At 50.2% G+C, this 129,078-nt stretch overlaps 12 protein-coding genes across 28 annotated transcripts; 9 read left to right on the top strand and 3 right to left on the bottom strand.

Moving 5' to 3' along the window:
* The first annotated feature begins 819 nt into the window (after positions 1-819).
* Positions 820-8,294, top strand: RBM42 (RNA binding motif protein 42). 5 transcript variants are annotated; one of them, XM_020871794.2, is made up of 10 exons: positions 820-1,054; positions 1,294-1,438; positions 2,723-2,807; positions 2,913-2,987; positions 4,531-4,596; positions 4,696-4,850; positions 5,313-5,645; positions 5,958-6,075; positions 7,776-7,970; positions 8,051-8,294. In XM_020871794.2, exons 1-10 carry the CDS (start codon positions 927-929, stop codon positions 8,161-8,163), a joined length of 1,413 nt encoding a protein of 470 aa, XP_020727453.1. In that variant the 5' UTR covers positions 820-926; the 3' UTR covers positions 8,164-8,294. The 5 variants fall into 5 exon arrangements, with proteins under 5 accessions (XP_020727453.1, XP_020727452.1, XP_020727454.1 ...); XM_020871793.2 differs by having other exon boundaries at positions 4,675-4,850; XM_020871795.2 differs by lacking the exon at positions 4,531-4,596 and having other exon boundaries at positions 821-1,054.
* A 3,764-nt stretch (positions 8,295-12,058) lies between these two features.
* On the top strand, positions 12,059-14,393 carry ETV2 (ETS variant transcription factor 2). Its single transcript, XM_020871799.2, has 6 exons — positions 12,059-12,128; positions 12,227-12,304; positions 12,579-12,656; positions 12,914-13,372; positions 13,821-13,933; positions 14,179-14,393. Exons 1-6 carry the CDS (start codon positions 12,059-12,061, stop codon positions 14,377-14,379), a joined length of 999 nt encoding a protein of 332 aa, XP_020727458.1. The 3' UTR covers positions 14,380-14,393.
* Positions 14,394-21,216: 6,823 nt separating this feature from the next.
* Positions 21,217-28,540, top strand: COX6B1 (cytochrome c oxidase subunit 6B1). Its single transcript, XM_020871807.2, has 4 exons — positions 21,217-21,345; positions 22,920-23,036; positions 24,313-24,413; positions 28,351-28,540. The coding sequence occupies exons 2-4, from the start codon at positions 22,931-22,933 to the stop codon at positions 28,402-28,404; spliced, it is 261 nt and encodes an 86-aa protein (XP_020727466.1). The 5' UTR covers positions 21,217-21,345; positions 22,920-22,930; the 3' UTR covers positions 28,405-28,540.
* Positions 28,541-36,791: 8,251 nt separating this feature from the next.
* On the top strand, positions 36,792-46,125 carry UPK1A (uroplakin 1A). 2 transcript variants are annotated; one of them, XM_020871810.2, is made up of 8 exons: positions 36,792-37,145; positions 38,222-38,313; positions 39,788-39,988; positions 42,589-42,663; positions 42,796-42,903; positions 43,884-44,063; positions 45,376-45,459; positions 45,538-46,125. In XM_020871810.2, the coding sequence occupies exons 1-8, from the start codon at positions 37,109-37,111 to the stop codon at positions 45,580-45,582; spliced, it is 822 nt and encodes a 273-aa protein (XP_020727469.2). In that variant the 5' UTR covers positions 36,792-37,108; the 3' UTR covers positions 45,583-46,125. The 2 variants fall into 2 exon arrangements, with proteins under 2 accessions (XP_020727469.2, XP_070307950.1); XM_070451849.1 differs by having other exon boundaries at positions 36,792-37,160.
* Positions 46,126-64,606: 18,481 nt separating this feature from the next.
* Positions 64,607-73,974, top strand: ZBTB32 (zinc finger and BTB domain containing 32). 3 transcript variants are annotated; one of them, XM_070451793.1, is made up of 7 exons: positions 65,006-65,123; positions 69,443-70,374; positions 71,437-72,420; positions 72,678-72,751; positions 72,867-72,935; positions 73,044-73,208; positions 73,388-73,974. In XM_070451793.1, the coding sequence occupies exons 2-7, from the start codon at positions 70,271-70,273 to the stop codon at positions 73,663-73,665; spliced, it is 1,674 nt and encodes a 557-aa protein (XP_070307894.1). In that variant the 5' UTR covers positions 65,006-65,123; positions 69,443-70,270; the 3' UTR covers positions 73,666-73,974. The 3 variants fall into 3 exon arrangements, with proteins under 3 accessions (XP_070307893.1, XP_070307894.1, XP_020727497.1); XM_070451792.1 differs by lacking the exon at positions 65,006-65,123 and adding an exon at positions 64,607-64,820 and having other exon boundaries at positions 69,443-72,420; XM_020871838.2 differs by having other exon boundaries at positions 69,443-72,420.
* Positions 73,975-74,912: 938 nt separating this feature from the next.
* Positions 74,913-95,054, top strand: KMT2B (lysine methyltransferase 2B). Of its 4 annotated transcripts, XM_070451741.1 has the most exons (38): positions 74,915-75,292; positions 76,423-76,495; positions 76,731-76,925; positions 77,070-78,730; positions 78,942-79,055; positions 79,149-79,299; positions 79,577-79,856; positions 80,018-80,073; positions 80,321-80,599; positions 80,893-80,987; positions 81,261-81,359; positions 81,478-81,591; positions 81,721-81,867; positions 81,965-82,060; positions 82,508-82,625; positions 83,147-83,260; positions 83,417-83,601; positions 83,675-83,764; positions 83,848-83,952; positions 84,075-84,148; positions 84,755-84,870; positions 84,966-85,057; positions 85,137-85,274; positions 85,903-86,061; positions 86,273-86,420; positions 86,504-86,582; positions 86,700-86,860; positions 87,878-88,105; positions 88,187-89,486; positions 89,571-89,660; positions 89,738-89,847; positions 92,975-93,112; positions 93,196-93,270; positions 93,376-93,553; positions 93,837-93,944; positions 94,061-94,144; positions 94,256-94,385; positions 94,476-95,054. In XM_070451741.1, exons 1-38 carry the CDS (start codon positions 74,930-74,932, stop codon positions 94,749-94,751), a joined length of 8,019 nt encoding a protein of 2,672 aa, XP_070307842.1. In that variant the 5' UTR covers positions 74,915-74,929; the 3' UTR covers positions 94,752-95,054. The 4 variants fall into 4 exon arrangements, with proteins under 4 accessions (XP_070307843.1, XP_070307842.1, XP_020727356.2 ...); XM_020871697.2 differs by having other exon boundaries at positions 76,731-78,730; positions 86,300-86,420; XM_070451740.1 differs by having other exon boundaries at positions 76,731-78,730.
* A 533-nt stretch (positions 95,055-95,587) lies between these two features.
* IGFLR1 (IGF like family receptor 1) lies at positions 95,588-98,219 on the bottom strand. Of its 2 annotated transcripts, XM_020871850.2 has the most exons (5): positions 98,036-98,219; positions 97,390-97,612; positions 96,746-96,930; positions 96,043-96,430; positions 95,588-95,961 (listed from the first exon to the last, which is right to left on the bottom strand). In XM_020871850.2, exons 2-5 carry the CDS (start codon positions 97,544-97,546, stop codon positions 95,636-95,638), a joined length of 1,056 nt encoding a protein of 351 aa, XP_020727509.2. In that variant the 5' UTR covers positions 97,547-97,612; positions 98,036-98,219; the 3' UTR covers positions 95,588-95,635. The 2 variants fall into 2 exon arrangements, with proteins under 2 accessions (XP_020727509.2, XP_070307946.1); XM_070451845.1 differs by having other exon boundaries at positions 97,390-98,219.
* Positions 98,220-98,322: 103 nt separating this feature from the next.
* On the bottom strand, positions 98,323-100,649 carry U2AF1L4 (U2 small nuclear RNA auxiliary factor 1 like 4). Of its 2 annotated transcripts, none has more exons than XM_020871854.2 (8): positions 100,557-100,649; positions 100,246-100,333; positions 99,774-99,840; positions 99,642-99,691; positions 99,469-99,567; positions 99,162-99,295; positions 98,945-99,040; positions 98,323-98,591 (listed from the first exon to the last, which is right to left on the bottom strand). In XM_020871854.2, the coding sequence occupies exons 1-8, from the start codon at positions 100,559-100,561 to the stop codon at positions 98,507-98,509; spliced, it is 624 nt and encodes a 207-aa protein (XP_020727513.1). In that variant the 5' UTR covers positions 100,562-100,649; the 3' UTR covers positions 98,323-98,506. The 2 variants fall into 2 exon arrangements, with proteins under 2 accessions (XP_020727513.1, XP_020727510.1); XM_020871851.2 differs by having other exon boundaries at positions 100,478-100,568.
* A 76-nt stretch (positions 100,650-100,725) lies between these two features.
* Positions 100,726-102,074, top strand: PSENEN (presenilin enhancer, gamma-secretase subunit). 2 transcript variants are annotated; one of them, XM_020871856.2, is made up of 4 exons: positions 100,726-100,812; positions 100,946-101,098; positions 101,515-101,619; positions 101,806-102,074. In XM_020871856.2, exons 2-4 carry the CDS (start codon positions 101,038-101,040, stop codon positions 101,943-101,945), a joined length of 306 nt encoding a protein of 101 aa, XP_020727515.1. In that variant the 5' UTR covers positions 100,726-100,812; positions 100,946-101,037; the 3' UTR covers positions 101,946-102,074. The 2 variants fall into 2 exon arrangements, with proteins under 2 accessions (XP_020727515.1, XP_020727518.1); XM_020871859.2 differs by having other exon boundaries at positions 100,728-100,812; positions 100,984-101,098.
* A 1,231-nt stretch (positions 102,075-103,305) lies between these two features.
* On the top strand, positions 103,306-108,229 carry LIN37 (lin-37 DREAM MuvB core complex component). 2 transcript variants are annotated; one of them, XM_020871860.2, is made up of 9 exons: positions 103,306-103,531; positions 106,093-106,168; positions 106,353-106,403; positions 106,720-106,749; positions 106,830-106,915; positions 107,003-107,169; positions 107,709-107,849; positions 107,937-108,010; positions 108,098-108,229. In XM_020871860.2, the coding sequence occupies exons 1-9, from the start codon at positions 103,498-103,500 to the stop codon at positions 108,177-108,179; spliced, it is 741 nt and encodes a 246-aa protein (XP_020727519.1). In that variant the 5' UTR covers positions 103,306-103,497; the 3' UTR covers positions 108,180-108,229. The 2 variants fall into 2 exon arrangements, with proteins under 2 accessions (XP_020727519.1, XP_070307954.1); XM_070451853.1 differs by lacking the exon at positions 103,306-103,531 and adding an exon at positions 103,534-103,556.
* A 54-nt stretch (positions 108,230-108,283) lies between these two features.
* HSPB6 (heat shock protein family B (small) member 6) lies at positions 108,284-111,100 on the bottom strand. The gene is made up of 3 exons (XM_020871792.2): positions 110,607-111,100; positions 109,481-109,603; positions 108,284-109,369 (listed from the first exon to the last, which is right to left on the bottom strand). Exons 1-3 carry the CDS (start codon positions 110,904-110,906, stop codon positions 109,196-109,198), a joined length of 597 nt encoding a protein of 198 aa, XP_020727451.1. The 5' UTR covers positions 110,907-111,100; the 3' UTR covers positions 108,284-109,195.
* Positions 111,101-112,108: 1,008 nt separating this feature from the next.
* On the top strand, positions 112,109-123,712 carry PROSER3 (proline and serine rich 3). 3 transcript variants are annotated; one of them, XM_070451763.1, is made up of 10 exons: positions 112,109-112,890; positions 113,106-113,308; positions 114,120-114,247; positions 114,335-114,444; positions 115,262-115,344; positions 115,446-115,588; positions 121,946-122,121; positions 122,242-123,195; positions 123,287-123,368; positions 123,525-123,712. In XM_070451763.1, the coding sequence occupies exons 1-9, from the start codon at positions 112,885-112,887 to the stop codon at positions 123,332-123,334; spliced, it is 1,851 nt and encodes a 616-aa protein (XP_070307864.1). In that variant the 5' UTR covers positions 112,109-112,884; the 3' UTR covers positions 123,335-123,368; positions 123,525-123,712. The 3 variants fall into 3 exon arrangements, with proteins under 3 accessions (XP_070307864.1, XP_020727446.2, XP_070307863.1); XM_020871787.2 differs by having other exon boundaries at positions 112,110-112,890; positions 114,338-114,444; positions 122,242-123,187; XM_070451762.1 differs by having other exon boundaries at positions 112,110-112,890; positions 122,242-123,187.
* The last annotated feature ends 5,366 nt before the right edge of the window (positions 123,713-129,078 follow it).

The raw sequence follows: 129,078 nt of genomic DNA, 5'->3' as shown, positions 1-129,078 counted from the left end.
TTTAAATACTCCTTATTTAATAGGCATCTTATCTGTTAACACATTATGAAGCAAGTACAGGCGAACTGACAGATGTCTTCAATTTGCTATAATGTAAAGCGAAAAAATGTATAGACAAAACAAGAAGGATAAAATTTTAGTAAATTCTTGAGAGGCACGTGGATGTTCGTTGTATTATTCTCTCTACTACTGTGTAGTTTTGAAAATATTCATAAAACATCTTGAGGACTAAAAAAAAAAAAAGCTGTGTCTCAAGCACAAACACCAAAAGTCTACACGTGACCTTCTGAGTTGACATATTTGACTACTGTCCCTTGGCCTTTGCATGAACTATTCATCCTACCCAGAGTCTCTATACTCTTCAGGTGTCACCTCCTCCAGGAAGCCTGGGTCAGGCGCCTCCTCTGAAATTCCCACATCATGGTCCTGGTTTTTCTGGAACTCACTGGTAGCGTGTACGAAAGTGGGCGACCATGGCTTCCAGCTGTCTCCAGCCCCATCCTGCCCTGGGGTGACTGGGATGTCGCTGTGTTTTTAAAACTTCCGGAACGGGTCTCGCGGTGGCACAGGAGGAACCTCCGAACTTCCCGGAGTTCTCAAAGGTCAAGTTTTCACTTTAGGGTCGGGCCGTCTGTCTGGGTTGCACGCCCCTAAACGCAGTTTCTTCCATTGACTCGTTTCTCCGGCACTCTGACTGGCCTATATTTCTCCTTGGGGGCGGGCCCTCTGGGTGTGGCCAGGTTCTCATTGGCCCTCACTTCAAAGGCCAACCCTGTTGACGTAAGGTGTCATGTATCAGCGCCCGTCGCTTTCGCTGATACGTCATCCGCGGGCGCCAACCCTGACGTAGCCAGAGAGTATACAGCGGAACCGGCGGAGGCGTCTGAGCTGAGGCGGTAATACCGGCGACAGCGACGGTAGCAGCGATGGCCGGAGCGGGGCCAGCCCCGGGCCTCCCGGGTGCAGGAGGACCTGTGGTTCCGGGCCCTGGTGCCGGCATCCCGGGAAAGAGCGGCGAGGAACGCTTGAAGGAGATGGAGGCGGAGATGGCCCTGTAAGGCCCGCGATAGGGAGCGATTAAAGCCATCCTAGAGTCAGAGTCCACGAGCCCTGGAGCCTCCAGGCCCCGATAGACTCGATATATAGTTCTGTCTTGGGGATATGGGACTTTCGGGATTGTGGGGACGAGAGTTAAGGAGGAGAGGTTGGCAGGGGTGAAGGCGCTGTCGCGATATACCCACCGTTTCAGAATTGGTGCAAGGTCCTGAGCTGTGGTGTGTCCTGCCTTCCCAGGTTTGAGCAGGAAGTTCTGGGGGCTCCCGTAACAGGAATCCCAACTGCCGTGCCTGCGGTGCCTACAGTCCCCACGGTTGAAGCGATGCAAGTCCCAGCAGCTCCTGTGATCCGCCCAATTATCGCGACCAACACATACCAGCAGGTACGGCTGACATAAGGCATAGAAGAGAGCACAATGCCTCAGACACACGTTTGTATACAGAGAGCTGTTGACATGCTGGCTTGTTGATTAATTAGCAAGACAAATATTTTAGGTGTCAGGCAGTGAAGACTCAGTAAGGACTGAGACAATAATTCTGCCCTTTGCAAGCTTTTATTCTAGATCATGGTGGCCAGTAGAACTTTTTGCAATGATGGAAATGTCCTGTATTTATTTAAAATTCGTATTAGAGTTACATAGTTCCTCAGTCTCATTAATGACATTCAAGTTCTCCATATTTAACTATATGTGACTAGTGGATAAAGAGATTACCAAAAGTGAACAAGTAAATGAAATTTGTTCATTCTCTCGACAAATAATTTTCAGGTGCCTCTTCTGTGCCAGGTGCTAATCTTGACCCTAGACATATAGCAGAGAATAAAACAGAGAAACAGTCACTACCTTTTTGGAGTTTCTATTTTACTGTGGAGAGACAGATTAAAGTAGATTAAAAAGGCAGAATTTTATCAGCATGGTCAGGGAAGACCTTTCTGGGAGGTGATATCTAAGCAAAGATATAAAGAGCATGATGGAGGGAACTATGCAGATATCTTGGGAAAGAGTATTCCCAGACAGCTGTTGATCAGCAAAGACCATGAGGTAGGTGCATACCTGACGTGTTCAAAGACCATCAGGGAGAGCAGGATGGCTGGAATGGAGTGAGCAAGGGAGAGGATAGGAGGAGATATGGATAGAGAGGTGATAGAGACAGATCTAGTAGGACCTTGTGGATCACCATAAGGACCTTGGTTTTTACTCTAGGATAAGAAGCAGTTGAAGGACTTTGAGCAGTGGGGTGATATGGTCCAACTTAGATGTCACCAGGGTCACTTTGGCTGTGTTTAGAAGACAGATTGTAGGGGGCCAGGGCAGAATCAAGCAGTCGAGGAAGAGGCTACCGTCATACTCTAGGCAGGAGATATTGGTGGCTTGGAGCAGGGTGGTGGCATGGGAGATGAGGAGGACAAGCTGGACATAATTTCAGGTAGTGCTGAGTGCTTTGGGGAAGATGAAGCAGAATGATGAAGTTGCACCAGGGAGGGACTAAGGACACCTTGAGCTAGTGTGATCCCAGAAGCCTCTCTGAAAAGTGATGTTTTAGCTGAGACCTAAAGTTTGAGAGATAGCCACACAGTGCAAAGAACAAAACCCTTGGTTCCCAGGTGAGCCTGCCAGGCAGCTTGGGGGCACTGAGTCAGACTCCTCACCCCAACCCCCATCCAACAGGTCCAACAGACTCTGGAGGCCCGAGCAGCCGCTGCAGCCACAGTGGTTCCTCCCATGGTGGGGGGCCCACCTTTTGTGGGTCCAGGTAAGTAAGGAGTGATGGGACGAGGGAAGCAGGGTGGTAAAAAGGGAAGCCTGGGACTCTCCCCTTCCCCCCTCCCCCCCATCCTCATCACTCCCCTCCCAACAGTTGGCTTTGGCCCTGGTGATCGGAGTCACCTGGACAGTCCAGAGGCTCGAGAAGCCATGTTCCTGCGGCGAGCAGGTAGGTCTGAGGCCAGAGAATCCCACATTTCACCAAGCACTCTTGTTTTGACTACTTCACCCTCTCCATTTCATCCCCAAGATATCATTGTCTTTCTGAAGCATAAACCTAATCATGTACTTCGTTGATTTTGCCTTAGTAAGGCTTTATTGAGTCATTGCAAACCAGCCCCTTTATTGTGACTCCTAATCTGTATTCTTTGCTGTTTCTTCATAGCACTTCATGTGCTATAAAGCTGTATAGCCTTATAACAAGTTATACTACTTACTTGTTTATTATGATTATCATCTTTTGCTTCCTCTAAAATATAACATCTGTGAGGGTGCCTGCCATCTTGTAAGCATTACATGCTCTCTGTTGATGGGATGAACAAACCAGACCATTAAACAAGCACCTGTGGTCCTCACCTGACAGTCAAGACCTTACATCAGCCAGCCCCTTGCAGAGAGAGACCCCCATTTCCTTCCCTGGAGCCCCAGACATTGCTGGGATGTGCTAGCAAGGCTCTTGTTGAGGTCCCTTTCCTCTCGTGCTCATTGTCACCCAACTTTTAACCTTCCATACCTATCAACTAAACCAAAATCTAGCTAACCAAAATCAACTAAAATATATTGTCTCCACAGGACACTCTTACTTCGTGTTGTTGAGATGACTTTTATACACACAGTCAATTTTTGTGACATTAACTTCCTTACATGCAGGAAAAGGATATGTATTCTGTAATGGTATGGTGTCATCCCATTAGATCATACTTGTTAATTGTGTCACTTAAATCCTGATAGACTCTTTTACCTGATATCTGAGGTTTAATATCGCCTATAATTTAGTATGGTTTTGATGAAAGTGTAAATCTGACCTAGTCACCCTGCCCAGCTTCCAGCTCTGCTGTGGCACCCTAGTACTCTCCAGAGAACAACCACTGAAACAGTCTTTCAGCCACCAAGACTATGCTTGGATGCCTGCTGACCTCTTGACCATCCTCTTATGATGCTCTCCAACTCCTGACTTCCCCTATTGGAATTACACTAAACTAAAGAGGGGAAGTGTTTGGTTTATAAAGAGAACTTGCCAGTAATATTTCCAAACTTACCCTTTGCATTACCAGCTCTTCATTATCCTTTGGGTCTCACCTCACAGGTTACTTTCTGCCAGAAGCCTTCTCTAGTCCCACTGGTGTCCCTCTTCTGAGTTCCCTCGGTGCCAGCCTCGGTCACCCTGCCTGGGCTTCCCCCGTCCCAGCCCTGATCAGTCTGGCTGTCACTCTGGTGATGACTGTGTTCTTTCCTGCTTTGGACCAGGAGCTCCCCTGGGGCCTGTGGTCTTTAGGTGTGCCCCTAGCATTGCCCAGGACAGGGCCGGGCCCAGAGGAGATCATCAGTGGTACGTGTTTTGCTGAATGAACAAATGAAAAGGACTCTGCATCTCCCAGAGGGTTCCCCAGTCTCTTCAGCAGAATTTCCTGGGTGCTCAGAGCACCCACAGGCACATACCTTGCCCTGAGTGCCCCAGTCCCCCTTGACGCACACCCTCATCTCTCCCACAGCTGTGGCCCCCCAGAGTGCCACTATTCTGCGTCCAGCCTTCGTCCCTCACGTGCTGCAGAGAGCAGGTGAGGGGGCCAAGGTCATCATCCCTGCCACATAACTCCTCCCCAAGTCCTCCAGCTCCCCCACTAACACCCTGACAGATTCTGCTCTTACCTCTGCAGCGGCTGGGCCCCGCCCTATGGCCCTGCGGCCCCCTCACCAGGCCCTCGTGGGCCCCCCCCTGCCTGGGCCCCCTGGACCACCTATGATGCTGCCACCGATGGCTCGGGCCCCCGGCCCGCCCTTGGGCTCCATGGCTGCTCTGAGGCCTCCTCTGGTAAGTTGGTCAGGGAACTGAGGGTCAGGCGCGGTGGACAGAGACCCTCATCCTGGCCTGATGAGCTGTGTCCACCACGTCTGCCTTTCCCCGGCTTTACGTGTCTCTGCCTCTGTCTTCCCCTGTTTCTTCCTGTGGCCATATCATTCTGTTTTTTGCTTTTTTTGAGGGATGTTTAGAGAGAAAACACAAATTATAGGTGTATTTCTCTTTGTGTATCTCTATTTTTCCTTTGATTGTCCCTCTCTTTTCCTGTTTTTATTTTTTTTAGTCCCTGTGTTTGTGTCTCTCTGCCTGTTTCTCCCTGTGTTGGTCTGACAGGAACAGAGACACTGTTCCCTGTCTTGGTGTCTCTTGCCTGCTCTCTGGCCCCGGTGCCCTTGGTCTGTTGTACAGGATAAGGATGAGAGGGAGGTCTGAACCTGTGATCTGGCCCCCCTCATGCCCTCCTTTTGCCCACAGGAAGAGCCAGCAACACCCCGAGAGCTGGGCCTAGGCCTGGGGTTGGGCCTGAAAGAGAAGGAAGAGGCTGTGGTGGCAGCAGCAGCCGGGCTGGAGGAGGCTAGTGCAGCGGTGGCGGTGGGAGCCGGGGGCGCCCCAGCTGGCCCTGCAGTCATTGGGCCCAGCCTGCCACTGGCCCTGGCCATGCCTCTGCCTGAACCTGAACCCCTGCCCCTCCCGCTGGAAGTTGTGCGAGGCCTACTGCCCCCACTGCGCATTCCTGAGCTCCTGTCCCTGCGTCCGAGACCCCGGCCACCTCGGCCTGAGCCACCCCCTGGCCTCATGGCTCTTGAGGTAAGCAGAGAGCAGAGTAGTAGGGGACAGAATGGGTTGGATGGGCAGACAGCAGCCCCTGGGCTTCCCCACACAGAAACACATGTCATCTTCTGTCCATGGAGGTAGGAGGGACCCAGGAAATTGGAAGGTTTGGGAGAATATGGGGAAGAGGGAGGCAGACACACACATACACCTGACACCCAGAAGCATATCCTGTGCTTTAACTATGGAGACAGGAGAACTAGGGGGACCAAATGGGAGAGCCTGAAGAGGGCAGATGGGCCCAAGAGACTCAGATCTAGCCCTTTGTACCCTTCCTTTTCTCTGTAGGTGCCAGAACCTCTGAGTGAGGACAAGAAGAAAGGGAAACCAGAGAAACTGAAGCGCTGCATTCGCACAGCAGCTGGGAGCAGCTGGGAGGACCCCAGCCTGCTAGAGTGGGATGCAGGTGAGTGGGCGCGAGTGCAGGGTCTGTGCTGCTCAGCCAAGGGAGGTGAACTGGGTAGCTCCACACCTCACTGTAGGCAGCCTGTTAGCCCACCTCCTGGAGAGCCAGACTGTGGCTCAGGGGGCAGGCCCGCACCCAGCCACCGAACAGAACTGGGTAAAGGGGATTGGTGCGTAGGACCTCTGGCCCATTTCGTTCATGAGGTGCCTGGCTTGTTAAAGGAGAAAGACCATTCTTTTTTTTTCCCTAACTTTGTGTGAGAAATTTTAAATTTCTCACAGTTGCAGTTAACTATATATCAACCACCTAGATTCAGCAATTAACATTTTGCTATCTTCACTGTAACCCTCCATGTGTATCTTTTTTTGGTTTTTGCTCAATCGTGTGAAGTAAATTATAAATAAGGTTATCACTTCACTCCTAAATACCTTAATATTCACCTCCTAAGAAAAGTAATATTTTCTTTCATATCATTACATGGTTAACACATCTAAGAAAATTACAAGTAACTCTGTGTTATCTCATATTGTTTATATTGTGATTTTCCCAGTTGTCTCCAAACTATCTTCTTATAGCTGTTTTTCCCCTAAACCAGGAGGCATGCAGTTTTGTGTCACTAGATTATCTTTTAAAGGGAATTGTCTCCCTCCCGCTGCTTTGTCTTAGGTATAATAGTTTTTTGAAGTGTTCAGATCAGTTAGTTTATGGACGGTCCTACCCTCTTAAGTTTGTCAGATTACTTCTGCCTGGGGTAAGCTAGCTTGTTCAAGAGTGCCCTCAGTCACCACGGAAGCTGTGAGGCAACCACAGTGGTAGCCAAGGGAAGGGGCCTAAGTCCCAGCCCACCCCTTTACTTCTGCCTCTTTTCCTGGGACCATCTGCCCACCCCAGGCCAGAGCCATACAGCACTGGCCTAGAGGTGGCTAGGTGGTAGACCCTAATTCTGTGACCTTGGACAAGTCACTCAGCCTTTCAAGCCTCATTTTCCAGTAAGGGGATAATAATAGTATATGCTCATGGGGGAAGGGATCCTTTGAGCTTGAGCACATTTGGTCAAGACCAGGCTCAGCCCAGGAGGTATATCCAAAAATGGCAGCTGAAGTTGACCTTGGAGAAGAATCAGGCAGTGTGTTCAAGTTTCAGGGACTCAAAGGGGATCGGAGTGGGCTTTGCAGAGGAGGCAGAGCTGAGGAATGATGAAGTCTGCGGTCCTGGGGTGACATTATGGCAACCAGTGGGTGTCAGGGGCCCAGGGAGTGTCCATGGAGAGGTGTTCAGGAGACCAAAGGGTGCTGGGGGCTCAGAGGACAGGCCAGGGCTGTGATGACAAAGGTAGGGGCTTCATCACTGGAGTGGGTGAGGTGGGGCAGGGCAGTGCCATTAATTGAAAGTGAAGGCCCTGGAGCCAGATAGATGCCTGAGTTCTTGTCCCAGCTCTGCTGCTTGCTGATTAACTTTGGGCAGGTGACTTGACTTCTCTGTGCATTGGTGTAAAGGGCTGTTGGGAATGCCAGGTGTGTGAAAACCTTATGGGTGCTTTGCAGAGAGTCTAGCACAGGGTAAATACTATCCAAGTGTTGGCTGTTATAACTAAGAGGACAGAGGGAAGAGGGCTTGGGGGATGCTCCCAGAGAAGGTGGGATCATTTCAGTAACTGGGCCACACATGTGTATCCTCTAATCTTCCCTCTCCCAACCCAGATGACTTCCGGATCTTCTGTGGAGACCTGGGCAACGAGGTGAACGATGACATCTTGGCCCGAGCCTTCAGCCGCTTCCCATCCTTCCTTAAGGCTAAGGTGATCCGCGACAAGCGCACGGGCAAGACCAAGGGTTATGGCTTCGTCAGCTTTAAGGACCCCAGTGACTATGTGCGTGCCATGCGTGAGATGAATGGTGAGTGCGGTCTCCCGTAGGGTCAGTGGGCATGGCAGGCCTCTGGTCTGAGCCTGACCTTGAACCCTCTCTTCCCACAGGGAAGTATGTGGGCTCACGCCCCATCAAGCTGCGCAAGAGCATGTGGAAGGACCGGAACCTGGACGTGGTGCGCAAGAAGCAGAAGGAGAAGAAGAAATTGGGCCTGAGATAGGGTCTGTGGCCAGGCACCCGCTCCCATCCGGCCGGGCGCTGGTTCCTCCCCACAGTTCTTTGGAAAACCCTCAACTGTCTACCCACCCATCCTCCCCAACACCAGTTTCAATAAATTTACGTTCATTTCCATCTTTGGCTAGGCTTGGAAGTACTCTTTGGAGAGCAGGGCTTAGCATCCCCAACTCTGGAGATAGTGGGGAGCCTTGAAAGTTTACATAAACTTGCAGATGGGCGTTTTCAACACTGCTACATGCCCATTAGATCTTCTTGAAACCTCTTAAGTGTACACTGAGCGCAGCCCATTCCTCAGAGGAGGAAGTAGAGGCTTAGCGCAAGGTCAAAGCCAAGGGGAGGCTCACACCAGTGGTCCTCTGACTGCCTTGTGTTCTCAGCACCAGGGTAGTGGGTCTTCTGGACCCGGCCCTTCTGGAGCTCAGAGCTTTCCAGGCTTTCATTCATTCATCCACTGTCATCAAGGACCTGGACAGTGTGTGGTACAGTGGTAACAGTGTTCCTAGCTAATGGTTCAGTGGCAGAGATCGGGCCATTGCCAGACAATGACAGCCCAGAGTTATCAGGGTTGGGATGGGGAACCATCCCTAGGAGTCCAGGAAGGCTTCCTGAAGGCACTGGCCATTTCTGAAACTTTCATTCTCTTCCTATTAATATCATTCTCTCTCCTTGTCTCTGCCGTCCTCACCCTTTAGGTCTCTGAGACTGTTTTCCAGTTTCTTCACTCTGCCAAAACCTAGTCGACTTCTGCTGTCTCTTTGAATGTTTATGCCTCCTTCTGTTTCTCTTGAGTCCCCCTCTGCTGCTTTTCTCTTTCTAATGTCTCTGAGTCTCTCCTCTTTTTCCATCTGTAAGTCTCTTCACAGCTCCAAGCTTGTCTCTGCCTTTCAGAAGTAAGTGTGCATGCAGGATCTTGAATGCCAGACTGAGAGCTTAGATTTTACCCTGAAGGCAGCAGCCAGCGTGAGAAGCTGGGGACTGTCATCACAGATTTGCACTTTAGAGAAAACTGGGGTTCAGGAAGGAGATTGGAGCAGCGACCAGCCAAAGGAGGGAGATGGCATGGGGAGGGGACAAGGGTCTCCCAGGGGCATAGCCATCAGAACCCCAGATTGGGAGGGGAGAAACAATACCGAGGCTTCTCAGGAAACCAGTCACCCAGGAGAGGTGTCAGATTTCCTCTGTTCCGGTCTTCCTCCCTTACTGCCCACTCTGACGTCACATTTTCCAGTCTGGTTAGAGGGGTGAGGGCCTCCTTTCAATGACAGGAAGTGCCCTTCAGCCCCCTGCCACCTGGCTGGACCACCCAGCTCCAGAACCCTCAAACCCCATCCCCACATCACTGGCCCTTCCCTTCTAAATCCCTTCTATTCACTGCAAGCAAGGGAGGAGGTGCGAATGATTCCAGAAAGGAGGGTTTTAAACATGTATTTTAGTCCCAAGGAGAGAGAAGATCAATGGGAGTGAGAGACAGATGGAGAGAGATGGAGGGAATGTAGTGAGCAGAGACTGAGGGGTGGGGAGGAAGACAAAAAGAGGAAGAAATGAGAGTGGTGGGTCAGAGGCAGTACACAGGAAAGGGAGTTGGGGGAAAAGTCCAGTGAGGGAAAGAGATGGAAACAGATAGGGAGGTAGGGAGAGAGAGAGGAACACTTAGAGACAGATGGAGAGGGACTGCGGTCCAGTGGTTAGCATTCCACACTTTTAACTTGTCAAGGGCAAGGGTTCAATCCCTGATCGGGGAGCTAAGATGCCACAACCAAGAGTCAGGCCTGATACAACACAGGACACCAAGCCAGGGCAGGAAGACATGGAGAGAGACCAGCTTCAGGGAGAGGAGGCCCCAGGCCTGATGGGGCACAGCAGATACAAGATTCCTCTCAGACCCCCGGGTTAGATGGATGGAGGGACCAATGACTCCTGAGGGCTCTGTGGTTCAACCAACACAGGGTCCAATCCCAGCACCAGCCACCCTCTGTGTGACCTGGTGAGTGGCTCTTCCTCTTGAGGCCGTTTCCTTTGTGTAACACAGAAGGGCAGTGCCCACACCCCCCAGAATGGCAAGTGGGTAATGATCAAACTGGGTGAATGTTGGAAAAGGTCCATATTAAAGAGGTTTTTTTTTTTTTAATTTTTAACACACAAATTTTTGTATTGGAGTATAGTCGACAAACAATTCGTAGTTTCGGATGAACAGCAAAGGGACTCGGCCATACATATACATATATCCATTCTCCCCCAAACCCCCTTCCCATCCAGGCTGGCACATAACATTGAGCAAAGTTCCATGTGCTATACAATAGGCCTTTGTTGGTTATCCATTTTAAATATAGCAGTGTGTACATGACCTTCTCAAAGTCCCTAACTATCTCTTTCCCCCCAGCAACCATAAGTTCGTTTTCTAAGTCTGTGAGTCTTAAAGGAGTTATTTTTAATGATACATATCTACTTATCAATATTGCAGGATGGAAACAAGCATAGGTTCTGATGTCAAGCAACCAGGGTGTAGGGTTGCCAGATTTAGAAAATAAAAATACAATACACTTAGCTAAATTTGAACTTAAGATAAACAACAAATAATTTTCTAATTGTATGTCCCAAATATTGCATGTGTGTATGTATATGTTGCAAGTATACATGGTTTGGTTTTGCTGAATCATTGGAAAAGTTACAGACATAACACTTCACCCCTAAATAGCTGCATTCCTTAGAAATAGCATTTCATATTATAATAGCATTATCACATCAAAGAAAATGATTCATTCTATATCTCATATTCAGTTCCTACTCAAATTTTCCCCATTTGTCCTGAACATGAAAGGGCACAGATTCTGGAGATGAGGAAAGTGGGAGTAATCCTCAATTTTCCCTTTCATAAAATCAGGATAAGACTAATACCTACCTCGTAAGGGGATTAAACAAAGGCCCACAGTTTGGTGGTATGCAATGAGCCCCCAGTAAATGTCAGCTATTACTATCACTGTTGTTATTGTTTACGTTGTTGTTACTGTCCTTGGAAGCATCCAGAATGTCCTCCTTAAAGCCCTCGGAAGGGGAGAACTGGGCCTGGTGGAGGATCCCAGGTCGATCTACCCCCACCTATCCCCCACAGGTCCCCTGCCGATTGTGACGTCTGTCGACCGGGGGTCTGGCCGGAAATCCCCCTTCCTGTTGCAGATAAGCCTGGCACAGCCCAGCTGACCCCTGGCCCGCTTCCCCCACCACCTCCCATGTCGCAGGATCAAGTCCCCAATCCCCAACCCCCGCCCGGCTCTTGTCACCCCGGAAACACCCCTTGCACCCTGGTCTCAACCCAGCCTGCTGTTTCCCAAGCTCCCGTTCAAGTCCAGGCCAGCCATGCAGCGGGACAACCAAAGCTGCCTCCCAAAGCTACCTGGGAGGCGGCGGTCATCCCCGGGGCCAGAGGGGAGTGGGGCGGGGGTGACACGGCTTGGCCACGCCTCAGCCCCTGCAACTCGACCCCTACTGCGACCCCCAGCTCTGACGTCTTGGAAAATCCGCTCCCCCTGCTCAGGCCCCCAGGGGAGGGGTGCATAGTATGAAATGGGGCTGAGACCCCCGGCTGGGGGCAGAAGGACCTGCCAGAGGTGAGCCATGAACTGGGGGCTGGAAGACCGGGCATCTGGGGGTCTGGTTTCCTGGGTCTGGGGGTCTGGGGGCCCTCACTCCTGGATCTGAGAGGAAAGGACACTGGAGGCCAAATTTCAGGGCCTTGGGGAAGAAGGGAGCAGAGGCCTGGACTCCTCCTTGTGAGGGAAGCAAGAGATGGGGCTCAGACTCCAGGTTCCCTAAGTGTCACGGGCTCACCCTGTGCCCTCCCCCCCTTTTTTTTCAACCCAGTACATTCACAACGGACATCCATGGACTTGTGGAACTGGGATGAAGTATCACCACAGGAAGTGCCTCTGGGGCACAGGACTTCAGGGCTGGGTAGGTCCCAGGGGCTGGGACGATGTGTGTGGGGTGGGTGCGCAGGTGGGGGCCTTCGCTGAACCTGATGGGGCTCTGTCTAACCTCGCTGCCTACAGAAGGATCTGAACTCAACTTCTATATCCCTGAACTGGCACTCCAAGGGGACACGCCGACAGAGGACACATGCTGGAAAGGTGGCTGTGGGCTGGGACCTCTGGGTGCTGGGGAAGAAGGTGAGGCTGGGCACCTAGGTCTGAGGAAGGGGGCATGCTGCTCCTGTGGTTGAACGCAGACAGGGGTGTGGTCTTGAACTGCAGAGGTTGAAGGAGGAGGAGGGGACTAGTGTCCCGAGTCCTAGGTCTGAGTGAGTAGGAGCTGGGATTGAGAACTCTCAGCCCCTGACAAAGTCCACTGGGTGAGTGGCTGAGGGGAGTCTCCAGTCACTGTGCACACCCTTCCCTAAATCAGCTACATCCTTATTTCTTGCAGGGCTCCCACGGACAGACTGGAGCTCTACTCCGTACCCAGAAGCTCAGTGGGGGGCGGGTGAGTGTGTGCGGAGAAGCGCGGGGGGAGGAGGGGACTGGGGTCCTCCACTGTGACTAGAGGTTTAGACTCCGCGAACTATGAAGGGGAAGGGGGCTAGGACGAGGGACACTGTGTCCTTAAGGTGGTATGACCTAGATCCCGGAGCCTAGAGTCCCAGGCGCCACGGCTGAGAGCTTCGACTCCCAGAACCCCAGAGGGGAGCGGGGATCGGGACACCTGGGCTTCTCTCACTTGGGGTCCATTTGTCCTCGCAGAGCCCGCCCCTCAAGCTCTTCCGTGGCCGGGAGACTGGACAGACCTGCCGTGCTCCGGCACCATCCCTTGCAGCGGTGTTTCCCAGGCCCTGGGTCCCGCCCCTTGGAATGGCCCCGAAGGGGCTGCTGGCCAGAATTACGCCACCTCCGCGGGAAGTGCCAACTCGTGGCCGCGCACCCAGGTCGCCTCCAGCTCCACCAGCTGGGACTATTCTATCGGCCCCGACAGCGCCACCTGCTGGGGCATGAGCCTCGGCGGGGAGCCCTGCGCCGACCCAACCCTTCCTAGGGCCGGGCCTCCGGCCTCGGACTGTACCACCTCCTGGGACTCAGGGCTGCATACGGATTGCACCACCTCTTCCAAGGAGTACCAGAGCTCAGATCTCACCACTTGCTCTGAACCCACCCAGCAGTCGGACCGCGCAACCTTGGCTCGTTACCCCAAAACTAACCACAGAGGTGAGGTCCGCGAGATTTTGTCCGATGGGAGCGAAGCGGGCGTCTAATGAAGCGCTAAGGGGGCGGGACTCAGGAAATTGGCGGGGCTCCGGGGCGGGGGGGGCGGGGGGGGCGGCCTCACTGCCGGCTACCTAGGGAGGAGAGGAGTAAGACACAAGTAGTTTCTAGTGTTTCTAGGGAGCAAGGGACGAGGACCTAGGCTCCTGGGTGAGAAGAAAGAGATGAGGATCTGAATTGCCTGGGTCCCCAAGATGGGACAGCCAAAATTCTAAATCTCCGACATGGGGGCTCCGGACGCCTGGGTCCCCAGGCCAAGTCTTAGGTCCCTTAGATGGAGGAATCCGGATTTGTTGGTCTCCGAGGAGGGGCAGATCCAGATTCCTGGGTCATCGAAGCGACATCATCTGGAGCCAGGAAACCTGAGTGTACACTTGTCCCCGCTCCTCAGGTCCCATTCAGCTGTGGCAGTTCCTCCTGGAGCTGCTCCACGACGGAGCGCGTAGAAGCTGCATCCGCTGGACCGGCAATAGCCGAGAGTTCCAACTGTGCGACCCCAAAGAGGTAAGGCAGTTTCCCAGACCCGCCAAGTTCTGCCCAGGTCTCCCAGGGTTCACCTTAGTCCCACCAGCACTTTGACTAGTGCTAGGCCCCGCCCCCAGCCTCGCCTTCTTCTCCAGCCTGCGGCTCTCCGCCTAACCCTCTGCAGACAGACCGGAACCCCGCCCCCGCCCCACCCATCCACCGTCTAGCCCCGCCCTCCCCAACCCTCTCCCGCCCTTTCGGACTAAGCCCGGGCTCCTCGCTAGGTGGCGCGGCTGTGGGGCGAGCGCAAGAGGAAGCCAGGCATGAATTACGAGAAGCTGAGCCGAGGTCTGCGCTACTACTACCGCCGCGACATCGTGCGCAAGAGCGGGGGGCGCAAGTACACTTACCGCTTCGGGGGCCGCGTGCCTGGTCTAGTCTATCCCGACCTTGTGGGAGGCGGGCTAGAAGCAACGACCCAATAAAAATACCCAATCAAGTCTCGTTGTGCTGTTTGCATCCTTCCCACTGATACAAACTACTTCTGCTTGGGAGCCTGTGCGCACCACCACAGCCACATCACACCCCCCGCCCCCGCCCCCCCAAAACCCCATGTGATCCCAGGAAAAACGATGACTAAAACAGACCCAAAACCCTAAGGGGAACTACTGAGTACCCGCTGTGTAATGGGACATGCAGAGGTTTCAAACTCAGTCCCCACTGCGCCTGCCTTGTGCTGGGACCTGCACAGGAATCAGACCCTATCACTAACTTTCCAGTTTACCTACTGTTCCCCTCTTGAAGAGAAGGCTTATATTCTTTAAAAAAGAGCCTACTGTAAAAAAAAGGGGGGGGCCTACTGTGTGCCTTCCCAGTGCTAGGGACCATCAAGGAATTAGACCTAGTGCTTGCCCCCTAAAGGCGTCTACTCCAACCCACGGTACACAGAATTCATACTCCAAGGAGAGCCTACCTGGATCGGGGAACTACTGAGCCTGAAAGAGAGCTCATTAAGTGGTCCTCCTGTGGGCCATGCTGGGGACTTAGCACTGACAAAGACAACTCTGGACCTTGCCCGTAGGAGGTTCACAGTCCAGTGAGGAGACAGAACCCCCCCCCCCCCGCCCCCACCAGACAGGGACAGCCCAGAGTGGTCAAGACTGGGTTGGGGGAACTCTGCAGGGGTAGAGGTGGCCCTCAAAGAGGGACCTGCCCTAGCCTGAGGCGGGAAGTTGGGGGTTGGTCAGGGAAAACTTACTGGAGGAGAAAAATAGCTGATTTAAGAAGTCAGGTAGGAAAAAAAAAGAAGTCAGATAGGCAAAGAAAGTTCCAGTCAGAAGAAATCAAAGGCCTGGAGGCAGATCTCACAGCACTGTTCAATGAATTAAAATATCAGCGTAGCTGGAGAGGGGACCATGAGTCAGTTCACAAAGTTCCAAGATGAAGGGCCCATGTGGGCCAAGGTAAGGGGCCTGGACTATGTCCTGAGGGCACAGGGGAGCCAGGGAGTTTAAGCAGGGAAGGGATTTGGGCTTCAGGAAGATCACATCGAAGGGGGTAATGAAGGTACATAAACAGGCAGCTCCACAAAACATTACAGCATTGAAGAACACAGAGCATAAGAAGCTCCCAACCCAGCTAGGCCTGGACACTGCACTCCCTGCACCCACATGAGAAGCTTTGGAGGCCAGACTGAGGGGAGGGACAATAACAGTTCTCTTTTTTTTAAGGTCGAGCCACAGTCTTTCATGGCTTCCTCTTCCAGTCTCCAGAAGCCCACTTTATTCACACAAAAAACTCACTCATTCCACAAATATTTATAGAGTAATCATACTATGTACCAGAAATGAAGTCGTAGAGATACAGTGATGAGTAAGAGACAAAAATCGCTCCTTTATGATGCTTCTATTATATTGAGGGAAACAAAAAGAGAGAGAGAGAGAGATAAACAATAAAAGGAAGTATATAGTAAGTTAGAAGATAAGTGCCTTGGAGAAATAAAGTAGGGAAGAAACTGACAAGATAGCAATTTTAAATATTTGGACTAAGAAGAACTCACTGATAAGGTGACATTTTAACAAAGACCTGCAGGACATGCTGGAAGGAGCCAGCTGAAAGAAAAGCATTCCAGGGCAAGGGGACAGCAAGACCCTCGGGGAAAATCAGCTTGCAGGTTTAAGGAACTGCTAGGAGGCCAGAGTAGCTGGAGCAGCAGCAGTTAGAGGAGATAAGGATCTGGTCCCATCACTTCCTGGAAAATAGAAAGGGAAAAGTGGAAGCAGTGACAGATTTTATTTTCTTAGGCTTCAAAATCACTGCCGATAGTGACTTCAGCCATGAAATTTTAATTTCTTTTAAGTCTTTCAAGACACTTTCTCCCTTGATGGAAAGCTATGACAAACCTAGACATCATATTAGAAAGCAGAGAATTGGCAGACAAAGGTCCAAATAGTCAAAGATATGGTTTTTCTAGTAGTCATGTATGGATGTGAGTGTTTGTGTGTTAGTTGATCACTCATGTCTGACTCTTTGTGACCTCGTGGACTGTAGCCCACCAGGCTCCTCTGTCCATGGGATTCTTCAGGCAAGAATACTGGAGTAGGTTTCCATTCCCTTCTCCAGGAGATCTTCCTGACCCAGGGATCAAACCCTGGTCTCCCACATTGGAGGGAGATTCTTTACCATCTGAGTCACCAGATGGATGTGAGAGTTGGACCATAAAGAAGGCTGAGTGCCAAAAAATTTATACTTTCAAACTGTGGTGTTGGAGGAGACTCTCGAAGAGTCCCTTGGACAGCAAGGACAGGGTCCCTCTGGCTGAGTGACCTGATTGCAGAGGGCAGCAGGGAAGCTTAGGGGTCAGGGAGTGGGCCACTGCAATAAACCAGGCTGCAGGTGCCAGTGACTTTGAATCAGAAGATTCTGGACATATTTTTAAGGCAGAGACAACAGCATTTCTTGATTGATCAGCTATGGGGTATGAGAGAAAGGAGTCAAGGACATGTCTGTAATCAGAAGTTGTCATTTGCAGAGATGGGTCAATTTCTGCTAGACACCTCACAGATCCAAGATAAAGTCATCCAAGAGTGATTTTAACTCTTAACCTCTCCTCTGTGAGGCAGGAATTTGGTTTCTGAGCTCTCAGTCACTCAAATCTTTGTTAATTTGTGCCCTCTAAGGTTTGGGGACATGCGAAGAGTCGACTCATTGGAGAAGACCCTGATGCTAGGAGGGATTGGGGACAGAAGGAGAAGGGGATGACAGAGGATGAGATGGCTAGATGGCATCACCGACTCGATAGACATGAGTTTGAGTAAACTCCGGGAGTTGGCAATGGACAGGGAGGACTGGCTTGCTGTGATTCATGGGGTTGCAAAGAGTCAGACATGACTGAGCGACCGAACTGAACTGAACTGAAGGTTTGGGGAAAGATAGTAATGAACAAGGAGGTGGAGTCTGGGCACCCTCATAGCGTGACAAACGACCCTGGGAGTAAAAAAATGATTTGTTTTCAATCCCCTAACAATTCAGTTCAGTTCAGTCACTCAGTCATGTCCAACTCCTTGCAACCCCATGGACTGCAGCACACCAGGCCTCTCTGTCTATCACCAACTACCAGAGTTTACTCAAACTCATGTCCAATGAGTCTTGAGTCGGTGATGCGATCCAACCATCTCATCCTCTGTCATCCCCTTCTCCTCCTACCTCCAATCTTTCCCAGCATCAGGGTCTTTTCAAATTAGTCAGTCCCTCAAATCAGGTGGCCCAAGTATTGCTTGGAGTTTCAGCGTCAACATCAGTCCTTCCAATGAATATTCAGGACTGATTTCCTTTAGGATGGACTGGTTGTATCTCCTTGCTGTCCAAGGGACTCTCAAGAGTCTTCTCTGACACCACAGTTTAAAAGCATCAATTCTTCAGCGCTCAGCTTTCTTTATAGTGCAATTCTCACATCCATACATGACTACTGGAAAAACCATAGCCCTGACTAGACAGACGTTTGTTGGCAATGTCTCTGCTTTTAAAATGCTGTCCAGGTTGGTCACAACTTTTCTTCCAAGGAGGAAGTATCTTTTAATTTCATGGCTGCAGTCACCATCTGCAATGATTTTGGTGCCCTCAAAATAAAGTCTGTCACTGTTTCCACTATTTCCCCATCTATTTGCCATAAAGTGATGGGACCAGATGCCATGATCTTAGTTTTCTGAATGTTGAGCTTTAAGCCAACTTTTTCACTCTCCTCTTTCACTTTCATCAAGAGGCTTTTTGGTTCTTCTTCAATTTCTGCCATAAGGGTGGTGTCATCTGCATATCTGAGGTTATTGATATTTCTCCCAGCAATCTTGATTCCAGCTTCTGCTTCCTCCAGCCCAGCATTTTTCATGATGTACTCTGCATATAAGTTAAATAAGCAGGGTGACAATATACAACCTTGATGTACTCCTTTCCTGATTTGGAACCAGTCTGTTGTTCCATGTCCAGTTTTAACTGTTGCTTCCTGACCTGCGTACAGATTTCTCAAGAGGCAGGTCAAGTGGTCTGGTATTCCCATCTCTTGAAGAATTTTCCACAGTGTGCAGTGATCCACACAGTCAAAGGCTTCAGCATAGTCAGTAAAGCAGAAATAAATGTTTTTCTGGAACTCTCTCGCTGTTTCGATAATCCAAAGGATGTTGGCAATTTGATCGTCGGTTCCTCTACCTTTTCTAAAACCAACTTGAATATCTGGATGCTCACAGTTCACGTACTGTTGAAGCCTGGCTTGAAGAATTTTTAGCATACTTTGCTAGTGTGTGAGATGAGTGCAATTGTGTGGTAATTTGAGCATTCTTTGGCAATTGCCTTTCTTTGGGATTGGAATGAAAACTAACCTTTTCCAACCCTGTGGCCACTGCCGAGTTTTCCAAATTTGCTGGCACTGAGTGCAGCACTTTCACAGAATCATCTTTGAGGATTTGAAATAGCTCAACTGGAATTCCATCACCTCCACTAGCTTTGTTCATAGCGATTCTTCCTAAGGCCCACTAAATCCATGCATTCCAAGATGTCTGGCTCTAGGTGAGTGATCACACCATCGTGATTATCTGGATCATGAAGATCTTTTTTGTACAGTTCTTCTGTGTATTCTTGCCACCTCTTCTTAACATCTTTTGCTTCTGTTAGGTCCATACTATTTCTGTCCTTTATTGTGTCCATCTTTGCATGAAATGTTCCCTTGGTATCTCTGATTTTCTTGAAATGATCTCTAGTCTTTCCCATTCCATTGTTTTCCTCTATTTCTTTGCATTGATTACTGAGGAAGGCTTTCTTAGCTCTCCTTGCTATTCTTTGGAACTCTGCATTCAAATGGGTATATCTTTCCTTTGCTCCTTTGCTTTTCACTTCTCTTCTTTTCACAGCTATTTGTAAGACCTCCTCAGACAGCCATTTTGCTTTTTTGCATTTCTTTTTCTTGGGGACTATCTTGATCCCTATCTCCTGTACAATGTTACGAACCTCCATCCATAGTTCTTCAGGTACTCTATCAGATCTAACCCCTTGAATCTATTTGTCACTTCCACTGTATAATTGTAAGGGACGTGATTTAGGTCATAACTGAATGGTCTAGTGGTTTTCCCTACTTTCTTCAATTTAAGTCTGAATTTAGCAATGAATAGTTCATGATCTGAGCCACAATCAGCTCCCAGTCTTGTTTTTGCTGACTGTATAGAGCTTCTCCATCTTTCACTGCAAAGAATATAATCTATCTGATTTCGGTATTGACCATCTGGTGATGTCCATGTGTAGAGTCTTCTCTTGTGTTATTGGAAGAGGGTGTTTGCTATGACCAGTGCGTTCTCTTGGCAAAATTTTATTAGCCTTTGCCCTGCTTCATTCTGCACTCCAAGGCCAAATTTGCCTGTTACTCCAGGTATCTCTTGACTTCCTACTTTTGCATTCCAGTCCCCTATAATGAAAAGGACATCTTTTTTGGGTGTTAGTTCTAGAAGGTCTTGTAGGTCTTCATAGAACTGTTCAACTTCAGCTTCTTCAGTGTTACTGGTTGGGGCATAGGCTTGGATTACCATGATATTGAATGGTTTGCCTTGGAAACAGAGATCATTCTGTCGGTTTTCAGATTGCATCCTATGACTGCATTTCAGACTCTTTTGTTGACTATGATGGTTACTCCATTTCTTCTAAGGGATTCCTGCCCACAGAAGTAGATATAATGGTCCTCTGAGTTAAATTCACCCATTCCAGTCCAGTTTAGTTCGCTGATTCCTAAAGTGTCGATGGTCACACTTGCCATCTCCTGTTTGACCACTTTCAATTTGCCTTGATTCGTGGACCTAACATTCCAGGTTCCTAGGCAATATTGCTCTTTACAGCATAGGACTTTGCTTCTATCACCAGTCACATCCACAACTGGGTGCTGTTTTTGCTTTGGCTCCGTCTCTTCATTCTTTCTGGTGTTATTTCTCCACTGATGTCCAGTAACATATTGGGCACCTACTGACCTGGGAAGTTCATCTTTCAGTGTCCTATCTGTTGGCCTTTTCATACTGTTCATGGGGTTCTCAAGGCAAGAATACTTAAGTGGTTTGTCATTCCTTTCTCCAGTGGACCACATTTTGTCAGAACTCTCCACCATGACCCGTCTGTCTTAGGCAGCCCTACATGGCATGGCTCATAGTTTCATTGAGTTAAACAAAGCTGTAATCCATGTGATCAGATTCGTTAGTTTCCTGTGATTGTGGTTTTCAGTCTGCCCTCTGATGGAGGATAAGAGGCTTGTGGAAGCTTCCTGATGGGAGAGACTGACTGATCAGGAAACTGAGTCTTGTTCTGATGGGCGTGGCTATGCTCAGCAAATCTTTAATCCAGTTTTCTGTTGATGGGTGGAGCTGTGTTCTCTCCCTGCTATTTACCTGGGGTCAAACTAACAATTGGCCCCATAATAATCATAGAGATTTTTGTGTTTAGTTCAACTATGCTTCCTCAACCCTAAATAGAAGTACCTGGCACTGAATAAATATTCAATAAGTAATTCTTGCACAAATAAGAGCGTTTCTGCTGGAATATTTTCCGCAGGACCACGCTCCTGCCAACTCCAGGACCCAGAACCCCTTTCTCCTAGTTAAGAGAGAGAGATGATCAGGCCCCGTCAATACCTTGGAACAGAGTCCACAGCTTGGAACAGCTCGGAAAGGTACCTACCAAGTGCCACGCAAGCTTACGATTGGGCCGAGAATGAGGATGAACAGGCGTTCGGCCCAATAGGAGGTTGGAATTCTCAAGTATGGGCGTGGCCTGAACTGCTCCAGGGACGGCGCTCTTGCCGTGCGGAAGACTCCTCTGTGCGCTGCTTCGTCCCGCTTCCGGCCTACCATTTTTCCGCTTCCGGTCCGGTACTGGCGTCTTTGCTGAGGGTCACATTGAGCTTCCAGCGACTTCAGGGGCATCTTTAGGTGAGTCTTGAGGGCTCGGGACCGTGGAACCCCATCCTGGAGGACTGAGGATCCCTACTGGTAAATGACATGAGTTTTCCGGCCGGCGGTGGCAGACCTCCCGGATCCCTGGGGTCGTTTCAATTATTAATTGTAGCTGACGATTATTTGGTTTTTCTCGGATGCCTAGAACTTTCAAAGCGATTTATATTGATTCATTTAAGCTTCCCTCCAACTCTATGAGATAGGGCCTGTGATTATCTCTTTTAGCTAGGAGGCAACTGAGGCTTAGATACTACGCAGTTTAGCTAGCGATCAGGATTTGAAATCATTAGGACTGCATTGCTCTTAATCACCAGGCCTCAGGCATTTCTCTCCCCGGCCCGTGACCCCCGAGGCTTGGCTGGGCTGCATCCTGGCTTCTGGTGACTCCCCACCCCCACACCCCCGCCCCTTGCACTTTCGAGGGGCTGCAGCGTCATCCCCAGTCCTCCCTTACTCCCGAAATCAGGTGGAGATGGCCTTCAAAACAGTTCTTGAGACCTCGTCTGTGTCACCGCGTCTAATGTTCCATATCCTCTGCTCCCGGAAATACACTACTCCGGTGCCCAAAATCCTTACACTACCCTGGGTCACTTGAATTTATTACTGGTCTACTTAACTTCTGTGTATTACCACGACTCCGCGAATAATATGGAATAGAGGCGGTGTCAGATTCCCTGATGAAAACCATGTGTCACCTCATAAAAGATTATGGGTCAGGTTTTTAACGCTAGGTCCACAGAATGGATGGAACTCAAGGGATGCTCGTACGTGAATCGAGGGAAATTTACATTTGTATTTTTGCCAGTTTACCAGTGATATGTAGCATTTCCTTCGCTTGGGAATGGAGGCAGTAGCGGTGGTATTTGGCATCATCTGTGACTTTATCAACAGTAAAAATCACAGGTCATCATATCATATATCCCATTATGTTTGCAGATTTCACAGCATAACTCTTTTCAGGCATGATTATTTTGAAACTGATAGTTCATAAATCCTCAGCTACATGTAATTGGTTTTCTCTGCGATCCTGTGCAGTTTTTAAATGCACTGAAACATTCGGAGAAAGGGTTCATTAGACTCCTGAGGGCTTCATGGCACCAATAGAGATTAAGAAACTTTGCAGTGTAGGTTATGTTAGTGATGGAGTGCACCTCCACCCCATGTGTGCAGTATGACCTTGGGAAGTTGCTTAAACACCCTGTCTCTTGTCTGTGAAGCAGTGATAGTAATAGTTCCTGTCTTTTAGAGCAGCTTTAGGAGTAAAGCTTCCTTGCCTATAGTAAGCACTCAGTGAATATCAACTAGTGTTATTTTGGCCTGGTTTTTTTTTACCAAGAAATTGTCTACCCCCACACATCCTGCTGTGACTTCCATACCTGATGTGTTCTTGCCCAGCCCTTCACCTCTGTATGTTGAAAGGAAGGGGGTATTGGCTTGTTCACACCCAGCCCATTCTTCTCTGTCAGGCCTCCACTGGGCCTGGGTGGGCTGACAGCCCCGTGTCCAGGCCCCTGAGGACCTCTGCCAGAATCTGCTCTCTTTCCTTCTAGGAGTCAGCACTATGGCAGAAGACATCAAGACCAAAATCAAGAACTACCAGACTGCTCCTTTTGATAGCCGCTTCCCGAACCAGAACCAGACCAGGAACTGCTGGCAGAACTACCTGGGTGAGCAGGACTTGGGGAGGAGGGGGCAGTGTTGAGCTTCCCCTGATCGCTCACCTCATGTCGCTTACCTCTTGCCTCCTCATAGCCTCTTCTCTTTCTTTCTGAACATCCTGCTTCACGGGGCCCATGCCCCTCATCACCACCTGTGCTCAAGATCTGACCTAGGGTCACAAACATTGGATCCCATAGTGATTCCCCGCCCCCAACCCCAAGATGTGTATATGTCTGTCTGTATGGAATGTAACATAGGAAGTACGTAAACCATAATGTACAGCTAAAGGAATAACTCTAAATTGAATCCTCCATGTGATTATAATCTGGATACTGCCAGTCCTCTGAGCTCCCCTGCCTGCTGCATGCCATCTCTTGAAAGCACCACTCTGCTCTCCCCACTACAGTTGTAGCCCCACAGACTTAGGGCAGTAATATTTTGGTTTTATCACCGCTTTCAGGTTGCCTGTTTGTGAACTTTATAAATACTGTATGTTGTCTTATGCTTGGATTTCTTCATTCAGTAGTTAGGAAGATTCTTCAATGTTGTGGCATATATTTTGCTCATTTTTATTGCATACAGTTCTCCAACATTTCATTCATGAACACTGGTGTGGTTTCCAGTTTGGGGCTCATATGAATGATGCTGCTATAATTTATGTAATTTGATGTCTTTGTGAATGCTTTCTCTCTTAGGGAGTGTACCCAGGAGTGTAATACTTGGAGTAATCTTTGAATTAATTTCCAACTATTAAAAACCAGATTATCCCCCTCCTTTCTCCTCTCCTGGATGCCAGCATCTTAGCATCAAGACCATCTTCCCCTTCTCTTGTCCTGGTTCTGGACTTCCATAATCCCCAACACACTTCTCAAGTTGCCCTGTTGTTCCTGACCCGGAAGTTCCAAGTTGAATAGTAGTTCTTTTTCTTTTTTTCTTAGCTACTCTGGGTCTCGTTTGTAGTGCACAGGCTAGGCTTTGTTGCCCTGTGGGATCTTAGTTCTTCCACCAGGGCACGAACCCCGGCCCCCTTAATGAATGGAAGGTGGATTCTTAACACCAGGGAAGTCCCAGACAGTAGCTCTTTATGGATTGCAAAATAAGCTTAGTGTGGTGTGTCCAGCCCTTTTCAGTACTACACTTGTAAGGATATGCTTTCTTTGTGAAACTTGGAAGTTGGGGGGATTCGTGTAACTGGTTGTGAAGCAAAAAGTATTCCTGTGAGTTTTGATCAGAAATGTGTTCCAGCCCTTGGTCTGGGCTGACCCTGATCCCTTTTCTTCACAGACTTCCACCGCTGTGAGAAGGCAATGACCGCTAAAGGGGGTGACGTCTCCGTGTGCGAATGGTACCGGCGTGTGTACAAGTCCCTCTGCCCCATATCCTGGGTAGGTGCCTCCTCCTGGGGCCCATGGGGTGGGGTTTTCGCCAAGGGGCATATGGCGACTTGGTGGGAGCTTATCTGTGAGGGGCAGAGGGAGGACAAGGCTTCACACCGGCCATGGATGCACCTTTGCTTCTTCGTAGAATCGCCCCCCTTTCTTCCTTTCACCAGGACTCTCCACCAGCCAGGCTCTCAGCCAAGGCAGCCAGGTCCATCTCGCCCGGGTGCTCCGCGAGTACATGCCCTATCCCTTTGGAGCTCATCTGCTTTTGGAGTCTTGTCCTTTCTTTGGACATTTCCTTGGAACATTTCCAAATGTATATAAAAGTAGAATAATTAAGTGACCCCAAATATACCCATCACCCAAACTGAGTAGTTAGTTCATGATTTCTCCACGTCTCCTCCATCTATCCCCACCCCACCCCCTGTTTTCTTTGGCTGCACTGGGTCTGTGTTGCAGCACACGGGCTCTTCATTGTGGCATGCGAGGGGGCTTCTCTAGTTACAGGGCACAGGCTTGGTTGTCCAACCAAGGATCGAACCTGAGTCCCCTGCACTGGAAGGCAGATTCTCAACCACAGGACCAGTAGGGAAGTCCCATCTGTCCTTTTTATATCTTTCCTTGGCTGGAGTATTCTGAAGCGAATCCCAGATATGTCATTTCACCCCTGCCTACTTCAGTGTGCATCTCTAAAACTAGGGATGCAGTAAGGCAGTCTTCTAGGCCTGATCTGACCAGACCTGTTGTTACACTCTGCCATACCCTCTTTTTTTTTTAAGTAAAATATTACTTTATTTCATCAAGTCGAAGACCCCATTGACTACAGGAAACACTTAGAGATGTTTAAATCTTTTTTTTTTTTTTTTTTAATGCCGGAAATAAATGTGACAAGCATGCTAATTTCAGAGATGTTAAAATGAAAAAATGTATCTTAAAATCAGAATATGATATTACAAAACTAACAATGCTCATTTTTAAAAACAAATACGAGCAATACAGTAAAATAAAAATTAGATCTACTTGTGCTCCTCAGTCCCCCTCTCCCCTTAGGTAACTATTGTTAGCAGATTCCTTTTTCTCTGTATACATTTATCATTCATAAGCCTATGGAACTTCTGTGGAAGGATGGGTCACACTGTATAGTCTGTCCCTATGTCTTGCTTTGACTTATCAACATGTTTTGAGCCTTTTTTTTTAAAAACAACAGTACATATAGATCCACCTCATTTTTGTTTGTTTCTTTCCTTTTTTAAAAAATTTTTGGCCATGCTGCATGGCATGTGGAATCTTAGTTTCCCAACCAGGGATTAAACCCTCACATCCTGTAATAGAAGCACAGAGTCTTAATCACTTGACTGCCAAGGAAATTCTTAATATACAGATGCTTTTATTCAACTGGTCCCCTTTAATTGAGATTATGTTCCCATTTTTCAGTGTTTTAAACATCCTTTATGTGCATCTTTGGGGACTGTTTGTTGCGAACAGATTGCCTTAATGCACTCTTCCTCAACTTGTTTGGTACCTCACACCTCTCCAGCCGCACACTCTTAAGTGCCTTTGCATACCCACTCCCCTCTCAGGATTTCTCCTTGTCCCTATGTGATCTTGGGTACAATCCATCTTCCAGCCTCTGGGCCTGCGTTGGATGGGTACACACTGGCCCAGGTGCTAGGAAATGTGCTTCTGGACCCACTGCTGCCCCATATCCCAGTCCCTGGCACCAGGGCCTGCCCTTCCCTGGGGATCATCAGATTCTGTGGTCCCTCCTCAAGCACTCACTGTATGTGCCTTCTTAGCCCTTCTTAGGACTGGATATGAATACTTTTTTTTTTTTAACACACTGTTTATACCCAGCAGCCCTGACTTCTTTGTTCCAGAAATTGGTGACACAAAAATAACTGTTTTGTTAATGCTATTATTTTTGTTTTTTATAAGAATTAAACCACTTCATAAAAACTTAAATAGAGAAAGGGGAAAAAATTGTTCCTCATCCTCCTGATCTGGCTGATCATAATGTAACATCTTCCAAGTGTTTCCTATGTGTTTTTAAAAATTAGTCTCTAACCCCAAAATGTGTATTTGGAGAAGAATGGGGGTAAGAGTCCAGCACTTTTCCTGTATGAGCATTTAAAATATTTTTGCTAATCAGCTTTTCTCTTTTTCTTTTTTGCCACATTTTGAGGCTTTCAGGATCTTAGTTTCACCACTGGGGATTCAATCCCGGCCCCCACAGCAGTGAGAGCCCTGAATCCTAACCACTAGGCTACCAGGGAACTGCCTTTTATTTTCCAGTGTTAAAACATTTGTAGTTTCTCCATGAAAAATTCAGTGGCTTTTTGGAAAGCTTCAAAACAAATTTTTATAGTGTAGAAAGTGGAAATCTCCTAAGTCATCCCCTTTCTGAATCCAAAGTTAACTTCCCTTCAAAATTTGGTATAAATCTTCCACTTCCTTTTCTGTGTGTTAATGTTTGTATAGATGTGGGTGTATGTTTATATGCTTTTAAAATACAGTTATGGATCATACTTGAGATACTGTTTTATCTTTGGCTTTTTTACTTTGTTTTATTTTCGTGTCAGTACAACCTGCTCAATTATTGGGTAGCCATTGTCTTTCATAGTTAAAAAAATAGTTTCTTCCCCTTTAACTGGACTCAGTCTTTTTTCACTATTTTAAATGATACTGCGGTGTACAGTTCCACTACAGGAAATATTTTGCATCTCCTTTCCGTGAAGCGAGATTATTGAGCAAAGGCTAATTTGCCAAAGGGTCAGATCAGCCTGGTCCTTCAATATAAAAGAGAGTGGGGAGTGGTAGATAGTGCTCAGTGTTGGTGGTCCTGTAGTCTGGTCCAGTCGCTTTTAAGATCCATCCTGAGGTAGGATCTTTCAAAATGAAAAAAATCATACTGCAGATATGGCCTTTTCACCTCCACATCCTGTAAAAATGTGTACAAGGACATCCACTGCAGAGTGATTTGTAATGGGGAACATTCGGAAACACGTTAAATAAATGGATATTCATCTTGATCTATATGACAGAATACAGAAAGAGCTCTAAGACTCATGAAAAAAGCAAGTTGCAGGACAGTTTAAGTACAGAGTATTTGTAATGTATGGTATATGTGTGTGTAAATAAAACAGGCACTTACTGAAGGCACTTACATGTTGTAAGTATTTTATGTCATAAAAGGGCAAACATGCTAAAAACAGATAGGTCCTTTTATCAGGATCGTCATTTTACAGAATTGGAAACTGGACCCCTGAAAGGTTGAGTGATTTGCTTGAGGAGAGCACAGCTGGGAAGTGATGGAGTTGGGGTTCAGGTTGTCTTCCTTGTCCGTGCACTTATCCATTGCCTCTACTGTATCGCCTGTGAGTGTGCATGCGTGTATAAAAATGTGCTTCTGACTGCCTGTAGGAGTGCAGAGCATTAGTTCTAGGTAGTGTTAACAGTTTGCTGTGGGCCTTTCTGTTATGTTTCATAGGTGTGCACACATACATGAGCAATAGTGGGTCACACTGTATAACCAGTTTGGACCTTTTTGCACTTGATTGTATATCTTGGAGATGCATTCCTGCTGAAGTATAGATAGCCTCTTTTTGACCTTGGGTTCCTCAGGCAGGGCACAGTCACAGTCCTGAAGCTCTGTATACATGTCTCCCCATGGACAGCTCTTCTGTGAGTCTGCCTGGTATGCCTCTCTACCCACCCTCCACCTCCTCTCCCTGTAGCGCATCAGCTCATTCAGGGCGTTGATTTTTGTCCTTCTGGGTCACTGTTAGTCCCCTGGCTCCTGGAACAGCTGCCAGTATTGGCACATAGCAGGTTCTGGGGTTACTTGTTGACTGAACAGGTGGGCAGACTAAAGAAGGCAAAGAAGTCCACCCATCTGGTTTCCCTGTGGAGGAAGGGAATAACACTGGCTGTCTATCTACAGGTGTCAGCTTGGGACGACCGCCGGGCAGAAGGCACGTTTCCTGGGAAGATCTGAACTGGCTCCATCCCACCTCCTCTGTTCTCCGTCCTTCTCCCCCGTGGTGAAGGGGGACCTGGGTATATGGTGATCCCCACCCTGGGATCCTGAATCATGGTTTAACTAATAATAAATGCTCGTTGGAAACATGTAAGGCTGTGTATGTGTAAAAGAGCTGGATGATGGGGCCAGAAGCTGGGGCAAAATTAGTACCATGATCAGTAAAGGGGACTGAATTCAGGGTGGGGTTTTTTGTTCTTTATTTCAGTTTTTCTTTGAATAAACTTTTACCACCTCTTCTTTACCAGACAATAGAGTGAATGATTATACAAAATAACTTCAAGTTACTGTATGTGCTAAAATTTATCCATATGTTCTGCTTTGTTATCTACAGTTTTTAAAAACTTGTATTTTGAATCACACGAAAATAGTATAATAGAAACTATCACCTAGCTTCAGCAGTGATCAACAAATGACCAGTGAGTTTCATCTCAGCTGCTCCTCTTTACTAGGTTATTTTATTTAGTTATTCCCACCCCACCCAGGTTGTGGGATCTTAGTTCCCCAACCAGGATTGAACCTAGACCCTTGACAATACAAGTGCCAAGTCCTAATCATTGGACCACGAGAGAATTCCTTATCTAGATAATTTTAAAGCAAATACTGGAGATCATATTTTATCTAGAAATAAGTAAGGTACAGATTTATTTTAAACAATAATAATTACATCTAAAAACTAAGAAGTTCTTAATATTGTCTAATAAGCAGGCTAATGTGCAATGTGTAATTTCTCCCAGTTTTCTAGGCCTCCTGTATTGTGTTGATCATAGTGACAATTGGAAGTCATTTAAGTAGACCAAGTTAAGAAATGTCCTTTCTTGACATCCCCAAAGGAATTGTCACACAACAGTACAAAATATCATCCACTACAAACTTGCCAATAGGGAATTCCTCAGACAGCGTGACTGCTAGCATGCCATGTTGTGGTCAGATTGGTGTTTTCCCGGTCAGTCTCATGTCCGGCTCTTTGTGACCCCATGGACTGCAGCACGCCAGGCTTCCTTGTCCATCACCAACTTCCGGAGCTTGCTCAAACTCATATCCATTGAATTGGTGATGCCATCCAACCATCTCATCCTCTGTCGTCCCCTTCTCCCCTGTCTTCATCCTTTCCCAGCATCAGGGTCTTCTCCAATGAGTCAGTTCTTCACATCAGGTGGCTAAAGTATTGGGGAGTTTCAGGTTCAGCATCAGTCCTTCTAATGAATATTCAGGACTGATTTCCTTTAGGATGGACTGGTTGGATCTCTGCAGTCCGAGGGACTCGAGTCTTCAACACCAAAGTTCAAAAGCATCAGTTCGTTGGCACTCACCTTTCTTTATAGTCCCAACTCTCTCATCCATACATAACTACTGGGAAAACCATAGCTTTGACTAGATGGACTTTTGTCAGCAAAGTAATGTCTCTTGCTTTTTAATATGCTGTCTAGGTTGGTCACAACTTTTCTTCCAGAGAGCAAACGTCTTAATGTCATGGCTGCAGTCACCATCTGCAGTGAATTTGGAGCCCGAGATAATAAAGTCTGTCTCTGTTTCCATCGTTTCCCCATCTATTTGCCATGAAGTGATGGGACCAAATGCCATGATCTTAGTTTTTTGAATGTTGAGTTTTAAGCCAGCTTTTTCACTCTCTTTCATCAAGAGGCTCTTTAGTTCTTCACTTTCTGCCACAAGGGTGGTGTCATCTGCATATCTGAGGTTATTGATATTTCTCCCAGCAGTCTTGATTCCAGCTTGTGCTTCATCCAGCCCAGCATTTTGCTTGATGTACTCTGAATATAAGTTAAATAAGCAGGGAGACAATAAGTGGTGGTTTTACAAACTTACGTTAAAAAGAGCAGGGAGATGATTCTCATATTGAGGAACAATGGCCCTGTGAGAGTGCTCCTGAAATGGCCATCCATGAGGAGGAGGGGCTGTAAACCAATGGGCCTGGTGCACACAGAGAAACTAGAAGCTTCTGGGATGTGTTGGGAATAGGAAAGATTGTAAACATGGTGAAATTTCAAATGAATACAGTCCAGTGAAAAACCAAGATGTAGGACTTCCCTTGACCCCACTCACCCAGTCTGCCCAGAGACTGCCACCATGAGCAGTTTGAGAGATTGCCCAGAGACATAAATACTGATTCTGTCTATAGTTGATTTGATGAGGATTGATCCAGCTCTCCATTTCCTCTTTGATCTCCCACTGCTCATGTGCTCTTGCAGTTCCTACTGCACTGCTCTTCATTGTGACAGGAACTGTGAGGTAATGAGAAGGTCAATGCACTAGGCTGGTTCCAACCTCAAGGTCTGCACCTGTCCCTTGCTCTGTCTGCAGTGCTTTCCCACGAGCTAGCTAGCCACTTGGCTTGCTCCCTCCTGCATTCAGCTCTTCCCCCAGTACCATGAAGTGAGCTCTTGCCTGACCACTTGACCTACCAATTCACCTCCACACACAGGGATTTCCCTGGCGGTCCAGTGGTTAGGACTCCATGCTAACCGCCAAGAGAATTGGAATCCTGCAAGAAGGGCCAAAAAAAACAAAACCCACACTTTTCAGCCCTCACCCCTTTTGTTTCTTAAGCACTTGCCACTGATATTCCCTGCATTTTATCCCTTGATAATCATCTCCCCACCACTAAAACATAATTTCCACAAGGGCAAGGAATATGTATATTCTGTCTTCATCTTATTGCCTTGTTAGTGGGGGCCACTATTTGTCTCCTCTGGAAAGGTCTGGCAGGTGACCTGTGGGATGATACTAGTTCCACCACGACAGCCTTGCACAGTACAGTATTGTTAACTTGTAAGCACAGTGTTGGACAGCAGACCTTTAGAATTTATTCATCTTGTATAACTGAAATTTTATATCCATTGATTAGTAATTCCTGCATTTTCCTCATCACACCCCAGCCCCTGGCAATCACCATTCTACTCTCTGCTTTAATGAGTCTGACTATTTTCCTCCTTTTTTAAAAAATATTTTTATTTATTTGGCGGTGCCAGGTCTTAGTCATAGCATGTAGGATCTACTTCCCTGACCAGGGATCGAACCCAGCCCCTCTGCAATGGGAGCATGGAGTCTTAGCTGTTAGACCACCAGGGAAGTCCCTTCATTACCTATGATAAGTGGAATTATGCACTGGTTGTTGTTCTGTGACTGGTTTATTTCATGTAGCACCAGGCCCTCTAGGTTCAACCATGTTATGTATTGCAAGATTTCCTGCCTTTCTAAGGCTGAAGGCTATTCCATTGTATATATAGATCATGCTCCCTCTGTCAGGAATGTTCTTTTCTGCCCTTTATCTGCCAGTCCCAGTCTCCTCCTCCAATGTCCCTTCCTCCAGGAAGCCTTCCTCTACACCCTTGGCTGGGTTGGACACTTCCTTTGGATTCACATGTTCCCTTTTGTTTTCCCCATGGCGGCCCTGACCTCTTGGCCTGAGCTTCCTCCCTCGGTCACTCTGGCATCCCCTTGACCATGCTGAGCTATCACTCTCTGGTTACTGTCTGTCCACACAACTCCCCCCACCCCCCACCCCACCACCAGCCCCTTCCGTGAGCTTGTGAGGGCAGGGACAGAGCCATCTTGATCACCGCTGTGTTCCCAGCCTTGCCTCCCACAAAACTGGGAGAAAATTCAGTATGTGCATCAGATCCTTAGTGCTTAGTTCAGGCCTGATCACATACTTGGTGCTCAATAAATCTGAGAAACAAAAAAGGTCTTCCCTGGTGGTCCAGTAGCTAAGAGTCCGAGCTCCCAATGCAGGGGGCCTGGTTCGATCCCGGTCAAGGAACTAGATCCCACATGCTGTAGTGAAGAGTTTGCCTGCTGCAACTAAAGATTCTACATGCCAAAACTAAGACCTTGCACAGCCAAATAAATAAATATTTAAAAAAAGAAAGAAAAAGGCCTTTTGACCACCCTGCCTCCCACATGCCGCAACTAAGACCTTGCACAGCCAAATAAATAAATATTTTAAAAAAAGAAAGAAGAAGTCCTTTTGACCACCCTGCCCTCATGCTTTCCTCCTCGCTTCACCACCTCACAGCACGTCCTAGTCTTCCCTGACTCCTCTCTCTACCCCTGCTTCCCTTCCTCTCTCCCCATCAAGCTGCCCTTCACACTGGCCCCATTCAGCTCTGAAGCTTCACTTTCTTGGGCGTAATGCCCACCTTTCACACCCCTACCCGTGAATGTCAGGTCTCCCCTTGCTCAGCTGACCCAAAGGAACACCTGAGATTTCAGCCTCTCCTTATCACCTTGGCACCCAAACTTCAGGTTTCAGAATGTTGCTAAGTCTGTGTACCTCTGTTCTGCCATTGATGGCGTTTTTCTATATCCTCTTTGATAAGTTCATTTGGAAAGGAAATTTTAACCTATGACGTATTCTTGCAAAAAAAATGGATGAAGTAGAGCCACATAAGTGATGTATAAATCTCAAAAGCGTAATGCTGAGGTGCAAAACAAATCAATTGCCTGTAGCACAAGACACAATTTATGTAAAGTTTGTCCCAAAATCTAAAACTGTTCTATACACAGACATAGAGAACAAATGCGTGGACACCAAAGGGAGGAAGGGGGTTGGGATGAATTGGCAGATTGGGATTGATTTATATACACTTAGATACACTACTTGGAGAAGGAAATAGCAACCCACTCCAGTACTCTTGTCTGGAAAATTCCATGGATGAAGGAGCCTGGTAGGCTATATAGTCCATGGGGTCGCAAAGAGTCGGACGTGACTGAGCAACTTCACTCACTCATATACACTCTTGTGTATAAAATAACTAATGAGAAACTACTGTATAGCTGACAGAACTCTACTCAGAGAACTGTGGTAACCTAAATGGGAAGGAAATCCAAAAAAGAGGGGCTATATGTATACATATAGCTGATTCACTTTACCCTACAGCAGAAACTGACACATTATAAAGTAACTATACTCCGATAAAAGAAAGAGCTATTCTATACATCGTTGATGAATACATGCATATATATTAAAAATATGAAAGCATGCATAGGAGTAGAAACCCCAAACACTAACAAACATTTGAAAAGATGCTCAAAATCCTCAGTCATAAAATGGAGTAAGAATGGAAATAACGGCATGTATCACTTTATACCAAATTACTCTTGTCAAAAACTAGAAAGCTGAGTAATGTCAAGCGTGAATGGTGAAGGAAGGATACAAGAACCCTCAGGAACTGTTGGTTGGAGTGTTAAAGGGGACAGGCATTGTGGAAACTGCCTCATACATACCCAGGACACAGAAACTCTGATCCCTAAGAAAGAGACACAAGCATCTATCTACAGGGTCACACGTGAGGGTGCTTATTGCAGCATTATTTACAGTGGGAATGGTGGAGGTGGCGGAGTTGGAAGTAGCCTGGCTGTCCTCTCTGGGGAGGAGACAGTGAACTGTGAGGGATTCGCCAGAGGTGTCCCAAGCAACCATCAGAAGCCACGGACTCAATGAACCCAGAGTAACAGTGATGGACCTTAATAAAACTAGTGCTCAGCAAGAAAAATAAGACTAAGATAAGCTATTAACACGATCATGGGGAGATAAATTAGAACAGGCATGTGCTGGACACAATGGTACTCATTTTACAAGAACTCACTCAACAACAACAAAAAATACTATATGAACACATTAGAATGTTTGTCAGTAGCAGGTGGGGCACCAAAAGAGACTGGGATATGGAGATTGAGGGAATACATAAAATTTTTTTGAATTTTTGTTATTGGGCAGTTACACGTGTGATCTGTTCGTGTAGCCTGTTCTTGTTTCAGCTGAAGTGGTAGTGGTGGTTTAGTCAGTAAGTCATGTCCAACTCTTTGTGAACCCACGGGCTGTAGCCCACCAGGCTCCTCTGTCCATGGGTTTCTCCAGGCAAGAATACTGGAGTGGGTTGACCTTTCCTCCTCCAAGGGATCCTGACCCAGGGATGGAACCCCCATCTCCTGCAGAGCAGATGGATTCTTTACCGTCTGAGCCACTGGTGAAGGCCAGAATGCATTAAATTTAAATCAAGAGATGTCCTGTGGGGGATTATGAACTATAAACTGAGGGTGTGGGATTAATGCAAACCACAACACCTGCAATCTAAAAAGGAAGACAAGGGAAGGGATGTGGAGGAGGAGTCCCACATTAAGTAGTGAAGTTGTCTCTGGGCAGGAGGTGATTTCAAAGGCCATCTGCGGTGTGTGCACCTTAAAAAACCATCTGCAGTGAATACAGTAAAATAGACTTGACAAAGCTGGGAGGTGAGGGTGTTGGTGTCAGTTACATGATCTCTAGGTTTTCTTGTATACTGAATATTTTATAATAAAATTTGAGAAAACTTTCCTTTCACCACTGACCAGGGAAAACAAAACACATCAGAAAGACTGGTTAGAAGTGGCTCATTTTCATATAACTTTTATGTCATATCGTGGCATTTTATTTTCTGTTCATGGAGCACCTAAAATTATCTTGTGTGCCTTCTTTGGAAAACACCACTTTTAACATGTCAAATATGTTTCTTTTGAAAGGATCTACCCTCTTTATTTATTTTTGTCTGTGTTGAGTCTTCATTGCTGTGAGTGGGCTTTCTCTAGCTCTTCACTGTACAGGGTCTTCTCACTGTGGTGGTTCCTCTTGTTGCAGAGCGCAGGATCTAGGCACACAGGCTTCAGTAGTTGCGTCTCATGGGCTCTAGAGCACAGGCTCTAGCAGGCTCTAGAGCAATAACTTAGTTGCCTCAAGGCATGTGGAATCGTCCCAGAACAGGGATCGAACCTGTGTCCCCTGCATTGGCAGGCAGATTTTTTTTTTTTTTTTGGAAGGCAGATTCTTAACCACTGGACCACCAAGGAGGTCTGGATCTACCCTCTTTAGAAGGCATTGGAATAAAAAAAAAAAAACAGAAAAATGCACTTATCGTGAGGGTACTGCTTGATGAATTTTCAATCTGAACACACTTGCGCAACTGGTGTCCAGATTCAGAAAGAGAAGTCCCTTTCCTGTCCCCTCCAGTCACATCCCAAGGGTAACCACTCCCTGACTTTTATCACTCTCTTGCTTTTGCCTGTTCTGGAACTTCCTATCTAGAATCATATAGTGGTAGTCTTTCAAGTGTGGCTTTTTTCATTTAGAGTAATGCTTTTGAGATTTATCCCTGTGGTGGCATGTATCCATAATTCAGCCCATCTTGCTGTTGAATAGTATCTGGTGTATGCATGTACCATCATGGACTCATCCAGCCTCCTGTTAAGGGGCATTTGGGTGGTTTCCAATGTGGAATACATTCACAGCATCCAGTAGATGGAAGTGGGGGAATTCCCAAGGACAAATGGCTGGATCATGTGTAGGTGTATGTCATCTTAAGATCTTGGCATTGTGGTTTTTATCATCAGCATTCTGAACATCTGAGTAATTAGCACTTCAAATTTTCTTGCTTTGGAGACTAGCTTATATAATAATAAGAAACAATAGTGAAAATTCAAGCTTGACATCAAAATACACTGGGTTCTTGTTTCAGAAGAAAATAGATCCCTTTTATGACAGGTGACATATTAATGCCCCCACTGACAACAACTTTTTGGTTTTATTAGACTTTTTATATAACATCCAATTACTTATAGTTATGAACTATTTGAAAATAAAAATATTTCATATTATCAGCATGGCCCTATTATTTTTCAAGTTATTTTATTTTATTTTGCAAGTTATTTTAGCTAAAACTTATAAAATGTATTTGACAGGTTATATACATTATTTTAATGTTCTCCTTAGTCCTTAATATAGATGTAAGTCAACAGAGAAAAACTATTTTAAATGTGAAGTGGATTGACTAAAAATCACATTATCCATTTTAACTGGAAAACATCTCTTGTGTCTTATTACCAAGCTAGTATCTTTTCTTTTTTTTTTTTAGCTGCCGCGCTTGTGGGATCTTACTTCCATGTGCGCGCGTGCTAAGTCGCTTCAGTCCTTTCCGATTTCCGACCCCACGGACTGTAGGCCACCAGGTTCCTCTGTGCATGGCTTGCATTTTCCAGGCAAGAATACTGGAATAGGTTGCCATGACCTCCTGCGGGGGATCTTCCTGACGCAGGAATCGAACCAGCGTCTCTTACATCTCCTGCTTTGGCAGGCGGATTCTTTACCACTAGCGACACCGGCAGATCCAAGCTGAACCCCCTGCATTGGAAGCCGTGGATTCTTAAACACGAGACCACCAGGGCAGTCACACCAAGCCAGTATCTTGACAATGGAATTTTAAGTCGCGTTTGTTTGCCCATTTCTCACACACTGGGGGAGCCAAAACCCAGAGAGAAAATCCAGCAAGAGCGCCAGCTCTCGGGGTTGAGAAGTTCTGGAGGACAGAGTCCAGGCCACCATTTTCGCCTGCGGAATGGGCCTGTGTGCCACTGAGGGGCGCCATCGGAGGGACCGCGGGCCTCTCTCGAACGCGGCTGGAGAGGCGCCTTCGCCCGCGGCACACCTGGCGGGAAGACTTCCTTTGCAGACGTCCCAGCCCTCAGATCCCACCGCTGCCCAGGAAAGCGATGCGATGGTACCCATTCTGCAGATGGGCAAATGCACACGCCAGGTCGCGCGGCACGGAGTAGGCGGAACTGGGATTGGAACCTAGGTCTTTGATTCCGCAGACTGAAGACATTTCCAACCATGGCTCCTCCTCGCCGTGACCTTGCTTCGTCAGCGCGTGTGTGGTGATGGGGTACGGGGGGTGTGGGGGGCTCCGACGAAGTCCATTCAGTATGCCTTCCCTTTTTCTTGCACACTCCTTTCCCCGCTTGCTCGTTGAACACTCATCTCAAAATCCCGTCACACACACACATCTTCCAAACTCTCCCTCGGCCACAGAGGGGAGCATCCCTCCCACTTGCCTCATCTCCTCCCTCCTCCCGGCCTCGTCCAGCGGCCCTAGCGGGCCGGGGTACCTGCCCTGAGACGGTGGAGCCACCAGCCGCGGAGGCAGTTCTGGGGTTCCGGACTCGCATGTGGATTTCATTTGCATCTCTCCCCCTCCCAGGGAGGCTCTAGTCCTGCGGGGAGAAGTCGGGTGGTATACTCGCCCTCCCCACCCTGTCCCCATCCCCACCCCCACAACGGACTGAGAACCAGAGGCCACCCGCATGTCACCCTGCCCATGTGGCCAGCATAATCTGGAATTTCAGGTCTATAAATCACTGGCAGGGGGCAGGGTGGGGGAAGGGGTTCATAAAGCTGTTCTCCCATACTGGTCTGCCCGCCTGACCTCTTGTCCCCTCCTCCAGACACCCTCCCTCCTTCCAGGAAACTGGCCTAAGGCGGGGCCTGGGCATATATAGGGAGCCACTGTGGGAGGGGCTGGCCAGAGAGGCTACAGGCAAAGAAGGTGAGGAGGGGGCCCTGGGGGTCTGGATAGGGAGGGGGAGATGCGGAGGCCAACCCTGAGCTCTGATCAGTGACTGCCCCATCCCAGCCTTGGTTTCTTTTTGGGGGGGCATGCTTCATGGCTTGCAGAATCTTAGATCCCCAACCAGGGATTGAACCCACATCCCGTGTAGTGGGGGCACAGAGTCCTAACCACTGGACTGCCAAGGAAGAAACTCCTCTTCTGTAAAATGGCCCACTGCCAGGGGTGTGGGCATACTGGATATCAGCCTGGGCCCAGCAGAGAGGTGGGAGCAGAATCCAGCAGCCGGGGTGTGGAATGGGGGCAGTGGGTCCGGTCCAGCAAGGCCCGCCCTCCTCTCCCAGCCTCTACCCGGCCTCATCCCTGCTCATGTGTCCCAGGCAGGACTATGGCTTCTGCAGCAGCAGCAACGACAGAGAAGGGGTCTCCAGTTGTGGTGGGTCTGCTGGTCGTGGGCAACATCATTATTCTGGTAAGACATCACTGGGAGCCCAATGGGTAGGTGAGGAGGAGGGAGTCGTCCTGAGCCTGGGCACGGGGCGGCTGAGAGCCCAGGACCCACTTAATGGCCCACGTCGCCTAGCTTCTCAAGTCAGAATGGTCCTGATTTGGATCCCAGCTCTGCCTCTCCCCAGCTGTGTGAACTTGAGCAAACAACTTGACTTCTCTGTGCCTGTTTCCCCATCTATAGATTATGTCTTCACTGTGGGCACTGTTGAGTGGATTAATCCTCAGATTAATGGTCCTGAGATCAGAAAAAGTGCTTGACAAGTGCCAACTGTCATCATTAACATGAATATAGACATAAAGCGCCTGCTGGGTGCACAGGAGGCCCATAGTAATGAGTAACAGCAATGTCTTTTAGTTATCTGATACCGGCACATGGATCCAGACAGCCTGGGTTCAAACCTCAGCTTTATCACCTTCTACTCTGGGACCTGGGGCCAGTGATGTAATCTCTCCAGGCCTCAGTGTCTCATCTGTAAGATGGAGATAAAATAGGAATGCTGAGAGGATTAAATGAGTTACTGGATCTGTGCTTAGGCCAGAGCCTGGCATACATGTTGCTGTATGCAACATGGCCATCACAACAGTAGCAGAGGACAGCTGGTAACAGTGATGATTATCACATGGGAAGCAGTTTTGGGGACCGGTGCACACAGTAAATACTCTGTGAATCTTGGTCTGATTATTAGCAAAGGTACCACCGAGCAGTCTTCCTCTTGCCTGGCTCCCCACCCCAAGAGGTAACCAGATTTTTATTTTCTCCAATACTTCTTGAAGCAGATACAAGCAGATAGGAAAGCAGGTGCCTGTTTTCTCCCTTTTCTTGCTCATTCCGCATCCTGCCCTGTTACCTCCCCCATCCTCCTGCTCCCGCTGTGTGCAGGCCCCTCCACATCAGGCCTCAGCCAGCCTCCCCGCCCCTTCCCACAACTGCGGAGCCCTCGGTTGTGTGACACCCTGGCCCCTTTATTCCCTGCAGTGCTGCAGGGAATAACCTGGTGGGTGTGTGATTTCCCTGCATGGGCAGGTATATCCGGAGGATCGATTCCTGTGAGTGGAACGGCTGGACCGAAGGGTCGATGCCTCTGTCATTTGTTCTGGCCACAACCAGGCTCCTCTCCTCAGGGAATAGCAACTCTCTCCAGGAGACCCAGCATCTCCTTGGGGCCAGTCCTGAGCGCCATGTAGTGTCTCCTCGTATCCTTGAAGTCTTTAGCAGCTGGGGTGGAGGTGGGGTTCAGGGGTCTGGCTGGGTCCTCCCTTCCCTCTCGGCCCTCTGCCCAGCTTCATCCTCGTGGAAGGGGACGTCTTTGTCACTCTTCCTGCTTTACCAAGAGGGCAGTAGAGGCTCCGAGTGGGGAAGGCGCTTGCTCACGGAGACTCATGCAGGTGAGCCAACCGCCCCTGCCCAGCCCCTGCTGACCGGCCGTTCTGTCCAGCTGTCAGGCCTGGCCCTGTTTGCTGAAACGGTATGGGTGACCGCCGACCAGTACCGCGTGTACCCGCTGATGGGTGTCTCGGGCAAGGATGACGTCTTCGCCAGCGCCTGGATCGCCATCTTCTGCGGCTTCTCCTTCTTCGTGGTGGCCAGCTTTGGTGTGGGCGCAGCACTCTGCCGCCGCCGCTCCATGATCCTTATGGTGAGGCCCCGGGAGGAAGGGATGGGCATGGCTGGCCACGGAGGTCATCCTCACAGAGCCATAATACCGACCTCACAGAAGCACTAGTGTGCCTTCCTCGTGGCACCGCACTGGGGTCTCCTGGCAATCACGTCATCTCATCTGTCCATAAGCGAATAACCTAGGCTCAGCTCTTACTCTCATTTTACTGGGAAAACTAGGGCCCAGGGGAGGCAAGGAAAAAGGCGCTTCACAGGAAGATGGCTCTTGAGTAGCAGGACTGGGACTTGAACCTCAGCTAGTTGGTCTCCAGGGTCTGCGCTTGTGACTTTGTTGATAACAATGACAATAAGAATAGCACAGCTACCATTAAATAAGTGCTCACTAGACTCCATGTTTTACATAGATTCATAGTTCATTTGTGCCTCACCACCCATCATGAGGTACCATAATCATCTCCATCTTCATCCTCATGAGCCCATTTGACAGAGTTGCTACTGAGGCTCAGAGAAGTGAATCCACTTCTCTAGGGTGGCACAGCAAGTGAGTGGCAGAGCCAGGATTTAAACCTGAGCCCATCAGCGCTAGAGCCTAGGCTCTTAGTCTCTGCCCACAGCAATAACCTACACTCCCCCAAGTACCTCTCATGTGCCTGACATGAGGCTAAGCAGTTTAGACAGTGAACGCCTTCAAGCCAACCAGCGGCCCTCTGAAGTGAGTGCTTCTCTACCCATTTACCAGATGAAGAAACTGAGGTTCAAAGAGGCCCACAGACCAGATGATAGGGAAAGCAGGAATTCCAATCCCGGCCCCACTGACCCAGAGCCAACACGGGGCTCCCTCCCCATCTGAGGGCTTTTTGGATTCCCAGAAGCAATCCACAAATGTGTATTGAGCAAGAACCATGTGCCAAGCCCTGTGCTAGGTGCTGGGTTATTTAGTGAGCAAACTATAAAAGCCCTGGCGGCTATGGGGCAGGATACTGTGATGGGGGAGACATTGACCAAGGAAGGAAGAGCTGGAGCTGCGGAAGGGAGAGTGGAGAACTTGCAGGTAAAGTGAAGCAGAGGCGGGGTTGGGCGGGTGGGGCGCGGTGAAGGGGGCTGTGAACCACGTGTGTGTTGGCTGGAGCCAGTTGTGGGGAGGTCGTGAGAAGAACTGAGGGCGGACAGGGGAGTAGAACCCTGGGGGATGGGCATGGCGGTGCGGGGAGAGACGGGAGGTGGGCCTGGCAGGTGGACCCGCAGGCCTTGGTAAGGACTTTGGCTTCGCTATGTATAAGATGGAGCCATGGAAAACACTCTTTTCCGTGCCCTTCCTCTTTTTCTTCTTTCTTTCCTGCATTTAGTTCTCCGACACAACAATTTTCCAGTCCTAAAAGTCCACCCAACTAGTAAAAGAGAAAAAGTCTGTGTCTGTCTCCCCTGTGAGTTTGTCATTAATTGAGACAGAATTTTTCTTTAATTATTATGAGAAGTTTCAAACAGACTAGAGTGAATGGCGCCATGAACCTTGTGGACCTATCACCTGGTTTCAACAACACGTCATCCCCCCTACCCCACCCTCTGCCTGCCCATATTTTGAAGCGCATTCCAGACACCAAGTCACTTCCCTGTATAAATACTTGAGTGCACATTTCTCTGAGCGATAAGGACATGGTTTTAAAGCAGCCAAATGTGCTGGGCCACAGCATCTTGTCTGGGCAGTGAAGTTGGCACGTCCACACCCCACCCTCTGCTGCTTTAAGGGTAAGGGGAGGGGACAGCTGAGGGTCAGAGAAATAATTTTCATTAAACACCAAAGAGTTTATCTTTTGTTGGAGGGTTTTTTTTTTTTGCACAACCACTATACTGTGGGCACATCCTGTAAATTTACCCCACTCCCTTCCTATCTGTCTTCCAATACCCAGTTTGTGTTCAGATGTCCCTGGTTGTCTCAGGAATGTCTTTATTTTTTTCTTCTCTATAGTAGACATTCATTTGACTGCATCCAAGCTAATAGTTAACTTCAGGGAATACCGTACATATTTTAAAATTTCATTTCCTCCTAACATTTTATTATAAAAAATTTTCAAACATACGGAAAGGGTGAAAGATTTGTACAGACAGCATCTACGTATCCATCATGTAGATGTTTCCATTCACATTGTGCATGCTTAGTCACTCAGTCATGTCAGACTCTTTGGGACCCCTATGGACTGTAGCCCCCCAGGCTCCTCTGTCCATGGGGATTCTCCAGGCGAGAATAATGGAGTGGGTTGCCATGGCCTTCTCCAGGGGATCTTCCCAACCCAGGGATCGAACCCAGGTCTCCCGCATTGCGGGCATTTTCTTTACCGTCTGAGCCACCAGGAAAGACCTCCATTCACATTGTCTTATACTTTTTTAAACAAAAAAGCACTTCTGGGAATTCCCTGGCAGTCCAGTGGTTAGTAAGTGGTGCTTTCACTGCTGGCCCCTGGTTCGATCCCTGGTCAGGGAAGTAACATCCTGCAAGCTGCCGGACTCGGTCAAAAAAATACATTGCATTTCTATCTATGGACCCATCCTTTGAGGGGTGTGACATCACAGGCTTTGCCCTGAAGGCACTAGTCATCCTTCCCTCCCTCTGTCTCCCCGCAGTACCTGGTACTCATGCTCATCATCTACATATTTGAGTGCGCTTCCTGCATCACGTCCTACACCCACCGAGACTATGTGAGTCCCGCAGAGGCCAGGGGAGGGACGTGACTTCCGGTGGGGGGGTTAGTGAGGGTCTCCGGTGGAAGTGGAGGCCGGGCCTCTCTCCCCCCAGCCCGGCTGGACCCTGTTCTTCCCGGCCCTCTGCAGATGGTGTCCAACCCGTCCCTGATCACCAAGCAGATGCTGACCTTCTACAGCGCGAACTCGGACCAGGGCCGGGAACTGACCCGCCTCTGGGATCGCATCATGATTGAGGTGGGCGAGGGTCCGCAGTGCTGGGGGCTTGGCGGGGGGGAATCTGGGGCTCTGACCACGGAGGTAGTTAGGGCTCCTATGATGCCCACTGGTAGATGATATCTACTCACGTGGTTCTTACGAGGGAGGGACTCTTGTCCTTGCCATTTTCCAGATGAAAAACCCCCCAAAAGAGAGAACAGCACTTGCCCTTATGGTTGGTAAGGGACAGAGGTGGGGCTCAAACCTGGCAGCCTAGATCCAGAGCCCCTGCTCTGAACCATCGCCTGCAGCGTCTTAACAATAACAATAGTCATAATAATAACAGCAAACATCAACCAGCACTACCTTTTGTTTAGCACTGTTCAAAGCACTTTCAAGCTTTTTTAATCCTCACAGCCAGCCCATAAGGGAGATCAGCTCTTAGCGATGAGGCAAGGGAGGCCGGAGGTTGAGGGCTTACACAAGGCCACATGGCTGGTCGGTCACAGAACCAGAAGGACTCAAACCCAGGCTGCCAGGTTCTAAAAAACACATGTTAACTAAACTCAGTGTGATACAGGAGCACAAAGGGAGAATGTTGAGGACCCTGCGGAAACCGAGGTCCCCGTTTGCTTCAAGCTAGCCAGGACTGGAGCCCACGTTTGAAGGAGCCTATGTTTTCATCATTTGGGAGCCACAAATTAAACACCCATGAGGGCCAGGAGAAGCCAGAAATAGGCCCTTTGGTGTCATTTAACTGTTTTTGTTGACGACTAATTAAAAAAAAATTTTTTTTTCAATGAATTTTTTTTTCAAAAAATTTAAAAAATAAACCATGAGCGTGGGTTTGATCCAAATCCCCCATCAGCCTTGGAGTGCTGGGACAAGTATTGCCTGCTCCTTGCCCACACACAGACACTGGAGTGCAGGCCCACCTCGGCCTTCCTCGCTGTGTGACTTCAGGGGAGCGTCTGTCCTCTCTGAGTTGGAGCCCGCCTGACCCCAGCCTCTCCCTCCAGCAAGAGTGCTGTGGCACGTCAGGCCCCATGGACTGGGTGAACTTCACATCTGCCTTCCGGGCCACCACCCCAGAGGTGGTGTTCCCCTGGCCCCCACTGTGCTGTCGACGGACTGGCAACTTCATCCCAGTCAGTGAAGAAGGCTGCCGCCTGGGCCACCTGGACTACCTGTTCACCAAGGTGTGTCTCCTCCTGCTGTGTCTGTCGGTCTGTCCAGCCCTCTCTGGTTCTTCTGTCTCTTTCTCCCTCCCGTTGTCTGCCTGTCATCTCCTCCCCAACCCCCATCTGACTTTCTCAACCCTCCATCTGTCCGCCCCCCACCTCCCCCCCCCCGGCCCCGCCACCTCCCCGTGCAAATCAGCGGCATGCATACCGCAGGTTTAGTCTGATCCAGACCTGGAGACCCCTGCAACTTTTCTCAGGTTGTCTGGGGATCAGAGCAACAAGAACAATACCGGCAGCACACCACCAATAACCACTAACATTTCTTGAGCCTTTACTTTGTACCAGGCATCCTTCTAGGTGCTTTACATTCTGCTTTTTTACTTATTTAATTCTCACAGCAGCCTAATGAGGTAAGGTTATAATGTTTTCATTTTACAGATGATGAACCTTGCTAGTGAGGGATGGAGCTGGGATGTGATTTCAGGTAGTGAGGCCCCAACCAGGTGCTTTAACTCCTGCAAGGGGAGTGCAGAGGCAGAGAGAGAAGCCAGAGGAAGGGAACCAGTCCCAGTGGGCTAGGGGGGGCCCTTCAGTGGCATGTCTTAGATCAAGTGTCGTGGAGAGAGGAGCCTGATGCAAACCATCACCCCTCTAGAGTCAGATAGCTGTTCCTTGAGTCTTGGCTCTGTGTAGAGCACTTACATGCCCCATCTCACAGAATTATCACAGCTGCTTTTTGGAGGGTAGTGCTGTCAATATTGCTATTTCCCGGATGGGAAAACTGAGGCTCAGAGGGTCAGATTCATAGCTAGGCCCCATAGCCAACAAACAACAGAGCTGGCTTCTCAGCTCTGTCCTGCTGACTCCAGGGCACACACCCTGAACTTTTGTCCTTGGCCACTTCCAAGTCGGATCGAGCAGGGGTCTCCATGAAGACAAGTGGTGAGGCTGGCCCTGCTCAGCCTCACCTCTAAACGAGAAGCTATTAGAACTGGTCTGATCCTAAAGGTATATTTCAAACCTTTGGAACTTGGGGGCAGCATGGAAAGCCAGCTCCAGACAGACTCGCCCTCAGACTGCACCATCTGAGGCAGCATCTGCTTGTGCAGTCTGGGTTATTGTCACAGCCCTGACTCCCCGAAATCACGCTGGGAGGGAGACACTGCTGTGATCCCCAGGGTGAGAAACCCTCACCCTCGGTGATCCCACAGGTAAGAAAAGCAAGACTGGAAGCAGGAAGTGACTCTCCCAAGGCTGCCCAGTGACTTGCTTTCAGCAGCCAGCCTCCCTGGGCGTTATCTCACACTCCCACTTTCCCCTTGCCCAGGGCTGCTTTGAACATATTGGCCACGCCATCGACAGCTACACGTGGGGCATCTCGTGGTTTGGGTTTGCCATCCTGATGTGGACGGTGAGAGGCGGAGCCTTTGAGCTGGGAGGGATAGGGGTGTGAGGCTGGAGTACCCCTCACCTGACGCCTCCTCTTCAGCTCCCCGTGATGCTGATAGCCATGTATTTCTACACCACGTTGTGAGGATGAGAAGTGAAGGCCACGTCCACACCGGCTTCCTCCTCCTCCTGCTCTGGCTTCCTCCGGCTGAGATGGCTGACTCACCTGTCCCTGTCCCACCTCCCTGACCCAGCCCTCCCTCCACTCCAGAGATGTTTTACCAGCTTTCTGAGCCCTGCTGAGAGCTGGGGTGCCCTAAAACCACTAGATATCCTCCTAGTAAGGACTAAGCTTCCAGCAAATTCTCTAAGGGGTGTGTAGCATGTGTGTACAGAACCTTAATCCTTAACCTCCTTTCACTACACTGATTCCTGACCCATCTTTCAGGGTCAACCTCAAGTCCTCTCCTCGGGGGGCCCTTTCCTGATCTCACCACCCCATTCAGAGATGCCTTTCTTATAGTTCCTGGAGCTCCTCCTCCATGGTGGATGTCATCACCATCACTGAACAGTTTGTGATTGTCTGTTTAAATTCTGGTAGAACTGGGACTGCCATGGGGAGAGGGACAAGTTTTGTTATGGTCACTTTAATATCCCCCACATTGCCTGGCATGGGGTTGAACATGGCTATTCAATAAATACTACTTGAATGAGTTCGTTTGTTTTCTTCTAAGGCCAAGGGAAATGAATAAGAACTATTCCAGTGGAAGTAGCAGAAACCCAACCAGCACTGACTGAAACATAAAATGGAATGTATAGGCTCCTGTAACCAAGTCAGTAGTTCTGGCTTCAGGCATGTCTGGATCCAGGGGCTCAATCTAGGTTTCCAGGAAACCTGCTTCATTCTCTGGCAGGATTTCTCTGGTAACACCAGACTTACATCCTTATAGCTAAGCAACACAGCAGTGAGAAAAGGCCTCTTTCTCAAAAGCTTTCACCAAGGTCAGGAATTAAATCTCACTGTCTTGGTTTAGGTTTTAGCCCCACTTTTCAGTCTGGGAAGGGAGAGCAATGTGGATTAACATTCCTGCTAAGGATGCACCCAGGGGTGGTGTTAGGAAGGGGACTGGTTATCAAAAGAAAATCAGAGTGCAGGGCTGCTGGGCCAGTACAGGTGACAGACATCCTCCTTTATTGTCGTTATCTAGTCACCAAGTCCTGTCCAACTCTTTGCGACCCCATGGACTGTAGCCCACCAGGCTCCTCTGTCCATGGAATTTCCCAGGCAAGAATACTGGAGTGTGTTGCCATTTCCTTCTCCAGGGGATCTTCCTGACATAGAGATTGAACCTGTGTCTCCTGCATTGGCACGAGTATTCTTTACCATTGAGCCGCCTGGGAAGCCCCAGACCTCCTCCTACTAGGGACTAAAGCTTCCAGTAAGTTCTCTAAGGGGTGCGTGAGAGCAAACAGTTTAAGAATCTCATCATTGTTCTTTTGTTCTCTCTGGAGCAGGCCCAGGCTCTGGCCATTTGACAGTGGTTAGGCCGTATGAGGAGAACTCTTCCTTAACCATTAAGTGAGGTTTGTCAGGGTCCTCATTTCCTCCACTGGTCTGCAAATGGCCTGCAAAGCTGCAATCACATGTCAGCTTTTGAAAACATACTTTAATGGTCAAATCTATTACAGTGAAAAATTGGAAACATCAGAACATCCATCAGCAGAGGGTGGGTTGTACAACTCATGTTATATCCTTGGACTGGGATTCTCCGTGGCCTTCATAAAGAAGGCAAATCTATGTGATCTGATATAAAAAGATGTCATAATGGTATAAATAATTGAAAAACATATAAAGGTGTTCATTATAGTAACCTAAAGAACATCAGTCGTGGACTTGTTAAATTAGCTATGTTAGGTCTGTACTCTAGAATACCACAAACAATAGTAAAGAATAATGTTTTAACATGAAAAAAATCTCCAAGGAATGCAAGTAGAAATATTGGCAACGCACATACAGTGATTTTATTCCTGTAGATCTCTATGCAGGGTAGGTCTTTTTTTTTTTAAAAGAAATAGATCAAGGTTTTAAAATAATGTTTAAAGGAATATGGGAAATACTTTTTAGAAAGCAAAAATAATTTATAATGCTTCCATTTAAAAGATTATAAAAATTTACAAATGGGAAGTGTCACATGTTCCATTCCCCAGTAAAATCCCCCCTAGATCTTCTCCAACCCTGTAGGTAATACTATTAATACATGACAAATGTCCTTTTTGGCTTTTCAAAAGTTTTTATCAATGTATTGATATATGCCTATATAAGCACATATATACACATGTTTGATAGAATCATGCCTTGGATTAGATTCCTTAGTGGTCCAGTGGTCAAGAATCTGCCTTCCAATGCAGGGGATGTGGGTTCAATCCCTGGTCAGGGAATGAGGATCCCACATGCCACAGAGCAACTAAGCCCATACCCTAGTTAGAGAGAAGCCCGCACATCACTATGAAAGATACCGCATGCTGCAGATAAGACCTGATGCCACCAAGAACAAATAAGTAAATATAAAAAATAGAAACATGCTCAAAATATGTGTTGCAACTTGTTTCCTTCACTTAAGTATATATTTTGGTCATCTTTTCATGTCAGCATATGTGACTTCACTTCTTTTTTTGAAACTGTGGCCGTGTATTCCAGAATACGGATATGTCACAGATCCTCATACTCTGCTGTAAGTAAACAAGGCAAGGAGCAGAACCACATGCATAAGTGATTTCTTATTTATAAAAATGATATATACATATTTCTCATAAAGACTTTCTTGAGAAACAGTTGGGATGGAGAGCCAAGAGGAGGAGGAATTTCCACACCATATATATCTTTATGATGTTTGGGGGGAAATGCTTTGTAAAGATAATTTGTTATTTTTCAAAAACAAAATCTAATAAAGGGATTTCTTTAATACTCAGCGATGTACAACTTTGCTTTTCGAGACAGAATTTTTTTAAATACCATGTAGATGTAGATGTTATATGTACTATATTTTAACATGCAAGCATACCTCCAGATTAACTGGCTTAACAGGCTTTTCTGCAGGCCCGGGAATAAAACTTCTCCATCCTTGAGCACATATTTGACCACGTTGTAAACATGTCAAGGAAAAGAGGGTATTTTGTCACAATCTACTTTTAAAATCAGATGTGTTCCCAGGTGGAAGTTCACAGTGACCTAGCCAGTGACTCAGATTCTCTGAGAAAGGAAAAGAGGCAGTACTGAGTTCTCACCCTCCACCACCACACTCTGAGCCTGCATGTTGTCATTTAATCGCTAAGTCGTGTCTGACTCTTTGCAACCCCATGGACTATAGCCCACCAGGCTCCTCTGTCTGTGGGATTTCCCAGGTAAAAATACTGTAATGGGTTGCCATTTCCTTCTCCAGGGGATCTCCCCTGATCCAGAGGTCAAACCTGGGTCTCCTGCATTGAAGGCAGATCCTTTACTACTGAGCCACCAGGGAAGCCCCGAGCCTCCATGTACCCACCTCTCTAAAATGGGGTTCTTGGGACTTCCCTGGTGGTCCAGTGGTTGGGACTCCGCACTTCCACTTGCGGGCGTGGGTTTGATACCTGGTCCAGGAACTAAGATTGTGCATGTGGCAGGGCGTGGCCAAAAAAAAGTACAAAGAAAAATGGGGTTCCTGCAGTCCCTATCTCATAGCATAGGGTTCATTATATTCTAAGAGCTCAGGAATCCATAGACTTCTTTATATGGATCCGGAATTTTCTCAATCATGTATAATCAGAATCAAATACAGAAATAAACTGCTGGGTAAGGCTGATAAAAATATAAATATGTGTGTGTTTGCCTTAAAACTGGAAAACACAGTTGTAAAACACAATTGCCTTAAAACTGGAAAACACTATAAAAAAAAAAACCTTTGTAAAATCCTAAAGTTTAACCTTGGTTATCAAGGAAGAGGAGACACTCAAGGGGGATTTTTATTTCATTTCTTGGGCATTTTGGTATTTTCCAAAAATTTGTATGAAAACTCTTGCTTTTGTCCTCCACAAAAATAACTATTAAGAGAGTTCCTTTCTACTTGCTAGATGGGATGCTGTCTAAATCATGATCCATTGAATTAAGCCCATTAGATCTTCAGATTTATTCAGTTGAATTTTCTTAACACTCCTACTCAGTGCTAGCTCAAATCACACAACCACAGCTTCCAGAAGACAAATACTCCTGCTGGACATCAGTCTCACATTGGCCATTGCAATTTAACAGTGGCACTTAAATTTGCCTGCTTAAATGGGATGTGAACCAATTTCTGATAGGCAGTTCATGAAGTAGAAGCAATGCCAGGGGTGGGGGGTAGGGGAGGGGAGGCAGATCCCTATATAGGCCTTTCTGTTTCCAGTAAGATCCAAATAAGTGACTGGCAAAGAAAGCTAAAGGAAGCTCACCACTGGGCAGTCTCAGGGAGACCAGAGCTGGAAAAACCAGACACCAGCCCCTTCCTGCCCCTAACCCCTACTGCAGACAACTGCAAACAAGCTGTTCTTGTTTTTTTCATTTCTGGTAGTAACCTGTATAAATAAAATAGATGAATGATAGATGGCTAGATGGCTGAATAGATAATGATTGATAGATTTTTTTAAGAAGAAAATAGAAATATTAATAACTTCACTGTTGGACATGAGATGTGTATTATGAACAGAATTATTTTGCTAACATTTTCAAACTTTATCTGAGCAGTTAAGACAAGGTCAGGCTTTGTCAGATGCTGGGGTTTGGAGTTAAGCTGGCCTCTGGGCCGTGGGTAGGTGGACCTCCACCTCTGTCCCACATCAGCCACTCCTTTTTCTGGCTTCATCAGGTCACATTTCTGCTCAGCTGGAATGGCAGCAGTGTAACCTGGTCAAGGGAGGCCTCACCTGGCAGGACGGGTTTGTCTGCCCCGGCCCTACCTCTCAGAGGCCCACTCCCGAGGGTGAGAGAGGAGCAGAGGGATGAGGCTCCCAGGACCACCCAAGAGAGAGGCAGCTGTTTGATGGCTGTTCCTACTGCACCTCTGCAGGACCACATCTGTCTAGAGCTGAATCCAGCCTCTAACCCACTATGGCCCCCCAGTGCCCTCAGCACAGAGTCCAGGTCCTCAGCCTGGCACGGAGGGGCCCTTGTGGCTTGTCTCCTTTCTTCCTCCGCAAGCTCATCTCTCCCTTCCATCTCATGGAGCCAACCTCTCTTTCACCACTGGAGATCATAGAATAGAAAGGATAAACTAATGTTATATAGCACTCAAACTTACATTCCTTCCATGAGAACAAGTTGACTTATTCACTAAAATGTAAAACTCACATCCCTTTGACCCACCTGATTCCACCTCTGGGAATCTATCTTGCATATACACTCCCAAGGGTGTTCAAAAACCCACATACGAGGGTAAAGCAGTAACTGAGGAGAACTGGTGATACAATTCATTTTTTTTACACCATAGAATAGTATGCAACTAAGTTTAAAGGGAGCTCCATTTTGCTATATTAAATCATCTCCAAGATAGATTGTTCATTGAGAAAAATGCAAAGTGGAAAGCTGAATTAATGCTAAATGAAATGTGGTATCCTAGATTGCATTGTATTTAGCATTAATTCAGTTTTGCAATTTACATTTTTTTTTCTATGTACAGTCTATAAGGAGGGCATTGAAACCCACTCCAGGATTCTTGCCTGGAGAATCCCATAGACAGAGGAACCTGGTGGGCTACAGTCCATGGAGTTGCAAAGAGTCAGACGTGACTGAAGCGACTTAGCATGCATCCTAGATTGAATCCTAAAAAGACATTAGTGAAAAAAACTAGGACAGTCCAAATAAAGTCTGGAGTTTAGTTAATGGTCTTTTTTTTTTTTTTTTTCTAGTCACTCGGTCCCATACTAGTTTTAATTTCTTGGATTTGCAAAACATCATGGCTATGCCACTGAATTCTAAAATGTATCATTTGGCAGAAGGTTAGGTCTTATCAGTAGAGGGCGCTAGAGGGACACGGCAGAAGTTAGAAGCTTCTCTCCAGATTCCAGTGGGTCCTTCTTGCTGCTGAGCTGTGACCAACCAGCAGGTCCTGTGGCTCTTCTCCACGTCTTCCTGAGCCACCTTCCTGAACCCAGCTAGGAATGCACCACTTAACCCAAGTAAGAAACCTACTGAAAACATGAAATAGAATCATGATTTTTCATTTTTTTCAGATAGTCTGCAAATAGAAGTAGAAAGATGCAGAATAGAGAAAATGGTCATTTTGAAGAATCACTTCCAGTCCTGCTGGAAAAAATGATCAAAAGATCCTGGCATTTGATCCCTGGCATTAAAATTCATCTCATAAAAACATATTCAGAAAATTGAATAGACAAGTCCAGAAACTGAAGGGATTTTTCAACTTTCAAGATCTGTACCCAGAGCCAAGGCAAGTGATATTTGTTGCCTAGAAACCACTCTGATTCAGGATATATAAGTTAATTTTTGTTAACTTACACCAAAATACAGTGGCTTAAAATAATGATTTTTTTTAGCACCTGATTCTGTGGGACCATTTGGTCTGAGCTCAACCCTGAATATTCATTGGAAGGACTGATGCTGAAGCTGAACTGAAGCTCCAATACTTCGTCCCCCTGATGTAAACAGTTAACTCATTGGATAAGACTCTGATGCTGGGAAATATTGAGGGCGGGAGGAGAAGGATGAAATGGTTGGATGGCATCATCAATTCAACAGACATGAGTTTGAGCAAACTCTGGGAGATAGTGAAGGACAGAGAAGCCTGGTGTGCTGCAGTCCATGGGGTTGCAAAGAGTCAGACATGACTTAGCGACTGAATAACAATAGTCAGCCAGGCAGTTCTTCCATTTTTCTCACCTGGGCTTACCCATGCAACTTGTCAGCTAATGGGGTGGCTGGGGGCTGACTGGTCTAGGGTGGCCTCCCTCACATGTATGGCAGGCTAGAAGTTGGTATAAGTGGCTGGGATGAGGACTCTGACTGGGCCATGTGTCTAAAGAAGGCCGGCCCAAGCTTATTCACATGGCAGCATTTGCAGGTTTCCCAAGAGCAGAAAAAGTCCCAAAATGTATACTCAGTTTACAAGTCTCTGCTTTTGCCAAATGTGTTGGTCAAAACAAGTCAATGGCTAAGGCCAGATTTAGTGTGGGAGGTGTGCAGAAGGGAGGGGAGTCGTGGAGGCTCTTTTAACAATGTACCAGGATGAAAAAAAATTGCCAGCAGTCCCCAGCAGAAGCACCTTTAGTTAAGAGTGTTTCACAGCTGTGTTCTCCTCAAACAGCCAACAGTTCCCAGACAGAAGCAAGATGGGAAATAGTTAATGCCAACAGTAGTCTATGCCTTGGGCCATTCTTCCAGTAACCAAAGACTTGTTCTATAAATAAGTGCCTTTTTCTGAATTTCAGCTATCACAGAAGGTTAAGGAGACAACTTTTTGCCTGAATTCACTTCAAAACCCAAGCAGAAGATCTATTAAAGACATCTACTTTCCCTTGTATACTTCTCAGATTGCCTCCTCAGATGCCATGGGCACTGGATTGGGAAGAAAATGTAAAAGGTAAAAAGTTAAGAAAGTGGTCTTTCTGGAGTTCCACTTCAGTACTGTTGGACACATAATTAAAAGAAGGTCCCTAGTAGTCAGATTCCTCTTGTGGTACCTAAGGTCAAATTGCCAAGGATGTCTCATCTCATTGCTCCCTTTCAAAATCCTGCTGGAAGTCCTAGCTAATGCAATAAGACAAGAAAAGTAAATAAAATGTACAGAGATTGAAAAAGAAGAAATAAAATTGTCTTTGTTTGCAGGTGATATTATCTATGTAAAAAATATAAAAGAATGGACCAAAAACTAACCATGGAACTAATAAACAATTATAGCAAAGTTTTATTATACAAAAGATCTACTTGCTAGTCCAAGCATTACATCTGCTCATCACATCCCTGCCTGATGTCAACTGAGATACCACCAGGACTTACAGAGGACCGGTCTAGAAATAACAGGTGCAATCACTGACACTTTTTGGAGGCTTGCAAGACACAAGTTCTGTTCCTTATTAGACTTTCCTCAACTTCTTCAAGTCAAAATAGATGAGTACATTTCCATGCCATGGCACCAAACCTTTAACTCAATAAAGGCAAATTTTCTGATCAGGAAGGAATGAGGTTAACAGACACCATGAGACACATAATATGCTTTTTATTTAACTATCAAAATATTTTATGGGTAAAAGCCCTATTTTGATCATAGATACTTATATTTATAATGATTACCTTAGTAATCATCAAACCAAGTGAGTGATAAAACCCCAATCAATTTTAATCTTCTGAAAACATTCCTCTAAAATACAAGCATGCTTCAGCAATATAGCAGGTTCAGTTCCAGATGACTGCAATAAAGTGAATATTATAATAAAGCATGTCACCAGAACATTTGGCTTCCAAGTATTTATAAAAGTTATATTTACACTATATGGTCATCTACTAAGTGTACAATAGTATTATGTATAAAACTTAATTTAAAAATACTTTATTGCTAAAAAACATGCTAACCATCACTTGAACTTTCAGTGAATTGTAATCTTTTTGCTGGTGTGTGTTGCCTTGATGTTAATGGCTGCTGATTGATCAGAGTGATAGTTGCTGAAGGTTGGAGTGACTATGGCAATTTATTAAAATATAATGAAATTTGCTGCATAAATTGGCTCTTCATTTCATGAACAATTTCTATATAGCATACAGTGCTGTTTAATATCATTTTATCACATTCAAAATGGGACTCAATTCTCTCCAACCCTGCTGCTGCTTTATCAACTAAGTTTATGTAACATTCTAAATCTTCTGTTGTCATTTCAACAGTCTTCACAGCATCTTCACCAGGGTCAGATACCATCTCAAGAAACACTTTCTTTGTTCATCTATAAGAAGCAACTCCTCATCTGTGAAAAGGTTATCATGAGATTGCTGCAATACAGTCACATCTTCAGGCTGCACTTCTAATTCTAGAACTCATGCTATTTCCACCACATCTGCAGCTACTTCCTCCAGCGAAGTCTTGAACCTCTCAAGGGGTTGGAATCAACTTCTTCCAAACTTTTTTAACCTTGATATTTTGATCTCATCCCATAAATCACACTGTTCTTAATGGCATCCAGAATGGTGAATCCCTTCCAAAAGGTTTTCAATTTACTTTGCCCATCTCTATCAGAAGAATCATATATATGGAAGCATAGCCTTAGAAAATGTATTTCTTAAATAATAAGACTTGAAAATCAAAATGTTACTTGGTTTCTGAGCTGCAGAATGGATGTTGTATTAACAGGCAGAAAAACAACATCAATCTCACTGTATATCTCCACTGGAGCTCTTGGATGACCAGGTACATTATCAACGAGCAGTAATATTTTGAAAGGAAGCTTTTTTGTCTGAAAGAGTAGCTCTCAACAGTGGGCTTAAAATATTCAGTAAACCATGTAAACAGATGTGCTGCCATCCAGGCTTTGTTGTTCCATTTACAGAGCACAGGCTGCATAGATTTAATGTAATTGTTAAGGAACCTAGTCTTTTCAGAATGACAAATGAACATTGGCTTCAACATAAAATCACCAGCTGCATTAGCCCCAACAAGAGACACAAGCTGTCCTTTGAAGCCAGACATTTTCTTCTCTGTAGCTATGCAAGTCCTAGAGGGCATCTTCTTCTAATAGAAGGCTGTTTCATCTATATTGAAAATCTGTTGTTTAGCATAGCCACCTTTGTTAATTATCTTAGCTAGATCTTCTGGATAACTTGCTGCAGCTTCTACATCAGCCCTTGCTCCTTCACCTTGTACTCTTCTGTTATGGAGACAGCTTCTTTCCTTTAACCTCATGAACCAATCTCTGCTAGCTTTTTTTGTTTTTTATTTTTTGACTGCACTGTGTGGTATGCGTGTGTGCTCATTCTCTTTCAGTTCAGTTCAGTCACTCAGTCGTGTCCGACTCGTTGCAACCCCATGAATCGCAGCACACCAGGCCTCCCTGTCCATCACCAACTCCTGGAGTTTACTCAAACTCACACCCATTGAGTCAGTGATGCCATCCAGCCATCTCATCCTCTGTCATCCCCTTCTCCTCCTGCCCCCAATCCCTCCCAGCATCAGGGTCTTTTCCAATGAGTCAACTCTTCACATGAGGTAGCCAAAGTATTGGCATGAAATGCTTCAGCATCAGTCCTTCCAAGGAACACCCAGGACTGATTCTCCTTTAGGATGGACTGGTTGGATCTCCTTGCAGTCCAAGGGACTCTCAAGAGTCTTCTCCAACACCACACTTCAAAAGCATCAATTCTTCAGCGCTCAGCTTTCTTCACAGTCCAACTCTCACATCCATGCATGACCACTGGAAAAACCATAGCCTTGACCAGATGGACCTTTGTTGGCAAAGTAATGTCTCTGCTTTTTAATATGCTATCTAGGTTGGTCATAACTTTCCTTCTAAGGAGTAAGTGTCTTTTAATTTCATGGCTGCAGTCACCATCCGCAGTGATTTTGGAGCCCCCAAAAATAAAGTCTGACACTGTTTCCACAGTCTCCCCATCTATTTCCCATGAGGTGATGGGACCAGATGCCATGATCTTCGTTTTCTGAATGTTGAGCTTTAAGCCAACTTTTTCACTCTCCTCTTTCACTTTCATCAAGAGGCTTTGTAGTTCCTCTTCACTTTCTGCCATAAGGGTGGCGTCATCTACATATCTGAGGTTACTGATATTTCTCCAGGCAAGCTTGATTCCAGCTGTGCTTCTTCCAGCCCAGCGTTTCTCATGATGTACTCTGCATATAAGTTAAATAAGCAGGGTGACAATATGCAGCCTTGACGTACTCCTTTTCCTATTTGGAACCAGTCTGTTGTTCCATGTCCAGTTCTAACTGTTGCTTCCTGACCTGCATACAGGTTTCTCAAGAGGCAGGTCAGGCTTAGGGCTGCCTTATTTCCTGAAACACAGCAATACTGAAATTAAGCTAATTAATAACCTCACAATGGCCTCTAAATGTTCAAGTGAAAGAATTATATGGGAATTCCCTGTGTTTAGAATTCCATGTTCTCACTGCCAAGAGCCGGGGTTCAATCCCTGGTCAGGAAACCAAGATCCCACAAGCCACGCAGTGTAGCCAAAAAAAGAGAAAGAATCGTACACCTGTCATTTCAAATAAAAAACTAGAAATGATATGCTTAGTAAGGCAAGTTGAAAGTCGAGATAGGCCAAATGTTAGGCCTCTTGTATCAAAAAGTTAACCAAGTTGTCAATGCAAAGGAAAGTTCTAGAAAGAAATTAAAAGTGCTACTCCAGTGAATACATGAGTGCTAAGAAAGTAAAATAGCCTTTTTGTGGCTATGGAGAAAGTTTTAGTGGTCTGGATAGAAGGTTAAATCAGCCACAACATTCTCCTTCAGCCAAAGTCTAAATCCAGAGCAGTGCCCTAATTCTCTTCAATTTTATGATGGCTGAGAGAGGTGAGGAAGCTGCGGCAGAAAAGATTAAAGCTAGCACAGACTGGGGGACTTCCCCTGTGGTCCAGTGCTTAAGACTCAATGCAGATGGTGCGGGTTCCACTCCTGGTTGAGAAAATAAGATCCCACATGGCACACAGTGGGCATCCCAGGTGGCACTAGTGGTAAGGAACCTGCCTGCCAATGCAGGCGATATAAGTTTCATCCCTGGGTCTGGAAGATGCCCTGGAGGAAGGCATGGCAACCTACTCAAGTATTCTTGCCTGGAGAATCCACATGGACAGAGGAACTTGGCAGGCTACAGTCCACTGGGTCACAAAGTATTGGACACGACTAAAGAGAATGAGAAACCTGTATGCAGGTCAGGAAGCAACAGTTAGAACTGGACATGGAACAACAGACTGGTTCCAAATAGGAAAAGGAGTACGTCAAGGCTGCATATTGTCACCCTGCTTATTTAACTTATATGCAGAGTACATCATGAGAAACGCTGGGCTGGAAGAGGCACTGCTGGAATCAAGCTTGCCTGGAGAAATATCAGTAACCTCAGATATGTAGATGACGCCACCCTTATGGCAGAAAGTGAAGAGGAACTAAAAAGCCTCTTGATGAAATTGAAAAAGGAGAGTGAAAAAGTTGGCTTACAGCTCAACATTCAGAAAACTAAGATCATGGCATCTGGTCCCATCACTTCATGGGAAATAGATGGGGAGACAGTGGAAACAGTGTCAGACTTTATTTTTTGGGGCTCCAAAATCACTGCGGATGGTGACTGCAGCCATGAAATTAAAAGACACTTACTCCTTAGAAGGAAAGTTATGACCAACCTAGATAGCATATTAAAAAACAGAGACATTACTTTGCCAACAAAGGTCCATCTGGTCAAGGCTATGGTTTTTCCAGTGGTCATGCATGGATGTGAGAGTTGGACTGTGAAGAAAGCTGAGGGCCGAAGAATTGATGCTTTTGAAGTGTGGTGTTGGAGAAGACTCTTGAGAGTCCCTTGGACTGCAAGGAGATCCAACCAGTCCATCCTAAAGGAGAATCAGTCCTGGGTGTTCCTTGGAAGGACTGATGGCTGAAGCCTTTCATGCCAATACTTTGGCTACCTCATGTGAAGAGTTGACTCATTGGAAAAGACCCTGATGCTGGGAGGGATTGGGGGCAGGAGGAGAAGGGGATGACAGAGGATGAGATGGCTGGATGGCATCACCGACTCAATGGGTGTGAGTTTGAGTAAACTCCAGGAGTTGGTGATGGACAGGGAGGCCTGGTGTGCTGCGATTCATGGGGTTGCAACAAGTCGGACACGACTGAGCGACTGAACTGAATTGAACTGAGGAAAGGGAGAGACAATTAGGGATGACTGATATTGGAGAAGTTAGACCACAGACACGTTTATTAAGTTTGCTGTCTTGTATGGGCCTGGCTTGTGGTGGTGGTGGTTGTTGAGTCACTAAGTTGTGTCTGACTCTTTATGACCCCATGGACTGCAGCATGCCAGACTTCCCTGTCTTTGCCCCCAAAGTTATTATAATAACATCAAATATCACTGGTCACAAATCACCATAAAATATAATAATCGTGAAAAGTTTAACATATTTCAAGAATTATCTAAAATATGACACAGAATTATGAACAAATGCTATTGGAAAAATGGCACCAATACTTGCCCAACATAGGGTTGTCACAGACATTCAATTTGTAAAAAACAAAAATACAGTATCTGTAAAGCACAATAAAGATAATAAAACAAAGTATTCCTGTACTGTTAAGTCTACTGATTGGTACTAAAAAAATTTTTTAAGCATTTTTCAAAGTATTTCAAAAAATGTGTCATTAAAAAAAAAACATACATTGGAATTTCTCTGGTGGTCCAGTAGTTAAGAAACTGCCTTGCAATGCAGGTGATGCAGGTTCCTTCCCTGGTGAGGGAACTAAGATTCCACATGCCATGGACCAACTAAACCTAAGCACCACAACTAGAATTTGTGCACCCCACTGAAAGATCCCAAATGATGTAACAAAGATCCCGCATGCCACAACTAAGACCCGATGCTGCCAAATAAAGAATTTTTAAAGACCATACATTACCTCTAGATAAAACCAAACATGTGTGTGCCTTTTCCCCCTAATTAAGTTTGTGTATTTCCTCTTCTCCAGAGATTTTTGTCCTAATAGCTTTCATTGTTAAGTAGAATGTGTTCAAGGACAAAAACATTTAAAAGACTAAGGGAGCAATGATGAAATGAGAAAGGCAGGAACAGACTTTCCTGGTGGTCCAGTGGTTAGGACTCCACACTGCCACCGCAGGGGGTGCAGGTTCTATCCTTGGTCATTCAACTAAGATCCCACATGCCATGCAGCATCGCAAAAAAAAAAGCAGAATGTTGATAGCTGTTGCATCTGGGTGATAAGTACATAAAGGTTTATCAAACTATTAGTCTCTGTTAAAAAAAAACAAAAACAAAAAACATTTCCCTCTGTGAGTTTGCATGGCTCCTAAGAGAATGCCAGCGTTTCTGAGCATGGATGGTCTGCAAGACCAGGCCCTGACAACCACACTGGCCTCACTCTCCCCCGCTTCCCCTGCACCTCCTGTCTCTACTCTGTCTGCTCCAGAGACACTGGACTTCTGGGCCAGTTTCCTCCCAACCCAAGAGCTCTGGAACCTACTTTCCTACTACCTGGAAAACTCTCCTCCTTCCCCAGCCTGGTTAGTGAGTACCCATCCTTCAGATCTGAGAACAAACATCACTTCCCCTAGGAAGTCTTTCTTGAAAACACTGGTCAGGTCAGAATTTCACTTCATCTTGTGGGTTTCCTTCGGAACATTTTAGCAAGTTTTAATTTTACTTGTAATGAATAACAATAGCCAACAGTTAATGAGCACTTACTGTGTGTCGGGGGCTGACCTAAGGACTTCAAGGATATCTGCTCATTTGATTCTCTCAAGGCACAGAAAGTGGAAGAAACCTGCTCAAGTTCACATGGTTGGTAAAGGGACAGAGGCAGGACCCTGTCAGTTTGATTCCAGATTGAACATCTGAACCATTCTCCTCTGCTCCCTTCACATGATGTAAATAATATGCATCTCCCCTACCAGGCTATTTAATTCCTCAGTTATAGATATTTGGTGGCATAGACTCAATTCTGTCCCTGCCCCAAATTCATGTGTTGAAGCTCCAACCCTCAATGTAACTGTATTTGAAGATAGGACCTTTACAGAGGGAATTAAGTTAAATGAGGTCCTAAGAGCAGGAACTTAAACCAATAGGACTAATATCCTTCTTTCTGTCTTAGTTTGTTTGGGCTGCTATAACAGAACACCATAGACTGGATAGATTATAAACATTTATAAAATTTATTGCTCACAGTTCTGGAGGCTGGAAAGTTCAAGATCAAAGCCCTGGCATATTTGGTATCTGGTGAGGGCTCACCTTCTGGTTTGTAGATGGTGATCTTCTCACTGTAACATCACATGGCAGAAGGGGCAATCTCTCTGAAGCCTCTTTTATAAGGGCACTAATCCCATTCATAAGGGCTCTACCCTTATGATCTAATCACCACAAAGGCCCCATCTCCAAATATCCTCACATTGGGGATTAGGTTTCACATATGAATGTGGGGGGGGGGGGGCGGTAAACAAGCATTCAGTTTACGGCACCTTGAAAGAAAAGGAAGAGACAACAGCGTGCATGAGCAGAGGCAAGGCCGTGTGAAGATGCAGGGAGAAGGCAGCTATCTGCAAGTCAACGGAAGGATTGAGAAGTCAACTCAGCTGGCACCTTGATTTTGAATGTTCAGCCTCCAGAACTGTGAGAAATAAATTTGTATCATTTAAGCCACCCAGTCTGTGGTATTCTTGTTTGCCATTATATGCTTTGTACTAAACACCATGTCTAGCACATAGTAGGTCCTCCAAAAATATATACTTTGGTGTCACCACCTTCCTTCACCCTTTCCCTCCCCCAGCCCTGGTTTGACTGCCTTTTTGGGGTTTTATTCGTTATACTTTCTATTTGGTTCTGGAAAGATGTTTTAAGGTCTCATTCCTTTCTAGAACCTTAGTCTTTTAAAGATTTTGGAGGGGCTAAGTCTTCCTAGGGTTTGGCACAGGTGGCATGTGCTTTTGAAGTTTCATAAATATTTGATCAAATGCAAGTCTTCTGACCCCTAAACATGAGCCCTGGTTCAAGACAACCTGAGTTCTAAGCTTCATCTCTACCTGTGCTTGGATACTATGCCTCAAAAATAAACATGGCCTTGAGTTTCCCCAGAGATCAAAGCTTAGGTAAAGTCCATCATGCTTTGAAAAGTACAAGGTCATTTTGATGGCTGCTTCCCTGATGACTCAGAGGTTAAAGCGTCTGCCTCCAATGCGGGAGACCTGGGTTCGATCCCTGGGTCGGGAAGATCCCCTGGAGAAGGAAATGGCAACCCACTCCAGTATTCTTGCCTGGAGAATCCCATGGACGGAGGAGCCTGGTAGGCTACAATCCACAGGGTCGCAAAGAGTCGGACACGACTGAGTGACTTCACTTTCACTATGAGCACATGTGCAGCTGAGTTGAACTCCTGAGTCTTAGTTCTGCCTGGCTCCAGCTGGACTTCATGCTATCCCTCAGAAATACTAAGTTCACTGCTCTCTCAAGAGCTTTGTACTTGCCACAGAACACTTCCCCTATATTTTCCCATCGCAAATATCTGTACTTAATTTTCAGTGTCTACACCAGAATTAAGGCAGGTGATGCTGATTACAAGGAGACAACTCAGTTTCAGGGCACTGTGGAAGAGAAGAGATGCTGATGTTCTATTAGTTCATCTAATCCTCTTGACAGTCCTAAGAAGTATTTATCCTCATTAACCCCACTTTACAGATGAGGAAATTGAGGCCAAGACAGGTTAAAGGTCTCATAACTAGCAAGTAGCAAGGCCAGAACATGAATCCAGGCAGACTGGATCCAGTGTCCAGCTTCTTAACCACAAGGTTCTCTGCTTCTCAACATAAATCAAGTGTAGTTAGCATAGGACCTGGCATGGGATCGCTGTTCCATAACCTATAGTTATTTCTCTACTGATCTCAGATAGCTGATTCTTCTCATCTTATAACACGACTTCCAGAACGAAGCCAACAACCCTGCCTATTCCATTTTGCCAGGACTCAGGGTCCCTCACTCCATTTTCTCATGCTTGCACGTGCTGAGTAGCTGGAATTGAGGGCTTGAGTAAGGGCTGGGTTCCAATCGAGGCTCCGTGATTCACTAGCTCTGTAAGCATAGAAATGTTACATCCATCCCAGGGTCTCAGTTTCCTTACCTGTAAAATGGGGACAATAACAATCCTCATACCCTAGAATTATAAGGATTTAGTCAGGTGATACATGCAGAATGCTTTCCACCTCACCTGGCTCATAAAAAGTGTTCAATAAATTGTCACAATTATGATTATAGGCTTCTCAGTGAGAAGCCACCAAAGGTTCCAAGGTTGTGAAACAGTCTCCCAACCACCTTTAGGACCAAATTTGGGACCAGATGACCTCACTGCTTGCAGACAAGGCTGGCTGGCTGAGAAGACTTCTCACCTCACTTAACACAGGATCTGTGCTATGTGTGCTCAGATGCTTCAGTCATGTCCAAACACAGGATCTACTAGACACCGAATTCTTGGAGGCAAGGTGGTATAGGGGGTGATCTCCTGGGTCTGATAGATCTGGATCTGAATTCCAGCTTTGATTTCTCCTCAGGGCCTCAGTTTCTCCATCAGTCAAATGGGAAGGAAGCAGTGTGAGGACAGATTAAGAATGTGGGTTTGGATTCAGAAGATTAGGTATCATTCATTCTACTCCTTGCTCAACCATGGACCAGCTATGTGAGCTGAGTGTCTTCACCTCCATGAGCCTCGGTTGTCTGCTTTAATGGGTACTGTCATCATTCTTCTTCCTGGGGTGGCTATGAGGATTTCCTGGGACCATGTGTGCCCTCTCTCTGGACACTGTAGCTGTTAGCATGAGAGACGGTGTATACCAGCTGTTAGGAGCTTAGGATCTAGAGTCAAATTGCAACAGGAATTCAATTCCAGCTTTGGCAATTACTCCTGGTGAGATCTTAGGGAAATCAGCCTCGATTTACTTATCTGTGAAGTGAGAAAAATACAGTAAATATCTGATAGAACTTGTTAGGAGGATTCAATCAGATGATGCATGTAAAACACTTAAAACTGGCCTGGTTTGATGTTAGCGGCCAAAAACCAGCAAAGATATCATGATGCTGATTTTTAAAATATCCTTTTCTAGAATGCAAATGCATTTGCCCTGAGGAGTTGAAAATATGTTCTGGGCCTTCAGGATGGGAATGGGATTCAAGTCTAAAAACGACAACAACAAAAACCAATCAAACAAAAAACCCCAAACAAAACCTCATTTATAGATGAAGTTAAACCAAGGTCAATGAGACCACATCACACCCGCTCCCACATCTACAAGATCAATCTTATTTAACTGTAGTGTAGCTCGGATGTTGGATTCTCACCAGAAAAAAGTCAGAGTCCCAGCAATGCCCATATTCACTGTGGAACCTGAAACAAGCGACCACCTCTAGCACTCCACGTTCCACCTGGCTAGTAATAGACGCCCTCACAGAGCTATTTACCGATAGACGGATTCAATGAGACGAGAAACAAACGGGCTTAAAGTCGTTAGCTGTTGTTAATATTGCTACAGCGCCTGTCTTTCCCCTACTATTTGAAGGATTATTAGCTCCCACTTGCCCAGGTACCGGTTGCCACTGCTCCATGCTCCTCTGAGTCACGCCTCCCTCAGCACGGCCCCTTCCAGTTCCTCCCCCCACACCCCACCCCACCCCCATTTCTTCACTAGCCGCGGGGAAGAGACGCCAAACAACACTCGCCAGAACCCCGAAGCTGCAAAGAAGCAAAAAAGACAGAACTCTAACCGGCGCCTGAAACTGCTGGGCTTGGCTCCCTCCGGCCCTCTGATCAACCAAAGGCGAAGAAGCGAGCCTCGGGACCAATGAGAAGTGGAAGCGGTGGAGCAATGCCCCGCCTCCTTAAAGCGCCCTCACTTTTGATTGGATGTGTCCAAGCTAAGCCACTTAGGGGTGGGGCCAACCTATCCACCGTGCTATGCTAGCAAGTATGGTGGGAGAAAGAGGCGTCGACCAACCTCAGAATGGCATGGTGTGTCAGCACCAAAACGCCGTCTAATCAGAAAGCCCGCTGGCCGGGTTCTAACCCGGGGCAAGTTAATGGAAGGGCAGCGTAATGGGTCATTCTCTTTATGGTGTAGAGGCGGTCGTTACGTGAGGTACGCAGTTAAATCCCGACTCAGCTGACTGCTAAGGCGTCAGTGGAGCACTGACTGCCCACGCTTGTGTCTTCTCTGTTTCACTATACTCCCGGATGGGGCAGGGTGCGTTCTGCAGCCAATTAATTGTTCAGCAGGGCAAAAGGCGGGAAAGGAGAGCTACCCACAAGCATTCAAAGCCTGGCTGCCTCTCCCCCCACCCCCCCCCACCCCGCCCCGCCACCATCCAATCACACTCATTTCTCCACAGATTGTAAGGGGTTGAGAGAAAGGTGAAAGACTTAACAGTGAGAGTTACTCAGGATGGTAAGGCAGAAGCAAGAAAGAAGTGATATCCCTGAGCCCTTAGGAGGGAGCTTCCAAGGCGAAGCAGATGAAGGAGGTTCAGTCTCTAGAGGATGGGAGGAGCCATCTCCGCAGCTCCAAAGCCTCGAGGACCAACTGGTGGATGAGATCTCAGCCTTAGAGGCCTGAAGCCTAAGTCCGCAGACCAATCAGACTTAAGGCCTCCTCGTCACAGCGCCGGCCAGGTGGGCAAGAGCTTGGGCTCTGCACCCAGTCAGGGAGGTCGCGAGGCAGAGACGGGGATTGAGGGCGAAGGGAGGGCGGGGAGTGGAGCTGTCGCTCGCAGGCGGGAGCCAGGATAGAGGGTGTGGCCAGTACTGCGGCCAATCAGCTTCTGCCTCGGATTCCCGGCGGGACCAGCGAGCTGTGCACGCAGTCAGGCTTCGCGCCTTGAGCCTCGCGCTGCTCCACTTTCTAACGGCCATTCAGGTTTATGCCGCCCCGAGTGAATGTGAGGCTGAGTGGGGAGAGGAACAGGGCCTGAGTCGGTAAGCATCATGGATTTTCTTACTTTTCTTCGGGCTTGGACCTGGCCTAGGTAAAGCTGAGATATGGGGGCTTGAGTGGTTGTCGTGAGGAGGAAGATTGGGAAGGAAGGGTGAGGGCTTTGGCCTCTAGGGACTCCTTCATCCCTGGAGAGGCTGGAAATGGGGTCTCTGCACCGTTGGGCCCAGCTGGGCAGAAACCAGGCCAGCATGTCCTATGAATTGGTCACTGGTCCCTGAGATAGCCTGATTTGGAAATGTGTTGTGGGGCAGTTGTAGGCACTTAGAGCTCTGTGTGGGGTCACTGGTCATGAGGTATGGCCTCTAAACCATCACAGGTTGTCTGGATTCTGGACTGAGCCTGGATCTGGTGACTAGAGAGTTCTGTGACTCTCCAGAGGTTACTGGGAGTCTTTGACCAAGAAATGAAACTAGTGAGCACTTGAGAGGCCTTCTGGAGTTTGTGAATCCAGCCTGGGCTGAGAGTAAGTGTTGATGAAGTCAAAAGCCCAACAGGAAGTTGTCAAGAGTCTTTGCATCCTGGCTGTGCTGGGAACATGTGGCTGCAAGGCCTTGGGGGTGGGGAGGTCTCTGGATTCCAGGTTGTGGTGCTCACAGAAGATTTTCCAGTACTGGGTAGAAGTTGGACAGTGTGGCCAAGAGGTTAGGTCCGTGGCTTTCTGGAGATTCCAGGGAGAGGAGGGTGTCTCTGAATTCCAGCAGGTTGTTTGCTCTCCTTGAAGTATACTGACTTGTGGTGGCTCTAGACAGAATCAGGATTGAGTTGTGCCTGGGGCCTTTTAGTCCCTGTCCCCATTTTTTCCCCCAAACTGTTGCTGGTCATTTCCAGAAGATATCAGGTTCTAACCATTGGGCAGGGGCTTGGGGAAGATGGATGTTGTATTGGACACAGGAGGAGGTGTGTGAGATATCCTGCTCTTTAGGAAGTCACCCATGCTGTCTTTACTGAAGATTTTTATTTTATTTTATTTGCTTTGTTTTTTAGGATTTTTATACTTATGTGCAGGAGGTTGATATCTAATTTCACTCAGCTGTTCAAGTTCTATAAAGTATTAAAGCTTTCAGGGTGCTTTCATGTACACCCAGAGTTCTCAAACCAAAGGTGTGGTGCAAGAGGGTAGTCTATTAATGGATTACAAGGGTCTACGAACTTCTGGAAATAATCGGAAAAACTGTATGTGTATTTTTGGGGTCAGGGGTAGGGAGGGGAGCATCCACAAAGGAGGAGTGTATTCTGTCCAAGGATGTTTCAGAGCAGTCTGTGACTCCTCATTCATACGCAAAATGGTATGAGAATCTACAATTTTCTGATATAAAGAGTTGATTTCATAACATACGATTTTTAAAAGGATAGTGACCCCCTGGGAGGTTAACAACTACTAGAGTAAAGCAGGTCTGCCTATTATCTATTAGGCAAAACTAGAAATGGGAGATTTTCCTTCTCCTCACATCTGGTGTCAGCACACACTTCAAGGTGTCTCACTCACTAGCCTGCCTGTCCAAGATCAGTCTACATGCCCCTCCCCCATTCAGGGCCACACCATTCTGAAGAGTATAGATCTAGGGTTGAGGCTCGTGTGAGCCTGGGTAGTGGACCATTTGGACCAGGAAGTCAGAGGTTTTGAGTTCCCAAAGTATGGTCTAGAATTGGGAGGTACAAGTGGGTACTTCCTAGATACCCTTGGACTTCTCAGCCCAAGGGGAGGGACGTAACTAGAGGTCAGAGTGGCGCCCTCTGTCTGGATTTGAGGCAGTTTGGATATTCAACACTGGTGTGGAAAGTAGTCCCTGTGAGAAAGTTGAAGGTCTTAGAAGAGTTAGCCCCAAGTTAAGGCTGAAGAAGAAAGCTGTCTATTGTGAAGATGCAGTGGAACCTAAATTGTTTTTATTTCTAGTCTGGTTCTTTTGCCACTTAATCTACAAAAAGTGTGCTATAATAGGGTCTCTATGACCTAGATTCAGCTCACCTGCCTATTACTATATCCAGATCTTGGGTTACGTAGAACATAGATTTAAGGGAAGAAAGAAACACATTCACTCTGTGGCATCTCTTCTCTGGTGTGTCTTGGATGTACTTAACTAAAGAATGAACACTTCCGAGTTTTCTGTAAGGTTTGGGTAATTGGTTTTAAGCTGCATAAAATGTGGGGAGTTTAATATGCAGAAAGCGATGTGTCTCTGGGAAGAGTGGAAAGTTCATAGAACTTTCCTAAATTGAATCTTGTTTAACCTGACTTTGGAGGTGCTCAATATTTAATACATGAGACAGAGAGAGTGTTTTTCATAAAACAAATAAGCATCCCTCTAATTGACATATTCTGATGGTTTAGCCTTTTTTTTTAAATTTGGTTGCACCATGTCTTAGTTGCATCACACAGGATCTTTCGCTTTTCCTTGTGGCATGCAGGATCTCTAGTTGCATAATGAGAACTCTTATTTGTAGTTTGTGGGATCTAGATCCCTGACCAGGGATCGAACCCAGCCCCTCTGCGTTGGGAGCACAGAGTCTTAGCTACTGAGCTCCCAGGGAAGTCCCCTGATGGTTTAAGTTTTAATTATAATATTTAGAGAGAATCTGTACTTATATTACTATTTTGACATTTTTTACATCAAGCTGAGTTGTGCTTGAAAGGGCTTATGGTCAAGTATATCAGTAAGAATAAAAGATAACAGATTTCAAACTTTATTTAGCAATATAAGTATTATAAAGGACTGAGAGGCAAAAATCATACCTCCTTTCCCCATATACTTCTCTTCCAACTATATCCTATGTAAACTCTCCTACCTACTCCACTCTATCCCAAGATGCAGGCTCTCCACTCTATCCCAAGATGCAGGCTTGTGTCCGCAAAACCTGTGGTTTCCTGGCTCCACCCCAGAGAGACAACTGCAGGAGATTCCTATTGAGTCAGTCTGGCAAGTGGAGGGTGGGCAAGGTTTCTGAGACTAGGAGGGAAAGAAGAGAAACACAACATTCCCTCGTGGTCCAATGATAAAGAGACTGTGCTTCCAGTGCAGGTGGCAAGGCTTCGATCCCTTGTTGGGGAAGTCCCTCATGTCTTGTGGCCAAAAAAAAAAAAGAGAAACAGTCAGCAGTGTGCTCACCCTTCCAAGTCAGAGTGGTACTTCTTCTGCTGTCTGCTCAGTGAAAGATGGTTTGGACTGTGCAGCCAAGAATGTAGGCAGGAAGAGGGGTGAGGTGTAGAGGGCTCAAAAGACACCTTCAAGGAGGCAGTCTCTAAAGGGATATCCTTAGGTGAGGGTAGACACCAAGTGGGAGGGAAAGATGGGGTTTCCCAACCTTGGGGGCTTTAGTTCACTGAACGGGGAGTCCCCTCACCCCTTACCCTCCCTGTTAGGTTTCCTGAAAGCCCATTGGCACTCCCTGTCAACTGCATTTGGATAAGAAAATGCTACTCTTTGAGCACAGCCTCCAACTCTTTTGAACATCAATGGGCAAACCACCAGTGGGGGAGCTGAGTCATGGGCACATGCTGTAGGCCTGGGAAGTGAGGGGGACCCCACTCCACTGGGTGATGACGTTATCTTCCAGACCCCTATACCTACAGTTGGGGTTCCTCCTTTGTGGCTTCCCCCACTTACTCCACATCCTCAGAGTGTGTATTTCTGTGTGGGAGGAAGGATATCTTCCCTCCATATACATACGTGTCAAGGATTGATGTTTTTCTGTGTCCAAGTCAAGGGTCTTTTATATGGGTATTTCATGGGTCCCTGGGTGTGGTGGTGTGAGGAGTTAGAAAGCTTAGAAATGGAAAATATTTAACGACCAGAGTAGCAAATGAATACAACTTCCCCATTTGCATTTTCCCTTTCACTCTGACTCATCTTCCCCTCTCCCCACACTATTATTGCCCCTCCACTGGCCCCACCCATTGGCACACCCTGTCTGATCTAGGAAGGGATAACATCTGCTTGCACCCAAGCTAGAATGAGAGGTAGAATGAAGACATGTTAGGTCTCCACAGAGAGTAGAAGGATGGTCTGAACATTCGGGGGTCCTGAAGCCAAAACGTGAAACAGGAGTTTTAGAGACATAATATTTGAATCTAGGAGGGAATCAGAATCTAGAGAGAAGCCTTGGGGAAAGCAGACTGGGTCTTGTCATCAGACCAGCCTACCAGTGCCTGACTTGTTATTCTTCTAGTTATTTATTAGGCATATATGTCAGGCACATATCATAAGCTATCTAGCAATACCTGTTCTATGCATGAAAAATCTGCAAGAAATAATAAGAAACAGAAAAAGAAATGTGAGTCTCTCAGACCTGATCTTTTCCCCAGGTTAAGGAGTGCTAAAGTGTGAAAAGAGGGCAAATCTCCGAGGACCTTCAACCCCTGGGCAGGAAGTCAAAGAAACCCCGAAGTCCTGATTTCAGAGAAATGTCATTTGTCATCAGCCCAAGAAAAGGAGTTTTTCTCTTCGAAGACCACCGCAAGTCCTTCCTGGGGTTGCCCCCTTCAGAGCGTGATGGGAGGATCTGAGTCACTCACATACCCTGTCCCCAGTGATGGCCCAGATGACCTGGGTCATTCCCACAGAGGAGTGGAGGCTTCCCAGTACCAAGTCAGAGAGAGGGAGGAGGAGGCATGCTTTTGGCCTTCTTTCGCTCTCTTAGAATCCAGATGTTTCAGTCCTTTTTACTTTTGAGGGTAGTATAAAGAGCTCCCAGCTGCTAGAGCTCTATTGACACCTCTGAGAAACAGAACTAATACTATTTGAATGATGCTATGTACCGAGAAACCACTTTCACATACATCATGTCATTTCATCTTCCCCCCACCTCATAATGAGGTAGGCAGAGCTTATCCCTATTTCATGGATGAGGTAACTGAGGCTCAGAGAGGTGACTTGCCCAAGGTGACTCAACTAGTATGTGGGAGAGATGAGAGGCAAATGCAGGTCTGATTATCCCAAAGTTCTTATTGCTTCAGATATACTTCTTTGACTTCAGAAATTCATAAATGAAATAAGAAGACCGGAGGTCAGGAGGCAGAACGCTTGGGTTCTGGAAGGAGAGGAGTGGTCTTTCCTGGAGGGGTGAAGCACAGCCAGGGGTAGAAGACCACACCCCTTGGGGGACTGTGGCAGACTGATACTTGGGACACCCAATGGAAGACTGTGAGGTCAGGGGCGGGGCTAGCTCCAGAGTAGGGGGGCCAGGAGCCCCAACAGCATTTCAGAGCATGCGGTGTCCAGGAGGAAGCTACAACCGGTGAGTGGTTGCTTCTCCCCAACTGAGACTTTCCTCCCATTACACTCCTCTTTCTGTCCACTTCCTGCCAGCCTGTAGCCCTCCCTGTGAGGTGTCCAAGTAGTAATTCCTCCCTCCTACGGGGTCTGTACTCAGGGTGAGCCCACACTTAGGAATATGCCTGCTGGGCTCTGGGACACTTAGGTCTGTCTCTTTGTATCTGGGTTCCCAGTTCTCTTCTTAAAAGCCAATGTGGTGGTTTTGATGTGTGACAAACATATGTCTTGTTGGGTTCTGTCTTTCTAATCTTCATTTTAGCTTATGAAAAACAAAATTGAACCGTCTCCTTATCCTTGAGAGGAAATAGCCTTTCCCTCCATAGTTTCTATTTCCTTTTCGCCTGCTTCCTCCAGGGTCAAAGCCTTCTCCGACATCTCTCCATCCTTGGGTGAGGAGCCTTCTCTCCTGTGGGTTCCAACCTGCTCTCTTTATCTCACTGCATGGGAGCTTTTGGTCACTTCCAGTTCCTTCTCTGAGGATGGTTTCTACAAGTTTCATCCTGAGGGAGATGATCAGTTGATGCCTTGAGCCTGCTTTTTGCAGCTACGACCCCATCTTGCTGCCCTTTTTTCCTCTCAGGACCCTCAGCTCCACATGATAGGCTTGCAGAAGGACACACTAGCTTTCGAAACTCCCATGAAGCTGTGTCTGGCTCCATCCCTAACTTACAGGGCTGACTGAGTTTTGTGGTGATCCTGTCTCGAATGAGAGCCGGGGCCTACTCAGGGGTCTTTCCCTGCAGAGGAGCTTGGAGTAGCAGAAATATCAGGGTCTGCTCTTCCTTAAGTCAGACATTGCCAACTGGCAGGACCCACCTATCTACTACTTGAGATAGCTCTTCAATGTCCGGTCCTTGCTCTTTAAGTCCTGAATTTGGTCTAATTTCCATTCTCTCACCACCTCCACCCCTGCTATGATTCTGAACAACCTCAGGTTTTCTCTTGGGTCAGTTTATCTGCTCCATTCAGAACAGAGAGCTGATTCAAAGCCAGCAACTCACTCTTTCTTCCCTCACCTCCACAGGCTTGAGTATGCGGTTCCTCCCTCCCCTTTTCATCATGGACCCTACACTGTGGCCTTTCTCTCAGAACCTCTGAGATTGTTACCCAGGCAAGGCACAATGCCCCTGTCCCCAACAAGACTGCCTAGTCCCTATGCTTCTGATCGGCTGGTACGGTTAGCAGCCAGGCTCCGGCCGGCACTATGTGATACCCTGATCACAGTGGGGAGCCAGGAGTTCCCTGCCCACAGCCTGGTGCTGGCAGGTGTGAGCCAGCAACTGGGTCGCAGGGGCCGCTGGGCTGTGGTGAAAGGCATCAGCCCTTCCACCTTTGCCCAACTTCTGCACTTTATTTATGGGGAGAGTCTAGAGCTGCATCCCTTGGAACTGGGGCCCCTTGAGGAGGCAGCCAGAGCACTGGGGGTACAGTCCCTGGAAGAGGCATGCATTAGGGCTCGAAGGGACATGGCCAGAGAAGAGCTGGGTCCAGGACTGAAGAAACAACAGGAGGAGCTAGAGAAACCCACAGGGGACTCAATGAGAAGCGTGGGGGACTTTGGGGAGAAGCAGAGACCAGAGAAGTTTGTTAGGGCTGGTGGGAAAGAGCAGGAGACGTTGCACAGGCACAGGCCATCAAGAGAGAGCCCTGAGATAGCAGAGGCAACTCTGGAGGGTCAAGGGGAGCAGATGAGACCAAAGGAGAAACTCCACCAAGCCCTTGTTGGCCATGGCAGAGTAGGTGGGAAGCAAGAAGTAATCATGTGGTTGAGGGACAGTGCAGGGGGCTCTGAGGAAAGTCTGCCGGAGTTCCCTGGCCCCCTTCCCCCAGCAGGTTCCTTCCAAACTGGCATCACCCCCAGGCCTTGGTGGGCTGAGGCCCCTTGGCTGGGGGAGGGCCAGCCTGCCCTGTGGAGCATCCTTCTGTTGCCGCCTAGATATGGCACTCCCTTCTCCCATAGCATCCCTATGACTGGAGCCTGGCAAGAGGTCTGGCCTCGGGACCAGAGGTGAGTTGAAGGGCTTATGGAAGACCTCTGGCTGGGAGGGAGTGGCTCAGGAGAGGCAGCAGCGATGGGTGGAAGGGTACCATATCTCTTATCTCTACTATACATTTCCTGAGTTGAGGTAGGACAAGAAGCTGTCACCACAGGCAAGCCAAAGCCCAGTCCCCACAGAGGACTTACGACTCCTCCCTCCCCAGAAAGGGATCCACAGGATCCCAGGTGTAACCAAGGCTGTTAACTCTTCCCCATCCCACCCCCAGGATCCCACTGTCCCTGAACCTCCACAAAGGCCTTTGGAGCCAGAACCAGCTGGCCTCCTCCAGCCCCACCCCAGGTAAGCCCCTCACTGCCTGGCATGCACCTTGTAACATGGTCTCTCAGCTGGGACTTGGCTGGGGCTCCAGGAGTCCAGCCTGAGCAGCGCGCCTGCTTCACTCTGTTCCCTCCAGGTTCCCTCCCCCAGGGCCCCACACAGCTCAGCCCTGGGGAGACAGAAGAGTCTGATCAGAGGCACATAGGTGAGTAGGTGCTTTTGCCTCCGCGCCACTATGGCCCCAGCCTGAGTGTTCCAGTGACCCAGCTCTGGGAATCCCAGCCCTGCCCTCCTTTGCCTTTTGTTCCCACAGGTGAACTAGCAAACTGTGTGGGTCATGTCGGCACCGCAAGCCATCCATCTCACCAACACCCTCCCCCACCCACTCCTGCTCGGTCTCGGCCCTATTCTTGTTCTGTCTGTGGGAAGAGGTTTTCACTCAAACATCAGATGGAGACGCACTACCGTGTCCACACAGGTATGGGCACCCTGCCCTGTGCAAACTGCTTCCTTCCAAACTCCAGTGGGCCCGCTCCTAAGTCCCTTTGTGAGTGCCATGCTCCCGAGCAACAACCTTGCCCAGCTGCCCCTACCTACCCCTAGGCGAGCCTTCACTCCCTTCTTTCCTTCATGAGCCTTCCCCTCCACCTGCCCTAGGAGAGAAGCCCTTTTCCTGTAGCCTCTGTCCCCAGCGCTCCCGGGACTTCTCAGCCATGACCAAGCACCTGCGGACGCACGGGGCCGCACCCTACCGCTGCCCTCTGTGCCAGGCCGGCTGCCCCAGCCTGGCCTCCATGCAGGCGCACATGCGCGGCCACTCGCCCAGTCAGCTCCCGCCGGGATGGACCATTCGCTCCACCTTCCTCTACTCCTCCTCCTCGAGGCCCTCTAGGACCTCGACCTCTCCCAGTAGGCCCTCTTCCTCCACCACCTGACGGGGCGTCAGTAACTTCTTTGGCTTCAGCCAAGCTTACAATTAAAAAGTGAAAGACCGGCCGGTGAGCAGGCTAGGCTTCTGATTCCGCACCGCGGCTGCGGCAGCCTAGCAAACTCGGCTCCAAAAAGCGCCGCGGGAAGGGCGCCAGAAGCCCTCTCCCAGACGGCCTCGGGCCGCGGACCTGGGCCAGAGAGCCCCTGTGGGGTGAGGGCAGTGAAGTTTGCACGAGTGACGGTTAACTGTGCGGGGACTGGCGATTCATCACCAAAATAAAGAGTTTCCTGTGCTCTCCTCTCGGGACCATAAAGTCGAGTCCAGATTTTCGTCTGCGCGCGGGGGGCCGCCTTGCCCTTAGTCCTGTAGCGGCCCCTGGTGGTTCAACGTGGCGGCCACCTCCTCCGTCTCCCGGGACTTCTGATCCTCCCCTCGAGGCAGCGGGCCGCGAGGACAGGGTGGTGTCCAGACCGACTTCGCAGCAAGCCCTGTGTGGAAAGGCTGTGAGAACCCAAGTTACTGGTCCCTTCCGCAGCAAGCAACTGCGCGCCAAGTTTGAGTCTAGGTCGTCTAGCCCGGGGCTCGAAAGGAACTCATGCTATGGTCGGCTTTCAGCCACCCCGACTCCTTCCCGGAGCACAAGAGCCAAAAGGCCGCAGCCCCTCCAGAATCTCCCCTCCAGGCCGTAAGGAGCGGCTACCGGGTCAAACTCCAAACTGAGGCGGCCGCCCCTTACCCAGCCCACGCCTCCTGCAGTCGCGAACTTCATCTCCCAGTGTCCCTGAGGGTCCCAGGGTCCAAGTCCCGCTGCACTCTGGAAGCGGTAGTTCGCGCGGGCCGCTAGTCTCGACAAGAACAATGGGAGGAGTCTGGGGCGAGAACCACATCTCCCGGCAGCCCGGGAGATGGCTTTCTGGGCCGGGTCAGGCTCCCATAGTCCCAGTTCTCGCGGCCCTAGCTCGCGGCGGAAGGAGCGAGGAGCTCGAACTACATTTCCCGGTGGCCCTTGCACCTCGCCCTCTCCCGCCGCGACGCGGGGTCTAGGTTCTTTAGGTGCGGTCTAAGGGTGACCAGCCGGCCGGCCTCGGACTCCCGCTCCCGTGGTGCCCCGCGCGGCCGGCCCAGCCCCCGGCTCGTGTCGGCCCCGCGGCGGCGCTGGTTGTTGTCGTGAGCCTAAGCCGCCCCGCCCCTCCTCTGCTCCCCTCCCCCCGGCCCTGCGTACGGGCCGCCCCTCCCCCCGCCTCCCCGGCCCCTCTCACGGTGCCAAGATGGCGGCGGCGGCGGGCGGCGGCAGTTGCCCCGGGCCTGGCTCCGCGCGGGGCCGCTTCCCGGGCCGGCCGCGGGGCTCCGGCGGGGGCGGGGGCCGCGGCGGACGGGGCAACGGGGCCGAAAGAGTGCGGGTAGCTCTGCGGCGCGGCAGCGGCGCGGCGGGGCCGGGCGGAGCCGAGCCCGGGGAGGACACGGCCCTGCTCCGTTTGCTGGGACTCCACCGGGGCCTGCGCCGGCTCCGCCGCCTGTGGGCCGGCCCGCGCATTCAGCGGGGCCGGGGCCGGGGCCGGGGCCGGGGCTGGGGCCCGAGCCGGGGCTGCCTGCTGGAGGAGGAGAGCAGTGACGGGGAGTCCGACGATGAGGTGAGGCAGTCGGAGGCGTCCCCAGCGCCGGGCGGGGCGGAGGCAGGGGGCTTCCATGGGTCTGGGTGGCCCCGAGAAGTGGCGTGGGGAAGCGGAGTCCTTAGGGCTCTTGGGGAAGGAAAGGGCCCTGGAAATAGGCAGGGGAGGAGGTAGGCTGTGCGGAGCTGTCGGTGGAAGAGGCCTCTGAAAGTGGATAGAGAAGCCTGAGCTGCCGCTGAGCACTTCGGCTCGAGGCAGGTCCTGCTGAAGTGTCCTGGGTTTATTTTTCTTGATAGTTGGCAAAGCCAGGGCTGGAGAGATTTGGGCTAGGAAGCTATGGGACTGCATGCCCAACCAGTGGTGGTTGACAGCAGAAGCGTGGCTTGAGTGGACGCAGGCTAGCCTGTAGACCTAGGCTGTGGACCTGCAAGCTGCCCCACCCGGCCTCATAGGCTCCAACACATCACATTTCACCAGTGCCCCAATTCTTCTTCGGACTAAAGTGGAGAGAGGAGAGAATGGTGGAGGGCTTCCTCTTGGGGGCAGAGGTGGAAGAGATATGGGATGTAGGTGAGACTGGGCACTCTAGCAGGTCTGAGTTCAATTCAGGATTTACCACCAGTCTCTCAGAAAGGGCTCGAAGGTGTGGGTTGTATTGCTTAGGACGGTTTGTAGGCACCTGAGGGCTCACAGCAGGTCATAATATGATAAATTACTTAATACACGCACATGCACACCCCACTTGGGTGCCCCAATTCCCATTTTTCATTCAGAGAGAAACAAGAGCTTGAGAGGGTATAGACAGAGGTTCTCCTTTTTTCTGAGTTGGAGGATGAGGGAATATGAGGGTGGTGGCTACTGCCTGACATAGGAAAACCCTGTTCTGTTCCCTTTGAGCCAGTGGACCACTGATGGCTTGTGCTGCTGTGGTCTGAAACTGGGGATGCAATTTCAAAATACATTCTGTCTCCATCCCTGGGAAGATACTGTGTATTTTCCCCGTTCACCTTCCAGTCTTTTTAGTTCATTTGTAAATAGGGATATGTTAAGGGGGAAGCTGGGGATATTCCTCAATACCTGAGCCTCAGGCTAAACAAGGGCTTTGGCACTGACTGCTGTTTCTCCCCTCCACCCTTGGTCCCCTAAATCAGGAGTTTCAGGGTTTTCATTCAGATGAAGATGTGGCCCCCAGTTCCCTGCGCTCTGCGCTCCGATCCCAGCGAGGTGAGTGATGGGGAAACTCTACCTCTGTAGCTTTACAGGAATGTTACTCTTGCCTTTTGTGTCAGCTCTGCCCTGCTCTAGAGTCTCCATCAGTTACCAAGTGTGTTCTGTGTCAAAGCCCCAGCTAGGCTGGGTTGTGGGGGAAGCAGACAAGTCAGAGTCCCTGCACTCCTGGAGTCTTCCTCTGTCTGCAGGGCCAGCTTGACCCATCTCCCCACACCTATTCTCCTTTTAGGTCGAGCCCCCCGAGGTCGGGGCCGCAAGCATAAGACGACCCCCCTTCCGCCTCCTCGCCTAGCAGATGTGGCTCCTACACCCCCAAAGACTCCTGCGCGGAAACGGGGTGAGGAGGGCACAGAACGGATGGTGCAGGCACTGACTGAACTTCTCCGGCGGGCCCAGGCACCCCCAGCCCCCCGGAGCCGGGCATGTGAGTCCTCCACCCCCCGTCGGTGTCGGGGACGGCCCCCAGGACGGCCAGCAGGCCCCTGCAGGAAGAAGCAACAAGCAGTAGTGGTGGCAGAAGCAGCTGTGACAATCCCCAAACCTGAGCCCCCACCTCCTGTTGTTCCAGTAAAACACCGAACTGGCAGCTGGAAGTGCAAGGAGGGGCCCGGCCCAGGACCTGGGACCCCCAAGCGTGGAGGACAGTCTGGGCGAGGAGGCCGTGGAGGCAGGGGCCGAGGCCGAGGCCGGCTCCCCCTCGTGATCAAGTTTGTTTCAAAGGCCAAAAAAATGAAGATGGGACAGTTGTCCTTGGGACTTGAATCAGGTCAGGGTCAAGATCAGCATGAGGAAAGCTGGCAGGATGCCCCCCAGGGAAGAGCTGGATCTGGGCAAGGAGAGGGCCCCTGCTGGAGGAAAGAGCAGAAGCTGGAGGAGGAGGGAGAGGAGGAGAAAGAAGAGGAAGATGAGGAAGAGAGAGCTGTAGCTGAGGAAGCAATGGTGCTAGCAGAGGAGAAGGAAGAGGCAAAGCTGCCGTCACCACCCCTGACTCCTCCAGCCCCTCCACCTCCTCCATCCCTGCCACCCCCCTCAGCATCTCCTCCATCCCCACTTTGCCCTCCCCCGCCACCTGTGTCGCCTCCCCCCCCACCATCCCCCCCACCGCCTCGTGCCCCTGAGGAGCAGGAAGAGTCCCCTCCTCCCGTGGTCCCAGCTACATGCTCGCGAAAGAGGGGCCGGCCTCCCCTGACTCCCAGCCAGCGGGCAGAGCGAGAAGCTGCTCGGGCAGGGCCAGAGGGCACCTCTCCTCCCACTCCAGTCCCCAGCACTGCCACAGGAGGCCCTCTGGAAGACAGCCCCACTGTGGCCCCCAAAAGTACCACCTTTCTGAAGAACATCCGACAGTTTATTATGCCTGTGGTGAGTGCCCGCTCTTCCCGTGTCATCAAGACACCCCGGCGATTTATGGATGAAGACCCCCCCAAGCCCCCAAAGGTGGAGGTCTCACCTACTCTACGGCCTCCCATTGCCACCTCCCCACTGGCCCCCCAGGAACCAGCACCAGCCCCCTCTCCGCCCCGTGCCCCAACTCCTCCATCTACCCCAGTCCCACTCCCTGAGAAGAGACGGTCCATCCTAAGGGAACCCACATTTCGCTGGACCTCACTGACCCGGGAACTGCCCCCTCCTCCCCCTGCTCCTCCACCGGCCCCACCCCCACTTCCTGCCCCTGTCACTCCTTCCCGGAGGCCCCTGCTCCTTCGGGCCCCTCAGTTTACCCCAAGTGAAGCCCACCTGAAGATCTACGAATCGGTGCTTACTACTCCTCCTCTTGGGGCCCCTGAAGCCCCTGAGCCAGAGCCGCCTCCTGCCGATGACTCCCCAGCTGAGCCTGAGCCTCGGGCAGTGGGCCGCACGAACCACCTCAGCTTGCCTCGATTTGCCCCTGTGGTCGCCACTCCTATTAAGGCTGAGATGCCCTCCCCTGGGGCTCCAGCTCCAAGCAGTGGGCAGCAGCCTCACGCTCAGCTGCAGCAGCCCCTGCAGGCCTTGCACACCCAGCTGCTGCCCCCAGCACTACCACCACCGCAGTCACTGCTGCAGCCACAGTTACAGCTGCAGCCGCCGCCACAGCAGGCGCCACCACTGGAAAAGGCCCGGATCGCAGGCCTGGGGTCCTTACCACTGTCTGGTGTGGAGGAGAAAATGTTCAGCCTCCTCAAGAGAGCCAAGGTGCAGCTAATCAAGATTGACCAGCAGCAGCAGCAGAAAGTGGCGTCTTTGATGCCGGTGAGCATGTTGCTTTGGCCAGGCCCCTGCACCCAGTCACTCAGGCTCAGTTCTCTGCAGTCACTTTACCTCCTGTCTCTCAGGACACCTTCTAGTGTTGCAGGGAGCCCTCCAAGCCCGTCTTTGCCCTGTCCCCCAGCTTCTTGGGTTCCTTCCCTGGCCCCATTTGTCCTCACTCTACAGCCTCTGACCCTATTTATTCCCCCACCAGCCCAGCCCTGGAGGGCAGATGGAGGAGGTTGTGGGGACTGTCAAGCAGATCCCAGATAGAGGTTCTGTCAAGTCGGAAGATGAATCAGTGGAAACTAAGAGGGAGAGACCATCGGTATGGAGAGGGGAGAAGGCCCTCTGGGGAAGACTGGCAGAGGGAGTGTGAGGGGCAGCTCTCCACAGGTATTCCTGGTTTCTCCTCCCCCAGGGTCCCGAGTCCCCTGTGCAAGGCCCCCGCATCAAACATGTGTGCCGTCACGCTGCTGTGGCCCTGGGTCAGGCCCGGGCCATGGTGCCCGAAGACGTCCCCCGCCTCAGCGCTCTCCCTCTCCGGGATCGGCAGGACCTCAACGCGGAGGGTAGGGGCGGGTGTGTTGTGGGGAAGTTTTGACAGCTGTGTCAAATTTGGGGGTAAGCGAAGGAATCAAGAACTTGGGAGAATGTCAGCTGAGTAGGGTGCTTAGGGCCAGGTGGCAAGTGGGTTGGACTGCTAGGTCTTAGAGCGGCCTTGGGCATACCTGGAGCCTGAGCATGGTGGGAAAGTGGGGCCGGTTGAATGGGATCTCAGGGAGGTCAGGGGACTGGGGTAGAACTCCAGTGCTTTGTGGCTCCATCCCCACCTCTTCACTGCACTAGATACGTCATCAGCATCTGAGACCGAGAGCGTCCCATCCCGGTCCCAGCCAGGAAAGGTGGAGTCAGCAGGGCCCGGGGGAGACTCAGAGCCTGCAGGGTCTGGAGGGACCCTGGCACACGCACCCCGGCGCTCACTGCCCTCCCATCACGGCAAGAAGATGCGTATGGCACGGTGTGGACACTGTCGGGGCTGCCTGCGTGTGCAGGACTGTGGCTCCTGTGTCAACTGCCTGGACAAGCCCAAGTTTGGGGGCCCCAACACCAAGAAGCAGTGCTGTGTGTGAGTAGCTGGGGCACAGGCTCCATTCCTACCCATGGTTGTCAGTCACCCAGGCCTCCTGCCCCAGCAGAGCAGTGGGATTGGCATCCTTGTGGAGAGCTTCCTCTCTTCCCCCAGACCACCAGTCCCCTACCCTGGTGACGTGCTGCTCCCCTCCCCAGATACCGGAAGTGTGACAAGATAGAGGCTCGGAAGATGGAACGGCTGGCCAAAAAAGGTAACGAGGCTTGAGAAGCATTTCTTTACACAGTCTTACTGAGATGCATGGTATGGAGGAAACCATGTCTTTCTCTGTTCTTTTTCCTTTATTTTTGCAGTCCACCACCTTTGTCGTTTTTCCCATTGCACACTTTTGTATCTCCTGTATTTATTCTCTTCTGCCCCGCTTTTTTCTGGCTTTTCTCCATCCTAGTGTCCATGTCCCTGGCTGAGCTCAGATCCTACTAAGTCCCCTGTTCCCACAGGCCGGACGATAGTGAAGACGCTGTTGCCCTGGGATTCCGATGAATCTCCTGAGGCCTCCCCTGGTCCTCCAGGCCCACGCCGGGGGGCGGGAGCTGGGGGGCCCCGGGAGGAGGTGGTGGCCGCCCCAGGGCCCGAGGAGCAGGACTCCTTCCTACTGCAGCGCAAGTCAGCCCGGCGCTGCGTCAAACAGCGACCCTCCTATGATATCTTCGAGGACTCGGATGACTCAGAGCCCGGGGGTCCCCCTGCTCCTCGGCGTCGGACCCCCCGGGAGAATGGTACGAATTGTTGCTGCTTTCGCTATCAGTCCTGTGTGTGGAAGGGTTAGGACTCCCCAACCCAAGGCTCTCGGTCTCCAGGAGAGTGACCGAGTGAAGAGAAGGGTATGGTTTTAGTGGGCAGGGAAAACGGGTGCCGGAGGTTTTCAGTAGGTTATTGAACAAGGTTCAAGTCATCCTCATGGACTTGGGCTCGCTAAAGGCCTGGGGATCCGGAAGTCACATGGGGTGGTAGAGGAGGGGGGATGGGACAGAGAAGAGGGGGAACCTCACCACTCCTGTGTCCTGCCTAGAGCTGCCACTGCCAGAACCAGAGGAGCAGAGCCGGCCCCGCAAACCCACCCTGCAGCCTGTGTTGCAGCTCAAAGCCCGAAGGCGCCTGGACAAGGTCAGCATAGCCCCACACCAAGAACCTGAGCCCTGTGTAAAGCATGGCTCCATCCCAGGGAGCTTCCTGACAAGTCAGGGTCACAGGCTCACCTGAGTGCTGTAGTGTGTTCATGCCAGAGGACAGGCCCTGGGTGGGTGAAGCGGGCATATCTCTCTGGAAGGTCAGAAAGGATCTAGGCAAAAGGCAGGTTGGCGTAGGCTGGAGAGAGGGCAGTGAGAAGTTGGTAAAGGGTGGAGCTGCAGCCCTCTGAGCACCACTGTCTCTCCCTAGGATGCTTTGGGTCCTGGCCCTTTCGCCTCTTTTCCCAATGGCTGGACTGGAAAACAAAAGTCTCCAGATGGTGTGCACCGAGTTCGTGTGGATTTTAAGGTATGGTTTAGGGTGGTGGGAAGAAATGTGTTGGTTACGAATGAGAACCCTGGTCTTTAAGTTTGGATCTTTCTGTGTTCCTGGCTGCTCCCTGATTCTGCATCTTCTCTTCCCTCAGGAGGATTGTGACCTGGAGAATGTGTGGCTGATGGGTGGCCTAAGCGTACTCACCTCCGTGCCAGGGGGACCACCCATGGTGTGCTTGCTGTGTGCCAGCAAAGGCCTGCATGAGGTTGGATCCCTTCCCCTTCCAAGTCTCTGTTAGCCCTGACTGCCTGGTTTTTGGGCCCTCTCAACAGGGTCACCCTCCCTGGCCTCCTGGCCCCTCATTCTGCCCATTGTTCACTCTCCCCACTCCTAGCTGGTGTTCTGCCAGGTCTGCTGTGACCCTTTCCACCCATTCTGCCTGGAGGAGGCCGAGCGGCCCCTGCCCCAACATCATGACACTTGGTGCTGCCGCCGCTGCAAGTTTTGCCATGTCTGTGGGCGCAAAGGCCGGGGATCCAAGGTTTGGGCACAGGGTTGTGGCAGTGGCAGCATGGAGGAGAGGGGTGTCTCTGAGCCGGTGGGTTTTGCCATTTTTGTCTTTCTATGATATCCTACAGCACCTCCTGGAGTGTGAGCGCTGCCGCCATGCTTACCACCCAGCCTGTCTGGGGCCCAGCTACCCAACCCGGGCCACACGCAAACGGCGCCACTGGGTGAGAGATGAGGCCCCCTCTCCTGGCTGTGGAGCGCTAATTAATGCCGCCACCACCCCAGGACTGCTCTAGGCCAGGGCTCTTGGGGGAGGGAGGGTGGAGGTCCTCTTAAGAGTTTGATAAACATCACATGTCCTCTTCAAGAATTTCACACAGACGAGATTTCTGTGCAGAATTTGCATGTAATGGTTTTACAGGCTCATGGATTCCGTAGTCCCCTGCTGTAGCCTCATCTCTTCCCGTCTCAGTCTGCCAGTCTCCCCACTTCATCTCTCTCCTGCCCTGCTGCTTTCCCTCTCCATCCTCCTCTTCACCTCTCCCACACACCTGTTTTCCTTACCCATCCTTCCGCATCTGTCTCATGCCCACTCCTTTTTGCCCTTCCCCACTTTGCACTGCTCCAGCCTGGTATCTGGTTCTCCCCCTAATATTGCCCTGCCCCCCCAGATCTGCTCAGCCTGCGTGCGCTGTAAGAGCTGTGGGGCAACTCCAGGCAAGAACTGGGACGTCGAGTGGTCGGGAGATTACAGCCTCTGCCCCAGGTGCACCCAGCTCTTTGAGAAAGGTGGGGACCTGGCAGGGGACCGGGGCCCCGGGGGCCGCCGGGGAGTGGGCCAGGTTCTTAGACAAGCAGTTGGGAGAGATACTCTTTGCTAGTATTTCTCCACTCTCTTCTACCTCTGGAGCCTTTCTTCCATTCAAAGTAGTCTTGTAGGAGCCCTTCTAGTACTTGGAGGGACGTGACTCCTCTGAGGGCGGTGGGAGTGGAGGGCTCGGACCCCACTCTCATGGTGGTCCTGGAAGTACCTCCTAAAACCTTACTTCTCTGCTGAGTTATCTGAAGACCTGGGCTTCCTCATTGGCTCAAGCAGCGGGTTTAGCAAGGCTCTTTGCATTGTGATGCCTTGGGGCTGCAGAGTTAGGAGAGCAAACTTATCCTTAGCCAACCTTTGGGGCGTGGTAGGGACCCAAGTGGGGCAGGACAGGGCAGCTCGTGCAGCAGTCGTGGGCCGGCTGGCCTCCATGCCAGGCTGCTGAGGGCAGCTCATGGCACCAGCCCCTCTGACTTGCCTTTTCTTGTTCCAGGAAACTACTGCCCGATCTGCACACGCTGCTATGAAGACAATGACTACGAGAGCAAGATGATGCAGTGTGCACAGTGTGACCACTGGGTGCACGCCAAGTGTGAGGGGCTCTCAGGTGAGTGGACGGAAGACTGGGATGTGGCCTCAGCCATGTCCTGCCCTTGGCCGCAGGCTCTCAGGGGACAGCGAAATGTTCTTACTGACCTGGGGCGCTCTGAAAACTTCCACATCACTGAAACCATTTTTCTCTTTCATGCCCTGGCTGTTCTAGATGAAGACTACGAGATCCTTTCAGGGCTGCCAGACTCGGTGCTGTACACCTGTGGGCCGTGTGCTGGGGCCACGCATCCCCGCTGGCGAGAGGCCCTGAGTGGGGCCCTGCAGGGGGGCCTGCGCCAGGTGCTTCAGGGCCTGCTGAGCTCCAAGGTGGCAGGCCCACTGCTGCTGTGCACCCAGGTCTGCGGGCCCGGATGACTGGACGGGAGGGGCCCGGCCCAGCACGAGCCCTGCTGACTTCCCCTCTTTGCAGTGTGGGCAGGATGGACAGCAGCTGCACCCAGGGCCCTGTGATCTGCACGCTGTGAGCCGGCGCTTCGAGGAGGGCCAGTACAAGTCTGTGGTGAGTGGGACACTGAGGAGCCGCTGCGTGCCTGGGGGAGAGGATTAGGGTGGGAGCTCAGGTCCTGACAAACCCCCTTACAGCACAGCTTCATGGAGGATGTGGTGGGCATCCTGATGAGGCACTCTGAGGAAGGAGAGATGCTGGAGCGCCGGGCTGGAGGCCAGACCAAGGGGCTCCTACTGAAGGTGAGCTCATTGGGGGCTGCCCTGAGGTTGGCTTGCATGGTAGCGGGGAGGGGAGAGTAGGTTCCTGCCCTGACCACCTCTCCTGGGGAAGACAGTTCTCATTCTGTTAACCCGCTCCCCAGCTGCTAGAGTCTGCGTTTGGCTGGTTCGACGCCCACGACCCCAAGTACTGGCGACGGAGTACCCGGCTGCCCAAGTGAGCAAGGCTGGGTAGCAGGAGGGGAACCAGGGAGTGAGGGCAAAGGCAGGGGCACCTGGGAATCCAGGGTCCAGCTGGACTGAGAAGAGACAAGGAGCAGGCTGGGGGTCTTGGAGGGCGGTGGGGCCAGGACGAGAGTCCCTCGTGGTTCCAGACGAGCAGAGACTCGTATTGTTTGGTTAACTCTGACTTTGGGTGTGCATTATGCAAGGTGGTGTTGGGGACAGCAGTGTGCAAGCCATGTTTGGGGGGTTGGGCAGGCACTGATAACCTGGACAATTAGGGCTTTGATGGGGAGGCCCAGGGGCTGTGGGAGCCCAGAGGAGGTGCCTGCCTAGGAGCCTTGGGCCTGAGGCTTCCCAGAGAAATGACATCTAAGCTGAGAAGTGGAGGAAATTATTCTGGGCATGGAGAACAATATTTTATGTGGCAAAGGTGGCATAAGAGGGTCTGGCTTGTTTGGAAGGCTGAGAGAAGTTCCACATAGAGAGAGGACAGAGGGGGTCATGGCATAATCAGATTGATGCTATGGGTGGGCCCCAGTCCAGCACCCTTCCGTTAGATGTGTTAGATGTGTCAGAGGCTGACCCTGCCTGTCCACAGCGGAGTCCTTCCCAATGCTGTGTTGCCCCCATCCCTGGACCACGTCTACGCTCAGTGGAGGCAGCAGGAACCAGAGACCCCAGAATCAGGGCAGCCTCCAGGGGATCCCTCAACAGGTACTGGGCAGTTGGGACTAGAAACTCGATCGCCTAGTTGGTGGGCCAGGTTCCAGGTCCTTGTTCTTTGACCGTCCTTCCCACACCCCTTCCAGCTTTCCAGGGCAAGGATTCAGCTGCTTTCTCACATCTGGAGGACCCCCGTCAGTGTGCGCTCTGCCTCAAATACGGGGATGCGGACTCTAAGGTGAGGGCTACTGCATGAAGACCCAGGTTGTAGGGTCTGGTCTCTAACTCCTCCCCTCACACCACGACTCTGCCCCCAGGAGGCGGGACGGCTTCTGTACATTGGGCAGAATGAGTGGACACACGTCAACTGTGCCATTTGGTCAGCCGAAGTGTTTGAAGAAAACGACGGCTCCCTCAAAAACGTGCATGCTGCTGTGGCTCGAGGGAGGCAGATGGTGAGGGCGCGGGCCTGGAGAGGGGGCAGTTCTCGGGGGCTGGGGTGGGGCCCAACTCCAGTAGAGACAGCTCTGGTGTCGAGGTCTCTGCCACAGCTTGTCCCTGGTGCCCTTTTGGCTGTCCAGGACTCTAGTGCTGCAACAAAAGCAAGTCTTTTCTTATTTGTGCTGTCTGGTTTAATACGGGTCTGAAGCCTGGGAGGCTAACAGTTAGATGATCTCCTGTTACTAAGTGTGTGTGTCATTTACCTCTTATTCCATCCCTGTGAGGTGAGGTACTACATGGGAACCCCTCCTCTGTGGGGTGCCGCCAGCTCACCCTCAGGAAGTAGGATGAGAGACCTGCCACAGCGGGCAGATGTGAGGGTTCAGTGAAGTAATACGGGCTCCACGTTAGAACAGTGTGAGGAAACCTTAGCTCCTGTTATTTTTCTTCTTGCTACAGCTGTTTCAGGGAGTCTGCACTTGTTTTGATGTGCGCCTGGGCCTGGATGCCACTGGTGGGGAGGGAATGTGCCGTTGTTCTGTGAGGTGCTAGGCTCGGCAGGGGCCGAGGGGAGTCTTTGAGGACAGCGATGCTGGGTGTCAGGCCCTGGCTTCCTCACTTAGCAACCCCTTCTGCCCGTAGCGCTGTGAGCTCTGCCTGAAGCCTGGTGCTACGGTGGGCTGCTGCCTCTCCTCCTGCCTCAGCAACTTCCACTTCATGTGCGCCCGGGCCAGCTACTGCATCTTCCAGGATGACAAGAAGGTGTTCTGCCAGAAACACACAGACCTGTTGGATGGCAAGGTGGGCCCTCACCTTGGGGATGCAGTGCCCCACTGCACTCTCCTCTTCCTCTCAGGGAGCCTGTAGCCCCTCGGGCCTCACCCAGCTGCCTCTTAGTGTCCCTTCCTTGTTCCCTTACCCTCCGCCCCCAGTCATTTAGTCAAGCCCCTTGACTGACCAGTCTCTGGAGCGAGCCTTCCCTCACATCCCCCTCACCCCCTCACCAATCCAGCAACCCCATTTGCCACCCACCTCCCAGGAGATCGTGAACCCTGATGGTTTTGATGTTCTCCGCCGAGTCTACGTGGACTTTGAGGGCATCAATTTCAAGCGAAAGTTCTTGACGGGGCTTGAACCTGATGCCATCAATGTGCTCATTGGTAAGCAGCTTGCTCTCTCCCCTCGTCTTCCTGACCATGCCTAGGCCCGCTCTCCTGACCTCTCCCACCCACCTATATCATAGGTTCCATCCGGATCGACTCCTTGGGCACTCTCTCTGACCTCTCAGACTGTGAGGGACGGCTCTTCCCCATTGGCTACCAGTGAGCAACCCAAGGGGCGTTGGTGGGGCTGGGGGCCTCGAGGGCTGGATCTTTTTTCCCAAGTTGTCCTGACCCTTTTGTCCCACACGCCCCCCTCCCAACCTTCCCCCCGGCCAGGTGCTCCCGTCTGTACTGGAGCACAGTAGATGCCCGGCGGCGCTGCTGGTATCGGTGCCGGATCCTGGAGTATCGGCCGTGGGGGCCAAGGGAAGAGCCAGTTCACCTGGAGGCAGCAGAAGAGAACCAGACCATTGTGCACAGTCCTGCCCCTTCCTCAGGTACGGCCTTGGAGCTCACGCATTTTCTTCCCTGAGTGCTGCCCTCTGCAGACAGTTACCCACCAAGCCTTGTTCTCCTGTGCCCTAATGAAATCCCAGGATGTTTGCCATTGTTCTGTTTGTTGTAATGGTGGTAGCTTAAGATTAACTTCATGCCAGGAAGTGAGGAGAGAGGTGAGCACTAACTGCTTGTGAGGTTGGCAGCTTCTGGACAAATGTAGGGAGCATTTATGGCCACCTGACTTGGGGCTCTGTGCTTGTGTTATGCTCCCCACAGCCCCTTGAGAAAGGGATAAGCTCCTCTGTACATCCTAGAAAGGACATAGTGGCGGACCCAGGATTCAACCCTAGATCTCCTCATTTCCCGAACTGACACCCTCCCCTCCATGCTAGCGCTTAGGGCCGGTTGGCAGGAAGCACAGAATGGGCTCAAGGACTGGTAGGCCAGTGGGAGGAGGGAGAGATGTGGATTGTGCTTGTGGGCAGGGTGTTTGTTCTGGGTTGGAGCACAACATGGAGAGAGGGGAAAGAGGGGTATGGCCATCCTGGCTGGAAACACGGGAGTGTTGGGAGGAGGCGGCAGAGATCAGCTTGTACAGATTGGGTGGAGCCAGGTAATGGGGCGCCACAAGCACCAGGATGGGGTGGTTGCGTTTGATGTGGCTGGGATGTGCAGCGCAAGTAAGAAAGTGGTAGGACTGGCCGTGCTGGAGGGAGGGCAGTACCCTGTGTGGGGCCTGAATCTGGGAGAGAACAGCAGGCATCCAGGAAGTGAGGAAATGGCAAAGGATGAGTGAGGGGGTCACAAAGGGACTCTGAGCCACGTGTATGGGGAGGTTTTGCAGAAGCCAGAGAGGTTTGAGACCTGGGCGATGACTGGGAACGCAAGCACCTTGTGCCCCAGATCAGGGGCCAGACGGAGAAGGTGTGAGTGCGTCAAAAGAATGAAAGGTGTGTGAGCAGAGGCTTTCACAAGGAGCCCCCGCCACCCACGATGCCATTTTCTTGCCTCTCTAGAGCCCCCAGATCATGTGGACCCCCCGCCAGATACAGATGTCCTTATCCCTAGAGCTCCTGAGCACCACCCACCTGTTCAGAATCCGGACCCCCCACCTCGGCTGGATCCAAGCAGCGCCCCTCCTCCAGCCCCCCGCTCCTTCTCGGGGGCTCGAATCAAAGTGCCCAACTACTCACCATCCCGGAGGCCCTTGGGGGGTGTGTCCTTTGGACCCCTGCCCTCCCCTGGTGTGTACCTGGAAGTCCTGGGGAGGGGTGGGGCAGGGTGAGGCAGAAACTCCTGGCTGACACCAACCCTTCCCCCTACAGGAAGTCCATCTTCTCTGACCCACCACATCCCTACAGTGGGAGACCCGGACTTCCCAGCTCCCCCGAGACGCTCCCGTCGCCCCAGCCCTCTGGCTTCCAGGCTGCCACCTTCACGGCGGGCCTCTCCCCCTCTCAGAACCTCTCCTCAGCTCAGGGTGCCCCCTCCTACCTCAGTCGTTAGAGCCCTCACACCTACCTCAGGGGAGCTGGCTCCCCCTAGCCGGGCCCCGTCTCCTCCACCACCCCCTGAAGACCTGGGCCCAGACTTTGAGGACATGGAGGTCGTATCAGGACTGAGTGCTGCTGACCTGGACTTTGCGGCCAGCCTGCTGGGGACTGAGCCCTTCCAGGAAGAGATCGTGGCTGCGGGGGCCGGGGGTAGCAGCCACGGGGGCCTGGGGGACAGCTCAGAGGAGGAGGCCGCCAGCCCCACCCCCCGCTACGTCCACTTCCCTGTGACTGTGGTGTCTGGCCCTGCCCTGGGCCCCGGTGCCCTCCCCGGAGCCCCCCGCATTGAACAGCTGGACGGAGTGGATGATGGCACCGACAGCGAGGCCGAGGCAGTCCAGCAGCCTCGGGGCCAGGGGACTCCTCCTTCAGGGCCAGGAGCAGGCCGGGCGGGGCTCATCGGGGCTGCAGGGGACAGGGCCCGACCTCCCGAGGACTTGCCGTCAGAAATCGTGGATTTTGTGTTGAAGAACCTAGGGGGGCCTGGGGAGGGGGTTGCTGGACCCAGAGAGGAGCCCCACCCCCCAGCACCTCCCCTGGCCAATGGCAGCCAGCCCCCTCAGGGCCTGCCCCCTAACCCAGCTGACCCCACCCGGACGTTTGCCTGGCTCCCTGGACCCCCAGGGGTCCGGGTATTGAGCCTGGGCCCTGCCCCTGAGCCCCCAAAACCTGCCGCATCCAAGATCATCCTTGTCAACAAGCTGGGGCAGGTGTTTGTAAAGATGGCAGGGGAGGGTGAACCTGTCTCACCCCCAGTGAAGCCACCGCCTCTGCCTCCTCCCATGCCCCCCACGACCCCCACTTCCTGGACTCTGCCCCCAGGACCCCTGCTGGGTGTGTTGCCAGTAGTAGGGGTGGTCCGCCAAGCCCCGCCCCCACCCCCCCCTCCGTTGACGCTGGTGTTGAGCAGTGGGCCCCCCAGCCCACCCCGCCAGGCCATCCGTGTCAAAAGGGTGTCCACCTTCTCTGGCCGTTCTCCACCAGCACCTCCACCAAGCAAGACTCCCCGGCTGGAGGAAGATGGAGAGTCCTTGGAGGACCCCCCCCAGGGTTCAGGGCCTTGTGGCAGTGGGTGAGTGAGTGTGGCCAGGCTGTGGAGTGGGAGAGAGGTGGGCAGGGGAAGGCTCTCAGCCTTCTCACGGTGCCCCTACCCCAGGTTCAGCCGAGTGAGGATGAAAACGCCCACCGTGCGTGGAGTTCTTGACCTGGATGATCCTGGGGAGCCCACTGCGGGGGAAAGTCCGAGGTGAGTGGCCAGCTTCCTTTCCCTGGAGGCTCTGGTACCGCTGTCCTTTCCTCCTTCTGACAGGTCTCTTCTCACAGGCCCCTCCAGGACCGGTCCCCTCTGCTGCCACTTCCTGAAGGTGGTCCTCCCCGGGCCCCTGAGGGTCCCCCTGACCTGCTGCTTGAGTCCCAGTGGCACCACTACTCAGGTAGGGACCAGCCTCTCCCTCTCACTGCCTCCCTCCCCCATGCTTGTCTCAGCTGAGTAACTGGCATACATAATTGGTTCACTTTAAACACTTCCTGGGTGTTGCACATTGCACCCTCAACGTGGCTACAAGCCTGAGGTGGGGTGCTAGGGTTGCAGAGATACCCTTAGGAGCTTGTGGTCTGTGGCGGAAACAGACACATGCCTGTCCAGTGTCCCCTAAAGGTCAAGGAAGGGCTTCAGAACTTCATGTGCCAGGTCAGAGGGTTAGGTACCTAGTAAAGTCAAAGATGGGGTTCTGGGGATCATTCAGGAAGAGTTCAGCCCACTTGAGACCCAGAGGAAGGGCAAGAGCAGTAGGGAAGTCAGAGGAGAATGGGGTCCAGAGGCTCAGGGAAGGCCATCAGTAGTCCGCCATCCCAGCTGCTGCAGAGAACACCATGCACGTGGGCTCTGGGCGAGGTGTACTGTCCGTGCAGGTAGCACAGGGCGGGGAAGATGTTGTGTCAGCGTCTAAAACTGAAGACAGTGGGTGATGAGGAAGCCAGAACAAAGCCCAGGCACCTCACCAAAAAGCCCAGCTGAGAGTCTTGGGTAGGGGGAAGGGTGGGGGGGAGGGTGAGACAGACTTACAGGGGTTTTATGTGAGGACTGTGAAAGCAAAGGCAAGAAGGAAGTTGAGTGGGACTCGTGGATGGAAAAGAAGGTGGGAGGAGGTGTGGCAGTCAGGTTTGAATGGAGACCCCTGAGACGGAGGGAAGGACACGAGGAAGGTGTACAGGCATACCTCGTTTTATTGCCCTTCACTTTATCACATTTTTACAAATTGAAGGTTTGTGGAAACCCTGCATGGAGCAAGTCTTATCAGCGTCGTTTTTCCAACAGTATTTGCTCACTTTGTGTCTCTGTGTCACACTTTGGTAATTTTCATAATACTTTAAACTTTTTCATTATCTGTTATGGTGATCAGTGATCAGTGATCTTTGCTGTTACTATTGCAAGAAGATTACAACTTGCTGAAAGCTCAGATGATGGTTAGCATATTTTAGTGATAATTAAGGTATGTACATTGTTTTTTTTAGCCATAATGCTGTTGCACATTTAAGAGACTACAATGTAGTGTAAACATAACTATTATATGCCCTGGGAAACCCAAAAGATTTGTTGACTTGCTTTATTTCAGTATTTACCCTAATGCGGTGGTCCGGAACTGAACCCGCAATATCTGCGAGTTATGCCTGTACTTGCAGAGATAATGAGACATCAGGATGCAGGATGGGGCACTTGGAGCAGTTCTGGCTGATGGACTCAGTGAAGCTGGAAGGGCAGTGCTCTGCTGGTCATGGAGGGCAGGGGGAGAGGGAGTGGGCTCCAGCCAAGTAAGCTGGTAATTGAGCAGCCCAAGGCTCAGAATTTCTTGTGGCCCCAGTCCTGTTGGAATGTGTGGATTTTCTCATTATGTAGAGCTCAAATGCTGAGTAAGGAAGTGGAGCGAAGTGGACTGAGACTTTAGCTGAAAGGCTACTTACAGGGTCAGAGATGGCATAAGGAGGTGGTAGTGACCATGACAGACAGGGCCCTGCCCATAGGGACCAGACACATTTTGCTAGAGGAAACCGACGTAATTAGCAAGTGCACTTCAGCTCAGAATGAGCACTGTGAGAAAGAAGCCAGTGAGAGTGTGCCTGGGTGAGACTTCTGTCTACAGACTGATCTGTGTAGCTGTGTTCAGGGAACGGAATGGAAGTGAAAGTGGAGAAAGGCGGAAGAAGTCAGAGGAGGACCCTGGGTCATTTGGAGGCTTGGGGATGATGTGGGTCACACAGCAACAGTTAGATTTAGTCTTGCTTAGAACTGGAGGGTGGGCATATGGGCAGGTTGACCCAAAGAAGTTATGTGGGAAGAATGTATGGCCATGTGAGTCCTGCCTCTCCTAAAATGTGCTCCATTCAAAACATTTGCCCCCATCCCACTCACCCTAGGTACAGTGGTCGGGCCTCAGTTCACATCCTGCTTGAGCCAGTAGCATCATTTGCTGCATGGATCCCTCCCTCCTTGATGCACTTCCTCCCTTGGCTTCCAGCCCTCTCCTAACCTTTGGTCATGCCTCATTGTTGTAGCCTGTCAACTTTGGTGTGTCCCAGGACCCTGACCTTGACTTCTCGATCTCCACTTATTCCTGAGTTCTCTTGTCTATCATCCTGGCTCTAAATCCCATCTCTAATCCTGATAGCTCCCAAATCGCTAGCCAGGCTCCTGTATCCTGCTGCCCGCCTGCCATCTCTGCCACAAGTTGAAAGGGGAGGTTTTCTAAGAGGGATCTCTGACTCGTGTATCCTAAACTGAGTTCTTGACTTTCACTACAAACTTGTTTTCTCCCTTACCTTTACTGCCTCAGTCAATGGCCGTTGTATCCTTCCAGTTGTTTAGACTCCACACCTGGAGTTGTCCTTGACTCTCCTCTTTTTCACATCCACTCACCTGTTAGCTAGGCTGTCTGTTCTAGCTTTAAATTCTTTAGCCCTTGAGAAGTCCCTCATAGTGTACATACACTTGATTCTGTGAGTATGGGCTTTTTATAATAATATATTGGTAATCTTTACAGAAATGGGGTGCACATTGAAAAATCGTTCAGTCAGTAAGTCATGTTCACCTCTTGTGTGACCCCATGGACTGTACTCCAGCAGGGATTTTCCAGACAAGAATACTGGAATGGGCTGCCGTTTCCTTCTCCAGAGAATCATCCCAACCCAGGAATCGAATACACGTCTCCTGCTTGGCAGGCAGATTCTTTACCGCTGAGCCACCAGGGAAGCCCACTTAAAAAAACACATGTGCAAAATAGTTCTCCAGTATTTTAAATTTTGTGTGAGATTCAGAAGAATGAGGAGCAGGTGGGCATTTGTGATAGACTGAGTTTGAGTGAGCTGTGAACATGTCCTGCAGAAAAGGGACTAAAAATAATGTCAATTCTGTAGGATTCATTGGGCAAATATTGCAAGAGGAAGGCCATTAAATCTAGTAACTGTGCTTATACCCGAGGAGGAAGGGAAGGCAGAGGGGAGCCAGGGACGTTTGAGTCAAGGAAGGGTGACCCTCCCCAACTCTGATCTGCTCCCTGGGACCAGGTGAGGCTTCAAGCTCCGAGGAAGAGCCTCCATCCCCAGAGGACAAAGAGAACCAGGCCCCTAAACGGGCTGGCCCACACCTGCGTTTCGAGATCAGCAGTGAGGATGGGTTCAGCGTAGAGGCAGAAAGCTTGGAAGGTGAGTTGGGGATAGCGTTGACAGGGAGGGGAGATGTTCAATAGAACATTATTCTGACAGCTTTGGCCCTGCCCTATCCCCAGGGGCGTGGAGAACTCTGATTGAGAAGGTGCAAGAGGCCCGAGGGCATGCCCGGCTCAGACATCTCTCCTTCAGTGGTAACCGAGGGGGGTCCACAGGGATGCTGGGAGCTGGGATGACTCCCAGTTGACAGGATGGGCCTCCGACATGACCAGTGTGTCTTCACCATTGACTCTCCCCAGGAATGAGTGGGGCAAGGCTCCTGGGCATCCACCACGATGCTGTCATCTTCCTGGCAGAGCAGCTGCCCGGGGCTCAGCGCTGCCAGCACTACAAGTTCCGCTACCACCAGCAGGGAGAGGGCCAGGAGGAGCCACCCCTGAACCCCCATGGGGCAGCCCGCGCTGAGGTGTATCTCCGGTGAGAGGTCTGGGGTGTGGCGCCTGGGTCTGGGTAGCCCTAGAGGAGTTCTCAAGGGTGGGAATTTAGTCTGCACAGATTGGAAACAGGTCTGAGAATACACTAGGCTGCTCCAGAAGTTGTTTCTGGAGACCACATCAGAAAAATGAACCCCGTCTCTTCCCTTTTGCCGTGTCTTCAATAGTAGCAGTATTCTTCCTGCCCCACCAGCAGCAGGCCCAGGCCAAAGAATAGATGAAAGAATGGCTACAAACCTCCCTCCTTTTCTCCCTCCCACCTGCAGCAAGTGCACCTTTGACATGTTCAACTTCCTGGCCTCCCAGCACCGGGTGCTTCCTGAGGGAGCCACCTGTGACGAGGAAGAGGATGAGGTGCAGCTCAGGTCAACCAGGTATGGGGGCAGGCCGGGGTGCTGGGGGTGGCCTGGAAGGGCCCAAAAGAGGGTAATCAGGGCAAGAGAAGTCATTTCTCGGTACCGGCCTGTGTGACACTGCCATCCCCCACCAGACGTGCCACCAGTCTGGAGCTGCCCATGGCCATGCGCTTTCGCCACCTCAAGAAGACATCCAAAGAGGCTGTGGGTGTCTACAGGTTCGTGGGGTTGTGGGGAGGGTGCCCCTTGAATGGACAGGCAGGTGCCCTGGTAAAGGGCTGCCTTGGTTCGGTCCCCCTCACCTCCCCCTTGCCCATCCTACCCTGCAGATCTGCCATCCACGGGCGGGGCCTGTTCTGTAAGCGCAACATCGATGCTGGTGAGATGGTCATTGAGTACTCTGGTATTGTCATTCGCTCTGTGCTGACTGACAAGCGGGAGAAGTTCTATGATGGGAAGGTAGGCTCTGCCAGGCCATGGGAATGAGGCAGCTGAAACAGGGCGGTCCATGGGAACAGAGCCTCTGACGTCCCCACCCTGTCCCTGTAGGGCATTGGGTGCTACATGTTCCGCATGGATGACTTTGACGTGGTGGACGCCACCATGCATGGCAATGCCGCCCGATTCATCAACCACTCGTGTGAGCCCAATTGCTTCTCTCGAGTCATCCATGTGGAGGGCCAGAAGCACATCGTCATCTTCGCCCTGCGCCGCATCCTGCGTGGTGAGGAGCTCACCTATGACTACAAGTTCCCCATTGAGGATGCCAGCAACAAGCTGCCCTGCAACTGTGGCGCCAAGCGCTGCCGTCGCTTCCTTAACTGAAGCAGTGGCTGCCTGCCACGCCCCCCGCTGCCATCTTGCCCCTAGCCTGGGGGTTCCCTCGTCCCTCCTAGAGCATCTCACCCCCACCCTCATGTTCAGGGTGGATGTGGGCCTGCAGGTGGCGAGGGCCCTGCCTCCACCCCTCCAGCCCACCCAGCAATCGCCCCCTTCTTGCCCTGGGGGCCCAGGATGTAGATATTGTACAAAAGTTTCTAAATCCCTTCTTTTCTATGCACTTTTTTATTTAAGGGGGTGGGATCCCAGGTGGGAACCCCCCCACAATAAAGTCTGTCAATGTTTGGAGAGGTGGTCTTCCATTTGTATGGTGCTGGGTGCAGGTAGGACCTGTTTCTCTGTGCCCCACCCCCATCCTGAGCCAGGGAAGCCCATCAGCCTGAACAGGTAGGTGAGAGGGCATGGTTCAGAACTAAAATTGTGGGGTCTCTTAAGGCTCAGAGCTAAATACAATACCTCTTCTGGGTTAGAATGGAACTAAGTCCCTGTAGATGAACTCTCCCAGGGGGAGCAGGGCCTTTTCTCAGAGGGGACCCTGGTTGCCCAGAGGTAACCCACAGCTGGTCTTGTATGTGAGGTGGGATTGGCCCATTCTGTGGGGGTGGGATTAGAAGGAGAATCAGAGAATGTCTGTTGGGTTTTGGCCCAATTAAGGCTTTGGGGGTGGGGAGCGGCATGCAAGATCCTAGTTTCCTGACGGGAAGTCAAACCCAGGCCCCTTGTAGTGGAAATGCAGAGTTGGAACTACTGTGCTGCCATGAATTAGGAATTCCTAATTCATACTGTTTTAAGAGGGCTCTTGATGAGGCCTGGAGACAGCAGCACTTCAATAGAAACTTTATTGAATACTAGGCCAGGCAAGTCCCTGATCAGCCAAGTTTGGACAGCACCTGCAGTGCATCTGCCCTCCCTATCTGGGCCAGGTGTGTGCCAAACTGGCCCAGAGAGGCAGAGGGCTCCCTCGCCACCACCATCTCGATCAGAGCCCTCAGAGGCGAGCGACTGGGCCGCAATGAGTAGGCGAAAGTGGACCAGGCAGCAGGCAGTCCGTATCTTGCAGCCAGGTGTCGAGTGGTGCCACAGGCCATCCTCCCCCCTGGCCCAGGCTCAGGATCCAGCAGCAGGATCAGCTCCTCCAGCACCTCCAGCTCATCCAGGAGGCGAGACAGGGGCTGTGTCTCCAGGCTTGGCATCTCTGGGAGACAGAGTGAGGGGTGAGGAGGGGAAGTGCAAGCTTCCAGTCCACCTCCCCATCCTTGGTGTATCCTCAACTAACCCCTGCCTAAGAGTGGAGGCAGAGAGACTTCCTTCCATGAGTCCCTTGCCTCTGAAGTCTCCAGGGAGGCTGGAGAGGAGGACTGCAAGAAGCGGGTGTGGGTGTCAAGGTCGGTGCAAACCAAGCTAGGATACGGGTGTTGGACTGCTTTCCCTTGGTTGAGGCGACGGTGATGCCTTTGCAGGGTAAGCAGGATTATGACTGAGATCACGATCAGAACCAGCACAAGGAACAGGGCAAAACTCAAACTCGGCAAGGCTTGCTGAGGGGCTTTGTGCTCAGAAGTCCACAAAACACTGGGAACCGCTGGTGAGCTGGGCTCCTGGGAACTAAGGACGCTCGGTTTTCCAGGTGTCAGTGGGCAGGGCTCCTTGTTAGGGACAGGCTTCTGGAAAACAAGGGGTTGGAATAAAGTGCGAGGCATGCTCTACTTCTGAATCCTCAGCACAAACCTCTCATCCTTACATCCTTCAATGGGTCCACATCCCCACCTGATCCAGCCCCCGCCCCCCACAACCCGCGACTCCTTTAACCCAGGCAAGTTATCTCTCGATACCAGGGCCCCATCCCTACTCTTTTCAGTTACGCTACTCCCCTTCCCTTAATAAGACCCCACCCATCCGATCCCAAGTCACGCCTCCAGTTCTCACCCGGCTCCCTGAAGCTGCACACCTGACCAGGCCCTCTGAAACCTAACCAGTACCTCTTGGCAGGGCCGCCCTGTTCCGCCGCGGCTTCCCGAGGGAATGGGTGCCGTTGCTCCGCTGCCACAAAGGCTACATAGCTCCGCGCTGTTGCGATTGCACTGTCCAGGAGGACACTCTTTGAAGGGGTGCATTACGTGATTGCCAGCATCATCCAGCCCGCAGTTTTCCGAAAACTCTAGGTCTAGTGGGAGAGAGTCTCACGTGCTGTTGTCAAGCCGGCCTTCTTTGCGCTAGCTACGCCCTTTCATCTTTGCCCTATCCTAGCAGGCCCCGCCCCTTATACAGTACTCACCCAACCTATCAGCGGCCGTGCCACTTCTATCCCCGCCCCACACTATCTCAGGCAGCCTCCCAACCCTCTCTACCCAGGGCCCGCCCTTTAAATTGTCCCGCCCACTTCTTCCTCACTGTTCGGTTCCCGCCTAATGGGTCACACATCTTCACCTTGACCCTCTTAACCCACACAGCTCCCTTCTTCTCAGGCTTAGCCCCCATCCTCACTTGTCTACGAACAACCCACCGCCCCTACCCCGAAGCAAGCCTCACAGGCCTTAGCACACAGACCTTGCCCCTCCCCTCCGCCCCCATCACCCTTTAACTCCGCCCGAACATATGCAAACGCCCAGTCCCGGCTCCTCACCCGGGCAGGGGGGCGGCCCGAAGCGCTGCAGGCAGCTGCCACAGCACCGGTTGTCAGGGTTCCAGTACTCGAGGCGGCCGCAGTGCTGAGAGGCCTCCCAAGGCGCCGCCTGGGCCAGGAGCAGCACAACAGTCGGGAGGAGGCGTAGGGGCCCCATCCGGGCGGAGCCTGCAATCTGGGGGCCCCTGACCACACGACTTCCTGCCACAGAGCTTCTGCCGCACTTGCCAGGAAACCGGGGCAGAAGAAGGAAGCAGTGGATGTGGAGGCATAGGATCCTCAGTCCCCTTCAGAAGCCAAGAATCCATCCCCCAGCCCCTAGTCCAACTCCTGGCTGGTCATCAGAGAGGCCATAAGGCCCTGAGATGGCTAGAGCGAGGACTCTGGAGCCAGATTGCGTGGATTTATATCCTCTCTCTGCCATCTTCCTGCCCTCTTTTCCCATCTGTAAAATGGGATAATAATAGTAACCTGTCTCACAGGGTAACTGTGGAGAAGTAAAACTATGACTGAAAGTAAAGCATTTAGAACAGCATCTGGCATAGAATAACATTAAGTATTATGTACTACCTACTTCAATCGCGGGGCAGTGGGCATGGAGGACCTCACCCACTAGACACTCCCACCCAATGCCCAGCAACCTTACCTTAACTCCTAACCACAATCTCCTCCAGATTAGGAGTCCTCCAACCTGCTGCAACCAAGCATCTCCCTCGAGTCATCAGCCAGATGTGAAGTTTCCAGAACAAAGGCAGCCCCACTATCCAGTCCCACTGGGGATTTCTGGGACCCCGGGTGTTCTGCTTTTTCACCTGTTGTTGGAAGTTCCTTGGCTGAGGTTGTGGTCAGAGCCCAGCCCCGCTTCCCCTTTTCACCAGATGTGGGGGTGGAAGGAAATCAGCCTACAGCCAGGCTCAAGCTAACAACAAGCTCTAAACCCTCAGTACAGAATTTTATTAGGGGAGGGGCAATAGAAGTTCCCTGTGTTGAAGGTGTTACATCATGGAGACACGGAGTCTGGAGAAGATGTCACTAGGAAGTTTAGGGAGCTTTGAGGAGGTGTCCTGGCCGGGAACATCTATGCCTGCCAAGGGTGGAGGGCAAGGGGGTCAGGGTCTCAGAAACGGCCATGCCGGTGGTCTGGGGACCGTCGTCGATTTCTTTCTCGGGGACGGTGGCCAGTATGGGACCTTGGGGGTGACCTGGGGACATAGAGAGGAGGGTTAGAGCCATAGGGAATAGTGTGCAGATCTACCAGTTCAGCCTCCCTGCTCTGGGATAAATCACGGCAATTGATGAAGTAAACAGTTACTGGGGGTGGCCTCAGGATAGGTGCACAGGGGCTAATCTCAGGACTGGAGATCCAGGATGGACTTGGGTTTGGGGTTCAGGCTGATTTAGGGGTATAGACTTAGATGCTGACCTTCAGATGGGGCTGAGGGCTAGTCTTAGGGCACAAAAGGCTTGAGACACTTATTGGGGCACAGGATCAGATCATCTCAGGGTTCGGGGGGCTTGGGGTATGAGAAGTCTTGGCAGGCTGGTCCTGAAATACCTGCGCCTGGGTCCCCGCCCGTAGAGCTGCCGCCGGAGGTCGCGGGAAATGGGTCGCAGGTGCATGAAGTTGCAGAAACCACCGCGAGTACACTCCCTGGGTAAAGGATAAATACATGGCTGAATGGATGGATGAGGCCACTGTCACTGACAGCCCCCTCAACACACAACAGAAGCCTGGGACTCCAGGTGCCCATCCCACTGCTGTACTACCATACCCCATCTCATACTGCCGACAGCACGACTCCCGGAAATCGGTGACGGGAGACAGCTCGGCATGCACAGCTTGCCCGTTGAACCAGCGGTTATTGAGCTCAACCACTGCCCGCTCGGCATCTTCCTCGCGCCGAAACTGAGGAAAAGTCAGTCAGGGTGAGCAATCACACTCAGAAATCTTCAGGGGATTAGTTAGCAGCTCAAGGGTTGCACTGCGTTTAGTGATGGACCTCAAGCTGTGAGGCTTCAGTGGTGACCTTTAGGCACTGAAATGCCTTCACTTCTGGGCTCTGGGGGAACAGCAGGCACCTTGACATAAACATTGCCCACGAGGTGATCCCCCAGGTTGTCGCACACATTCATCTCTTCGATCTCCCCGTACTTCTCCTGCAGTTCGGTGAACACTTCCTGTGGAAGATCAGGAGGAAATCAGCTGAGCTCCCGGCCCACGGGAAACTCAACCCACCCCCGCCAACCCTCACCTCGAAGAAGTTATCGTAGTGTTCTTGCACCTCCACGTCGCTCACGTGACCTGGAGGAGGGGGCAGGGTGGAATCAGGGGGCGGCCTGCTAGGGGCTGTCCGCCCTGCCCCCAATACCGGCCGCTTACTCACAGTGCGATCCGTCTGCGGTTTGGGCGGTGTTCTGTGGATTCCGATACAGGTTGAGCAGCACTATGGTCTGAACAGAATTTAAAAGGGGCTGGGCCTGAGCTCAGAGGGCGGGGTTATATGCGAAGGGGTGGGGTATGAAGGTTGAGGGTGAGACCTTGCAACAGAGAAAAAAGCAGAAACACCTTGCGTGCCTCAGCAACGCTTGCCCCTCTGAGAACCAGAAGAGGGGGTATCTAGCTGTGAGGGATAGCCCAGGGGTGTGGTCTGTACCTACGGGGGCGTGGCCAAGTCCCTGGGAGAGGAGCCTGAAGGTTGGGGGAGGAACCTGTCTCTACAAGAGGTCCGACAAGAAAAAAACCGGGCGATAGGGTGGGCCCTAGAAATCCGGAAAAGGCGGGACCTCGTGATGATGGACAACAGAAGGGGAATGGCTGGGAGGCGTTAACCCCCCAGGCTCCGCGCCGGGTCTCACCTGGCTGAAAGTCGGCTTGTTGTGAAGCCGGGAGCACCGGTCCCCGTGCCGGCAGGCCCCGATCTTAAAGTAAAAAGAGCAGTTAACCCTGGAAGAGGTGCAAAGACAGAGGTGAACCGAGGGCCAGGGAGCTGGACACCCCAGAAACACCTACCCACGCCGCCCAGCCACCAGGTTACTAAGTGCCCCGTCCCCGGCCCCCCGAGGGGCCACTCCCTGCACCCATTCTCACTTGTCCTTCTCAGTCCCGAATATCGATGCTAAATATTCAGCCATTTTTACCCAAACCCTCCAACTCTGTCTGCTATTACGTCATTTCCGTTGCTTAAAAGCACTGGGAAGCGTAGTTCGCTGCCTCCGCTCAGAAACTCCCTAGTGCGCTTGAGTGATGGAGGCTCTCACTCTCCGCACGGGCTCATCCAGTGGAGTTGCCTGAAGGCGCATGCGCCCGGCGTTGCCTCACTAAAAAAGACTACAATCTCCAGAGATACTTGCGGCATCTCGCGCAAAAGTCCGTGGTTGAAAGTGGCAAAGGGGCCCAGACCGGAGGAAGTTAAGACTCCACTGGTGAGTCGAGGGTCGTTTCCGCACCTAAATAAACATAAAGAGCGTTTCAACCCAGTCAGCTTGCTGGTGGGGGCAGGGGTGCCCTTCTTCCAGAAAATCCACCCTTCAGTTTCTCTCCGTTTTGTCGTAATAGGGGCGTGGTTGTTTGTGATCCTTGCATCTGTCACTTAGGGTCAGGACTTGGGTCTTGCCCCAGACCCTCGGAAGACCGGCCCTAGCGCAACTATGAACTTGGAGCGGGTGTCCAACGAGGAGAAGTTGAACCTCTGCCGGAAGTACTACCTGGGTAAGGGCCGGTATCCTGGGGTACCCGAAGCGAGGGGGCGGGACTAGAGCGCCTGATGGAAGAGGGTCTGGGGGCCTGGGTTCTTGGGTCCAGAGGATGAAGTGGCTGGGGATGCCGATTCTTCGGTCTCAAGAGAGGAAGGGCCTGAGTCTTGCTGAAGGAGCAGCCTGGGGCCTCAATTTCAGGATCCCAAAAGAGAAGTGTTCCGGAGGCTGGACTCCTGGTTCTGACAAAGAGGTGGTTGAGGACTCGGATTCTTGACTCCCAGGGAGGAGCCAGGATTTCTGAGTCCCTGATAGCAGAGATATCCATTTCACTTAGGTTGTGGGAGAGGATCTTCCTACTGGACCTTTCAACAGGTGGGTACTGGGTGGATCCTCATTTCTTCATGTCCCAGTCTTTTTTCTTCTCTTCAGGTGGGTTTGCCTTCCTGCCTTTTCTCTGGTTGGTCAACATTTTCTGGTTCTTCCGAGAGGCCTTCATTGTCCCGGCATACACGGAGCAGAGCCAAATCAAAGGCTGTGAGTCCAGGGCACAGAGGAAGGGAGGCTATCAGGTGTAAGGAGGGGGACTCCGAAAGCCTTGGTGGGAGGGGATGACGTAGGTTAAAGAATCCTGGAACTCTGTGGAAGAGAAGAGAGGGCCGCTGTCAGGGAGACCCTAGCGCAGGTTGAGGCCAACCTTTCCCTTCCTGTTCCCTCCTGCAGATGTCTGGCGCTCAGCTGTGGGCTTCTTCTTGTGGGTGATTGTACTCTCCACCTGGATCACTATCTTCCAGATCTACCGGCCACGTTGGGGCGCCCTTGGGGACTACCTCTCCTTCACCATACCCCTGGGTACCCCCTGACAGCTTCTGTACAGGCCTGAGGACCAGGATGGGCTCCTCTACTCCAAGCCCACTCTCCAGCCCTCAAGACTGGTTCCCGTCTCCTGTGTTCTCTCCTGACATCTCCCAATAAAGGACCCTGATTCTCAATATTGACTTCCTGGGATCTTTTGGAGGTTGAAGGATAAGATGATTTGGGGGGGGTGGGGGGCGGTTTGCCCGCCATGCACACACCTTGTGAAATTTTATTTTCCCAACTAGAGATTGAACCCAGGCCCTCTGGGCCCTTGGCAGTGAGAGCATGGAGTCCCAACCATTGGACTGCCAGGGAATTCCCTAAAATAATTATTAATATTCAGAAACATTTATTGGTTGTTTACTTTGTATTAGGCTTAGTGCTTCAAACATGATGTGCATTAGTTTACTCATAACTCTCAAAAATCGGGAACTTCTTGCTTGGGAACCCTCTTTTACAGATTTGGAACCAAAAAAGGAATAGTACTTCCATGAGTAGGGGCTGTTATCCTGTACTGGTAGTATGTGAATTTGAAAATATTAACTTTTCCACTGGGCTTCATTCATTATTTTCATCAGAAGTGTGGATCACAATACTACCCCCTAGAATTTATCTGGGCCAAGGCACATGTGGTAAATGGAAGTTCCCCATTTTCTGAAGGAGACTGTCTGTAGCAATAAACAAGTATTCAATTGCTTTATTAGAGAAGGCTTCCTTAACTATCCTGTTTAAAGTTCCAGTTCCCCTCCTGGGTACTCCCCATGTCTCTTTCAGGCTATATTCTTTTTCCTATTACATTTCATTTAAAATGTTCTACTTGTTTATTGTTTATCTTCCATTCTCTATAAACTCATTAGGGCAAGGATTTTTATCGTTTTGTTCACTGCGGTGTCCCCAGTACCTAGAGAGAAGTACCTGGCACGCTAATATTCGCAAAGTGAATAAGGCTAAACTTGAAAAGAGATTAACAGGGAGCTAGCTGGCACCTAGCGAGTGCTCAGTAAGAGGGAGCCCCGCTAACCCCAGATTTGTTTTCCTCTTAAGGATAAAGAGACTTCCACAGTTAAATAACTCCTGTTCAATAGCTAAACTGGTGTCACTCAAAGCTTCTAACTCTCCAAGTTCTAAGCAGCAGCCTCGCGATGCTCTGATCCTTCGTTTCCCACCGTGCGTTACTTCTACCGAGTCTCGGAAGTTAGAACCACGTCCCAGGAAGGGCCCCGGAATGTCGTTGGTTTGTTTCCGGAAACCAGGCTCTAGGAAGGTGGGACTGAGAGCTGGGAGCCGACAACGGCAGCTATTAATTGGCCACGATATGGGATTGACGGTTGCACTGACTAATGGGAACAAGGAATTGCCGAGCGGGCCCGCCCACAGAAGGAACAGGAGGAGGTGGTGGCATCCGCGTCCGTCGCGGCCGGACACTGCTCCGGGCGGCGGACAGGCTACACATGAAGCTTACCTTTGACCTCTCCCCGTCTGCCTCCGGCCTTGACTTGTGACTTTAGGCTCTTTTGGGCTCCTCTGGCCCAGCTAGCCAGATCCCAGACCCCAACCATGTTCCCGGTGAAGGTGAAAGTGGAGAAATCAGGTGAGGATCCCGAGGTTGGGGCCAGGTAAGGGAGCACCGGACTGATCAGGGTAAGGGAGCCCCATTAGACAGGATTATCGCGATAAGGTGGACTGCGTGACTTCTCCCTGCAGCCCATGTGACTACCGCTGTCAGGCATCGATCGAGCGATTCCAGCCACCTTGATACCCTCCCGATCTGTGTTCAGGATAGCTTGGAGGCTGAATGGTGGTGGTCTGGCAGTGTGATGGGGTCAGACCTGGGGAACCGAACCGTGCGACTCCAAGAAGGACTCTTTTCTTGGCTCTGCCTCCATTTCCCCCTTTCCAGCAGTGGTCTTGAGTCAAGCATTATACTGATCACCTGAAGTACAGGAAAGCTTTTAATCTTTGCAGTCACTGTATCCCAATAATCCTAGGGGATTAATAATTCCTACTTCCTAGGAAGTAGAAGATATAGATGGGGAAACTGAAGCTGAGAGAGAGGAAGTCATTCTGGTTTTGGGCCAAGCTGATGGGAACCCAGGGCTAGCTTGTTAAGGGTGGTGGGAGAGACCTGGAATCCAGACCAAGTGAAATGACATGAGATAGTAAATGCTATAAGTGGTCAAAAAGAAAAAGAAAAAAAAACAGGAGAAGGTAAAGAGATCAGGAGTGAGGCAAGGTGAGGGAGAGAGTGATAAGTGAGGGAACAGCAAATCTGACAAAGGAAATAGCTTTGAAATGGCAGAGAAGTGAAATATTTCTCTGGCATGTTCAAGGGCCAGCAGGAAGGCCAGAGTGGCTGGAGCAGATCAAGTGAAGTGAGGTAGAAAGGTGTGGAGATGAGGGCAAAGAGGGGAAGGAGGGGGGCAGATCTTGTGGGCCCAGGTTATGACTTTGGCTTTTGCTCCAAGGGCAGTGGGGAGCCAAGGGAGGCTTTTGAACCACAGAGGAAGTTTTTGCAAGATGCCCCCTCCAACTGCCAAAAAATGCCCCCAAAATCATGGGTGGAAGAGTGAAGGGGGCCTGACTGCAAATGAGGGTGTTGAGGAAGGAGTAAGGCAGGGTCATGGAAGCCTGTGAACACCAGGCTCACCACTAGGACTCTGCCTCAGAGGTCACTGCAGAGTTCTGGAGGGTTCTAAGCAGGGAAGGATCGGGGTCAGGTTTGGCTTTAGGAAGATTCCCCTGGCCACCTTGTGGAGGGTGAATCAGAAGGGGAGACCGAGGCTGGGGGCCCAGGGGGAGGAAGGGATACGACAGACAGACCAGGGAGGGGGCAGAGGGGAGAGCCCCTCAGGAGACAAGTAGACAGGTTATGGGGTGGGAGGGGAAGGGAGAGCAGTGACCATGTTGAGACCGAGAAAAGGACTGGGTGACAGTGGGGATATCCCTGACATGGCGGTCCAGGGAAAAAAAGATACATTTAGAGAGACACTGAGGCCAGTGTGGGACCCAGTCCGTGGAAGGAGCCTGGGGAATGTCCAGGGGGAAGTGTCCGGGAGTCCATGGGATCCCAAGATCTGAGGTTCAGGAGAGAAGCAGGGACTGGGGAAAGACATTGGGTGTGATCCATACCTTGGCTCCTACCCAAGGCTCTTTGTTAGAGAATCTCAGCTGCTCCCAGCCCCGCATCCCCACCCTGTCTCCTCTGAGTAATGTCTCCTGGCCTCTTCAGGAAGTCTCAGCACTGGCTAGTCATGTCCCCAAGCCTCCTTCCGGGCTCTGAGCACTGGGTCAGAGCTCCTATTAGTTGGAAGAGAAGAGTGAACACCCCACAAGAAATGTAAGGAGATTTATAACATTATCACCTCCATAAGTTCTGTGATGAAAAGAGGCAAACACAGGTTCTTAGGGCCAGGCTGGGCCTGCGGCGTGCAGGGAGGTGGGCCCAGAGCTCATTTCCTGAGGGAAAAAAGCCCAAAATGTGTATTTTAGGTGAAATCTCATAACTATTCAAATGTAATCATCTCATTCAGATTTAACACAGATTTGAATTAACCTCATTACCTCAGCCAAACAAAGTGCATCCTGGGGCTGGATTTTGCACCCACTTTGAGCCCCTGCCTTATAATGTTCACTGTGGAGCCAAATGACCTGGTGTACATCTTCAGCCTTTCAATTTTCTAGCTGTGTAACTTTGGGCAAGTAGCCTATTCTCTTTGTGCCTCAGTTTCATCATCTCTGAAATGGGGGTAAAAATAGTATCCACCTGCCAGGGTTGTTGTAAAAACTCAATGGGTTGATAATACGTGATGTGCCTGGAACAATGCTTGGCACATAATAAGCTTTCATATACAGCATAGGTTTATTTAAACCTCAAAACACTCCTAGCAATAGATATCATTTGGAGACCCATTTTTAAGATGAGGAAACAGGCTCAGTGAGGTAAGGTGATTCACCTTAGATCACACATAAGCATGTGGGTCAGCCCTGGAAGCCAGAACTCTTACTCTTTAGTAGGCTCTGCCCGCTGTACTCTCCCAGCACGCCTGGCCCCGCCAAACGATTGGACATGCATGCCCTTCCCTGGTCCAGCGGCTGCCCACCTGGCTTGGGCCTGGGAAGTGACTCCTGCTTGGTACCCTCCCTCTTCCCCAGAGTTGGAGATGGCCAAGGCCCGGAACCAACTGGATGCTGTTCTGCAGTGTCTGCTAGAGAAGAGTCATATGGACAGGTTGGGATCTGACCCGGGACAGGGTCACGGGAAGTTGGGGGCCCTGGCGGGTGGGACCCTCTGGTTGTGGGTGGGACCCCAGAGACTGACTTAGGAAGGAAGGGGCCCAATGGATGAGGCCACTGGGTACTTTCCCACCCTGGGCCCTGGGAACCCTGAGCATGCAGTTCTCTTCTGCTACCAGGGAGCGTCTGGATGAGGAACCTGGGAAGACCTCCTCAGACACCCACAACAAGTAAGTTTTATTGATGGGATCTGTGTCTGAGGGTTTGTGGTAGATAACTTCTTTCCTCATCTGAGCCCTGACCCCCCTGCCCTGTGCTTTCTCCATGAGAGTCTTAACCATTCTTCATATACAAAAGTCCTGGAGCAGCAGAAGCTTAGGTCCCCTGATGATGGCACGTCAGCCTGCAAGGGGTGGGACCCAAGGCCTCAGGGTTTGGTGGGATCTCTATGAGCTCAATCACAGTACCCCCAGGGTGCTCTTTGAGGGGTTGTGAGCAGGCATTCGTTCAAGGGCAAGCCTGCTGACACCCTGTCTCTCCCTACAGGGATTGCTCCATCACGGCCACTGGCAAACGGTAAGGTGGCAGGGGCCCCACCAGCGGATGAGAGGTCCCTAGTCCCCACCCCAGTCCTGACGTACTCCCTCCCCACACAGGCCATCTGCCCGATTCCCGCACCAGCGGCGGAAAAAGAGGAGGGAGATGGATGAGGGGCTGGCTGAGGGAGGGCCACAGCGATCCAGTGAGTAGGCGGTGGCCCTCGAGGGAGGGCAGTGATTGGGGGGGCTAGGCAAGGATGTTCATACCCTTCCCACTTGCCCCATCCTAGACACCTATGTGATCAAGCTGTTTGACCGGAGTGTGGACTTGGCTCAGTTCAGTGAGAACACACCACTGTACCCCATCTGCCGAGCCTGGATGCGCAACAGCCCCACAGTGCGCGAGCGTGAACGCTCACCCAGCTCGCCACTGCCCCCCCTGCCTGAGGATGAGGAGGTGAGATGGGTGGGGGGTTCCCGCCCAGCAGCCAGGGAGTACAGTGGGTAGGCAGTCACAAGGTACCCTTCCCGGCAGACAAGCACACCAGTGATTCCTGAATCTGGTGAGGCACACAGATAGGAACCCTTAGGCCAGGGCAAAGGTTGGAGTGTCCTAGAGCAGACAGACATGGCTTTCTGGTATGAGAGGCAGAGAAGACAGGGTCCCCGGGTAAATAGATGTGCCCTCCAAGGTCAGAAGTCACCAAGAGCTGAGGGACTGGGCAGGGGTCCTTAGGGCAACCAGGTACAGCCACCTGGTCTAGGGGAGCAGATGGCAACCCCTTGGGCTAGGAATGGAGGTCTCCATAGATGGAGGTCTCTATGCTGGGCAGGAGTGACCAGGGTTCCCTGGGTTGGACAGGGGTCCTTGAAGCAGACAAATGACTCCTAAGTACAAGTCCCTGGAGAAACCTTCATGTCTTTTGTTGCTGGGGAAGGTGTGAAATGTGTGCCCCTGACTGTCCTGGGCCTGGTGTGGCGTCCTTGTATCCCCAGGGTTCCGAGGTCACCAACAGCAAGAGTCGTGACGTGTATAAGCTGCCTCCACCCACAGCTTCCGGGCCACCTGGAGATGCCTGCAGATCCCGAATTCCATCCCCACTGCAGCCTGAGACCCAGGGTACCCCTGATGATGAGGTGAGTATGCTGGGCTGGCTCAGGGCCATGGGGCAGGTGTTGTTGGTTGTGAGCGTGGTCACCCAGCCTGGCCTCTCTGTCATACAGCCCTCCGAGCCTGAACCCTCACCCTCCACCCTCATCTACCGTAACATGCAGCGCTGGAAACGTATCCGCCAGAGGTGAGCATCCCCCTACCAGCTTGTTCTCCACGGCCTCTGCTCCAACTGCTGAGTCCTCCCTCCGCCTTCCCCCCACCCCCACTGCAGGTGGAAGGAGGCATCTCATCGGAACCAGCTTCGTTACTCAGAAAGCATGAAGATCCTACGGGAGATGTACGAGCGACAGTGATGTTCCCCTGTCCCCACCCCCATCCCAATAAACATTCCCCTCCTCCACAATGGTCTCCATTTGCTACAGCCTATCCTTCCTGGATCAGACATAAAGCAGTTGGCATAGCTCTAGCACATTTATTGGGGGAGTGGGCCTAGGTGGGGGGATGGGGCATCAGGGAATTTGAGGAGGGAGAAAGATTATAGGGAGTTAAAGAAAGTGGCTGCTTGGTTGGGTCTTGGAGAATAAGGGGAGGGGTGGTGTGGTTGGAGATTTGGGGGGTCAAGACAGAGTGACTGAGGAGTTCTGGATAGTGTAGGATATCTGTGCAGACTCTGGGGAGGAGGGATGGGTATCTATACAATTTGAGGTTGAGGGTTCTGGTTGGCTTAGAATAGGGGTACACGGGTAGGATCAGAAAAGGGGTTCAAGGATCTGGGAGTGGCTGGCTGAGGTTTCAGGTTAGAAAATGGGTTGGAGGGAGAGGGTGAGGAGAAGTGGTGTATCTGGTTGGAATGAGGGGAAGGATCCAGTCTTGGGGACCAGGCCAGGATGGTCCAGGGTAGGAGGTCTGTGCAGGGTCTTGGACATCTGAGAAGAGGGGATTATACTTGACTGGCCTAGGGTGGGGGCAAGGCTGTCTACACCATAATCTTTGGTGGTGTGTGGGATTGAAATGGGGTGAGGGGATGTTTTCCTAGAAAAGTCAAACGGAAATAGGGAGTTTGAAGTGGGGTTATATGCCAAGTGGTGTTGGTGGGGATGAGAGACTAGCTGAGGGATTGTGCTTGTAGGGTCTGGAAGTTAAGAGAGGTGTCTGGAGATTTGAAAGTACGAGAGGGTGTGAGAACCGGAGTGTCAGTGGAAAGTAAGTTATCAGGGATGAGTAGGTTGGAAGGTTCAAGGCAGATCCCAGACTGGGTGAGCGGATAGTCTTGGCGCGCGCTGGGGACATCTGGTTGGGCGGAGTCAGGTCGGCTTTAAAAGGGCGGGGGCGCTGAGGCGGCTCCCAGGGTTCACGTGTCCCCTGACCCCTACTTGGCAGCCGCCCCGGGCGGCGACTGCAGTGGGGCCTGGGCCGGCGCAGGTGCGGCCTGGATGGAAAGGACGCCCTCGGGGGACAGCGCGGACGTCACGGCCGCAGGGTCCACGCCAGGCGGCAAGCGGTAGCGGCGGTGGAACTCTCGCGCAATGTATCCGTGCTCATCCTGGAGGGAGAGAGGCTTGAGAGTCTCCGCCAGGTTCCCGTAGGTGCCCCGCCCCTCCCGCCTGCGGATCCCGCCTACTCGTTCTGGCCCCGCCCCCGCCAGCGGGCTCACCGGGCGCTCCTCGTGGCGCGCATGAACCTCCACGTGGTCACCAACCACCTTGACGGCAATTTCCTCGGGTGAGAAGTGTTTCACATCCAGCAGCACCGAGAAATGCCCGGGGTCGGTCGATACCTGCGCACAACCTGATGGTCATCGGGCGGGGCGCGGCTCCCGGGGCCCATCAAGGCCCCTCCCCTCGGCTCCCCTTCAGCCTATCCTGGCCTCCGGAACTGGGGCGTCCTCTTTCCCACTCTTAGCCCCCGAGGACCTCTTTACCCAGAATAACTAGCATCATCCCTCCCCCTGTAGCCACTGGGGTTCCCCCCTCATCCAGGGTGATGAGGGCCCATCCCTTGCCCTCCAAGGCCAGGGACAGCTGCCCTCACAGGGGAGGGCTGCCGGCTCCCCCAGAGTCAACAGCCTCGTAGTCCGTGTATCCTTCTGGGCACTGACTCCTCAGCCCCCTTCCCCTCAGAGCCCCTGGGGCCCTTACTGCTCCACCTCCGCCAGAAATCGCCAAGAAGCCTCCTCCCCGAGTCTCCAGAGTCCTCTTTCTACCCTCCCGCTCGAGTTATGAGATTGCTTGAGCCCTCAGCAGTTATTAGTACTCCTTCCCCTCTTCTGAGTGTCCAGACCCCCCTTTCTCAAGTTACAGGACCCTCCTTCCCCTCTGCCTCTCCATGAGACACACACAGTCACCACCCACAGCCCCCAAACTCTCTTCATCAAGAATAACAAAAAAATTCCCTCCCCCCCGCCCCCGGAATCACTGGGAGCCCCACGCCTTTCAGAATGACTGGGCTCCCCCTTTCCCCCAGATTCCGTGGGCCCCCAACCTCCTTCAGAATCACCAAGACACCCCTTCAGAGTGAGCGTCCCCACCCGATTAGGGACCCAGCCCTTACACTCCTCTGGGACTTGAGACCCTCCTCACACCGACTGGGCCCTCCCACCCGATTCAGGAAAACGACCTCTGAGAATCCATACTCAGGGAATTCCGGAAGCCCCTCTGAGTGGCCGGCCGGACTCTCCACCCCGCTCAAAGTCAAGGGACTTTCCTTTACCCCGCTCAGGGTGACCGAGTACCCCAGCCTCGGAAGCAGTTGGGTTACCGCCCCTCCCCCAGGTCTGGCACCTGGGCGGTAGGCAGCGCCACGCTGGGTGCGCGCAGGTAGTAGGGGGCCAGCGCGGCAGGGCAGAGCGCAGCCAGCTCGGCCTCCAGCAGCCCCTCGCCGAAGCGCTGGTCGAAGAGGCGCCCGGGAGCCGACAGCCCAGGCAAAGGGGCCGAGGCGCGGCGCAGCCAAGACGGCTGAACAGGCACCGGGATCTCCATTCTGCTCCGCCGTTGCCCTAGGCTCCGCAGTGCTCCAGCGAGGGCTGCCGCTGCTTTATAATACGCCCTGTGTCCGCCCCTCGGCGGGCCGCCCGGGGACATTGGGACCGCGGCCAGAGCCGGCCATTAATAGAGCCTTATTTAGACAGCCCAACAATGACTTGGCCATTTATTAAGCGCCTGCTGGATGCCAGCGAGGTATCATTCCCTAATTTCCCGAAAGAAAAACTAAGGTTGAGGAGGCGGAGCCTTGCCAAAGTGGGGTGCAAGCGTGGCGTTTGGGACCTACAGCCTGAAAAACCCACCAAAGAATTCCCAGTCCCTTTAATCCACCCCCGCCCCGAAGGTGCTCTGAGGATGACGCAGATGCCGGTCTTGGAAGAAGATTTCTGGGTAGAGGGAATGCTGTAGCTGGGCCAGGCTGTCAGGAGGACACAGAACAGACCCTATTCCCATTTGAGCAGGGCCCTGGACCCAACCCCTGTCAAGCCGGGCCTAATTCTGTGCGTCTGACTCAGCCTCGGGTGCGCAGGACAGCGGGGTCTGCCAGGTGAGCAGCAGCCAGGGGGCGCGGGCAAGAACAGTCCAGGCTGGCCCCCCGGGGGCCGCACGCTGGGGCCCGAAATAGCTCGTTATGATCCAGCCACCTCGGCCGGGAGCCCAGGCTTGGCACTTGGAGCAACCAGCTGCTCCTGGAGCAAGACGGAAGTGGTTAGAAGATCGGGGAGGGGGACTGGTAGACTTCTGGACTGATGAAGGGACGGCGGTTAGAGAGGGGGTAGGCTCCCTGATGGCGCCTGCAACGGGAAAATCCGTAGTTAGATTGGAATCTGGATGAGATTTAGACAGCAAGAGGGGGAGTGGTTAGAATACACATCTACAGCAAAGAGAGTGCATTGGAACCTCCTCCTAACTGCGGGCCCAGCCTCGGATCCTTTCCATTGGTCCATGGGCTTGCCAATTACTGCAGCTCGCTACCGTTCCCCAATCAAACATGCCCTCTCATTCCCGTTACAGCCAATTGTGAGACACCTCCCTTTGGCCATTGTCCAATTACTTTTATTTTCCTCTCTATCATTGGTCGCCTTAGAGACCGCTCTCTTCCCGCGCCGGCAGTCCCAAAGAGGGGCGGGGTTATATGGTATTGCTAAGCGACAAAGATGCGCTCCGGGTGAGTCCCGTGACCGAGCAGAGCAGGCGGAATCGGCGAGGTAGCTGCAGGATGGACCGAAGGTGATGGATTACAGGAGGCCTGGGGAGGATCAAGGGTGAGAGTCACACAGCCTAAGATCAGGTTTGCTACGGGCCGGAGTCAAGTGTGCTCAACCGTACTGGAACTACAACTCCCAAGATGCTCCCCAGCCTTAAGCGGCTCCGACCTTAGACTTTACCACTCCGGGGGTTCCATAACGTTTTACGTTCCGCTAAGTGGCCCTAAGAGCTTTTTTTTTTTCCTCTAAAAGTGTCCGGCGGCACCTTGGGAATTAAGATTCGTAATTTTGAATTTGCTCCCAGACTGTCACGGGTGTCTTGCTTAGGCGGAGCCCAGTGACTATAGGAATTGTTACCCATCTACCCCTCTCCTTAGTGTCCCAAGGACTTATGGGAAATATACTGTGATAGGATTTAGCCTTGGCTCTTCTCCTGACCTCCACTTCAGGATCACCTGGAGCTCTGCGAAACAGATGTATGTAGATGCCCAGCTCCCCTTCCAGACATTCTGATTCTTTTGATCTTGGGTGAGGATCACGCCTCTGTATTTTTAAAAGACTCTTCTTAGACTGGATCCAGGGTTACGAATCACCAACCAACAGTTCCCGGGTTCTCTTTTGAGACTGCTCCAAGGATTGGTGGGAATCGCGCCTCCAGTGTTATTATCTTAAATGTACGGTGGTGCTTCATGGAAATTATAGTTCGTCTCTTCCAGGATTCCGTGGGAACCGTAGTGTGGTTTGAAGCCACTACTGGCCAGCCTGAAGCCAGACCTGGCACCCCCAGGTGAGGACACCCCACAGAGAGTGCTGTGTGCCAGCCAGTAACAAGGGAGTGGCGACTAGAGGGAAGGAAGACGTGATGAGAGATGGGGGTGAGAGATTAAAAGACGGCCTCTCCTCTTCCCCATGGCCTTGCCCTTGTCCTCCACCACCTAAATCCCTTGTCACCTCCCCAGTCACTCTGAGTTGTTGCCATTATGGGATGTGTTTCCTCCCCTCTGGACTGAGACTTCGTATGTGTCTTCGTTTCCCTACAGGAATGACTCCTCAGCCCCACTTTTTCTTCTCTTCACCTCCTGTATCTTAGACCCTGAGCCCATCCAGATCCCAGAGATCCAAACTTCCAGAAGCTTCCAAGGCTCTGGCCACAGGCCCCAGCTCCCCTGAGCTGTTTGAGGAATCCTGGCCATCCAGCTCAGGGACCCCTTCCCCACCCAGCAGCACTGAGGGCCAGATGAGAGCCTCTCCACCACCCACCGTGACTGACAGTGGGGACTCCGTGGTGGCCAAGTAAGTTCCAGTAGCTCTCAGGGAAAAGAAGTGTTTGGATCAGTGTGAGGGGCCAGACATAATAATCATCCTAGCCAGAGCTGCACTTTTAGGACCATGCTTCATTCATGTTACCAAGCACTCTGAAGCTAGGTTCAAATCCAGGCTTTATCACTGTACAATCCTGGCCTCAGTTTCTTCAGCTATAAATTGAGGATATTAATAACACACATGTTCTGGGTCTGTTTCAAGTTTTCAATGAATTACTATCAGGACTGCATCTGTAACAAACAATAGTGAGCCACATAGTGAGTACTTGGATTTGTAGGATCCAAGTTCAGCTGCTATAACAAGGAGTCCCAAATGAATCGTGCCTTAAACAAGAGTGTTTATCAATATGTCTCCCTCACCTAACAGTCCAGGCAGAAGCAACCAGGGCTGATATGGCAGCCCCTAACTGAGGTGTCAGAGACACAATTTCCTTCTCTCTTGTTGCTCTCCCTTCCCTAGGCTGTTAGCCTTTCCTTCATGGCCCATAATGGCTCCCAGCCACATCCACTTTCCAGAATTGCATCTTGTGGTCAGGAATATACATGGCCATAAAGCGGCAAGGGCATCTGGCAAATGTATTTATAGAAGAGTGGCTATGTGCCCAGGGTTATATCATCTTACATAATATTGCATTACTGTATAAGAAAGGAGAACAGATGCTGAGGATCAACTACCAAGTGTTGCTATGGTGCTACATATACATTGACTATTGTGATTATTATTGTTATTATTATTGGGTGCTCCTCATCCCACCCACCTCGCAATTCTCTGATGCTCACAGGTACATAAACCGGTTCCGACAGGCTCGGCCCACAAGCCGAGAAGAACGCCAGTCTGCAGGCCCAACTCCAGCTGACTTTTGGTGGCTGCAGCCTGAATCTTCAGACCCTGGCAGTCAACTTGCAGCAGGTACCTGCTTCAGTCTCATCTCCTCCTGAGCAATACCCCCAGCAGCTCCTCTGCCTGCCCCTCACTAAATCAACTGGGGCATCTCAGCAGGAGCCCGTGAACCAGGAGGAAGACCCAACACAGCAGTCCTGACTCATGCTAAGATGGCCAGTGCATCGAAGGCTAAGGCTATGGCACCCCTTCAGGAAATAAAGCAGGTGACACTGCCACCCACTTTTTTCCCTCCATGCCTGGACTGATAGCACCAGCCCTGAGGTAGAACTAGAGTCAAAAATTCTCTGGTGATCTAGTGGTTAAGACTCTCCACTTCCAATGCAGGGTGCGCAGGTTCAACCCTTGGTCAGGAAATTAGATCCTATATGCCACTGCATGGCTTAGCCAAAAAAGAAGAAGGAAAATAACCAAACAAACATGTAGTTAGCATTAGAGTCAACCCCCAATTCAAGGAAGCCTAAACAAAAAAGGGAGGCTTTGTTAGTGCAATCAAGAAATCCAAAACTAGATGCTTTTGGGCATAGCTGAATCCAGGTGATTGAACAATATTGGGAGGAACTCAACTCGAATGGCTTTCAGTTCCTCCTTGTTTGGCTCAATCTCAGGTAGGATTTCCCCTCAAAATAGCTAAGATGTCTCCAGTAGCTGTAGGCGTCTGATATACTTGATTACTGCAGTGAAAAGAAAAAGCTTTTCCAATAGCTCCATCCAAAGCCCCAGGACTTACTCTCATTCGCTCATCTCTGGCCAAGCACCGTGAACTGGCAGACAGAACACTGTGTCTAGCCAGGCCTGATCAGGAAGGTAGGGTCAACCCTTCTGCTATAGCAATGACTGCACTGAGGGTTATGGATCCACAGAGGGATCTGTCTGTCTTCCCTAAAGAGGAGGAGCAGATTGTCAGCCAGCATGTGAGGGTGCCAGGTGGAAGGTAGACCTGCATTCAGGCCCTCTGTCCAGAGCCCCTCTCCCAGAAGCCTTTGTGATGGGGGCTGGCCTCTGACCCCTCTCACCTCACAGAGTCTCAACACATGGAACTCATCCCTGCTGGACTTGGAGACACTGAGCTTGCAAAGCAGAGCTGCCAGGCTGCTCAAACGCAGGTGCCTCTCCCGCCCACATCATCCTCTCCAGTCCTCCCTCTCTGGACCCAGGCCGCTGCCTCTGAGATCCCTGTGGCCTCACTTCTGCCTTCTCCCTCCAGCACGGCCTCCGTCTCCTCCACCTCCTCGCTCAGCCCCAACGATGGCGGCAGCTCCTCATTCCCCGTCAGCTCTGATGGCCTCTCTCCCTTCTCCATGACCTTCACTCCTGATTCCATCAAGGACCCTGACCTCAAGGCACACGGTAAGTTCTGGGAGGCGAGGATGAGGGCAGTCTGGGTGCAAATTCCAACGTTTCAACTTACCGCGCTGTGACCTTGGGCTTCTCTGCACCTTGTTGACCCAACTGCAAGACAGGGATAATAACTGTATTCCCCTGCTGTAGGTGTCATGAGGATTAAAAAGAGTTGGTGAATACATGGAGCACGTAGCATGGCTCCGTTAACAGTACCTATCATGGGAGGACCTTCCTGGTGGTCCAGTGGTTAAGACTCCACACTGCCAATGCAGGGGGTGCGGTTTCAATCCCTGATCAGGGAACTGAGATCCCGCATGCTATGAGCCGTGGCCAAAAAATTAAGAAAGCATACACAGTAGCTCCCATGAGTGTGCAATTTCTCTCTGCATCCTGTCTGCAGTTATGAACACGAAGCTCCAAAATCAGAAGGCTTGTTGCAAATTTGGCACCACAGCTGATTTGGCAGCAAAATTTGACCTAAACAATATGAAGAGTATTTATATATCTATCTCATTTAGGATGAAGTCATCCTTTTTTATTGAGGCATAGTTGACTGACAATATTCTATTAGTTTAAGGTGGACGACATAGTAATTCAAATGTTTAGAGATTATACTCCATTTGAAGTTATTTGTGGAGATGGTGATTTAGTAACCAACTGTAGCCCACCAGGCTCCTTTGCCCATGGGATTTCCCAGGCAAGAATACTGAAGTGGGTTGCCATTTCCTTCTCCAGGGGATCTTCCCAACTCAGGAATAGAATCCATACCTCCTGCATTGCAGGCAGATTCTTTATCACTTGGCCACCAGGGAAGCTCTTAACGTTATTAGATTAGCCAAAAAGTTCATTTGGTTAGTGACTACATTATTCTCTTTTATTTTCACTTAAAACCAAACAAATTTTTTGGCCAACTCTATATTCTAAAAGATTGGCTATCTTCCTGTGTTCCACAATATATCTTTGTAGCCTATTTATTTTATACACAGTAGTTTTTATCTCTTATCCCTTGTCCCTATCCTACCCCTCCCCTGCTTGCCTCTCACCTAACCACTAGTTTGTTCCCTATATCTGTGAGTCAGTTTGTTTTGTTATATTCATTTGTTTTATTCTTTCAATTCTACATATAAGTGATAAAATATGGTATTCATCTTCCTCTGTCTGACTTATTTCACTAAGCATAATATCTTCACCCCACCCCAGAAAAGAACCATTTGTGTTGTTGCAAATGGTAGAATTTCATTCTTTTTTAATGGATAATATTCCATTGTGTATATATACCACAGCTTCTTTATCCATTCATCTGTTGATGAACACCAAAGTTGCTTCTGTATTATAGCTATTGTAAATAATGCTGCTGTTGGGGTGCATGTATCTTTCCAAATTACTGTTTTAATTTTCTTCAGATATATACCCAGGAGTGGAATTGCTGGATTGTATGATAGTTCTATTTTTAGTTTTTTGAGGAATCTCCATGCTGTTTTCCATAGGAGCTGTACCAATTTAAACACATTCCCATAAACACTGTACAAGTGTTCCCTTTTCTCCACATCTTTGCCAGCATTTGTTATTTGTGGTCTTTTTGATGATAGCTATTTTGACAGATGTGAGGTGATTATCTCATTGTGGTTTTGATTTGCATTTCTCTGATGAGTAGTAATGTTGAGCATCTTTTAATGTGCCTGTTGGCCATCTGTCTTATTTGGAAAAGTGTCTGTTCAGGTCTTCTGCCCATCTTTTTTTTTTTAAAAAAAAACAAAACATTTTTATTTCGTCCATCAGAGCCTGAGTCTGGAAACACCCGTGGAGTCATCCTATGGGGATGGCGCTGACGTTGATAAAATAGTCTCTGCATCAGAAGAGCTGCCATATGTACAGGGCTAAAGTTAGTCATAGCTCAGAGTAAGAGGAGGAATACAAAGTGAGGTGGGGGTTGTTGTCTAGTGCTTCTCCACATGTGAGCCTGCTTCCACCTGCACCAACGCCCCCTCCCCCCCACCACAGCCACAAACCCCGTGGAAAGCCAGGGACCATGGGCAGGGCCGCTTGCCATTGGGGGCTGCTGGGCAGCGAGCCCAGGCACCCAGGAAGTGGCCTCAGTTGTCCTCAGGCAGATTCTACCCATCTTTTAATTAAGTTTTTTTTTAATAATGTTAAGTTGTATGAGCTATTAATCCCTTGTCAGTCATATCACTTGCAAATGTTTTCTCCCATTCAATAGGTTGTCTTTTTGTTTTGTTGATTGTTTCCTTTGCTGTACAAAAGCTTTTAAGTTTAACAGGGTCCCATTCATTTATTTTTGTTTTTGTTTCCTTTGCCTTAGGAGATAGATCTACAAAAATATTGCTATGCCATGCCTATGTTTTCTTCTAGGAGTTTTATGGCTCAGATCTTACATTTAGGTCTTTAATCCATCTTGAGTTCATTTTTGTATGTGGTGGGAGAAAGTATTCTAATATTCTTACATGTAGCTGTCCACTTTTCCTAGCAGAACTTATTGAAGAAACTGTCTTTTCTGCATTGTATATTTTTGCCTCCTTTGTTGTAGATTAACTGACCATAAGTATGTGGGTTCATTTCTGGGTGCTTTGATCTATTCTATTCATCTGTGCCTGTTTTTGTGTCAGTACCATACTGTTTTGATTACTGTGGCTTTGTAGTATAGTCTGAAGTCAGGGAGTAAATATTCATACTACCATGCATCTTATGAAATTTTTGTCTTTGTAAGTAAAAAATGGTTGAATAATGGCAATTTCATACTGTTCAACTATATACCAGTGTGTTTGAGTCTGATGTTCTGGCCCAGACCCCTGTCAACCCTGTACATACCTAGCAACTTTACTAAAACATGCAAAGTGTTGAACTCTCAAATTTCTACCCCCAAGATTTCAGAGGTTGGGTTAAAGACGTGGGTTACTATTTCTGTCATCACTGTTGTTACTATTACTCTGTGCCCCAGTTCCTGGGATGCAGTGGTAGCCAGGAAAGATTCTCTCCATATCTCATGGGACTCCAATGAGTGGGGACAGGCAAGCAGAGAGAACAGAGTGCTATTTGTGCATGTTGAATGATCTTGCCCAAGCCCTCCCCTGATTCTTTGATCCTTCCAAGCTTCTCTTTTTATTCACTTCTTCCTGATCCTCAGTTTCCTCATCTGTAAAATAAGGATAAACCTACTACATACTTCATAAGTTTTTTGCAGAGTAAATGTATATATTCTTTTATGTAACACACATTGAATACATGTTGTGTGTGAAGCCTGTGCTCGAGATTGGGGATTCCTTAGTGAACCAACCATACATGGTCTCACCTTCATGGTCCTTACAGAATAGTGAGTGTGGGCACAGAATACCTGCATAACTCCACAAACAAATATAAGTAGAAATGAAGGTCATGCAGGAGAGACTTGTGATACTGGGACATCAGAGAAGGCCTTCCTGGAAGAGGTGGTATCTAAGTGGAGACCTGAATGATGAAAATGAGGACTATAGCCCTGTAGCCTATACAAAGGACCTGAGATGGGAGGGAGCACAATGCAGATAATGAATTAAAAAAGGCAAGAACCAGGGCTAAGGGTAGTGTGAGATAAGGTGGAAGATATTGGCAGGGGTCAGATTACATGGGGCTGCATAGCCATGTGAGGCATTTGGTCATGATCTACTGGGGAGCCACAGGAGGGTTGTGAGCAAGGCAGGGACAAGATCTTTACCAGGTATTAGCAAACTCCCTATGGCTGCTATGAATACCTGGTGAGAGACAGACTCTGGTAGTTTGGGTTGGGCCAGAGCCTGAGGAGCAGAGTAGAGGGAAGTGGCCAGGTCTGGAAGTAGAATCACAGGATATAGAGGGGAGGGGAGGAGAGGTCCTAGATGCTGTCCCCTACCCTGCTTCCCCTTCTCTGTGCAGCATTAGTAGGTAGGGCTTCTGAGACAGAATGATTGCCATACTGATCATGACTCATGCAGTGATGCCCTGGATGATGGGAAATGATGTCCCTTTGTCCCACAGGCCTGAGGATAGGTGTGATCCTGCCCTTAGTCCCTGCTGCATCCCCAGGACAGTGCTGGGCACTGGGATGGAGCACAATTTTGCATATATTTATTTTCCATTTTGCCTTTATGCCACATATGCTGACACCAGGCCCTATTCTTGACACTGGGGATATGGTAACAGCCTGGCAGATAAAAACTGCTGTCCTTGTGTAGCCGGCATTGTGGAGGGAGAGATGAACAATAAATAAGCAAAGACGTGTGATCTTTAGTAGTTAGAAGGTGATAGGTGCTAAGGAGGAAAATGGAACAGGAAAGAGGATGGAGGGTGGTAGGGCTGGGCTATTGCAATTTTGAATAGGGCAGCCAGGGATGGCCTCATGAAGAAGGTGGTACTTGGGCAAATACCTGAAGGACTTGGAGTTAACCCTGTGGACGCATAAGTGAAGAGCCTTCCAGGCAAAGGGAACCACAAGTACAAAGACATGCTTTTTACCAGGAGAGAGGTGCAGCCCAGGGAAGATTCTAAATCAGGAGGGCCCTGACCTGACTCAGGTGTTCAGGCTCCCTGGACTGTGGATGGAGGCAGTTTGGGAGGATGGAAGAGAAGGGAAGCCAAGTAGTGCCGGGGTCCAGCCTCGGCAGGATCCAGGGGATACCCTCAGGATGAATGGCGTTGGCGAGAGAGAGAGAGAAGACACGTGAGACCAGCCTTGATAGGGCCAAGTCTGCGAGGGCGAGGGTGAGGGCGAGGGCAAGAATGACCAGACGGGTGTGTTTGCAGGGTCTGGCAGAGTCTGGCAATGCTTTATTTTTTACCGTGGCTTTTATACCCTAAATTAGTACATTTCTAAGGGCAAGATAGTTTAACATTACATCAGCTTGTTCTTCACGAAACCAGGGTGTTTTCTGCATACTTCTTTGTTTATGAGGGTCTTGTACATTATCTTCTGGCCTTGGGCCTATTAACATTTTATGCAAGTCAGGTGAATGTAAACCTATTTTCCATTTCTATGGTGATCTTAACTGAAAGGTAGCAGTCTCATAGGGCAACAGTACAGAGTAGAAGTATAACCTTGTTAATAAAAATTAATCCTTCTGCAGAAGTTGTCAGTTGCATTTATCTAAGAAGTTTACCCCACACTGACTCTGTGACTTTGGTGAGGCAGCTTCTGCCTAGCACTCCTGGCTGACAATTAACAACCATTTCATTGTTACCACACTAGGGCTAAGTTCTTATTTCTCTAGATCTTTAACTATATTAACAATGGTTTCTATAACACAACCTTAGCACATTAAAAGCAAAAACACAGCAAGCAAAACACCGCAAACAAACGTCAACCCAATAACCACCTTTAGAATAATTTTTCTTGTGTTTTCTAATAGGACTTCCTCACCCCCCGAAGGGCTCTATGTCTATTAGGGCCTTTATATGATCAGGTTCTTTATGTTATTTTATGATTAGGGTATTATAAGCAATCATGCATATTAGTACCAAGGGCATAAATGCTTTTGCCAAACAAACTAAAATACCAGCAAAGGAGTTTAAATTAAAACACTCCTTTCACCCTGGATAATCTCTTAAAATACCACCACACCTGGGAAACTTATTGATTAAAGTTCTAAGTTGATTCTTATTTGGAAAGAGATCGGGGAAGGCCTTCTGCCTGTGTCACAGAAATTAGAGAGTAGTCTATTGAGGCAGGCGTCAGAAAGACAGATATCATCTTTAAGGTGAGCGCCGGGGGCAGCTTTTCGAAATCCCTGAAAACCTGATCTGCCTTGCTTGTCAGGCTTTCTCCTCTTGACCTTGTCATGGGTGGGATCTCATGAGCTGGCCTTTTCGAAACCCCTGAAAACCTGATCTGCCTTGCCTGTCAGATTTTCTCCCTCATGACCTTGTCATGGGTGGGATCTCGTGTGCCGGCTCCCAGCAAAGGAGGAAGTTGCTATGGGGTTGGCAGGTGAGGACAGTAAAGTGGGGAGATGTGGGCAGATTCTGGAAGATCTGCCCTGGTCCCTGCTGTGATTACCGTGTCCAGAACAGTGCCTGGCACATAGTAAGGGCTCAGTGATATTTGTTGATGATGAAGAATCAAATGATGACAGGTTGAAGCCCATGAGGGCTCTCTTCTCTGATTCTGCCCCTTTCCCCATTTCCCCATCTGCAGGGGACTTGGGACAGTATCTGAAGAGCATGTCTGAATAACCTGGTACTCAAAGGGTGTGTGTCCTGGAACTCGCTGCTATCGGAGTCTAAGCGGGAAAGGAGCAAGATTCAAGGGGCCTGACTCATAGCGTAATGGACTGCCATTCAGAACACGGCAGCCACACGCGGCGTGCACACCTGCTCACCTTCCCTCTACTTCCTCCACAGCAATCCCAGCACCTGCCTCCATCCCTACTCCTGCCCCGGCCTCCTCCCAGGCACCCCTGCGGCCAGAGGATGACATTCTGTACCAGTGGCGGCAGCGGCGGAAACTTGAACAAGCTCGAAGAAGCCAGGGTGACGGAACCTGGGTGCTGCCGCAGACCCCTGCCCTCACCACCTCGGTGAGATGGAGGAGAGAGGAGCCTGAGTTGGGGGTGGTGGAGGGAGGATCCTAAGGGAAGTTGGAGGAAGGGGGAGGCTGAGGGGGACTGAGGACTCTCTACCATTTCTCTCCCTCTCAGGTCCCTTCCCCCATCTGTCCACAGCCATCTCCTCCCGCTGCGGAGACCCTTGGTTCCCTGGGAACCCAGTCTAACTCCATCCCACTTTGGGGCAGTGTGGTTCCGCCTGGTCTCCAGGAAGCTTTCCGCATGGAGAGGCCTCCTATTCCCCTAGGGTTCTCTCCACACATCTTTTGGGGTCCCAGTCCCCATGGATTCTTCTGGGCCCCACAGCCCAGTCCCTGGATATCTCTTGGGGTCATCCCTCCAACACTCCCGGCCTCCACCCCAGCGCCCCCGGCCTCCACTCCTGCCCCTCCAGCCTCAGCCCCTGCGCCCCGTGCCTCCACACCCACGACCCCTGCAACCTCCCAGGGGCCCCCCATCCCTGCACCAAGCAGCCCAGAGGAGCTCGAGAAGCAGACCTCCAAGCCTCGGAGAAGGAGAGCCCAACGCCGGGAGTCTTCAGGGCGAGTCATGGCCGCGGATGAGCACGAGGGCCCTGGCCCTCAGCTCAGAGGCGCGCTGGGCCAGGTGGTGACGGCTCGGCTGTTTCCCGACAGCCTGGAGGACACGCCCCCCCGGCTTGAGGGCCCGCCTCCACACGAGGCTGAACCTCGGAAAGCCAAGGCCACACATGCTCTGACCCCTCGCTCAGAGGTCACGGCTCCTGTATCTGAATCACCGGGTCGGTCTAAGGCGGGGTCTCGGAATGCCAAGACCCTGCTCCCCCTAGCGGGATCGGTGCTTAGGAAGGACAAAGACACTCCCTTGGCTGAAGTCAAGTGTCTGCAGCCCAAGATCCTGCCTCCTCCAGCTGAGGTGGTGGCCACTTGTGTTAAGGCCCCGCCCCCTCCATTCGAGGCGGGGTCTCTTGAGGTGGTTGCCACGCCCTCACCCTCTGCTGGCCACGCCCCCTCAGAAGACCTGCTCTCCCAAGCTGCCAGACTTCTGCAGGCTGCGGAAGGTGAGCAGGTGTGCACGCCGCGCGTGGCTGCCGTGTTCTGAATGGCAGTCCATTACGCTATGAGTCCGGCCCCTTGAATCTTGCTCCTTTCCCGCTTAGACTCCGATGGCAGCGAGTTCCAGGACGACCCTATACTGCAGGTGCTAAGGATTCAAAGGACGGCGCTGCGCCGGCAGAAAAGGTGACCATCTCCAGGATTTAACACAGCCGGCCCCTGAATTCTGAGACTGCCATGTGGCGCCCACCTCTCCTGAACCCCTTTCCCAGAAAATACTAATACCCCAGACCCTAATCCTGAGCAAATACCTCAACCTCTACCCCACTGTCCTTTTTCCAGGAAAGTAGATGCTCAAATAGCCTGCCTGCTGGGCCACCCTGAAGACCCAGAATCTTGGTCTCCAGCCAGGTCGCCCCCCCGGATCCCCAAGGCTGCAGCTGAGGAGGGAAGGAGCCTCTCTTGAGGCCAGATGACTTTGAATTGTACAGACTCTATTTTTCTTAATAAAAAAATTTTTTTTCAGATTACAGGTTGTCTCCGAAAAAGAAGTTATTTGAAAAGGCCAAGGGTCTTGCTCATTTAGGGTAATAGCTCCCTGTGCCCCCCTCCCCTCCCCCACACTAGCTCTGCTCTGCACTGCTTAACTCTTATTTCTGACCACTGAAGCCAAGTCTCTTTTGGTTTCATCTTTGAGGGCAGGAGAGGAGTTCTGGGCAAGACTGGGGCTCACTTTATCTGACTTTCAACTCAGGAGTGGGTCCTCCTGTCTCAGATGAGACCAAAGGAACTGTTCTGTGGGTGTGAAGCTTGTAGTCATTAGAGTGTTAGACAATGGTCAGGCCTCCACATCCTGCTTGACCCAGCAGCAGCGTTAAGTGTGCTGATCCCCACTCACTCTTTGAAGCACTTCCTTGCCTAGCTTCCAGAACCCCAGTCTTCTCCTCACGAATCTGGTTGTGCCTCATTGTGCCTCACACCTGTCACTTTGGTGTCCCAGGCCTTGACTTTTCTATCTACACTCAGTCTAGCTTCATGGTTCCAAACCTCGTCTCTGTTCTGATAGACAACTTTGAACTGTACAAAGTCATACAAATTGTAAAACCCAAGTACTACAACCAATTTCTATCTTCAGCCTAGAACCTTAGGTTCCTGTATCCCATGACTTGCTCATCATCCACACAAAAAGTTCTAAGAAATATCTCAAACTCCATAGGTCTTAATCCTTGCCCTAAACCTGCTCCTCCCTGGCTCTCAGCTCCATCCTTCCACCTGCTCAAGTCAGAAGCCTAATAGCTGTCATTGATTCTCCTCACAATCAGTTGACCAGCAAGTCATATCACCTCTACCTTTAAAATCTCTCCAGGGACTTCCCTGGTTGTACAGTGGATAGGAATCCACCTGCAGATGCAGGGGACTTGGGTTCGATCCCTGGTTGGCGAAGATTCGACAGGCAGCAGAGTGACTAAGCCTTTGTGCCACAACTACTGAACCTGCCTGCTGCAACTACTGCAGCCTGTGTGCTTAGAGCCCACGCTTTGCAACAAGAGAAGTCACCGCAATAAGAAGCCCGAGTACTAGAGAAAGCCAGAGTGCAGCAAAGTAGACCCAGCGCAACCAAAACAATTAAATAAATAAAAGCTGTGAAACCATAAGAGTCACCACCACTTACTAAAAAAATTAAAAAGTCTCTCCAGAATTTAACCCCTCCCTTGACCATGGTCTAGACTATCATCATCTCTCTGGACTATTGGAAAGCCTATTGTTTTGTCTGCAAATTCTTTGGCACATTTCCTATCAAAAAAAATAGAGTCCATGTTCCTTCTTGACACTGGGTAGAACTTTGTGACTGCCTCCACAAATAGAATGCAAAGGAAGCAATTTTACTTTAACTTTCTAAATTAGATTAGAAAACATGATATAATTTCCACCTGTTTTTTTAAAATAATTAAAAGATGATTTATTTACTTATTTATGACTGTGCTGGGTCTTCATTGCTGAGCAGGCGTTCCTCTACTTGAGTAGGGGCCACTCTCTAGTTGCGGTGTGCAGTCTTCTCATTGTGGTGGCTTGTCTTGTTGCTGAGCGCAATCTCCAGGGCACAGGGGCTTCTGTAGTTGCAGCACAAGGGCTCAGTAGTTGTGATTCCCTGGCTCTAGAACACAGGCTCAGTAGTTTTGGTACGCAGGTTCAGTTACTGCACGGTATGTGGGATTTTCCTGGACCAGGGACCAAACCCATGTCTCCTGCATTGATAGGTGGATTATTAACCACTGAGCCACCAGGGAAGCCCTCCACCTTGTTTTCTCCTAATCTTTCCCCCTACTTCCTTTGGGAGTCCTGGGATGCTGTATAAATATGTTCAGCTGCCATCCTGGGTAAGGATTTGGATTATGAAAGTATATGCACTTGGTAGGGGCTTCCCAGGTGGTGCTAGTGATGAAGAACTCACCTGCCAATGCAGGAGACATAAGAAACGCCAGTTCGATCCCCGGTTTGGGATGATACCCTGGAGGAGGGCATGGCAATCCACTCCAGTATTCTTGCCTGGAGAATCTCAAGGACAAAAGAGCCTGGCGAGCTACTGTCCATGGGATTGCAAAGAGTCGAACACAATTGAAGCGACTTAGCACAAATGCACACATGTACTTGTTAAAATTCAGTGAAATTGTGAATTACATTGGGTATATATTACCTGAAAAGGAAAATAAATATTGAACTCTAGTGAGAGATATGCATGCTGAAGTATTTATGGGACAGTATACAGTGTCTTTATTATGAAATGTATCCAAAGTTAAATTAACAGATGAATACAGTAATAGTTAGATGTGAGATAAAACAAATATAGTAAAATGTTAATGGTAGTATCTGGGGTGGTTATATGGGTGTAAAATTGTTCAGCTTTGCTGTATGTTAGACAATTTTTATAATAAGGTGTTAAATATGCAATCAGGATTATGTTGATATTTGTATTTACAAAAAAGAGGATAGGATAGATTTCTGTAAAAAGTAGCTTTTGTATGTTATAGACATGGTATTTGTTTTCAGTCTTTATGAACAAGCCATACATTTAAATAAAATAAAAAGAAGGAAATGGCTGTTTAGATATCAGTTCAGTTCAGTTCAGTTGCTCAGTCGTGTCCAGCTCTTTGCGAACCCATGAACCGCAGCACACCAGGCCCCCCTGTCCATCACCAACTCCCGGAATCCACCCAAACCCATGTCCATTGTGTCAGTGATGCCATCCAACCATCTCATACTCTTTCATCCACTTCTGCTGCCCTCAATCTTTCCCAGCATCAGGGTCTTTTCAAATGAGTCAGCTCTCCACATCAGGTGACCAAAGTATTGGAGTTTCAGCTTCAACATCAGTCCCTCCAATGAACACCCGGGACTGATCTCCTTTAGGATGGACTGGTTGGATCTCCTTGCAGTCCAAGGGACTCTCAAGAGTCTTCTTCAACACCACAGTTCAAAAGTATCAATTCTTTGGCGCTCAGCTTTCTTCATAGTCCAACTCTCACATACATACATGACTACTGGAAAAACCATAGCCTTGACTAGATGGACTTTTGTCGGCAAAGTAATATCTCTGCTTTTTAATATGCTGTCTAGGTTGGTCACACTTTTCCTTCCAAGGAGCAAGAGTCTTTTAATTTCATGGCTTCAATCACCATCTGCAGTCATTTTGGAGCCCAGAAAAATAAAGTCTGACACTGTTTCCACTGTTTCCCCATCTATTTGCCATGAAGTGATAGGACCAGATGCCATGATCTTAGTTTTCTGAAGGTTGAGCTTTAAGCCAACTTTTTCACTCTCCTTTTTCACTTTCATCAAGAAGCTCTTTAGTTCTTCTTCACTTTCTGCTGTAAGGGTGGTGTCATCTGCATATCTGAGGTTATTGATATTTCTCCCGGCAATCTTTATTCCAGCTTCTGCTTCCTCCAGCCTAGTGTTTCTCATGATGTACTCTGCATATATGTTAAATAAGCAGGGTGACAATATACAGCCTTGACATACTCCTTTTCCTATTTGGAACCAGTCTGTTGTTCCATGTCCAGTTCTAACTGTTGCTTCCTGATCTGTATACAGGTTTCTCAAGAGTCAGGTCAGGTGGTCTGGTATTCCCATCTCTTTCAGAATTTTCCAGTTTATTGTGACCCACACAGTCAAAGGCTTTGGCATAGTCAATACAGCAGAAATAGATGTTTTTCTGGAATTCTCACTTTTTCAATGATCCAGGGGGTGTTGGCAATTTGATCTCTGGTTTCTCTGCCTTTTCTAAAACCAGCTTGAACATCTGGAAGTTCACGTATTGCTGAAGCCTGGCTTGGAGAATTTTGAGCATTACTTTAGGTATAAGGAGAAAGAAAAAGATGTTTATAGCAGTAGAATCTGATTTAGCTGGTGTGTGTGGGGTGAGTGGGGCCTAGAACTATTCCTGAGGAGTTGAGATAGGTAGGAATTAATAATTAATTAATAATTATATATAATAATTAACAAAGGGTCATCCTAACGACTATTTCTAGGTTACAAGCTACCCCCAAAACTTAGTGGCACAAAACAATGATTCTATTATGCTCATAGATTCTATGAGTCAAAAATTTGGACAGGGCAGAGCTGAGGACAGATCGTTTCTGCTCCATGATGTCTAGAGGTTCAGCTGGGAAGACAAAGGTGGCTTGATAGCTGGGAATGGAACCTCTGGAGCTTCTTCACTCCTAAGTTCAGCATCAGGACTCAGACAACTCCAAGCTGGACTGTAGTGTCTATACAAGGTCTCTCCATGTGGCTCTTTTGTGGTTTGTTTGTGTTCATGTGCTCAGTTGTGTTCCGAGTCTTTGTGACCCCATGGACTGTAGCCCGCCAGACTCCTCTGTCCATGAGATTTCCCAGGCAAGAGTATTGGAGTGGGTTGTTGTTTCCTACTCCAGGGGATCTTCCCAACTCAGGGATCAAACCCATGTCTCCTGTGGCTCTTGCATTGCAGGCAGATTCTTCACTTGCGGAGTCTGTGGCTTAGGCTTCCACAAAGCATGAACTGTCTTAGCAGAATTGCGCTTCTACACGGTGCATCAAGGCTCCAGAGCTAGCCATTCCAGCAGACAAAGAGGAAACAGCATTACCTTTTACTACCTAGGCTTGAAAATCACATAGTGTCAATTCCTATTCATTCCTATTCTCTGTTGGTTGAAGTTGTCACAGTCTTGCCCAGATTCAAGAGGGAGGGAAGGCAGACTCTACTTTCTCAGGAGAGGAGTGTAAAAGAATTTGCAGTTGTGTTTCAATGAGGGGGAGGGGGCGCAAAGAATATTCCAGGCAGAGGGTACTTCATGTGGGAAATCCCTGTCGTGGAAGTGAGTTCAAGAAGCTCAATAAATTGAAATAAGTAGCTGTAAATTGACTCCTCCTTCACACTCCCTTTCCCCAATCTCTGCTTAATTTTTATCCATATTTTAAAATATTTATTTTGCAAACTCTTTTCTCACTCGCTTTTGAGCTCCATGTGGGCAGGGTATATTTCCCCCATTTTGGTTACTGATAGATCCACAAATTAAGTGATCAGGGTTTTTGAATGAACGAATGGGTGGATCAAGGATGTACCTTCGAGGACCTTGTTGAGGGCATGACCAATGGCAAGTTCTCTTGGAAAAGGTATTGTTACAGAGTGTTTTCTGAGCTTCAGTCAACAACAGGAACAACTAGAACTGAGTTTGTGCGAGGCATCTGAGCAAGTGAAAAACATCCATGGGCCAATGTTCTTAGTATTCCAAGAGCAGGGGTAGGGGCTGAGTCGGGACTCGACAAAGTGGGGATCAGGACTTTGAAGAGCTGCTTAGGGAGTGGAGAAAAGCTTGCGTTCATGAGAGAAGCCAGTTAAGAGTGTCAGAAGAGC

The sequence above is a fragment of the Odocoileus virginianus genome, chromosome 20, assembly GCF_023699985.2.
Source record: "Odocoileus virginianus isolate 20LAN1187 ecotype Illinois chromosome 20, Ovbor_1.2, whole genome shotgun sequence".
NCBI classification, from domain to species: domain Eukaryota; kingdom Metazoa; phylum Chordata; class Mammalia; order Artiodactyla; family Cervidae; genus Odocoileus; species Odocoileus virginianus.
Note: the sequence above shows the minus strand (reverse complement) of the source record. Positions and strands in the feature narration are given on the sequence as shown.

Coding starts and splice junctions, on each gene's coding strand:
- ZBTB32 (XM_070451792.1), top strand. CDS start 71,327: ATGATTCTGAACAACCTCAGGTTTTCTCTTGGGTCAGTTTATCTGCTC. Junction 72,421..72,677: donor GTCTGGCCTCGGGACCAGAG/GTGAGTTGAAGG, acceptor TCCCACCCCCAG/GATCCCACTGTCCCTGAACC. Junction 73,209..73,387: donor GCACTACCGTGTCCACACAG/GTATGGGCACCC, acceptor CACCTGCCCTAG/GAGAGAAGCCCTTTTCCTGT.
- UPK1A (XM_020871810.2), top strand. CDS start 37,109: ATGGCTCCTCCTCGCCGTGACCTTGCTTCGTCAGCGC. Junction 42,904..43,883: donor GGGATCGCATCATGATTGAG/GTGGGCGAGGGT, acceptor CTCTCCCTCCAG/CAAGAGTGCTGTGGCACGTC. Junction 44,064..45,375: donor TGGACTACCTGTTCACCAAG/GTGTGTCTCCTC, acceptor CCCCTTGCCCAG/GGCTGCTTTGAACATATTGG.
- PROSER3 (XM_070451762.1), top strand. Junction 122,122..122,241: donor CCCCTGCCCTCACCACCTCG/GTGAGATGGAGG, acceptor TCTCCCTCTCAG/GTCCCTTCCCCCATCTGTCC. Junction 123,369..123,524: donor GCGCTGCGCCGGCAGAAAAG/GTGACCATCTCC, acceptor TCCTTTTTCCAG/GAAAGTAGATGCTCAAATAG.
- U2AF1L4 (XM_020871851.2), bottom strand. CDS start 100,521: ATGGCTGAATATTTAGCATCGATATTCGGGACTGAGAAGGACAA. Junction 100,334..100,477: donor TTCGGGACTGAGAAGGACAA/GTGAGAATGGGT, acceptor CACCTCTTCCAG/GGTTAACTGCTCTTTTTACT. Junction 99,041..99,161: donor TGTCGGCAGTATGAGATGGG/GTATGGTAGTAC, acceptor TCCTTTACCCAG/GGAGTGTACTCGCGGTGGTT.
- RBM42 (XM_020871793.2), top strand. CDS start 927: ATGGCCGGAGCGGGGCCAGCCCCGGGCCTCCCGGGTGCAGGAGGACCT. Junction 2,988..4,530: donor CATGTTCCTGCGGCGAGCAG/GTAGGTCTGAGG, acceptor TCTCTCCCACAG/CTGTGGCCCCCCAGAGTGCC. Junction 5,646..5,957: donor CTGGCCTCATGGCTCTTGAG/GTAAGCAGAGAG, acceptor TTTTCTCTGTAG/GTGCCAGAACCTCTGAGTGA.
- ETV2 (XM_020871799.2), top strand. CDS start 12,059: ATGGACTTGTGGAACTGGGATGAAGTATCACCACAGGAAGTGCCTCTG. Junction 12,305..12,578: donor AGAGGACACATGCTGGAAAG/GTGGCTGTGGGC, acceptor TCCCTAAATCAG/CTACATCCTTATTTCTTGCA. Junction 12,657..12,913: donor AGAAGCTCAGTGGGGGGCGG/GTGAGTGTGTGC, acceptor TTGTCCTCGCAG/AGCCCGCCCCTCAAGCTCTT.
- HSPB6 (XM_020871792.2), bottom strand. CDS start 110,906: ATGTCCCCGGGCGGCCCGCCGAGGGGCGGACACAGGGCGTATTATAAA. Junction 109,604..110,606: donor TGGCGCTGCCTACCGCCCAG/GTGCCAGACCTG, acceptor GGTTGTGCGCAG/GTATCGACCGACCCCGGGCA. Junction 109,370..109,480: donor CGCGCCACGAGGAGCGCCCG/GTGAGCCCGCTG, acceptor CTCTCCCTCCAG/GATGAGCACGGATACATTGC.
- PSENEN (XM_020871856.2), top strand. CDS start 101,038: ATGAACTTGGAGCGGGTGTCCAACGAGGAGAAGTTGAACCTCTGCCGG. Junction 101,099..101,514: donor CTGCCGGAAGTACTACCTGG/GTAAGGGCCGGT, acceptor TCTTCTCTTCAG/GTGGGTTTGCCTTCCTGCCT. Junction 101,620..101,805: donor GCAGAGCCAAATCAAAGGCT/GTGAGTCCAGGG, acceptor TCCCTCCTGCAG/ATGTCTGGCGCTCAGCTGTG.
- KMT2B (XM_070451740.1), top strand. CDS start 74,930: ATGGCGGCGGCGGCGGGCGGCGGCAGTTGCCCCGGGCCTGGCTCCGCG. Junction 79,056..79,148: donor CTAAGAGGGAGAGACCATCG/GTATGGAGAGGG, acceptor CTCCTCCCCCAG/GGTCCCGAGTCCCCTGTGCA. Junction 88,106..88,186: donor TGGACCCCTGCCCTCCCCTG/GTGTGTACCTGG, acceptor TTCCCCCTACAG/GAAGTCCATCTTCTCTGACC.
- COX6B1 (XM_020871807.2), top strand. CDS start 22,931: ATGGCAGAAGACATCAAGACCAAAATCAAGAACTACCAGACTGCTCCT. Junction 23,037..24,312: donor CTGCTGGCAGAACTACCTGG/GTGAGCAGGACT, acceptor TTTTCTTCACAG/ACTTCCACCGCTGTGAGAAG. Junction 24,414..28,350: donor CCCTCTGCCCCATATCCTGG/GTAGGTGCCTCC, acceptor GTCTATCTACAG/GTGTCAGCTTGGGACGACCG.
- IGFLR1 (XM_070451845.1), bottom strand. CDS start 97,546: ATGGGGCCCCTACGCCTCCTCCCGACTGTTGTGCTGCTCCTGGCCCAG. Junction 96,431..96,745: donor CAGGGCGGCCCTGCCAAGAG/GTACTGGTTAGG, acceptor CTTGTTTTCCAG/AAGCCTGTCCCTAACAAGGA. Junction 95,962..96,042: donor GCCTCCACTCTTAGGCAGGG/GTTAGTTGAGGA, acceptor TCTGTCTCCCAG/AGATGCCAAGCCTGGAGACA.
- LIN37 (XM_020871860.2), top strand. CDS start 103,498: ATGTTCCCGGTGAAGGTGAAAGTGGAGAAATCAG. Junction 107,850..107,936: donor AGGGTACCCCTGATGATGAG/GTGAGTATGCTG, acceptor TCTGTCATACAG/CCCTCCGAGCCTGAACCCTC. Junction 108,011..108,097: donor TGGAAACGTATCCGCCAGAG/GTGAGCATCCCC, acceptor CCCCCACTGCAG/GTGGAAGGAGGCATCTCATC.